Source organism: Urocampus carinirostris, chromosome 1 (assembly GCF_059441175.1).
Source record: "Urocampus carinirostris isolate Australia breed hairy pipefish chromosome 1, RoL_Ucar_1.0, whole genome shotgun sequence".
Lineage (NCBI taxonomy): Eukaryota > Metazoa > Chordata > Actinopteri > Syngnathiformes > Syngnathidae > Urocampus > Urocampus carinirostris.
In genome coordinates, this window is record NC_142349.1 from 31,575,892 (window position 1) to 31,683,148 (window position 107,257).

Consider the following 107,257-nt stretch of genomic DNA (forward strand, 5'->3'; position numbering starts at 1 on the left):
CCTGATTCTTCCTGTTTGCCCTCCGGACCCACCCTCTGCCGCCCCTTCGGATGCTGAGGAGGGGGCTTCCCTCCATTCGGAAGGATTCTGAGAGGTATTGTGCTGTTACATAGTTCCCCGATTACCTGTGTTTCCCTGTGACGTGTCTTGGGTTAAATTTATTATTTTTTTTTTTCTGGGGGACTTCTGGAGCCGTCCCTTGAGGGGGGGGTTCTGTCATGATTACCTAAGTGGAGCCACCTGGGGTAATCATCTGGCGCACTGGAGTGCGCCTTCTGATTGGGTTATGTTCGCTATTTAAGCATTCTACACCGAGACATGGGTGTCTGAGGATTACTCCTGTATTCGTAAGACACTCCCGATTACCTGCCTTGTTGTTTACTTGATTCTGCCCGTCTGCCTTCGATCCGACCTGCTTCCGTCCACGCTACGATCTTCTCTTCAGTCCTGGTAAACTCGACCTGCCTTCGTCCCACGCTACGATTGATCACGTCTCCCGCTAACCTATACGCTTCCCCAAATAAAGAATTGTACGAACGCTCTGGGGTCTCCTGCTCTGTTCTGGTAATCCTCGTGACACGTACTGGTAGGCCAAGGAGGACATGTAGGCGTCAAGACAAACAACTAAATGTCATATATTTTGAAAACAGAAAATGCAAAACAAGACAAATGAAGAGGAAATACTATGTAACAGAACTGTGCAAAATATCCTAAAGGAGATGGGATTTTCATATAGGAAAGCTAATAGGAAACCATCGTGGACGCTTAAACAGAAAAGAACAAGACTGGGCTAAGGAGAGGAAGCCATGGACTGATCCCTGCAGTTTCAAGCAAACTACAAGTAAAAACCTATTTATTATTCACCAGTCTTTCAGAAGGTTATCGAATACTCAACAACAACAACTGAGCAGCTTTCTTTATTTCCCAATCCTGCAAATCTCGTAGAAGGAAAAACAAACATATCATGGTGAAAATCCTACTCGAAGCCTCCTTTCCTTGGAATGTAAACAGATGTGTTAACTAGGAAGCCAGCTACTCTTGTGTAAAAAAACCAGACATTCACCGCAAGCTACTGGTCGGAAACTTTCTGGATTTGTGAGCAATATGTTCCCGTCGTTATGGGGGGAGTGTGTTGACAAAAGAGTTGAAAGGAAGTCGGGACGTGCATGCAGACGGGCATTTAGTGGATTTGGACTCCAGCAGGGATGTATTGGTCGCTTCCTCTCGCCGTTGCGGAAGATTGGGGCCAATTCCAGATGTCTCACAAGAACTAATGAGGAACAGGCCCACAAAGCAAGGATTTTCAAGAATTTCAGCTACTACTGTATCGATCATGAGATTGTAAATATTTTTGTGGGGGGTTGCTTCCAAATAAATAACCACTGTACTAGTAATAATGATTCAATACATTGTTTCAAGCAATTTAAATTTGGAGTAGTCGAAGACATTTTAAAGGGTACTGTTAAGTTTAGACTTTAGTGCAGTGGTTAGCACATTCGCCTAACACATGATAGGTTCCCGGCTGAAGAGTGTTTGGAAACATATTTTGGCCTGGAGGGGCGCCACCAGGCTGTACCAGCCCAAGACACACCACAAGAAAGGGTGCCCCTACGACCATGGTGGTTGATGGATCCAACCAACCAACCAGATAGATAGATAGATAGATAGATACTTTATTCATCCCCGTAGGGATATTCACACTTCCAGCAGTAACCTTGTGTTGAAAAATAAAGTAATAAAATAAAGATATAGAATACAAAAATACCCAATAAAACGTTTTGCTACAGAGTATTTAAATAGTGCTACGGAAAATACACACTGTAATAAAACTAGGGTAATATGCAAATGTGGGGGTGGGGTTTAATGTGGGCTTTTGCTCCCCCAGGTGGAGATAAAGGGCCTCATGGCATGAGGAAGAAATGATCTCGTCAGTCTGTCCGTGGAACCAGACAGTGACAGCAATCTTTCGCTGAAGCTGCTTTCCTGTTTGGAGATGATGCTGTGTAGTGGATGTAATGAATTGTCCATGATTGACCGCAGCTTGTGCAGTGCTCGTCCCTCAGCTACAGTTGTCAGGCTGTCCAGCTCTGTGACCACAACAGAGCCCGCCTTCCTCACCAGTTTATTAAGACAAAGGCATCCTTCTTCTTAGCGCTGCCTCCCCAACACAATGCCACATAGAAGAGGGCGCTTGCCACAACAGTCTCATAGAATATTTTCAGGAGCTTTTTGCAGATGTTGAAGGAGGCCAGCCTTCTGAGGAAGTAAAGTTGCCTTCGACCTTTCCTACATAGAGCTTCTGTGTTGGCAGTCCAGTCCAGTTTATTGTCATAATTGACAACAGTGAGTCCAATAAAGAACTGGCATCCCATGAAGTGTCCTTTGTACTCGTCCAATAATGAAAACAGAGTAAACTGATCAGGTACTTAAGTTATTCAAAAGTATCTTTAAAATGTGCATAATTTCAAAATCACACTACTGCACTTGCTTCCCTTCTACTTACACTACAAAACAAAACTTCAATTGGCAGATAAACCTTTTTGATTTAATATTATTTTAATACCATTTTCTTTTACTCATTTCACAGAACAGAGTCAACTGAAAACGAGTTGTAAAAATCAGAAAGAAGAATACAAACTTCAGAGACACAAAATGATCAAAATACACCATTTTTGCCCAGCCTTTCAGGGAGTTTTTGTTTATCTTGGGTACTTGTAGCAACAAGATGGCGGAAATTTATTTCAGCACCCTCCAGGTGAGGTTCATGTTATAAAAAAGAAAAGGAAAAATATGAATTTCCGGACCTAAGAGTATTTCAGAAAATGAACATTTGTCGGACAGTTTGTGAATCTTAAATTATTATTCAAATCTATGTTGTTTTTTTAATGAATTCAATTCTGTTTTCTACCATAAGGCACTAAATATTACACAATGTCCATTTAAGTATTTTTATTGATAAATTAAAAGCTAAACATATTCCATTATCTCAAATGTAATGTAGTTAATTATTTTTTTTAACATACTTTTAAAACAAGTTAAAAAATTACGCATTTTTCTCATTTGGCCAAAAATAAAAACAAGAATGTAAAACAAAAACATCAATTACCTACCGATGTGACGTAGTTGCTTTTTTTTCTCAGTGCAATGGGAAATACCAATGATTCTCTACACTGGTTTAGGGGGACTTGGCTGAAAACACATTTTATCGGGGTACATCTACGTCAAAGAAAAATGGTTGAAAAACACGGAGTATTGGAAAAAGAAGTGCATTTAGTATTCCTTCATGATGCTGTTAGAACATTTTATGTTCCGTGTGTAGCTCTTGTCATGTTGGTGCTATGGTGAAAATGGTGCTGCTATCCTATTACTAAGCAATGATTAGTTTAATTGGTCGCTCTTACTAGATTACCTAGACCAGTGTTTTTCAACCCTTTTTGAACCAAGGTACACTTTTATTTATAAAAAAAGTTCCAAGGCACACCGTCCGTCGAAAATGTTTGAAAATGAAGTTATGTCAAATATTTCACTGTAGTACCTCATGAGCAGATAATTTGTATATAAAAAGAAGAAAATGATGCTTAAAATAAAATAGAATGATGTGCTTAATTTTTGTTTTTTTTAAAGTGCAATCTTAAACCGCTTTGTCAAACAAGTTAAGTTTTTAAATGTACTGTGCTACCTCATGAGGAGATAATTAGTATATAAAAAGTATATAAAAATCTACTGCCACCTACTGATATGGATGACTATTACAATTCCTCGTCTGAAGAAAGCAAAATGACTGAACAATGGCCTGATTTTTTGGGATGGATAAAATTGGGCAAATTCCAGCGGCACACTAGACAAGGTCTCACGGCACACTAGTGTGCCCCGGCACACTGGTTGAAAAACACTGACCTAGACACTCGTGTTTTCTTTCCCAGTAATCTTTCATTTTTTTCTTGCACCGTAATCTCTTGTTTTTTTACTCAGTTACGCTCCAAAAACATCCTGCGATAGTCATTAACTGCGAGGCATAAACATGTATTTTTTATTTATGAAATTATTTACTTATTCATTTACTACTTAAGAACAAACCCAATTTACAGGCTCATGGATTTGTTTAAAATATTTAATTACTGTACTTCATAAACTTTTTTTTAACCAATAACTTAAGTAGTATCAAGTTATAATTTTAAAAATAATCTTGATCAAGGACCTGATCCACATTGGAGTTCCAAAGACCCGCATGTTGCTCCAGAGCAAGTTTAGCAGATGGAAATGTCCACATTTGTTGGCGATGGAAAGAATCTTTGTCTGTTTACCAATCAGAATGCAGAACAGAATGTATGATAAATACCTGTAAAGTAGCAAAACTACCATAAATAAACGGTGATACAGCAGGGGATCAATGTATATCCTTTTGTTTGCCATGAATAATCAGGCATTACTAAGCTTATAAAGGACTCTATCCTGCTCTCCAATGCACAACCCATTCATATTTCCACTCCAAGATTTCTAAAACATGTGTTTATAAATTGATTTTAAATAGTCCTGCTTTTTGTTGTTGATTTTTTTTGTACACTGTACAAAATTCTGTTTTCTAACTGTGTCTTGTCACCTCTATATTTTATCTTCACTCCTGTTATATATTGGAAACAGAGCATGACTAACAAAAGCATTGAGGTTACTTACACTATAATCACAGAGAAAAAAGGGCATGTTATAGGTAGGTAAAATAATCTAAAGATCCATCCATGAGGCTCCGGTGAATACATAAACAACCATAAACATCTAAAGCATGAAAGAAGACCTATTCAGGCTTTCAAAGAACCTGCAGAAGAATCAGACTCTGGTTACATAAAACACAACGTTGATGCACACATGGAGACTGAATGCTCACAGATTCCTGAACATTTACCCTCCGGCCAGCCGTCTCCAACCATACCGGTCATTAGCAGCTTTTACCGTAAATCGCACTGTGGTTTGATGGTAAAACTATCACTTACGGGGGAAGTAAACAACATTGTGGCTGATGCCTGGTAAACACAGAAAGAATGCTGTGCATTTAAAATATCTTGCATGACAAACACACATTGCAGAAAATGGGCTCATTTTAGAAAAGGTTTTTTATATATTTTAGGATAATTTCATTTTGTTTCTTAAAAATATGTATGTGTATATTTTAAGCAAAACGGTGTTATCTCAGAAGTGAAAGGTATTTATTTTCTTATTTTACAGAAAAATAAGCAAGAGCATCTCAAAACTAGAAAAATAAACTTAAAATAAGATTTTGTTTTTCTACCAACAGGGTAAGATTATATTCCGGGGAATGTAATCTCATTTTTGAATAGTTTAACCTTGAAATAAGCTAAATGGTTTTATCTAACAAATTATGGAGAATTTGGCTCGTTTTAAGAAGTATTTTATTATTATTATTATTTGTTCATGAAAATCATTGTTAAAAAAAAAAATATTTCCCCATCTGCTGAATCGTATGCTTATTTTAAGAGTAATTTGGCTTATTTGAAGCAGTATTTCTACGCATATTTGCAAAAAAATTGCTTTAAATTAACAACAAAATATCTGCTTGACAATACAAACATTCTTAGTAATAATAATACATTTATACATTTTGCCCATTTAAGGATATGTTAAATTCTTTTTCTAGGGAAGTCAGAATGTCGATACTTAAAATAAGCATAATTATGATTTTTGATTGTATTGTTTTCTAACCAAAAATAACAAAAAATAAAAAATTACATAAAAATAATATTTGACCACTAGATGTCACTGCATTAAGTGGTAGAGCCAAAAACAAGTGCTACAAAGCACAAGGAAGATTACAAACTATGGGTACCCAACTTTTCTTTTAGTGGTTTTGCCCAGCTTTTCATAAGTTTTTTTGTTTTTTGGGGAGTACAAAAATGTCTGTTCCCTAGAGGTGAGTCTTATGGTATGTAAAATAAAGTCAGATTTTCCAAACCAACAAGTATTTAAAAATAAATAAATAAATAAAAGGGACGTTATGTAACAGATCTTTGCTTCGCCATGAGAAGTCACTAAAAAATACACACGGTCCCTTTAACTCATATTCTGAAAACACTATTTCAAACAAAATGCCACATTTAGATAAGTGGGACCACATTCTACAATCCATTATTTGTCATTAGTATACAGGAGAATCCATTACTATTTTTTACCACTTAGGGCTGCTAAATGATACAGAATGTCCCTTTATTGATATATATTTATTGATTTAAATGACAGTAAAAAAACAAGAATGTTCTCCCATTGGGGTATTGTTTGCAGTGTGGAAGTTAAAGGGGAAGAAAATGACATAAAACACCTTTGCGGTGTAGTTTTCACACTGTTTGTCACCATCGAGACCAAGCACATGGCCAAACATTCCACACCTTCAGGCTGTTTTCCTGCCTGGCACGCTCCTTCCCTCCTCCCACACGGTGACGTATAAATATCCGTCTCACAGCATCGCTGCTCTTCAGTATGTTCTCCGCTAAAGAGTCTTCAAAGAGAATTAAATCCAAGTAAACTACTAACTAGCAAAGAAGCTGAGTGGCTAGACTTTCGTTTCCTGCTGCAAAATGTGGCATCAGATGGTTTTGCTGTCCTTGTCCTTTCTCCTTTTGGCCAGCAAACTCCAGGCTGAAGACCAAGCGTCTCTGCGTCGCTCCAGTGACGCAGATGGACGTTGTCAGTACATTTTCACAGTGGCCAGCCCTCAGGAAAGCACCTGCGACGGGGCCAGGGGGAGACAAGAGATGGAAGGAGTCCTTAACAGGCTCACTCTGCTTGAGGCTTTGGTTAGTCGGCTGATGGTAGGCCAAGCTCAGGTGGGCCCTCCCGAAACATTCTCTCAGATAACAGGAGAAAGAAACCAGCTCCGGCGGGAAAGGGATCGACTGAGCAAAGAGGTCCAGGAGCTCCACACCAGGGTGATGCAACTCGGTCTGGAGGCTGAGACTCTCAGGCACAAACCCTGCCTGCAGGCAAACACTTCAGCAGATGTGGATCCAGAAGTCAGCCTAGGACTAAGAAGTGGTAAGTGCTCTTCTACATGAATTGATGATCGAATTCACTTTTATGCAGTTGAAAATGTCCCTTTGTTTTACCCGTCTTTGAGAATTCAGGCTTCAAACAAGGGCTCTAAACCAGTGGTCTGCAACTACCGAACCGCGGGCCTGGGGTGGTTTGGTACTGGGCATCACAGATGGGAAAAAATGATGCCTTTTTAAAAAAAATTGCCTATGCAGTTTTAGTCATATATACACTGATTTTCTTTCACCCTAAAAGATCTAAAAGCTTGTGTGTGTATTAGCAATAGTTCTTATCACTGCAATTGAGCATTGATTGATCAGTTGGCAAAAATCTCTGACCTCATTTGCTCAGTTTTGATGCAATGGGAATTGAACCCTGATCTCAACAGTGAGGGTACCGAATCCTAATGACTAGGCTATTAGGACTTTGCCTTTCCAATGAAAGGGCATTACATTTTACCTTATCATCACACAATGTTTACTTTCGTACAACATTGTGTTATAGAGCGTTATGGGAAAGACTTCGGTCAAAACAGCATTGCACAACGTGGTAAAATGAGTAAAAATAGTGTGATGATAAGATAAAATCCAATGCCTTTCTTTGAATATATTAAAGTTTCAATAACATGTCTGGTCTATGAACACAACACAAGTCCAGCGAAGAAAGTAACTTGTCCAGGTGATAATTGAACAAAACGAAAATTAACTCTTACCCCAATAGCAGACATTTTTTACTTGTTTTAAGATAATTATGGAATATTGAAAAGAACTTTATTTTTATTTATTGAATTTGTTTTTTAAAGTAAGCATTTTTTTTAAAAGACAAAAATTTTCCTCATGACGCAAGTGGTAGATAATTGTGTTCATTTTAGGAAATATTTCAAACCAACATCAGAAAAAAAATAAGCAAAACCGAACTACCATTTGCTAGATGAGACAATTTTGATTATTTTAGGTATAAATTATGGTATGTAAAAAAAAAGAATAGAGTATCTTAAAACTGGGAAAAAGGCACTTAAAATAGGCGAAATTTTCTGCCAGTGGAGTTCAAATCTAGTTTTTGCAGTGCGCTGAGTCAAAAACAAAGGTTTAATACAGTATAGTCATTGCCTTAAGTTTTTTGTAATACGATAACCGAGGTCTTACTGTAAAGCCTAAAATCACATGTAATTTCTCCTATAAATGTCATGTCGCTTGACTGACACATATGACGTCTAAAAAAGGGGCAACAAATAAAATTGCAGTTGGCCAATTGGAATGTTACAACTTTGTTTTCAGGAACACCACACTGACTAACAGGGAAACCCTCTGGTACATAAATAAGTGCTTGCTGCCTTATACGAGGATTATTTTTTACGCAGTTTAGCATGTATTTTCTTCCGGGTGTCTAAAACCTGGTCCAGAACTCAACATACAAGCCAGAGTTTGGCATTTGACACGGATGCTTCCACTCAATTGGCGAGTATATGGACCTCTGAGCCTTTGGTTGTGTAAAAGCAACCGTGGCATAACTGTGGTCTGTCCCTTAAGGACCAATCAGTACCAAGTGTTAGGTACAGACTGCAGCACACTTCCTTTAAAAAGTGTGTCCAAAAATTTGACCACACGGTACAAAAACACAAACCATTAGAGGATTAGTTGGACTCTGGGGAATTTGTTTAAGTGCTAACTATGTATGCAAACGTTTCACCAGCCCAGTATGAAGTTGATTATTCTTCAAGGTCCAATGGACATAAAAGTGCACCACAGAACGCTTTACGAGTATAAGCGTTTCCAAAGCTGACAAACAGACAAATTGATTTTCAGAGGGCGGAGACAAGCTTTTGTTCAGCTAACTTAATGAAGACCATTTTTCCACAGATCATGCACTTGATTTTCGCAATGATGCCTACCAGGAGATGAAGGCAGAAATATCAGAAGTCCCAGCATCCCAGCTCCTCCCTGACCGAAATACTTCAAGTGAGTTGTTTTGAATTTAAGCAGCCATTTTTCTGAAATTTTGTTTGAATGTCTAATTTTAGATGATTTGTTACCTTTTTATAACATTCATCAACATCAAGGTGTTGTTCGGAATTTGAAACTTTGTTACTATCTGCCGCCATCTCCTGGCTTACAGTCATGACCACAGCTTCAGTCAGCTCATTCCTCAAGACGTGCTCAAATAAACTCATTTTTTTCACCTTTTTGGGGGTTTGCGTTGGCGTTTGGACTATAATTAAAACAAGACTTTTTTTCATGCTACACTGCCCCAAAACGGAGATTACGAGCATAAAGTCACCCTCAACCCCCTCATTCCCCTCTTTCCTTCCAAATATTTTGAGCATCCCGGAAGAAGTACAGTAGGGGCATTTTATGGATGTATTCATTACTGATTGATTTATTTTTATAGGAATAGAAATTTTCATTGAACACGTATAATGGACAATGACATAAAAAGGAAGCTTAAGATAAAATAAAATGCCAAATTAATTCGTAATAATTTTCATTTTAAAATGTTATTTTGTGTGGAATTTGCTAAAAATATATTTGAGAACAGCAGAACATTTTTCTCCAAACTTTTGTTATGGAAAACCCGATTTGGCCCTCTCCCACCATGGCCCTTTGCGTATCAGACCTCTGCTCTATAATTAAAGGAGCGGTACAATATTTTAAACTTTATAACTCTCTGCCGCCATCTACTGGCTCATGTCATTATTGTACCCTCAGTCAACTCGTTCAAGATGCATGTGCGAGTTCGTACATTTCTTAGACCAGGGGTCGGGAACCTATGGCTCGCGAGCCATATATGGCTCTTTCTATGAGTGCCTATGGCTCAGAGACCAATTTGATTGCATGCAAAATTTCTCCATCTTGTTCAAAATCGAGAATGTCTATCCTATTCAGGTACACGTAAAGCCAAAACAAAGCTAAATGCAAAGGAAACACTTCGCAGTATATATAGGGCACGTTTTTCACTACAATTTACAGTCAAGGTGTCACACAAAAAAAGGGGGGAAAAAAACTCGTTTTGGCTGTACAACGCTAAAGAATCCTTTATTTAAAAGTTCACTATATAATCTGTGTTCAGTGTTCAGATACTTTATGATGAATCCACAGAACTGTAAATACGCCAAAACACCGGAAGAGAACTTAGTCATTTGATTGGGTGAGTGGGAGGGATGGGTGGAGCTATGCAAAAAGTACAAGCATTCCCTCCCATCTCTCGCCAAAGGTAAGCACATAAGGCTCCCTATTCTCAGAATGTTGTGACGTTTTTACAAAATAAATGCTTGCATCTGGTTTTGAAACCAATATGTATGAAAAAAAGGGTCAAAAGGAGTTTAACCGATCTTGAGTAATTGCAAGAAAGAGACAAGTTTAAAGTGGTCTGTTTGTTGAATTTGGGACAGGGGCTCTGGCATTATTCTCTTTTCATAATTTTTATCAAATCATCAAAAATAAATGTGCTGAAGACTAAGCTTTTGTCTGGGGCGCGGGTTTAGCAATTTAGTAAATTTGTCTCATAATATATGGTGTGGCTCTTTCCCAAAATAAAATTAATATTTTTTGCTTTTATGGCTCTTTGAGTCAAAAAGGTTCCCGACCCCTGTCTTAGACACTTCCGATAAACTAAGCCTTTTTTCACCCTTCTTGGGGTGGGTGAAGGCAATTGGACTCTCGTTGAAGCTGGCCTTTCCATACTTTCAACTCTCATTTTTGTACTACACTAACAAATAGAGGCAAAAGGTGGCAATAGAGGCAGTTGGGCATTGTTAAAACATAATTGATAGAGAAAATACTTTCAACTTTTTAAAGAAACCTCAAATTATGCATCCTATCTTTAACCTAATTGGTGACTTTATCAATTGGTTGTCACTAAAATACACAAAATATGACAATTCCCTGCACCACTTCGTGTCAGGTTTTTGTATGTTTCTAACAAACAGTAAACGTCATCTTGTTTTTTAGGTTGCGGCGAGTTGCTGTCTGTGGACGATCCAGTGTTACATAGGAAGGCCGATGGTTTTACAGGGAAATACGGAGTATGGCTCCAAGATCCCGAACCCCAAGGGACTCAATACACCAACAAGACTGTGTGGCGGATCAACACAGTGGGAAAAGATGTCCGTCAGTTGTTTGCATATGAAGACATGGAGCAGTTCTCCCATGGCTTCCCTATGAAAGTTCTGCTTCTGCCTGAAGCTGTAGAGAGCACCGGGGCAACCGTGTATCGCGGTTCCCTCTACTTTCAGCGTAAACGCAGCCGCACCCTCGTCCGCTACGACCTGACATCAGAAACGTTGGCGGCGCGTCGGGAACTCTCACACGCCGGCTTCCACGGCCAATACCCTTACTCCTGGGGAGGCTACACCGACATCGACCTGGCCGTGGATGAGCGAGGTCTGTGGGCCATCTACAGTACCAGCAAAGCCAAAGGTGCTGTCGTGCTCTCCCAGCTCGACCCTGTGAGCTTAGAAGTGTTAAGAAGCTGGGAGACCAAAATCCGGAAGAGCGCGGTGGCCAACGCCTTCATGGTGTGTGGTCGTTTGTACACAGTGGCCAGTTACACGGCAGCGAACACCACCATTAACTACGTGTTTGACACGGCCACCAAGGTGGGCCATGACCTCACCGTGCCCTTTAAGAACAAGTATCGTTACAACAGCATGGTAGACTACAACCACGCACAGAGGAAGCTGTTTGCGTGGGACAACTTCCACATGGTCACATACGATGTAAGAGTGGGCAGAGTTAGCAAGTAAAAAAGTAGACGGGAAGAAAGGGGGAGGCGGTGCGGGCTTTAAAATTGTTTTGAGTTGAATCGGTCTGATTTGAAAAAGAAAACTCATCACCCGATCATTGCTTTGCTGTCATTTCTCCCCCTGTCACTCACCTCAAAGCCTCACTCCTCAGGCCTTTGTGCGAATATTTTTTTCCTAAATACTATTGTAAATAGAATGTACCTAGCTTTAAAACGTTAATATTAAATCCCACACTTGTCAAAAAAATGTGTATATGACTGATTATCATAAAGACAATGTTCCCTTTGGTAAATTGTGAAAAAACACCTATTGACGCGAGAAGGGCTACCTGATTGACATGCATTTCTGACCTCTTATCATGTTGTTAATATATTATGACTAAGTTATAATTGAATAAACTACCGGATTGAATAAACTCTGCTTTTATCATCTTTTTGGTTTGGCTTGGCATTTGGACTATACTTGAAACAGATATTTTCCTACTTTTACCATTCTCATGCTACACTAACAAAATAATAAGGCAGGGGTAGGGAACCTATGGCTCGGTAGCCATATATGGCTCTTTTCATGAGTACTTATGGCTCTGAAATAAAATGTAACTATTGCACGTTCCAAAGTCAAATGATTTCATCCCGATTTTGGTCCATATAAAGCCGAAGCAACTTGATGCAGAAGTTTGATAAGAAACCATTTAAACTGATAAATAAAAACGCTGGCAAACGACTTTGATCGGGTGAGCAGTACGGGTGGGCGGATCCCTGCACACAGCGCAAGGCACTTCCTTCTCTCTCTCTCTCTCGCTCGGTGCAGTCTACACCGAAAGTGAATATGACGATATGCTTATCGTTTGCAGTCATTTGTGACATTTTTACAAAAGAACTTTGCATGCACATTCTTTTGAAACCTTTATTAAGGACAAACTTCATGGAAAAAAATTGCCTCAACGCTACTCACTTAAGGTGGAAGACAAATTGAAAATGGCATATTTACATTGATTTGGGACACAGGATTTGGCGTTATTATCATTTCATACATTTGCTGAAATCATCAAATGACACACAGTGAAATAAAATGTGCTGAAGAATTAGCTTTTGTCTAGAAAGCGTGTTTGGCAGTTTTTTTTCAATTTTTGTCTGAAAATATATGATGTGGCGCTCTCAATTTCTTTTTAAAACAATTTTTTGCTTTTATGGCTCTCTGGGTCAAAAAGGTTCCTGACCCCTGTAATAAGGTGAGGAGCATTAGGTGACTCTCTATTTTTAGTGCTTTCTGTAGATAGGTTTGTGCTTCTGCAACGGGTAAGCTGCTCTATGGAAGAGGTTTGGGCCTTTGTTGGCTGTTGAATTCATTCTTCAGACATCAATTCCACAAAACGGCAATTTTTTTTTATTTCAGGAAAATGAACAAACACTGGCAAGACATACAGTGATAATGTTGCTAAAAGTGAAGTTTGGTTTTGATGTGATACAAAAACTGTACAATTCCACAACATACAAAAAGATGACAGATGTCAGTAAACCATGATTTACTAGCTTAATGACAAAACACAGTTGAGCCTCAAAGAGTAATACGCATTTTACTAAAAAAATATATTGGTATGAAAAGCAGAAGAGGCATGCCATTGTTACCACTGTCTTTTTCCAGAGTCTTACGACAAAGGAAACTTCTCACACTTGCTCTGTATTTGCCCTCTTCACTACCCTGAGCAATCACTATGGATTCATGTTTGTTTTAGAGAATAATGAAAAGAATGGGGGGGGGGGACATTTGATCATTTCTAAATGAATATATTATCTTCATATAGATGTAAGATATGATAATTTGTTTAAATTGATACAAAGAAACATCTAAAGTTATTTTGGGGACAAGTCTTTTGCTTCTACCTGTAACCTTTTTGTTTCATTAGTTCTTTTCGTGATGTGTTGCTTGTTGCAGCATGATTAAAATAAAAATAAAAACAAAGAAGAAATACAATTAGCACATCCCCGTGTGCTTAAATTGGGTGAGGATGGTGATGAAGTCCTCTGATGATGTCATATACCTCACAACAAACAGTTTTTTCAATATGTGTAATTTTGCAAAACAATCCCAGGGAATCCGTTTGTGTTCCAAGGGGGCAAAAAAAAAAAAAACACGACCAGTAGCTCGTTGCAGTTATCCACACTCTGACCCAGAAACGTTCATGAGGGCCTGGTACTCTCTCTGGTGGTCAACAAGCCGTCTGAACACTTGATACTTTCTTTTGTAAAATCTGAAAAAAAAAAATATGGTTCTGGTTATTTTAATCCAGCTATATAACTCTTTCTTTTTTTGTGAAGAACTATCTCAGAGTGTCCCTAATAAATATGACAGTTGGATAATGTTTTTAAGATAAAAAAGCAGAAAACTAAAGTTAAGTTTACCTCTGAAGATTGTGGTCCGGCTCAACAACTTTCCCAACTTTAGCCATTTTTGCCATTGCCTCCTAAAGTTGTAAGGAAAAAAAATGTCAAATAATTATATTGGTTCGACCTCAACCCAGATGGAGAAACAAAATAGGGTCATGACTCATGCAGAGCAAAGCCTCTGCACTCTAAAACTGGATCAAAATTGAAATCTGACAGGTGCAGGCAAGTCCAAACAATAGTCTTATATTTAGGTTGTCTGGCTTGAGGGCTATTGACTACACATAAGATAAACTGCAAAAGGAAATTTTCCAAATCTTACAATAAAATAACTATGGAATCAAAGACAATTTCCATGAAATAAAACTTAAATACCAATTTATGTTCTTTATCCTCAAAGAAATTCCAGTGTAAATTCTTAGGGAGTGCGCCGATCAGCTGGCTTGTGTACTAACAGACATTTTCAACACCTCGCTAGACCAAGCCATAGTACCATCATGCTTCAAAATTGCCAACATCATCCCTGTGCCAAAGAAACCACAGATCTTATCATTCAACGATTACCGGCCCGTTGCACTGACTCCTATCGTAATGAAGTGCTTTGAGAGACTGGTTAAAGAGCACATCACCTCCAGTCTCCCCTCCTCATTTGACCCCTTTCAGTTTGCCTACCGGACAAACCGCTCCACCAGGGATGCCATCTCCTCTGCGCTTCACCTGAGCCTGACACACCTAGAGGAGAAGAACACCCATGTGCGGATGCTGTTCCTGGACTTCAGTTCAGCATTCAACACCATCATCCCACAACATCTGGTAGACAAAATGAGACTCCTGGGTTTCAACACCCCCCTGCGGAACTGGCTGCTGGACTTCCTCAGTGACGGACCCCAATCAGTGCGGATAGGTCAGAACATCTCAGATGTCATCTACCTCAGCACGGGCTCCCCCCAAGGCTGTGTCCTGAGCCCCTTGCTGTTCACCTTGATGACACACGACTGCGCCCCTAGGTCCGCCACAAACCACATCGTGAAGTATGCTGACGACACAACAGTGGTGGGCCTCATCAGGGATGACAACGACCTGGCCTACAGAGAGGAGGTGGAGCAGTTGGTGGCCTGGTGCAGGGACAACAGCCTGGTCCTGAATGTTGACAAAACTAAAGAGATCATTGTCGACTTTAGGAAAAACCAGCCCAACCATGCCCCACTTTGCATCAACAACAAGGCTGTGGAGGTTGTCAGCAGTATCAAGTTCCTAGGGGTGCACATTACAAACAAACTCACCTGGTCCGTGAACACTGCATCACTGGTTAAGAGGGCACAGCAGCGCCTGTACTTCCTGCGGAGGATGAGGAGAGCCCACCTGCCCCCACCCTCCCTCATCACATTCTACAGGGGCACCATAGAGAGTATCCTGACCAGCTGTATCTCTGTGTGGTGTGGAGGCTGCAGCGCTATCGACTGGGGTAGTGTGAGGAGGGTAACGAGGACAGCAGAGAAAATAATCGGGACTACACTTCCCTCCATTCAGGACATTGGCCAGAAGCGCTGCCTATCCCATGCTAAGAACATTATCGGGGACCCCTCTCACCCCCATCATGGACTGTTCACTCTGCTAGCCTCTGGGAAGAGGTACTGCAGTGTGCGGTGCAGGACCACCAGGTTCCGCAGTAGTCTAGTCCCCCTGGCCATTAGACTGTTAAATGGTCAATCTAACATATAGTTAACCTAAATCTAAACGGCTGCTAATCTGACTTTTTGCACTACTAGCAGTTCTTTATAGCTTGCCACTCCTTGCACATTTGCTCTCTGCACTATTGTACTTACAGCGTTATTGTTACAGTGTTAATGTTACTGTTTACCTGACTTGTTAACCTGAATGCCCATTTTGCACATCTGTTTAGCTACTCCTCTTGCACTATCGGCACTATGGTAAAATACTATACGTAGCCATAATACAATACAACTTTTACTTATATCTGTACATTCGAGGAAACTGTGCGGGTCAGATGTATCGACATTTCGTTCTGTATACACGTGTACTAGAATGACAATAAAGTAGATCTGAATCTGAAATGATTTCTCTTTGAAAGGGTAACAATATATAAAGAGTGCTAGATTTGGAGCACTTAAATTTTAAAAGTTTTGAAAATATCAATGATTTGAGTTGTGTGATTTATAGAGAAGTGTGTGTGTGACCAGTATGGTGCTATGGTCCTGGGATGCACACGCTCCAACAACTGCAGCTCCAACCAACACAGCTTCAGTCTGCTCCGGCAACACTACAGGCAACCCTGAAAGAGACCGACTTATTACAGGTATATAAATATATAATAATTAATTTTCACAAAATGTATTCATCACAAACACAATCCTCCTGAAAAAAAAGGAAAACTGAGGCTAGGTTCCACAAATACAATTGAATTATCTTGTTTCTTTATGTACAGTGACCCCTCTACATACTAGCTACTCTGGTTACGACACATTTGATAAGAGATGTCTTTCAAGCAATATTCTTGCATGACATATGAAAGAAAATCCAAGTTATGAGAATTCTGTGACACTACCATTAAAGGGGCCAAGTGCTTGAGACTGCTCACTGCCAGCATCAGCTGGTCCCAGTTAGCACGAGCGTTTCACACCATACAGAACGGATCCAATGCTCTTGTTTTTGCATCGCATTGCATCTTTTTTGTGACCCTACTCATGAGTTCTGGAAAAGGAAATGGAAATGTGTTTTCTGAGAAAAACAAGACAATGATGTAAATTGAAATATCGCAGGAAATAATACATATGCATGAGCGTGGATTTGGTGTGAGTGATGTAATGAAGCAGTATGATCGGTCATCAACTATGATCTGAACAATATTGAAACAGAAAGATGCTATTAAAGCTATAAAACTAACCAAGGGCCTCGCATTTACCTCCGTTTACAACCGCCGACTTCCTGTATGGTAAGTGGTCATAATAAATTTGTATTTAATTTATTTAGTATCATCTTATCATATTACTGTATTTTTTGTCCAATTACTATTTAAATATGTTTTATGGCTATTAAGGGCTACCTTGAATGATTTTGGGCGACCGACAATGTATTCATTGGTTTTCAGTTGTTTCTTATAGGAAAAATTTGATCCAAGATATGAGAAGTTTTAGGTACGTGCTTGATCTAGGAACAAATTCATCTTGTATGTAGAGGCACCACTGTAGAACTATTTTGTCAAAAAAAGTTTAAATTATTAGAAAGGGAAGAATAACTATTAGTGTGAGCTTTGTAATTATTTTTTGTAGTTTCTAGGCAGTAACATTTAAGCAAGTTTTTTTTATCCTAGTGATTATTCAAACAATAATTTTGAATTTGTAGCCAAAGAATACTAGAATAGACTCTTGTGGAAAAAAATTGTTTGTGTTACCAAACACAAAAGCATGTCACGGTCGCTTCGTTTGCCCTTTGTACCTGTTGCATTAGCATGAGTCTGCACAAACAGACTGTTCTTGCTCAACCCTCCGCATAAGAAGATGGTTTTGATGTCATGGCCGGCATCTTTCATGGCTTCCAGTATATGCAGCGTACCCAGCTGAAATAGGAAAAGGATCCGGTGAGAAAGCAGAGAAGCTAATATTATCTTTGATAGCAGAAGAGGACGTTAAAAATAAAAAGAGTTGACTGACCGCTAGCCCTTGTATGGTGGCCAAGTAGAGCAAAGCCAAGTCATCCAGGCTTTGGGAAAGAGACAGTCCAACCACCTGCAAAATTGCCATCCCTCAAATTCACATTAAAGTGAAAAGGCTAAGACAGAGGTCTCCAATATAATGGCCTTGGGGCCATTTGCGGCCTGTCAACGAATTTTCAGCAGCCTTTAGTTTGTAATATTTCGGGGGGGACTCATTTTACCTTCAGGGGCCTCATGGGAATGGCCAAAGTCTGAAGAACATTTATACTGAAGAGCACAAATACATGCACAGACGCATACACGCGCTTGCACAAAATAGGAGCAATTATTCTATGATAAATGGTCTCGGATCAGATACAGTAACCTTCTTCTAGAAAGAAGAAAAACTTTCTCCAAGACTGACACAGAGAAGCAATAAAGCACAGCATCACGCAAAGTCTGCCTACGACATGGCAACTAGTATGGGTGAAGATCACCCATTTTTCAAGCTGCGCATACTATGTTGCACAACACCTGGGCATAGTTATAAATTGTGGATTCACAACATCTGCAGTAAGTTGTGGTCTCAGTATGACAAACGTGCAGCTTTCACGTCAAGTCTTAGCTCACCATTCCTTTTAGAGTGGGGTCAGCCAGGGGTGACCTGTTTCCGTGAAAGTCAGGCCACACGTGAAGACTTGAACCCAGCGTGTCGATAGCTGAATGTGATGAAGCCATGTGCTTTAGGTGGCTGTTCAGGTAGCTGTAAATACTATCGCTGGTGGAAGGACAACTGAGGAAAGAAAACCACAGAAAAAGAACGTTTGAATGCAGCCTTGCCAGTAACATTGACTCATCTCAGCAAATACTGTAACCTTGTCAGCTACAGGTAATGGAAAATGACAGCTGTTTTAAAATACTCCTGAAAAGTCAAATGGTGAGTGCTTAACAAACCTCTGATGTACCTTTCCTTCTAGCTGCGGGTAAGCGGCGTGGCCCTTCACCAGGTGCTCAATCTGGACAAGGAGACAGGTCATGCATGGTGAAAATCAGATCACCAAAAGAAAGTAACAAAACAGTCATACAAAATGTTTTTTTGTTTGTTTGATCACAACAGCATAATCAGGAAACATTGGTTGAACACGAACAAATTAGGGGGAAAGTTAACGTTTAGCTTTTCTACATTGAGCGGACTGTAATCTTTTATCTTGGTTCTCTTGTAAAGTGACATCACCCCAAAATAAGTTTTCTGAGCATTTTTTTGATCTGCAGCATTTTAAAATAATACAATAAAAAGTACACAAAATGATTTAACGCATAGATAAACCTTCCCCATGCACACTTTTAAAAAATAAATGACATCATAATATAAAGAAAAATTGAGGAAAAAACACCGCGTAGTGACTTCGTTTGCTACTAAGCTTAGTCTCATCTGTGTTCTGTTTGTGTGTAGCACAAATGGATGCTTTTATTTGATTTGATTTTGTATTTTTATGCATTCGTACATTATATCTTGGCGGTTTCAATAATTTTTGATGTCTGTCCCCTTTCATTAGTTGTTAACAGTGAAATAAACACATAACAACAGAACAAAATGATTTCTAATGATTAACTACAATAAGTTTTGATCGAAAGTTTGGAGATCAATACAAGTCAGAACACCACCTTCATTCAATTAAAATGTATATTTTATATATATATATATATATATATATATATATATAAATTATATATACCCCACAAGTAATCTTAACCTATTGAGAGACATCTTTGCTTAATTTATGTAATTTTTCACATACCATGATTATTTTTACTTATTTTTAGTAAAATATCTGAAACAAAATAAGCAAGAGCCTTTTTACTCAGCAGATGGCAGATCATTTTCAGATATCAAGATAAAATACCTATTCTTGGATTAAGAACGATTGTTCTTATTTTATCGGGGAAAAATATCTTAAAATGGTGGTTATCCAGGCCAAAAAATGTCCATACTTAATATATATCTGCAATATCTACATACACAAAAATATTTACTTTAAAATGTTTCTGATAAAACAAAAGGTAATGATCTGCCTTTGCAGGAAATATATTGCACTGGGTAAGATAGTTTCTGTAGTTTAGTGGAAATATATGTTGGCCTAGAGAGGGATGGGCGCCACCAGGCTGTACTTGCCCAAGACACACCACAGGAAATGGTGTACTAAAGACCCTATGGGTTAAGGCAGTGTTTTTCAACCCTTTTTGAACCAAGGTACACTTTTATTCATAAAAAGGTTCCGAGGCACACGTCCGTCAAAAATGTTTGAAAATGAAATTATGTCAAATATTTTACTGTACTATTTCACTGTAATTTCACTGTACTACCCCATAACAGATAAATAAGCAGATAAGAAAATAATACTTAAAATAAAAAGAATGATGTGCTATCTTTTTTTTACAGTGCAATCTTAAACCGCTTTGTTAAAAAATTAAGTTATTAAATGTACTGTGCTACCTCATGAGCAGATAATTAGTATATAAAAAGTATTTAAAAATCTACTGCCACCTACTGATATGGATGACTATCATGGTTCCTCGTCTGAAGATAGCAAAAACACTGAATAATGGCCTGATTTTTTGTAAATATAAAATTGGGCTAATTCCAGCGGCACACTAGACAAGGTGCCACGGCACACTGGTTGAAAAACACTGGGTTAAGGGATCCAACCAATCGAGATTGAAAGCTAAAAGTTCACTAAAGACATAATGACCAAGGCATCAAACGGTGATGTAAAGAATTTTTTAGCTAATTTTATGAACATTATCTGATTTTTAGGTGTTAAACAAAAACTAAAAAATTAGACAAATAATCTTGAAAGAAAAGAACCATACAAACTGCTTTATGTATGCCGTTCTCTTTCCACCACAGCATTTTAAAGCATGAAGCATAAAGGTGTTTGTTATTTTGAATTTGAGTTAAAAGAATATTTAAGACACTAAAAATAGTCACACTTAAATGGACTGAAATTGTAAAGCCAGGGTTTAAGTGATTTAGATAACTTGACACAAATAAGGACCACCAGAGCAGACTAAACTGACCAGGCGTCCTGTGACACTCTGCCCTCCCTCATTAAGCCAAAGACCAGGCACCATGGCAGACAGGTATGGACCCCACACTCCCGGGACGAAGAGCGGCTGTGCACTGATCTGGTCAAAATGTCAAACTCAATTATTACTGCAAAACTTGAACACAAGGCTTGAAAACATGCACAAACACATTTGCATCTGTAGAAAAACAAGCTATAGTGTAAAATATTATCGTATTTTCCGAACTATAAGGCGCACCGTGTTATAAGGCGCACCTTCAATGAGTGATATATTTTTAAACTTTTTCCATACATAAGGCGCACCGCATTATAAGGCGCTATAAGTGCATGCTGATTTAAGATCTGGTAATTGTGCAATTTTGTAATTGTAATCCTGTGCAGTCCTTCGAGACATTTTTGTGATTAAGGGCGTCATAAATAAATGTGACTTAACTTGACTTGGCTACAGTAGAGGATGTAGTTACGTTATGCAACCATTAGATGGTGCCACGCTAAACGGAATGTGCACAAAACAGTCAGATAGGTCAGTCAAACTTTATTTATAGATAACAAACAAGCTTTCCACATTCTTCATTCACTCCCAAAACAAATAAACAGCTGTTTTATTATTTTCTCTGAGGTAAAGCATTTTTGTGACACATCTTTAACATCTTTGAACAACAGCGAGGCATAACATTTTACTTTTCCTCCATTTAGTCAACACACAAAAAACCGTCTGATACTGTTATGGTAAATTAAACGTTGCAATCGCAATATAGTGACACTCGTAATGTGCAAAAACATCAAGTGCAAAACAATAACGATAAAGCAATAACATAATAACTGTAAAATGTAAAACGTAAACACACACCAAGTAGGACCACCTCTGAATTCTTTAATGTTAAGTTCCCGTGCCAGCGCTGTTGCCTTCATTTGAATAGTTATTGTACTGACACTTCTACTTGCTGCTCTTTGTTCAACAACCCACTGTTCAAGTGTGTCCTCTAACTGTGGCCATCTTGCTTTTATTGCCACAGAAACTTTGTTTAGTCTTCCTTACTTGGCGCGACGTATCCTCATGATTCCTCCACTTGTTGCTGTTGTTGTTGTTAGATCGCTTCAAGTCGTCTAAAGATGATCTTTAGGAACGACATGGAACGCTTCGGTTGTGTTACGAGTTCCGCGAATTGGCCGCTCCGAAAGCGGATGAGGTCAGCTTTGGGTAACTTGTACCGAAGCGTTCGTGTAGCGGGTGGGAGACGCATTCGTCGGCCATGAGGCCGTCCACAGGACACCACGTGGAGGTTGCGTTCCTTGTCCTGCACTTGTTGCTGTTCTACTGCGTGACTGATCGCCTTGAGTTTAAACTCTGCGTTGTAAGCATGTCTCTTAATAGGAGCCATTTCAGGGTCTTTATACAAACGCACTAATGAAAGAGAATCGTTGTTTAATATTTCCCAGTAGGCACAGCGCACTTCTTCTTCTTCTACGCGAAAAATGGAGTCGGTGGCTGCTTCTCTTAGTTGCGAGACCTTGCAATTCAATATTGATCCATATATAAGGCGCACTGGATTATAAAGCGCATAGTCAGCTTTTTAAAAAAACAAAACAGATTTAGTGTGCGCCTTATAGTGCGGAAAATACGGTAGTTCCTTCATATGCATTTTATGTCCTTCCCAAAAAGTTATATAGCAGGGTAAACACGTGTGTGACTCACTGCCATGTGACAAGACGAGGTCCCACAGATCATTGCCAGGCGTGTCGTGATTGGCTGGTCCTCACATGGGAGCTGAAAGCCCTTAACATCTGCGCCAACCACACCTAGAACAAATCAAGTCAATTTTATTTAAAGAAGAACACATGTGCTCTAATGAATTAGCATACCGTAAATTCCGGACTATAGAGCGCACCTGATTATAAGCCGCACCCACCACTTTTTAAATGATTTTTCACTTTTGTTCTTACACAAGCCGCACCTGTGTATAAGCCGCGTGCGCACGCATTATATCTTATGACACGATCACAAGTTTAATCCAGACCAGGCTGTAATATCCACGACTGTGATTTTGTTGAAATTAATTGTTCTATATTCTTTAACAATTACCCATTTTCCGTCAGATCATAATTCAGTCAATGGGGCAGGACACCTGCTCCCAGCCAAGGGGCTGAGCCAAGGTCCTAGCCTCCTACCAACACAAACTAAAAGTCAATAGTGCACAATCCAAGGATCACAGTTGGCATCATGAATGGAAAATGATACCTGTAATTAAGGTATGATGCAGACTAGTAAAGTCCGGGTCCCGTTGAAAGTAATCCAAGGAAACAAAATGTTTATTTCCAAAGTAAAGGGTGGGAAAAATAGATATCCACTATTGTCCGCTGCGACAACAGACTGATCTACCGTTAACTCAGCTTTACCCCAATTCCCATCAGCCCGCGTTTGCTCCGTCCCTTCTTTTTGATTGGCCCGTAGAACACATAACAGAATAAATCTCTAAAATAAATCCATTACAAAAATATACAGTTGCAAATACATATTATACATGGTTACACATATTTACTAAAAAAGACGGTAGACCGAGAGTTTTCAAAGCTTTAATAATAATAATATAACTTTCATCCCAAACCGTGCCTTTGAAAGGTACCAACACGCTAGTAGGATCACGCTCACAATGCATCAAATGTGCCTGTCAAAGAAAAAGCATCCCGCAATTGTGAAGTTCACAACTTCATCCCCATAACTATCGCCATCAAAGGCGTCTTCCTAATTATCCGAACATACCTTTACTTAACAGACAATGTATGCCTAAACTCAGAGGTTGCAGTCTTTCTTGACGCACATATTCTTTTTCATTTTCATTTGTATAGCCCTTAATCACAAAGAGTCTCAAAGGGCTGCAAAATAGTCTGAATTTATATAGCGCTTTTCAAGTCAATGAAGACCTCCCTAAAGCGCTTTACAATGTGCTTCACATTTACCCATTCACACACACCATGGAAGGCGCCAACCTCCTTATTGGGGGCATTAGGGGTTCAGTGTCTTACCCAAGGACACTTCTACATGTAACACGGAGGAGCTGGGATTCGAACTGCGATCTCTTGATCCCAAGACGAGCACTCTACCTCCTGAGCTAATGCCGCCCCCCCCAAAGCCCATAAGCACAGTTGATATAATGACACACAGAGACATGTGCAACATACCAAGCCCCCCAGCGTGAGCATCAATAAGCGAAGACCCCACTGCGGTTCCTAGATTCAAACCCAAATCTGCTGCTGCCTCCCGAGTTAGGCCATTTCCAAGAGGACTGCCAGGAGAACTTGTTACGTTGCCTTCAAGACAAAGCAAAAATTTAACAAGAAATTTAACATACGAGTTTTTTTTTTTTTTAATTCACCTATTTTGGAAAAGTTGTTTTCAGTGAGGTCTTCCAGTCCTATTGAGGTCCAAAAGCTGACATCCCATCCGTCTGAGGGGCAATATGTCCATTTACAAACCAGAGTGCAAAGGGATCTAAACAGTAACAGTAAAGAACCCAGCATTAGCATATTTTATCAACAAATAATATGAAATGGCATCTGCTAAATGACAAAGTACTCATGCTGCAAAGAACATGACACACCAATGAAATATATAAATACATATATGTAGGTATCAAATAATTTCTCAAAAACTAAATTTAAGGACTAAAATACTAGTTACAGTATTTAATTCTGTCATAAATATATAATTTGTTAAAGATGTTATATTTTTTTGTCAAACAAACCTGGTTAATGAGCCAGTGGCTTTCCATGAAAGGAAGTCTGGAAGGTCAAAAAAGTGAGCTGCTTTGTCCCAGCAGCTTTCCCATAAGTTCTACACAAGTGCACATAAAATAATGTTAAAATCCTTCAAGGTTTTTAGGTTTACATCAAAGAGAGAAACCACGACACAAAAAATCAACCAAACGCTTTCACCTTAGCTCACCTCTCACCTCTTTGAGCCACAGTAGCTTAGGGGGTTGCATTTCAGGCGACATGACCCCTCCTACCCGACTCAGGACGCTGTGGCCCGTGTTAGTGATTCGGCCTGCTTGCTCAGCAGCGCGATGGTCCATCCACATCACCACGTTTTGATGATTATTTTCTGGAAAAGGACAAGAGGCTATTACAGTGGCTTTCCTCGTTGCCTTGCCTTGTTGATGATCCACTCTTCTATCAGCAATAGCACCACCCCGTCGCAAAATCTCAGCTTTTTTGGGAGCACGAAGAAAAAAAAAAATGAGAAAGGCTTCAATGACGAAGATAGGGCTGGAGAAATTAGAGGCAAGATCGGGCACCAAAATAATGCAGCCCGGCCCAGGCACGCTGGTATAAAAGCCTGATCCAGCCTGAGCCCGACTAATTCACTTGATTTGCAGGACTGAGGCCGAAGTAAACTTGAAATGTCATATTTTATTTGTAAGGAGAGGTGATTTAAGATAACAAATTAACAAAATCTAAGTTAAACGAGACTGAACAGACATTTACATCTTTTGTATTTTTGTGTCTGCAGAAGTTACATTAACCAACAATTTTCCATCATTGACAATTTTGACCAGGATATTTTAAGGCTGTGTATTATCTTGACAGGTTGAGCCATGGGTCCATAAACCACAGCAGCGGTATGTCCTTAAGAATCTAATGCAGAACTTTAAGAGGCAGAGAAAATGAGAATAATGACGGGTGGATAATAGACAAAGACAGGAAGGAGTACTTTGATCTGACATTGCAAAAGAGTGTGTGGTGATGAGGTGACTTTTTTGATGAGATGGAGCCCGTCCCAACTATCTTCGGGCAGTGGGCAGAAGACACTCTGAACTGGTTGCCAGCCACTCGGAGGGAACACAGAGACAGACCACTCATTCGCTCATTCACACCTGTGGACAATTTGGACCAGCCAATTAACTTGAAATGCATGTTTTTGGAATGTGGGAGAAAACCACAGTGCACAAAGGAAACCCACACAGGCATGGGGAGAACATACAGACTCCGCACAGGAAGTTACTGACTCATTCACACCTAGGGATCATTTGGGCTAGACAATTGACCTGACATGCATCTTTTGGCGATGCGTGAGGAAACCAGAGACTCTGGAGAAACCCCACACAGGCACAAGTAAACCATGCAAACTCCACACAGGAAGGCCATGGTAGCCCGCATGTTGGTTTAGGATCAGGTAATGGTGTAATTGTAATCCTGTGCAGTCCTTTGAGACATTTTTGTGATTAAGGGCTATATAAATAAATGTGACTTGACTTGACTAGCTGGAATTGAACCCTGGACCATCGTAGGACGCCCTAACTACCCATCCGCCGTGCCAACCTGTAGAATAGTTTTTTTTCTATCGTTTTTTTTCTTTTTCAATAATTCAGTTTTTTGATCATTATTCAAACATTGTTTAAGTATTCATTTTTATAAACATAGACGTCAGAGAGAGAAGCCCAGCCTAGGGAAAAAATCTGGTCAGGTTGGACTCTGATTAAAGATCTTACCTCTAGACCGAATGAGCAAATATGTTCGTCTGAGTGTGAAAAAAGAAGAGGTCACCAACCTTTTTCAAACCGAGAGCTACTTTTTGTTACTAATTAGCTAAAAGGGCACAGACCTCAATAGGCATTTCTTAAAGTAAAAATTAAAAAACTATCAAGTTATTACTATGTAACTAATAGGTCACTACCATGTTAATAATTGTAAGTAGGCTGAAATACTCACTTAAAAAAAAAAAAGTCATTTTACGAGAAAATATTATTGACCCAGCTCTGGTGAGCTATTTTCATGACAGCACCACGTTGCAGACCACTGGTGTAAATTCACGGAGTAAATTTACCATTCTTGTTGACTGCCAGTGGCCGGAAGCGTTGGTCCAACACCACAAGTGAACAGGTAGCGTCAAAGCCAATTCCCCTCACTTGCTTTTTGTCCACTCCACGCGTCACTTCCTGACCACACACAGTGTACAAAAAGAATGCCATTATTGTAGGAGTGTTATTGTTAGTAGCAGAAGTAATTATGATTAAGGCGCCAATCCTAGCTGGTCTCACCTTAACAACGGCACAGCATTTCTGCCAGATTTCGGAGGAAGACTGTACATAATGGTCAGTGAAAGGTTCCCAGATACTGATGGGCTCCTGGGCAGTCGTTTTCAAACGACCCTCTTTGGTCACCAGAGCAGCCCTCACGCTGGCAGTGCCAACGTCCACTCCGACATAGAAGACTTCAGCCATGAGCAAGGACCACCACACTGGATTCTAAATTTACTGGTTACAATTCCAGGGGAACTAATGAAACAGAATGTTTACAGTACGATATACAATGATGTACAAGTGTAATGAGTGAAACGTGTGAAAAAGACGATAAACTTCACGCAAGTTTAGACCTCAATTAAACCCAACTGACTAAAAATGTTCACCTTTTCGAGAAGACAGCTTTAGATGTAAAGGCAGTCGGCACGCTCCCGGAGAACGGAAGGCGAAGGTGGACAAAAAGTATCCAATCGCGTATGTCGAATGGACGAAAATGGTCGAGCGTCCAATACTGTAGTATTGACGTTGTCCCGGATATGAATGGAAAAAATAATGGATTCAACAATTGATCAAAACAAAACAAAATCCTTCTTCTGCAAATTACTTTAAAAGTTTATGGTTGTGAAGATACGGTAATAGTATCTTTCATTTGCATGCATGTACAAAAGTCAATTAACTGATTAAAAAAACATTTTTTCCAAATATATCAAGGAACTTTTTTTACTTTGAAAAATATTGGGTTGTAGTAATTGGCAACAAGTGGCACATGTTACTCATCCAATTAAAACCTTAAAAGCCAAGAATTAGTTCATTTAAGGCCCATACCTTTCACAATCAATCATTGGCATCTGACTTAAAAATAATGCCTTATAAAACTACGGTAATTGGGGGAGAGGATTAAAAAAAACAACATGCCTTTTCCAGGCAGAGCAAGCAATTACATTACACACTGGAGTTATTTATCGGGCACCAAACTTTTAAATAGTGTAGTGAAATTTGGGTTGTAAATAATTGGTTAATTTATTGACCAATTAAATGGCCGAATGTTTTCTTTTCAAAACTCATCCTGCCATTTTAGAGCACCACATTCCTTTTTAGATAATTATATCAGAAAAAAACGGATGAAAAAACACTGGTATGGCCACACACAACTTTAAGTTTATTATTTTTTACTGTTTTTAATAGTTCAATATACTATAATCAAGACACACACACACACACTCGCATTCGTGGGGTTTCCTTTTATTAATCATCTATCTAGATGAAGCTTGAATAGAACAAAAAAACAAAATAAGAATAAGAAAATAAAACAAAAAGATAGAAGTTGAGATCTTTAACTGGCACAATTTAGATGGAAAAACATTGTTGGCTTAATAAATACGTCATTGTAATTTGATATAATTCCCCCTAAACGTTATACCAATACCTAGTGACATGAAGTGGACTGTGGTTCTGGTTCGATGAAGGTGACGACCTAGTCTTGATGTCCTTGGTGGTCGAGCGGTGAGGAATCCTGAAGGCTGTAGACCCGGTCGGTAAGAGGACCATGGGATGTAGTGTGTTGAAGCCATGGTTGGCTGCTGGTGGCTTGAGGATTCTTTGAGGTCGCTGGCTGTGTCCCTCTTGTTTGGCCGCTGGCTCAATCATACTTGGGCGCTGGCCAAGCAAGCTTCTCTGGTTGCTTCTTAATCTGAAACTTGGTACTGTGTGGCTTGTCAAGTCATTTTTTAATTTTTTATTTGTATAGCCCTAAATCACGAAGAGTCTCAAAGGGCTTCACAGATTATTACAATATATTACACAGACTATTTTTCAGCCGACGAGAAGAGTAGGTTAGTTTTAAGTTTAGATTTAAACATTTCCACTGAGGTTGCAGATCGGATCTCAGGGGGAAGAGCATTCCACAGCACCGGTGCCCGGATGGAGAACGCTCTCGAACCAGCAGAACACTTCTTTGCTCTTGGGATCACCAGAAGACCGGCACTCTCAGATCATAGGCTTCGGACCAGGACATAGGGGCAAATCAGATCTGAAAGATAAGAGGGAGCAAGTCCATGTATGATTTTGTAGAATACTAAGAGAACCTTGAAATCACATCTATGGCTAACTGGGAGCCAATGCAGGTTATCCAAAATCGGTGATCGTACTTTTTTGTCCTAGTTAAAAGCCTCGCTGCGGCATTTTGTACCAGCTGAAGAGACTTGATTCTAGACTTCGGGAGACCAGAGAGTAGTGCATTACAGTAATCGAGACGGGAGGTAACAAATGCATGAATTATAATTTCCGCATCAGACTGAGACAGTATTGAACGGATTTTAGCAATGTTACGAAGATGGAAGAAAGCGGTTCTAGTAATTTTCCTTACATGCATTTCAAAGGATAGATCAGGGTCAAATATGACACCTAAATTTTTAACTGAGTCACTCTGTGTGATGTGACATTTGTCAATGTTCACAGCAGTTTTTGAGAATAAGTCACGGCATTTAGATGGACCAATGACTAACATTTCGGTCTTTTCAGAGTTAAGACGCAAGAAATTGAGTGACATCCACTCTTTTATCTCAATGAGGCAGGCCTCCAAGTTTCCACAGTTTAGTGTGGGAGATTCCTCCAACGGAAGATATAGTTGAGTGTCGTCTGCGTAGCAGTGGAAGCTGATATTGTACTTGCGAATAATATCACCTAATGGAAGCATGTAAATGCTGAAAAGAAGGGGGCCAAGCACTGAACCCTGCGGAACACCGCAGGTAACATTAAAGGGCTCAGATGTCATTTCACCATATTTAACATAGTGCGTCCTATCTGAGAGGTAGGATCTGAACCACGAGAGGACGGTTCCTGAGAGACCAATCCATTTTTCCAACCGTTCTAGTAGGAAATTGTGGTGCACTGTGTCAAAAGCAGCACTAAGATCCAGCAGCAGCAAAAGTGATGAAGCGCCAGAATCCATTGCTAGTAGAAGATCATTTGTTACCTTGATCAGAGCTGTCTCAGTAGAGTGGTTAGCCCTGAATCCTGATTGCATGGATTCAAAAAGGTTATTCTCGGATATGAAATCATTCAGCTGCTGTGCCACTACTTTTTCAAGTACTTTAGAGAGGAAAGGTAGGTCTACAGGGAGTGCAGAATTATTAGGCAAATGAGTATTTTGACCACATCATTCTCTTTATGCATGTTGTCTTACTCCAAGCTGTATAGGCTCGAAAGCCTACTACCAATTAAGCATATCAGGTGATGTGCATCTCTGTAATGAGAAGGGGTGTGGTCTAATGACATCAACACCCTATATCAGGTGTGCATAATTATTAGGCAACTTCCTTTCCTTTGGCAAAATGGGTCAGAAGAGGGACTTGACAGGCTCTGAAAAGTCAAAAATAGTGAGATATCTTGCAGAGGGATGCAGCACTTTTAAAATTGCCAAGCTTCTGAAGCGTGATCATCAAACAATCAAGCGTTACATTCAAAATAGTCAACAGGGTCGCAAGAAGCGTGTAGAAAAAACCAAGGCGCAAAATAACTGCCCGTGAACTGAGAAAAGTCAAGCGTACAGCTGCCAAGATGCCACTTGCCACCAGTTTTGCCATATTTCAGAGCTGCAACATCACTGGAGTGCCCAAAAGCACAAGGTGTGCAATACTCAGAGACATGGCCAAGGTAAGAAAGGCTGAAAAACGACCACCACTGAACAAGACACACAAGCTGAAACGTCAAGACTGGGCCAAGAAAAATCTCAAGACGGATTTTTCTAAGGTTTTATGGACTGATGAAATGAGAGTGAGTCTTGATGGGCCAGATGGACGGGCCCGTGGCTGGATCGGTAAAGGGCAGAGAGCTCCAGTCCGCCTCAGACGCCAGCAAGGTGGAGGTGGGGTACTGGTATGGGCTGGTATCATCAAAGATGAGCTTGTGGGGCCTTTACGGGTTGAGGATGGACTCAAGCTCAACTCCCAGTCCTACTGCCAGTTTCTGGAAGACACCTTCTTCAAGCAGTGGTACAGGAAGAAGTCCGCATCCTTCAAGAAAAACATGATTTTCATGCAGGACAACGCTCCATCACACGCATCCAAGTACTCCACAGCGTGGCTGGCAAGAAAGGGTCTAAAAGAAGAAAAACTAATGACATGGCCTCCTTGTTCACCTGATCTGAACCCCATAGAGAACCTGTGGTCCCTCATCAAATGTGAGATTTACAAGGAGGGAAAACAGTACACCTCTCTGAACAGTGTCTGGGAGGCTGTGGTTGCTGCTGCACGCAATGTTGATCGTGAACAGATCAAAGCACTGACAGAATCCATGGATGGCAGGCTTTTGAGTGTCCTTGCAAAGAAAGGTGGCTATATTGGTCACTGATTTGTTTTTGTTTTGTTTTTGAATGTCAGAAATGTATATTTGTGAATGTTGAGCTGTTATACTGGTTTCCCTGATGAAAATAAATAATTGAAATGGGTATACATTTGCTTTTTGTTAAGTTGCCTAATAATTATGCACAGTAATAGTCACCTGCACACACAGATATCCTCCTAAAATAGCTAAAACTAAAAAAGCCCCACTCCAACTTCCAAAATATTCAGCTTTGATATTAATGAGACTTTTGGGTTCATTAAGAACATGGTTGTTGTTCAATAATAAAATTAATCCTCAAAAATACAACTTGCCTAATAATTCTGCACTCCCTGTATAATTACTTAAGATTTCTGGATCAAGGTTGGGTCGTTTCAGTGTGGGTTTAATAACGGCGGACTTAAAAGCTGCTGGAACTACACCTGAGGAGAGTGATATGTTTATAATATTTGGAACTGAAGGTCCAAGGACGCCAAAAAGACTTTTAACAAGTGAACCTAGGAGCGGGTCGAATTGGCAAGTTGTCGGTTTGGCCGCATTCACCACCTGTTTGAGATCATCAAGTGACAGTTCACTAAAACCGGACAATTTCCCAGGACAGCCACCCTGTCGTGCATCTGTAGATTTCATCCCTCTAATATGTGTGGTATTAATAATTTCTTTAGCAATTTCTTCTTGTATGCATTGAATCTTCTTAGTAAAGACCATTAAGTCATGAGCAGAGTGCGTCGATCTGCGATAGTCTGTTGCCTTGTAAGCGATGCTACAGTGTCAAAAAGGGCTTTGGGATTGTTCTTTTGAGACGCAATCACCTTCGAAAGGTAGGCCGATTTTGCAGAGGCAAGGGCTGCTTTATACTTTAACAAGCTGTCACACCAGGTTTGATGGAAAACCTCAAGCTTGGTAGCGCGCCATTTTCTTTCCAATTTCCTGCATTCTTGTTTAAGGGTTCTAGTTTCATCAGTAAACCAAGGCGTGCGTCTTTTAGGACGTGATTTTAGCTTTATGGGCGCTATTGAATCCAGGACACTAGTCAGGGTGGTATTGAACTCATTCATGAGTGAGTCAATCGAGCCATTGTATGAAGGAAAGGACGCAACTGCTCCAGGAAGGAGTTCAAAGAGCTCAGAAACTGTGCCAGTGCTTATATTGCGTCCGCTAAATCCTTCAGCTTTTTTAACACTACATTTAGCCAGCACCTCAAATGTAACTAAATAATGATCAGAGATAACGGTAGTACACGGTAACACCATAATGTTTGAGGTTAAAACTCCTCGAGTCAGAATCAAGTCTAGCATGTTCCCATTTTTATGGGTTGGCAAATCAACCAGTTGATTAAAGCCAAATGCATCAATTAGAGACCTAAACGCAATAGTAAGTGAACTGAATGGGGAGTTCATATGAATGTTAAAGTCCCCCATAATTATAATTTTGTCTGCATAGGTTACTAGTTCAGACAAAAGTTCAGCAAATACGTCTAAGAAAGTTGTGTATGGCCCAGGTGCACGGTAGATAGTTATTACATAAATTGATAATAGAGAGGACAGCATAACAAGAGCCTCAAACGCCTTGTAATTATTAGAGGTACAAGGATTAAATTTGAGCGATTTTTCAGAAATGAGCGCGACACCGCCACCCTTTTTCAACGTGCGTGCTACATGGCTACTCGCGTAGTGAGGGGGTGAAGCATAATTTAGCGCTAAATACTCATCCGGCGTAACCAAGTTTCACAAAGACCCATACAGTTAATTTTATAATCACGAATGTTATCAACAAGTAAAGCTTTAGGAGCAAGCGATCTAATATTTAAAAGACCAAATTTTAGCTTTGCTGAATCATTTGACTTAGCTGAAGTCTTTGTAGAGATCTTCAAAAGATGCCGCCGTTGTGGCTGTTCGTGTGCGCTGAGTGTAAAGCTTCGGTTGTCCGGCGAGGAATGAATGGTGGAATGTTACATCCTCGCGTCCATCTTGCTCCTTAGACTTTGTACGCTTCACACATCTACCTGCACGGCAACCACGCTTCTGTTTTCTGTCCTTACGGCGCCGTTGTCGTCGTTTATTAGGAGGAATAGCTGTCCACAAGGATGCCGGATCTCTTTGAAGTTCGCTCGGTATATCATAGGCGGTATAAAAAGTGCCCAAAAATTCGAAATTTAGACGCCCACCCAACCGAATAAGTTCGTCCCTACTGTAAGTATTTTTGGCCACACATGTGTCCAAAAGTGAAAGCAAAAAAGACAAGAGAACGGCAATAAATAGAAGATTAGCTGGAGAGCAACTAGCCGCATGCATGCATCCATGCGCCGCCATGTTGAATCTCATCTCATCTCGCTTGTGTGACTGGAAACCGGCTCGCTGGCTACAGGGACTCTTTTGGCCTCTTGTAAGCCAAACCCTTGTCCGCTTGCTGGCTTCTTTCAAACTGAATTGCGAGCTGGCAGGCGTTTTGGCTCACGGCCCCAGCATCCAGGGGGATGGGGGCCTACTACCCCTCTTACTGGCCTGCTCCTTTGTTTCACACATGCATGCAAGATAACAAACCTTCCGCCCAGGTCTCATCAGATAACTTAGTCACTGTGAATAATTAAATTAAAACATAGTATACAGTTCACATATTCTGACATCGTTTCATTACTTTCTTTGACATTGCAAAACGAAATTCTGACCAAACATTGAATGTGCTACAATTGTCAAAGAACACGCTTTGGTGTCCTAATGTGACATTACAGGTGTTTGATGTCCAAGTATTTGTTTATTTTGTCAAATAAAATTGACTTGATACAACAAATATTTTGCTTTGACTCGTCTTAAACTAAACTGAACTTTCAAAAATAAAATGGCAGTGTTAAGTGTGATGGAGTCAAAAGCGTATTGACATTTTTCTTTCGTCCTTGCACGTTTTATTTATACTTGTAAGAATCATATCGAATATTTTTAATATGCTGTCGAGGAAAGAATAAACACGACTGATAGATTGTATCAACGATGACTTTCGTCAGAGTTAGGCATGTTGGCAGAATCTAAACTGAGCAGTGTTGCCAGATAAGGCTGCTCCCGGGTGTCAAGCATCTGATCATGCGTAACGGGGGAGGTGACGTTGGATGAATGCTGTGCCAGGCTGTACTTCTCTAAAAATGCCATTTCTGAGTTCTGGTAGCTGGAACTTGGCTGCGATTCCCCAGATCGAGTGTTCATTTGGCCCAGCAAGGGTCTATCAACTATCTGCATGGAGTTTAAGGCGACTGTACCGCAAACGTCTGGCGGCGTTGACTTAGGTTCCATACTGAAAGGTTCTGAGCAGACTTTGTTCTGATCTTGGGATCTGCCCTGAGGCTGGTCAAGAAAGCGGACACTGTGGACATGGTCGACGTGATACTTGAGCTTGTCTTTTCTCTTGAATGCAGCATTGCACTGTTGGCAGCTGAAAGGACGCACGTCCGAGTGAATCACCATGTGCTTAGTCAAGGTCTTCTTGATGCGAAATGTCTGGTGGCACTCTGGACATTTGAAGGGTTTCTCTCCTGTCGCAGGAACATCAGCAAGATGACAAAAAGAATTACAACACTGTACAGGGTGGTGTTGCTTGAAGCTACAGTACAAAAAACAAATCTGTGGTACCCTCGTTTTTTAATGGTACCTTTATATAAAAAAAATTACTAGCATCTCAACTCAGTGGTAGTAAGACCACTGTGATGCAATGAGTCAAGCTATTAAATACTGACTTGATGGATATGAGAATTTCAAACAAACTGTGGTGGAGAACTTTCACTGGGCCATTACTAATATTGGTGGGGATGCTAAGACCTGCTATTTGTTTATGCAAGACTGACTATTCAAGCATGCGTGAAAAAAAAAAAAAAAATCAGACCTCACGAATATTGACGGTCAAACCTGTCAAATTGTATGTTGAAAGTGTAACAAATACAAAACAAAAGGAAAAGATGCAAAACGGACTGATAAATGAAAGTAAAAAAAAAAAAAATCACAAAAAAATGAGAACACAAAAAATAAAGTTATCGATAAATATAGTTACCATTCCATATGCACTGCACTCACATCTGTTTTTTATAAGCTGCATATGCTCTGAGCGTGATGAATATGTAACATGGAAAGTTATTCAAATATGATTTTTTTTGGGGTACCAGTTTTTTTTTTTACTTTAAATTTCAGTTCCAATATTCTCATACAAAATTAAAAAGCTATGATCCCACCTGTAATGTAATTAATTTATGGAGTGATTTCGGTGGTAACCTTAAAAGTGTCCCTAATTTATTTCAATTTTAAAATGTATATAGTACTTTTTATAAATATGCTAAAATAGATTATAATCAAGAGTATATTAGGGTATTGTGTTAAAAGAGTCTCTAGCGTCATAATTGCAAGTCTAATTTTTCTCATATTTTCCCTAATTTCCCTTTTGCGCTGTTTTCTTGTTTTCTTTGATTATGTAAGATTATGTAGAATTAGTAAATAAAAATCTTCTGGTTCAGCCTACTCCCTTTGGGAACATTTTTATGTATTATATTATTGTATTGTACAGCCGTTTTTGTACAAATATCGTTGTCTTCTTTTGTTTTTTTTGTTCTGTTCCTAAATGAAAAGAAACCCACAGAACATTTAATCATGCAATAGCTGTTATTTAAATTATTTTAACTGTTTCATTTTTCAAAACGTTTTTATATTCAATCTTCATTTTTAAACAGGTGATAGTTGGTTGTCCAAATAGACAACACTTCTAAAGGTGGCATCAAGTATTAACTTTGTATAAATCCACTTGAGAACATAACATCAAATCGGTCTGTGAATAAAGGCCAACTAAAATATGCAAATATCTAAATAACCCCCCCAACCCCAATTATTTTGTTTGTTTCTACCTAGGTATTTTAATTCAGTATTTGAGAATATATTGGTTATGGATATGCTTAAAACAATTACCTGAATGGGTCCTGAAGTGCATTTTTAGACTAGACTTCCCCTTAAACTCTTTCTTGCAAACCTCACATTGATACGTTTTATACCTACAAGAAAATAAATGAAGAGCGTTTGAATATAAAAAATGAAAACTGAGCATAGGTGTCAACATACCTATTCCCCACTTTCAATCCTAAATGGACGTTCCTGTAGTGGACTGATAGCTGATCTCGACGGCCGAAACACTTGCCGCATTCTTCACACTGATGTGCTTTTACACCTGAAATATATCAAGTATTGTAAAAAGGGTTATATAAATTCAATGATACCTTGAGATTTTTTTTTTTAGTATATGCGAATGTGGTGCTTTTGTCTTATCATCTGTTAGCATAATGGTAGCATAAAACGTAAAAAGATGAAAACAGGGTAAGGAAATTACCCGTACTATCTTATTACGATGGTTTAGAGCGGAGGTCAGTAACCTTTTCGACCCAAAGAGCCATAATAGCAAGATATTTTGATTTTTTTTTTTGAGAGAGAGCTAGCCTTACAATATATTTTAAGAAGAATTTCAGAAAAAAAAAAATCACCAGACTCGCTCTCCGGACTTATTTTTCAGCGCATTTTATTTCACAGTGTGACACTAAATGATTCAGTAACATTTATGAAATAAGAATAATGTCAGAGGTGTGTCCCATATCAACAAATATACCACTTTAAACTAGTCTCCCCGGGCTGTCCCTTTGGCTGTCACCTGGGCCGGATGTTTAACATGACTTGTTTACCCAAGGTTACCCAAAGCTCTTTTGCACCACAGAGTGGTAATAAACGTTCATGCTTTTCACTGACAGGAAATGGGTCTTAGTGATGGCCATATTGGAGAGGTCAACATTCCCATGCAATTTAATTCATGGATTTTGAAATGAAGTCATGACTTAAGTGCGTATTATTTTCATTCATTATTTGTGCTGACGTCTTTACTTAGCCTAAGTTAGCAACACCGTAGGCATCCAACTCAAAAGTTGCAGTGTCCCGGTACCTAGGCTTTGTAGCGTATTATGAACTGACCGATAACGGATAATGGATAATGAATAATGAAGATAGAACAATAACCCTTAAAAACCCCAAAACTCCATCATGTGACTGCCAAAACAATTAGACAGTTTAGAGTGCTTCCCCTTATCAACAATTGTGTCAGAACACAAAAAATAAAAATTAACTGTTGCACTAGCGATTAACGGATTCAAAACATTTTTGTTCAGATGCTTCACTAAAGCCTGTCCCTCATCGGGTTAGCTTTCGCTAGCGTTAGCGAATTGCATTACTGAAGCAGCTCATTTTAATGCAAAATGAAATGCTGAATATGAAACTAAGTTTGTAGATAGACTTATTGTTTTGTTTTATTCTACTATTATATATATATATATATATATATATATATATTATATATATACACCACAGCCATATCCCCCTAGTGGGAGGTGGCTAGAGTAATTTCTGACTCTTTTTGGGAGATTGATTCAGAGGAGGGGATTCCCAGGCCCCTCGCTCAACCCAACTGAGGTGTTGGGAGTCATTAGGTGACCAAACCCCCCAATTCCAACCCCTAATGCTGAACGCCAAGCAGGGAGGCAACGGGTACCAATGTTTAAGTCTTAGGTATGACTCGGCCGAGGTTTGAAACACAACCTCTCAGTCTCGGGGCGGACGCCATACCCCCAAGGCCACCGAGCTTTCAAAAACTGCATTCTACTATACTAATAATATAATGAAATCTTTGATCATATCTAATTTATGGATTGAAGAGAGACGTACCTGTGTGCGTTTTCTTATGTTTGGTCAAGTGATCTTGCCGGACAAAAGTTTTACCACATTCGTCACATTCATAACGCCTGTCGTCGCGGTGCATTCTCAAATGCAGCCTGTCAAAGTATATAGAGTTACAACAAATTTACATTCAAAATACGATATAGACGATTTACAATTTATAAAACACAAATGCGTTTCAACCAACCCATATGAGCTCTTTTGGCGGAATCCTTTACCACAGAGACCACAGATGTGGGGCTTCTCGCCGCTGTGGATCCGCATATGCTCCCGCAATGTTGTTCTATCAGAAAAGCCAATCTAAAAACTGCATCCGAAAGAAAAAAAAAAATCACACTGACAGTGCGAGGAAGAACGTTTCCCACCTTTCCCTTAGGGACTTTCCACACACAGAGCACATCCATTTTCTTTTTCCTCCATGTGTACATTCTATGTGCCTCTTCCTGTTCCCGGAATCGTTAAAAGTTTGTCCGCAAATCTCACAAGGAAAAGGTCCTGAAATGAGAAACTTTTTTTTAATGAACAGTTAATGAATTACTTGTAGCATGTTTTTTTTTTAATTTGTTCAGAATTTCATCAACTCAACAAAAAAGCTTTAACAATTTATGTTGTTCTCCATGATAAAATACTGTGGATCTTTGTTTGGAATTTATAAAAAGAAAAAACTATTTCAATTGGTTTGAAGAAAATATATACGCCCTAATTTGATTTACATTCCATAAAATTGAGAGTATAAGTGTACCAATAAAATGAAATGGTTGAACAAATATCCCGACTTTGAGGTATCAGGAGAAGGGACCGTTTTGGGGGTGGGTTGTTGATGAGTTTTCACCGACACCAGCTATTTGCTTTTACTTCGAAAATTAATATCGAACATTTTGAGATTTTCTAACACATTACGGACAAAACTATTTTAGAATTTAAAATTATAACAAATTTACAGTATGTCACAAAGTGAGTACACCCCTCACATTTCTGCAAACATATCAATATGATCATTAATAGAACATCACCAAAGTAAAATATCTTAAACACAATGAAGTCTGCCAACAACAGCCATGGCTAACTGGAAAAATGTACTCTGGTCTGATGAGACAAAGATTAATTTTATTTGGCTTAGATGGTGTGAAGCATGTGTGGCGGCAACCGGGTGAGGAGAATTAATATGTTTGTGTTGTGCCCAAAGTCAAGCATGGTGTTGGGAATGTCATTGTTTGGGGCTGCATGAGTGCAACTGGAGTTGGGGAGTTTCATTTCATTAAAGAAATCCTTAACTTAAGAAAATAGTGGAGCAGACAATTATCATCTCCCTCCAGAAACTGGTTTGCAGGGCAATGTTCCAGCCTGACAATGGTCCCAAATACACCTCTAAGATGACAAAAGCTTTTCTAACGGGGCTAAGGGTAAAGGGGATGGACTGGCCAAGCATATCTCTAGATCTAAACAGAATAGAACATCTTCGGGACATTCTCAAGAGGAAAGTGAAGAAGCACCAGATCTCGAAACATTCCCCAGCTCTGTTGTTATGTTGTAATGGAAGAGTGGAAGAGCATTCCAGTGGCAATTTGTGAGTCTCTGGTGAAATACATGGCCAGGAGGATTAAGGCGGTTCTGCAAAATAATGGTGGCCACATAAAATATTGCACTTCAGGAACTTTTACTTTAGGGTGTACTTACTTTTTTACCAAGGGTTTAGCTACTAATGGCTATATTTTGAGTTTTTTTTGTGGGGAAAAATAAATTCACACCGCTATATAATTTTTACACAGACTACCTTTCATTGTGTCAAAGCGATGGTTCTTCAGTGTTGTTCGATTAAACATTATGATGAAATTTTTGCAGAAATGTAATGAGGTGTACTTACTTTTGTGACATAATGTATATTTTTAAACATTTTAAAGGAAACAATGCCTTAAGAGTACAGGGCATGAAATAAAAGCATGTTTACATTTCGTCTGCATCATCGATTGAAAAAATAACTTAATTGAATAACATAGTTGTTTGTTTGATTACTCACTCATTTTTGAATTATTTAACAACTATTTTTATAAACCATAGCAAATGTTTCATTAGGATCAGTACAATTATTATTGGTGTTTCAAATTCTTTGTGCAGTTATTGGAGGTGTATCATGTAAAAGTTTTGACTCATAAATTATTTTTCCAACAATTGTGCCAATGTAACATTATAAAGTCTAAAATTGTACTTACAAAATATTTACAACTAAATCATACTCAAATAATAAAGCCATTTTCATCATAGTCCTCACCCAGGTGGAACTTCTCTTGGTGCTTGAGCCTGGCATACCTGGATCTGAAGCATTCGTCACAAAAAGCACATTTGAACGGTCGTTCTTGGGTGTGAAGGATCATATGCTCCTTTAAGTGAGTTCGGCGGGAAAAAGATTTGAGACACACCTTATTCAGCAAGAGAAGAAAAGATGAGTAAAATCATTTATTTCATCTAGAATATGATCTTAGGGCTGGAAAGTAATGTGTATTTAAGAGTAGTTGTGATTTTAAAATGAATATAGCTTTCTCACAGGACATTTCCAGCCTTCACTCTTTATATTCTTCCCCCCGTTAGTGAGAAACTCTTGGAGATGTTCTGGATGGAACCTAGGGAGCAGAGGAGAGCAAATTGCACATGTGGTAATTGAGAAGTGTTTTGTTTTTTTTGTTTTAATCCATGATTTATGAAACCAATCGAGTACTTTAAAGAGTTTGTGGATTCAGACTAATACCTTTGAAATTACTTTTAAAAATGTTCTGGTCATACCTGCGTACATGCGTGGCCAGGGTTTTGGTGGTGGCGTGGAGTTTATTACAGGAGGGACACTTGTGCTCTTTCATTCTAAAGGAAGCATTGCCAGCATGCTTCTTCTTGTGAACAGTCAAGTTAGATTTAGTGGAATAACGCTGGAGACAGACATCACACTGGAATGGTTTTTCTTTAGTGTGCACTCGAGTGTGACTCTCATACTTGGCTGGTAGACACAAAAATCCACAATTAATTGAGCCCAAAATCATAGGTCAGAAAAAAAACTTTATTTGTTTCTGGTATAGAGGATGATATAGAGCCCTGTCTGCTGACCTAGATTTATAATTTGAACTGTAGTATTTGTTCCATCAAATTATATTAATACATTTTTAAGAGACATTATAATCGCTGTTATTGTCTATGCTGCAACTTGCAAGCCACTGAATAGTCTGGGAGCTACAAATGACCTTCTGGCAGTAGTTTGGAAACTACTGCTGAAAAATCTACTTTGGGGACTTTCTCTCAGTTGTAGTCACTCAGAATATGTTAAATGTTGTCATTCAATTACAAATTAGCTTCTAATTGTTGTGATAGAACTATATGATGCAGAAAGGGTAACCAGTGCATGCTGTCAGGCCTCTCTGCTGATGAAGGTTGCATGGCACAGCAACTCACCCCTTGTTCTGCTTTGGGCTTAATGTTCGATGTCAGGTTGAGCGAGGTGGGATGAGTGTTTGGTGAATGTGAGTGTGTTCTTGACTCTAGCCACCTCCTACTAGGGGGTATGGCTTTGTTATACAGATAGATACCAGAAACATCACCCTCAACCACAGAGAGCTAGAACCTGTCACCAGATCTAAATAGCTTGGATCTGTCAAAAGAGGAGCCAGAACAGGAATTCATGGCCAGGGTAGCTCAAACCACAGCTGCACTTGCCAGACTTAGACCCATCCAAAGGAACAAGAACATAGCAGTGAAATCAGACTCACACAAGTGGTTTTTACTTCGGTCTTCTACGCTTACCAGACATGGACTCTCACAGTAAAACTGGGGGGGAATCCAGGCCATGGAGATGCGATGCTACAGGAAACTTCTAGGCATTAGCAACTTGGCCCACGTGACTAACGAAACAGTGCGCAATAACACCAGATGGCACATTGGACCCTACTAAGAACTGTTGTCAATTGTTCGCAGACGGAAATTTCAAGTTGTACGGCCACTTCACAATATCATTAGGACTGACCAAGATAATTCTCCAGTTCACAGACAAAGGGGGTAGGGGAGGAAGACTTAGAAACAGAAAAAAAAAGAAAAAATACCTGAGCCAACAACATTAAGGAATAGACTGGTGCCAACTTTGCCACGACCCAAGAACAGGCCAAGGGCTGTCAACAGTGGAGAAGGCTGTCCAGAGTTGCATCCTCATTGGTGCCCAGACGACCCATGGGGTCAAGCAATCCATGCACCGTGATATAACTAGCGTTCTTGAAGCTTGGTCAGAGCAGATTTTTTTCATACAGCAAAGCTCCAACTAACAAATAATTGCCAATAATTTTACATTTATAACTAGCATCTCTAGGTACAATGAATATTTAGACTTGAACAGTATAGGATTTTGTTACACCATCAAATACAGGTTAGCCACAGAATTTTAAATTCTTAGCCTATGCACGTTATCATTAACCATCTTCAACAATGTGACATGGGTTTACAAATAAGTATCTGAAATAACTTTAAAGTTTTCAAATTGGTACTTACAATACAGTATTTTTGAAACAAGTATTTGCACTTGAGTATTACAGTTGGATTACTAGTAACTATATACTATAATGAGCCCTACTAGACATGACCACTCCCACCTGCTCGATCAAACCTTTTGTCACATTTGGGGCACTTGAGTATTTTCTTGGTGGCAATGCGGAGGATGACAGGAGCCAGACCCTCGGGATACACAGGACCAGCAGCTGATGCTTTGCCGAGGTCCACAGTTGGGCCCTCTTGATCTTCCTCAGCTAAAAAATCTTCAATGTGTGATGATCTGGTTTTGTCCACTACCAGTTTGTACTCTGCGGCTTCTTCCCCATCCCATCTTTCTTCAAATTCTCCTCTTGGCGACAGACTGGTCTGTGTATCCTCATTGTTGGTAATGGACTCCAAATCATTTTTCGAGTACTTGGTCGAAGGTCTCCTCCTCCGAGCGGATCTCCGTATGCTAGTGTCATCATTGAGGCACAAGTTTTGGCTTTCACTTAAAGTTTGTTCCTGATATTCATTCACACTGTTGCACTGTGGTAGGTTTCCTGGACAGAACTGTTGATCAAATGTATCTGGAGTGGTTACCTTTAGTGATTCAGTCTCATCCAAACATACAGGGATGTTGTTAGGAATTTCTTCACTCAGCAGCTTCAATGCATCCATCATGTCCAGGAAGTGAGCAGCTTCAATCACAGCCTGAATCTCAGTCTCGGCAATATCACACTCTGATGTGTACAACAAAGCAAGCAGGTGCTGGAAAACAGAGTCTTCCACATGATCCAGGGTCACATGGGTCAGGGCGGGGTTCTTGGACAGCTCGGCATGGAAGTAACTGCTCCCATGGGCCAGCACCACTTTATGGGCACCGTAAATTTTTCCACCCACCGACACAGATACATCGCAGAAGCTCTGATGAGTCCGATCTTCGTTTAAGAAGTTGAGCAGGTTGCCACTCTGATGTGTCATGGTCAAGTGCCAAATTATAGGGGCATCTTGTCTGGCAACTGGAGAGCAGGTTGAAGTGACGAATGCTGATGGGTGTTTTTTGATGGCGCCACTTTGCCTGCCGTTTTGGGCAGGAGAATAATTGCTTGCTCTTTTCGTCATTGGAGTCCTTAAAAGTTCCATGAATTTAACCTAAAATACAAAGTCAGTGAGCAAACACCTTTAATAAACAAATAATAGCAATAAAATATTAAGACCCTGTCACCAAGTTTCTTTGATTATGTAAAAGCTAGCTTTTAAGGGCCAAAATGCAAAAGGCGGGAGATGTGTACTGACTACTGCCGTTTTAAGCAGCTAAAAGGAAAGTTTTTAAAGGATTGGTCTGGCTTTTGTGTTTAATACCACAAAAAGCAGGCATTTGAAACCGGTGTGTTAACTCTTTGTGTATATTATGGCTAACAGCAAAGTTTTGGTATTGGGTTAAGTTCATACACGATGTTCTTAACTGTTAATAATTCCAAATACTGTATCGCAATACAAAGCAAATGAGTAGACATGCATCGTTTTGCTAATGCCTCTGGTGTATTTCAATAGAGCAAACACAACCCGTATTGAAAAAAAGCAGTTATAAAGCATAACCAGTGTTTAAATGAATCAACTGCAATTGTACATTCAATACCCACCTCAAGGGCCACTAGCATGCTAATATTGCACTGTACACAAGAAACACTAGGCGCCGCTCAGAGGAGATTTTGACTAACGACCTCAACGCGCTTATATAAAATCAATGTACTGTATATGATTTATGTCAAATGCCTCACATTTGAGAGTCGTATTGACAAACATACGTCAAGTCCAAGCAAATAAAACTCACCTAAATCGGAAATAAGAAACGTACGGTGATAATATTTTTCATTTGGTATTTACGTACAACTGCCTCCTTCCTTTCAATTTAAAGGACGTCGCAACAAACAGCTCGCTCATTGGTGGTTCAATAATAAGTTACTAATTCGATCTTATTAGTGTTGATTTCAAAAGATTCATAGATTAAAAACACAAAATGAAAACAGAACACACAAAAAAAAGATTCGTACACCTTTGATGCAAAAAAAAAGAAAATCTAAACAAGCCCCATGAACCGGAAGTGTTGCCATTAAACATTTCTGGGACTACAGAATCACGGGTAATGTAGTTTAAATCTTAAAATTTAATGACTTAATTTTAAGTAAATGGACAGTGTGTAATATTTGGTGTCTCCTAGTGGTACAAAAAACTTTCAGTTAAACAAAAAAAAAGATTTGAATATTAGGTAAAATATACAAATGGTGGCACGGCGGTTGGGTAACTAGCTCACAGCCTCACAGTGCAAAGGTTCAAGGTTCAAGTCTAGCTACCGCAGCCTCCCTGTGTGGAGTTTGCATGTTCTCCCTGTGTCTGCGTGGGTTTTTTCTGTGAACTCCTGTTTCTTTCCAAATTACAAAAACATGCATGCCAGGTTAATTGGGCGGTCCAATTGGTCCCTCCGTGAATGAGCAAGTAAATGTAAATGGTGTTGATTTATATAGAGCTTTTCAAGTCACTGAAGAACTCCCAAAGTGCTTTACAATGCGCTTCACACTTACGCATTAACACACACTCATACACCTGCAGCCAAAGCAACTACTACTATTCAGTGAGTTGTCTGTCTCTGTGTGCCCTGCGACTGGCTGGAAAAGATTTCAGGATGTCCCCTGCCCACAACCCGAGGACATCTGGGATGGGCTCCACTACACCCGCGACCCTACTGAGGATAAGCGGTGCAGATAACGGATGGATGGATCTGTCCTTACTGCTGAAGGACAGACTGAAAATGTTATTTCCTAGGTCCATGTTTAAAGCAATAAAACTGTTCATAAATGGATGGCAAACCTATATACCGTACATTTATTGTTGCCTGTAAGGTTGCATTCTGATAATGTTATTTCTTCAATACTGTAACTACAAGCCTCATCTATGATTTAGTTTACATAGATGGGAGCCTGTTGAGTATGTTGATGAGATCAGACTCACATAATGTTAAGCTTCCGTTTGAATTATTAATAGCCTAAAAACAAAACAAAAAAATGTGTTTTTGTCTATGTTGTTATTTTTGGCACATTTTTCATTTTACATTGTCTGTTAGACCTCTCTTTTTTTTAAAAAAAAGAATGCAGTTTAAAGTCAGGTCTGTTGTCACAGGATCACTCAAATTAGCGTCCAGGTTGGAGTCTTCCCTCTGCTTACACATTTAAAATGTAAGACGCTTTAAATGCATTAGCCTAATCTCTCCAATCTTGGCTTGGGAAGATACAAACGTGCCACTGAGCGCACATGAGTGCGTGGAGGAGCAGCCGTGAGGATGGAGCTGCAAACTAGCTGAGCTAGATTTAGTGTAAAATGCAGATATTCTCAAAAGCCTATTAATTTGGAGGATTTGTGGCGGACAATGTTAAAATTAATCGCGCATGTTTGGATTTTATGGTGGCTTTTGGAAGGTAGGTAGACAAAGAGAAGCTCATAAAACTATTCTCAAGAATAGGGTTGCATAGAAAAATCTTTACTGAGATTTTTCTTTACTGAGATTTTTCTATGTAAGAGGTTTGAAGGTGGAGGTTTGAAGTGTGTCCTGCAGAAGGTTTCACATGTTTATCAAGGAAAAATCTTTACTGAAAAAAAAACAAGACAAAAGAAAAGTCTTTATTTCATATACTATTTTTCTTACCATGTAATGTTTTTCAGATTGATCTAAAACTACATTTAACGGGAACAACTATTAGTTTCAACCATATTTATGTTGCAATGATGTCTTTATAGGTATCTCTTCTGACGGGAACATAACCGGATGTGAACAGCAGCCGTGTCGAAATGGTGGCTCGTGTGAGAGTCACTTTGGCATTTTCAGATGCATTTGCTCTCAGCAACCTGTAAATGGCCGTCTTTACGGAGGGCATACCTGCTCTGTTGCACTTTCAGGTTGTGACGACAACAAGTGTGAAAACGGTGGACTGTGCTCGCCCTTACTGGTACACGGGAAACACATTTTTTCGTGCATCTGCCTAGCAGGCTTTTCTGGCTCGAAATGCCAGACGTCCACTGTTTTTTCTTTTGAGAGCCAAGGCTACATGTACATAGACACTCATCTTGTAGATCCAGAAGCTCCTCTAAATGTGACGCTCAGCTTTCGGACAGAAATACTTGTTGGGACTCTCTTGCAACGTAGAGTGGCTGACCTACTCCTTACCATTGAACTAATAGATGGACGTCTGAGCCTCCAAAGTATCAAAAATCAAGGATCCAGCATATTGGTCCAGCAACTACCAGATTTCCTTTCAAACAACAAATGGCACACACTTGAGGCTTCATTGGGCGGAGTAGTCAGCCTGATCCGGCTCCTCTGTACTGAGGGAAACTGCACCAGAGAAAGCAAACCAGAGGTACAGGTTCTCAAAGCAGCCTCAGCTCAACCTGGGAGTGTAAATCAAAGTCTCTTCATAGGAGCAGGAGCAGACTACAAAACAAAACCTCCACGTGCTTTTCTGGGTTGCTTCAGAGATGTTCTAGTGGACTCCCATCTAGTGGTGCCAAATACGTCGGTGAAGAACTCTGATGCTCACGTTAACGTAACAATGGGATGCAATAATAGCGACAAATGCGACGATGGACCGTGTCAGAACCGAGGTCACTGCGTGAGCCAGGGATGGCGGAGTTACAAGTGTGAGTGCCAAAGACCTTATGATGGGGGCAACTGTGCAGATGGTAAGAGGTTACAAAACTACTGTGATATTCTTGGAGAAATGGTTAATATATTTAAAAGGTATTTTGTATTGTTTCCTGCCCACAAACCTCACCAGTAGACTATTTTTGGAGGAGTAGTAACACACAGGAGATTTAATTTAGCCAAAGCTTCAATAATTTACTAAAAGTTGTTGGAAAAGCAGAATTTGTTTCAAAATCCCATTTTCACCAGATGACCTTCTCCACAGAGGTCTTTTGAGAGGCTCAAAATACTAAGAATAAGCGTTATGATACATTTCACCCATCAGAACAAATTAACAATGCCTATATTTCGTGTGTAAATATTGTGTAAATTATAACTATAACCTTATCCTTCTTGTTTTATAACCTTATCATCTCTGTTCCTTTATCTTATTGGCTTTTTTACCTCACTGTGAATGTGTGAGACTGGAGTGTCATGCCCAATTTCGTTGTCACAATATGTTAACCCATTTTGTAACAATGACAATAAAGGTATATTCTATTCTATTCTATTCTATAATCCTTTACAGTGCCAATAATCATGTTAACCAAATACAGGTAAATGTCACCACAGTTGGTTGTGAGATATGAAAGTCCAAAATAACCATTAGTTAGGGGGAAAATAGTTTATTTTATTTAGTACTGTAGTCACATTCCTCTCTTTGATTTTGCTTTGGTCCATTAAAATTGTTTTTAAATCGTTAACCTTATTACAGTCCCAAATTATTGATTGGTTATGATTAAGAGAGCACTTAAAGGTTACTGTCCTCACAATCCTATGATGTGGCTATCTGCCATTGTGGCTTTCTGCCATTCCCAAGGATAGCAAGGTTAGTCAGCAGACTTTAAATGAGCTTACAGGTAGAAATAGAATAGTCGTCAGACACATGCAATCAGGACACACTAGGAGTACACATGGGCAAAGGATATGCAAAAACGTGTGTTTGAGTAGCTTATGTGGATAGTCATACCAAATAACACTGAAGACAAATTATGATGTTTGGTCATAATTACAGAATAACTTTATTTCCTTCCTAGAGTACGTGACTGCAAGGTTTGGGAGAAATGCTTCTGAAAGTTACGCCGTCTTCTCAATAGATGACGACCCTGGTGAAACCTTGACTGTGTCCATGTTTATTCGAACAAGGCAGACCAAAGGCCTGCTTCTGATCTTGGCCAATAGCACCAGTCAGTACCTTCGCCTTTGGTTGGATCAAGGGAAAGTTAAAATTCAAGTCAACAACTTTGAAACCATGGTCGGCCAAAGTGCGATCAGCGACGGCCATTTTCATCTGGTGACGGTGAATCTAGACGGGCTGGAGGTAACCTTGTTCCAGTCCGCCCAGCTTCAAGCATCTCGACCAATAAGACACATATGGGCCCATCACGGGGATCAGGTTTTTGTGGGTGGATTCGCAGACCCCAGGGCCTCAGCCAAATTTGGAGGCTACTTTAAAGGGTGTGTCCAGGATCTGAGGATGAACAATAGGCGACTGCAGTTCTATCCCATTACAACTGCTGTGGAATCTTATAAACTGGAACAGCTGATAGGTGTTGCACCGGGATGCAGCAGTGACAACACCTGTGCAGTAAGTCGCTTAGCATAATATAAAAGCGGGTCTCAAGCCACCCCATTTCTTGGTATCTAGGTTGAAGTCTTGCATAATATTTTGATAACTCATAATTGCACCAAGTCTTTAGATCTGCACTACATATTTTGTGGGCTACAAGAACATGTAAATAATATGGCAAGTTGTCAACTCAAATAAGGTTAAATATGACTAGTTACTAGCATTAGTTCACTTGTGAAGGCAATGAGAATAATCACAATAGAACACTCAAAGAGAAACTGCACCGTGTGTAAGCTCCCTATCACGACAAAAGTTCCTCTGTTGCTTAAGTAAATTCATTTGGGCTCTTTTCTTTTTTTGTAGGTTAACCCTTGTCTCAATGGCGGCGTGTGTTACTCCATGTGGGACGACTTCACGTGTAACTGCCCCCCCAACACGGCAGGGCAGCGGTGCGAGGAGGTAAAATGGTGTGAGCTGTCTCCCTGTCCCGCATCCACCGTATGCAAGCAGAGCCCGCAAGGTTTTGACTGTAAGTGACATATAACTGTTTCATAATTGTCCTACCTTAAAATACTGTAAATATACATATATATATATATACTGACATCCTTTAAAGAAGTGCTACAAGGGTATATATTTATCCTATCTTGGGTTTGAAACCCTAGAAGGACGTATGTGTGGTCTCCAAAGACTGTTGCGCAAAAGGTACAGATTAATTAAAGACTGGCTCATTAAAGGAGGGAGCTGAGTTGAAACAGAGATCGAACAAATGACTCCTCAAACATATTAATGCCTGGTCGGATTATGTCCACTGTCACATACCGGTGGAGGTTTGAAGTGTGTCCTGCAGAAGGTTTCACATGTTTATCAAGGAAAAGAGGAATGGCGCTTAATACCCTGACTAGTAGCAACACATACTCGGTGAAAGGAGATTGCTACAGATCACTTGCTGGTACTGGGTGAACATTTTGGATGACAATTGTATATTCCAATAATGTCTGTATTTGAAATTACTTTAACTTGATGCAATCTTTTCAATATCCAGCTCTTGAAGGTTTCAGGACATTTTGATAACCAGGGGCTCCCAGTGATGTAGCCGAAACCTTTTCAATGGCTTAGCCAGGGAGACACATCTGACACGCGAGCTACGATCGCTGTTGGTGAAATCTCCAAACTCATCTAGCAGGTGTTTGATGTAGTCAGGGAATGTCTGTTGGGAACATCTTGATTAAACAGATGGATGCTTCACAGATTACTGATATGAGAACTTTTAAGGTTTCGAGTGAAGGACTTGGATGCTAGACAACCTCAAATAATATTATGAAATTATAACTAACCACAAAAACATAATGCCAGCTAGAATTAAAATTTCATGGGAAATCGCAAAGACCCATCACTAGTGAGCTATTTTCAAAACCTGTCCCCGGGCTAATCAGGTGTTCAGAGGGGGCTACCTGGTGCCCATGGGCTTTTGAGACATATGGTATAGACTATAATAAATTTATTTATCAAGACTCCCTTGAGAATGATGAATGTCCAAAAGAGTGACGTTATACAAATATTTTTTTGCCCTTTACAGGTCTTTCTAACATAACAATTCGTTCAGAAAGTGGAATTTTCCGTTACCGGAATAAAAGGAAGAACAACCGCACTGGTGGCCTCAGCAGTGTCTCACTCAGCCTCCGCACACGACAAAATGCTGCCACTATATTCCATGCACAAAAGGACTCCAAATACATTTCTGTCTTACTTGGGGATTCCAGAGTGGTTGTAGAGTACCAGGCTGGAGTGAATGAAGACAATTTCCAAACACATAGTAAAATTCAAATCACAGATGGAGAGTGGCACTCTGTGAACCTCAGCATGGACAACAAAGCCTCAAAGTGGATATTAAAGGTGGATGGAAATAATGAGGAAATATTGCAGTTAGTTGCTGGGGACTTGGATTTTCTTTTGGAAGAAACAGACATTTTCTTAGGTGGGTTGAGTTTAGACTTCCCAGGGAATTTTTCAGGATGTTTGGGTCCTGTAAAAATTGGAGGCCTTCTTCTTCCTTTCCACTTGGACACTGACTTGAAACTTCTCAGGCCTCAGGAAGAGCAGTTTTTGCTGTTGAATGCCAATGTCCATCCACACTACGGCTGCTGGGGCACGAGTGTATGTGCGCCCAACCCCTGTCAGAACAGGGGTGCGTGCGAAGATGTGTTCGACCTGTATCATTGCAATTGCCCCTCGACGTGGAGCGGCTCACTGTGCCAAGAACCGAGCGACCCCTGCCAGGCCAACCCGTGTGTTTATGGAAACTGTAGCAACAATCCTTGGGGTTACCACTGTACGTGTAAGCAAGGGTACACAGGGGCGCAGTGTGAGATGAACGTGGATTATTGTGAGAACAGCAATTGCAGCAACGGTGCGACTTGCCTCAAAGGATTCCAGAGTTACTCATGCCTCTGCCCGCAAAACCTCACTGGCCAATATTGCAAGTTAGTTCTTTCTCAAAACAAAAAAATGGCAAAGTATGGAAAGCCATTTGAGCATTTTTCATTAAATTTCTATCGAAACCTTAGACTGCTCAACACTTGACCCATTTTGAAATTTCAAAATTAGGGAATGGAGTGTTTTTAAGTTAAAAATGTTTTTTAAGTTAAAAATGGCAGTGTTCTGGAATACACTATGTGTTTACTGCATTTACTGAGTGTAACCCCCTAAAAAAAATTGCTCAAACGGCATTCCATGCAAGCATTTCGAAAATTCTAGCACTGATATAAGCATGTCTTTTACAGTGAGAAACTTCCTGAGATCCCATGGTACATCGAGACAAATCCGTGAGTTGTTTGACATTATTGACCGAAAGTTTTAGTTTTAGAATTTAAGCACTTTAACACCATGATCGACTACTGGTTACCTAGATGGCAAGCTCATTGGGTTGATTTGTTTATTTTCCCAGTTACTCTGAGTTACGTCTAATGCACACTGCCACTGGAAAAAACGTCTCAAAGACCAAATTTCCACATGTATACTAATTACTGGGTCAAACATTTTAAAACTATTGGTAACCCTACACATATAGAACACAGGCAAAACTATTTGTGTGGGCTTTAAAGTTTTTCCCAAGTTAAATTCAGTTCCCACTGCTTGAATACTTTGGCCCGCTTGAAAAAAAACAAAACGACAGTATTAGCTAAGGATTTAAAATCTTGTAATTTTTTCTTTGTGCGTGTTAAATGTACAACTGATGTCTAGTGTGAAATTCATGTTTGAGAACTTTCTCCAAACAACTGTCTGAAGAACAATTTAAAACTTAATTTAAAAGATAAAAACATTTTAACTACATTATGAATATATGCCTGAGTTCATGTTTAAAATGTGCAATATTTTAATTGGAAAAGTATTTTTTTAACATTTGAAATCCTTGTTTGCACGTTCTTGATTTACTACATCATTTTTTCAGTGTTAAATGTTTAGGGTTAAGAATAAAACTATACTTTCTCATTAAATTTGGACATTTTTTCACTAGTTGCCAGGACACTATTTTAATTTTGCTAGAACAAAACATTTAAGATGTGGATGTTTTAGTTCGTCAGATTTTTTGCAAATCAAAACTGAGTATGAATTGCACTTGAGTTCCAATTTTATACTAAAAAAACTCTTTAGGTTATTCTTATCATCTTTGCACATGATATTGTGAAATAAGTTTGTAAAAACAAGATCACTGATAGTTTACTTCAAACACATATATGACACTCAATACTTGTTTTTATAATTAGCCACTGCTGTTGCTTTGAAAAAAATGTTCTAACATTTCTATTTTATTTTTGTTTTTTTAGTCTTCCTTTGCTGCCAGAGTCCAAATGTAGCGGTCCAAGGTGGAACTTCAGTTGCTTCAATGGAGGGAATTGTACAGAAGTGGAGAACAGTTGCAACTGCCTGCCAGGTTTCTCAGGAGAATGGTACTGCATGCATTAATAATAACAATTTCCTTTCAAAGAAAACTAACCATAGATTTTAAGCCCATACAAAACAATTTATTAGGCATAATATATCATGTGTTTGGTACAATGGCGATGCCTTTGCTTATGTAATACCTACAGCAAGCATGAGCAGGAAGTCAAACATAGGTGAATGAAGCAAGATACCATGTTGGCTGTTTTCAGTGAGGCATTGGAAAATAAAATGATGAAAAACATCCAACTATAATTCAGATGATTACTACTTTGTTAATCGGACAAAATATGACTAAATGACAAAAAGGACACTCTAGGTAAAGAGAAAACATCGGTGAATAAAACCCAGCAATACAGTGCCTAGCAAAAGTATTGGGGGCCCCAATAACTTTTTGTCATATAACCACATTTCAGGCTTAACTTTAAGCTAAAAAACTGAAATTATTTTCTATAAATCAACAATCCTGAAGTGGAACCAAATTATTTCAACATTTTATAACATCTGGAACCTCAGTGGAAATGTTTAAATCTAAGCTTAAAACTCACTTCTACTCCATAGCGCATGAATAACCTACTCTTCTCGTCGGCTGAAAAAATAGTCTAATATAGTGTAATAATCTGTGAAGCCCATTGAGACTCTTTGTGATTTAGGGCTATACAAATAAAAATGACTTGAACAAGGTGCTCTGCTCTAGTCAGAAGAGACCAAAATTAAACTTTTTGGGCTGAATGCAAAGAATTACGTTTGGTGTAGGTAAAACACTACACATAACCCTTAAAACACCATTCCCACTGTCAAACATGGTGGTGGCAGAATCATGCTCTGGCTTAGCTTTTCTTCAGCAGGGACTGTGTAGAACTGTAGATCATTTGAGTTGACGGGATAAAGCAGAATACAGGGCAATTCTGGCGAAAAAGCTGTTGAATTCTGCAAGAGACAGGAGAATAGGGCGCAGGTTCACCTACCAACAGGACAACGACCCTAAACATAAAGCAAAATCTACAACAAAAAGGTTACAAACCAACAATATAAAATGTGTTAGAATGCCCAAACCTAAGTCGAGACCTCAATCCTTAAGAGTATTTGTAGAAAGATCTGTAAAATGCTGCACACCAACAATCCCCATCAAACCTTGAGGAACTTGAGTTGTTTTTAAGGAAGATAATTATGTTTTAGGATGTGCAAAAGGTATAGACACACCCTAATGACTTGTAGCTGTGGTCACAGCAAAAAGAGCTTGAACAAAGTATTGACTCATAGGGGGGGCAATACTTTTGCAAAGCCTACTCTTCAAATCTTTATTTGTTAGCACAGTATAAAATGTTGAATAAATGTGGTTTCTTTTCACGATCGTGTCTCACATGTTGATTCTTAGAAAACATTTTGAGCTTTTTATCTATAAGGTGGAAGCCTGTCATATGACAATGTGTTCAAAAGGTCTGGAGCGGGGACAATACTTTTGCAAGGCACTGTACAACAAGTGGCAAATCAACGCAAGACTTTATGCTGAAAATATGGAGAAAAAACTCCACATGTAAGAAAATAATGCCATAGATCAGCACGTCCTATATCTATAGTTGGGCTGGATTCTATCACCTTGATCATTTGAAGTTAGTAAACTTGGTTTTACATCATACATTCGCCTTTTTTATTTTGGCTGCAGGTGTGAGAAGGACGTGGACGAGTGTGCCTCCAGCCCATGCATGAATGGAGGCTTTTGTGTCAACTACATCAACCGATTTGAATGCGTGTGTGATTTAAATTACTCGGGTATGTACTGCCAAATAGATGTCAGTGACTTTTACATCTACGTCTTCCTGGGCCTGTGGCAGAACCTGTTCCAGCTGGTGTCCTACCTCATCATACGCCTGGACGATGAGCCCGAAATCGAGTGGGGTTTCCAAGTTAATGACTAGCACTCATTTGTACAAATCAAATGTCACAAATCATTAAATGTAAATATGGTGGGGGATATCAAGAACCTTGGGCTAAGCAGTCAAATATTAATGACTTAGTTTTAGCATTGTCAGTAGAAACAAAGGCTATGGAAGTGGGATTTTTTTAAAGTAAAAAATATATCAATTAATCAATACAATTAATCACTCAGTGCTACGGAAACCGCGAACAAACAATCCATTTATCATTGCTTATTGGTCCCGTTTATCTCGTTCATCCTTTAGCAAAATTTTCACATTTGTTATTGATGCAAGACTTGTCCAGTTCCATCCTTTGGAAATTGAAATAACAGGATCACAATTAGAACGGTCTGATGAAAACAGATTGAGCTGAAAAATGACTTATCCGTGTAACACTTGTGAATGTAGGCGTGATACTGAAAACAAGAGAGCATGTTTGTGCCTTAGCACATCATTTTGAATGTGAACATTTCTTTTTTGAACATGGAGACTTGATTGTATTAAACATTTGACACTAAGGGGTTGTGGTCATCAACGGTTTGATTTATTCCGGTAGCATGATGTATGAACAAAATAAATTACTTCAGTCAACTTTACAAATATGTCAACATTTCCAGCTTTCTAACCACATTCTCACCTTTTAAAGGTAAAAGACAGTATTACATGACTAAAAAGGACAGTTTAGGTTTTATCCTAGCGAAATTCTTCATGTGTGATACAAAATTGAAACATGAACTAACTCCAAAATCTAGGGATCAAGCCTTCCACCGAAAAGCACCTGTGAGGATACATTAAGGCTCAATCAGTCAAGGCCAACAGGAGGAAAGTCAATTGTGAAATGTATTTCTATTGAAATCACTGGTAAGTCTTCTTATGTATACAAGACATCGGCAGAAACTGGATTCCGAAGGCATAGTATACCATGGTATTCAATTACAGCATTTTTCACCCACCAAATACAATCTATCAAAAGCAAAGATATAAATGTACAAAACTGCAAAATATGACTCACATTATGTTTTAATAAATAAATAAATAAGGAGTACATTTTATATTGTAACCAGAGTAAAAAGACATCTGTGTAGATATTCTCCAAAAGGGAAACTGTCAAAGTAGTAATCAGTCCACACAATGTGCTTCACAATTACTCATTCACAAACACACATACACCGATAGCAGCAACAGCAAACTGCTTATCGGGGTCATTAGGGGTTCAGTGTCTTGCCCAAGGACACTTGGACATTTAACTGTGTGATTTCCAAATGTATTCTTTTTTTTAAAAACACGTTTGTTATTCCAAGAGTGAGATGGAAATGGAAAACAACTGTATCACGAGCTGCTACATGAAAATTAAAAGTTCACCCTAAAAAAAAAAAGCATAAAAATGTTGGCCTTTTCAGTGACACTTTAAGATGAACCTACAATCCACTCAGAGCTTCACGGGTTAACATAATTTAAAGTATTTCTCTTTTTACAAAAATACGTTTAGAGAAGGTGGATTCAACTTTTTCTACAGTAGTTTTTGTAAATCCCCAAAATGTAAAATTGTATCCAAAAAGTCACTACCTTTTTGTGAACAGTTTATTATCATTGTGCCTGTTCTTGCAGCTTACATTCACAGAGCTCTCTGTAGATCCTCTTGCGTATCTCTGGTATGTTTCTCTGTGAAAAGCAGAGGGGCTCATCCAATGCCAGGCATCTCGAATACTGAAAAATAAAGATATGTATTATTTCTAATGATCTAGGCAGACATCGGTCATGCATACGGAGCTGTACAAAGTACCTCCAAGACGAAAACACCGCAGTCATTCTCATTGGTTTGCTGCGGGGAATTCTGGGAAAAGAAGACGCAAACAAAAGAGTAAATACATATTTTATGGTCCATTTTGTTTTGGGTGATTGTGAAGCCGTACCTTATTGATTAACACAGTCCAACCTTTCATAAAAGAAGTGTGATGCTTCTCTCTTGCTTCCCTTTTCAAGTATGTACCGATATTCTGCAGCGGGTGAAAATGTGTACAGTGACAATCACCCATGATACCGGTGCCAGCACTTTAGACCAAAAACATTGCAACTCACCAGTGCAACTTCAAGCGGTGCATTGCTTTGAGAGTCATACAGACAGATGGTCTTTCTTCCGATGTTAATAGATACCAAACACCAATGAACTTCTAAATGTATAGGCACCAACACAAGGCTCCTGGAGAATAAATCGACCTGTTAATTTGCAGAAAGATATCTGATTAACACTTAGTGTCTAAAAGCCCAAAGTTCGTTTTTGGTAATTAACCATATATCTGTTTTTGTTCTTTTCAACTGTTTGAAAATAGCAAACCAATCCATGTTATGGAAGTCTGGTTGTAAAAAGTAAAAAAGTACATCAGTAAGAAAGTTACATTTTATAAAAGTCTCTAGTTACTGTTTAGCTTGTAAACTTCAAATACAACATTTTAATAAATATATGTAGAACTCGGTAACTGTGATCAATTTACTCTCAGACAGGGCCCCATATTAGTGGGTACCTGTTAGAAAAAAAAATCTGGTTCAGCCATTGCTTTTTGCCAATAAATTGAATGTGACAATAAAGGATGTCTAAAATACGTCTTAAGTCACGAATGGACAATCTTTATATCATAAACAGATATGTGCCTTTTAAAATGATTATGTGGTACCTCCACAAATGTGACGACCAAGTCCTGTTCTGTACAATAGACTGAAAGAGTTTCCACAACCACTACTAGTGAAAATGTAATTGTAGAGCTCTGATATAGTATATGGCTCTCAATTGCATTTAAAAAAATATATGCAATGGATAGATGCGCCAAAGAGTTGCCATAACTTATTTTTAAACCCCAGGCCAAACTAATGGCCTCACATACTAACAACGTAGTTTTATTTGATTCAATTAAATATAGTTTGAACATGGATCGCATATCATTGCATTTTATCTTTTATGTTTCACACAATGGCCCAACTTCACTGGAACTTGAATTTGTCACTGTGTCAAAAGCAGAGGTAAGATCTAAAGCCCGAGCCTGAATCAAAATTCGGTCGGGCAAGTGAATGTTTGGGTTCCGGCTGGCCTTCTCTCTCGCTGATTTTTTTTTGTTTTTAGTTACCCACTCGTCATTGTTCTTAGTACGTTTTTCTTTGTGGAGGATCCACGCATTGACTCTGTTACCTTTTTGCGCAACATAGCTCCTCGCGCATTGGAATACGGCAGGGGTTCACAAATATTGGGGCATATAAAAGTCCGTCAATGGGGTTGCGGGGTACTTTTTTTTTTTTTTTTTACAGAATCAAGTGCAAATGCACCTCTACTACACTAAGGGAGCAGTGGTGCTCTCTTGATTCATTGTTTTGTTTATATTCCGCTTCCATACACCACAAAGCACAGAGTATGAGCATTAAGTAGAGTAGACACGAAGTGAAGCAGACCCTCAGGTGACCTCATGAGAAAATATATAACCCAGATGAGGCGGTGGGTGAAAAGAGACGGGGTATAAAAGGGTAAAAAAGGTCTCCCTTGAGCCGAGAAAGTTCGACGTCGTGTACCGTAGCCGTTCATTGGGACCACGGAGGTGGGGACGAGAAAAGAACGTTTTAAAACAGTTGGCATCAGACAGCATGAAGACAAATAAATTAAGCTGTCACTTCAAAACATTACACCCCCATCGCACTGATAAGACGCTCAGGTTTTTTTTCCAGCAAAACATCCCGAACGAAGAGATTTGGCACACATGGAGTTGACGTGCTCCCACCTATATTGAGCAATCGTTGTTTTGTCCCAACCAATATTGTATGATAACTTTTTTAAAAGATCGCTCAATCAAAGCAGCACAGAAAACTTTAAAACACAGTCTCTCCGAAAGCGCTAACGAGTAGGACAAATGTATTGCCAGCGCCTTTCCATATTTCACGGGACAGTTATGTTTTGTTATGATTTGGTTATCGCTAATATCGACCCCAGACCTATGTTCTTGGTGCCAAATATTCATCATCATCCGGGTTCGTGCCTCCTAGATCAGTTAATTAGCGAACATGGAAAGTTCAGTTCGGGAGGTCACGAGAGGATTTCTTCCTCCAGAGAGGGAGGGAGGGGGGACAGTGGTGTGGTTTGGTTGGTTGACAGAGGATAATTGAGAAGACATGGATGGAATGATGGTATATGCTAACACAATCACATTTAAGGCTGCCACTACTTGAGTCAAAACCAAGTCCAGGGTGTTTCCATCTTCATGAGTGGGCACATCAATTAATTAATTAAAAACAAATGTATCAAATAGGGACTGAAATGCAATAGTAAGCGAACTACACGGGGAATTGAATGTTAAAGTCCCCCATAAACCTGCGGACAAACACGAATGGAGGACTGAATCCTTTGCACGCATCCTCCCCTCACGGGTGGATGATTTAAAATAAAAGTTAGCAAGAGAGAAACCCTCCTCCTCGTCAAATAACAAGAGTCCTCACAAATAACATTTTCGGTCCCAGGTCAATTCAGTGTGGATTTTCACCTATGGTCAAAAGTAACAAGATGGCAAATGGGTACGTTTATTTTGGACGGATTGTGAAACAGTGGCCTCGCCTTTGTGCAAATTTTATAAACTATAAACCTTAGTAAGCCTCCTTAAGACTAAAGCATTGTTGTATTGAAATAATACTATTTGGGTCCGTTGTCTGCTACTCAATCAAGAAATGTATTAAGAATGAGAAACCTGTTTTGTCCATCTCCGAACCCCATCATAACCTTTGGTCACGAGCTTCCGATGGAAAAAACTGTTGAAAAAATGAACCTGGAAAAAAAAAAAAGAATTTTTTTTTTTTTTTTTACATTATAAATGTTATTTAACCCAGAAAAATTCCAGATTACCTTGTGTTGGGTGGTTTCCATAATCAACTCTCCATACATGTTTATAACCTGCAACATGAAAATGATGGACTGATTATTCCAAGCAATTCGTGATCTAAACAAGAGATTCTGCAAACACAAAACCTGGTCATTGAGCCAATTCTGATGGGCAAGTGTGGACAAATCATCCAGCGTCAGGGTGTGTTTTTTGAAAACCACTTGGAACGAATTATTAGATTCCAAAAGCTCTGTAGAAGTTCTCTGTTTCACAACTTCAAAGATGCTGTCTCTATTGCACAAGAAAATTCAATATATTTGGAATTAGTTAAATGCAAGACTATGAAACAAGATATTATTTGAAGAATTTTGAAAGCGCAAAATGACAACTTTTTTTTCATTATTATTTGCATAACACTGGTGTGTTTATCCTGATGCAACTAGCTGTCCGAAGTCCTCTTTTTTCCCTTTCGGGCATTCACCTGTCATTTAAACTGGTGTTGAACGTTTTCTCTAGGTGTCTGACCACATCCCCGTGTTCCAGTGGAATGAACGTTCCGTACCTTATAATGAAGTCATCAAGGTATTCTAGAGGGATTATGAAAACAGATTGTGCACAAAATTTGGAAAAGCTATGATGAAAGATAAAAAACTGAAATAAATAAAGGGAAAATCATACCATAGATATGTTGGGTCAATCCTGCGAGGCAAACTTCAGTTTTTCTAGATTTTCGGCGTTTTTTCTTCTTCTTATGAATTGTGGAATCTCCATTTAGAGGTTTTTCTTGATAGGTAGCAGCGCACTTTCCTAATTGATCTTCAGAAACAAGCTTTTGGTGTGCATTTTCCAGAACTCGTGAAGGGGACGTGTAGCAGTTCTTTGTATTTCTGGATAATCGGGCCATGATGTTGAAGCACGACCTGGGTCGTGTGATTGTTAAGAATTTTCTAACCCCGATAAAACCCAAAAAACAGTTCTCTCTTTGTATCCACATCCACATTCGCAATTTGGAATATGAAAGTCTCTTTGCCCTTTTGGTGGGAAGGGAAATGTTGTTGATTGAAAACATGGATTCCTTTTTTTCCTTAAGGCACTTCAATTTGTGTCGGCGCCTCTTTATCCGATACATCTGCAAAAGATGGAGAGTTTTAGATGAAACAGACATCAGTTTTTATCCAATTCATAAACTGTCATATACTGAGAACCACACTTTACAGGGGATTGTGTTTCAGCGATAAGTTAAAAATATTAAAAAACAAGGGTTAAAACCAGTGCTTCTCAATTATTTAATTAAGGGTTTTTTGCTACCATGCATAGTCATTTCATACATACATGATGGAACGTTTTATGAATGGAACAGAATGTAGCAAGGTGACTTTTGACACAAGTCAAACAGAGTGTGCCTTTGTGGCTCTCCTTTCTCACACGTCAAAGCATTATTACTGTAGTACAGTGGTTTCCAATGTAGTGGACACAGGCCCCAGGGTGCCCCCTAAGGACAGTTGAGGAGCCCACAGACCTGTTCTGAAAATAGCTCACAAGTGCTGGGTTATTGTGATTTTTATTGATTATTTTTTAGTGGTTGACCAAGACTGTTAAGCCCCCTTTCCCCTCTTTATTTACAAAAAAATAACCTGGTAACAAGATAAAAATTACATGACAAGTCGTTATTCCAGGACTATATATCAAACAGGGTGCCCTTTGCATTAATTACTGACAAAAAGTAGCTCTAAGTTTGAAAAGGTTGGAGACAGCGTTATCATCCTATTTTCAATTCACAGGGACATCAAATGAACCAGAATACAGTATGGCACTAAAGTAATACTGGCTGCGTGTAATGCATCTTATATTGTGGGAAAAAAGTGTTCTCCATTCGATCCCTGGTGCTGAGGAATGCTCTGCCCTCTGAGATTCGATCTGCCACCTCAGTGAAATTGTCTAAATCTAGATATAAAATCTATTGCATCAATTGTAGCGTAAACCTGGAAGGGGAATTACCTCACGTGGAGTCCCTTCTCAAGGTTTCTTCGTTTTCCCCGTTATGAGGTTTTTGAGTTTTTCCTTGCCCTTATGTAGGTGTTAGATCAGGGGATGGTGTGTTAATAGTCTATGGTTTACGATAGTCTATGCAGCCTTTTGAGATTGTGATGAAGAGCTATATATTAATTTATGTCTGTGGTTCTGTGTTATCATTTGAGGCACAGATGTATCCGTTTTTTTGCTCAACTCACAGTTCCAAGTGTATTGATGTACACGGTAAAGAGAACAGCACATGGCCACGAATGTTCAGGTCCCCTTGATTAGAAACGTTTATTCAGTAGACAAAATATTCAACCCTAATATTTAAAATGCAATAATAAAAACGAACCTAGCAATAAATAATGCCCTCCAAAGCACAAGCTGAGTTATGTTATGTTTAAAATATGGTGTTGGCAACACATGGTTGGAATGGGACTGGTGCTTAGGGATGTGCAGTTTGTGCATATTCAACCAATTTAAAACGGTTGATAAAATGCAAATGCAGATAAGTGACATTTGACAATGCACATAAAGCTGTTATAAATCCTTACCGTTAGGATAGTAGTTCCAATACCTGTTGTTGCATATTAGATCAACAGAATCGAAAAGCATGGAAAGACTACAGCGTTTACAAAACGTGACACGACGGTCGCACGTTGATGACGTAGACATGTGTGAGAACTATCACGCACCCATCGGTAATAGATTACGAATCTTAAAATGGATATGAACGAAATGCGTATGAATATTAATGACAAATAATGATTATTATGTACAAAACTCATATATACGTTCTTTAAAGTGACACCAGGTGACGTCAGCAAACTTAGTAAAAAGGCAAACAACTTGCCCATTTCGCGTTTTGGGTTGGCCAACGTCGCCGTCGTATTTGCGTATAATAATATATAGTGTCGAACTATGCTTAATTGCTGTTAGAATTGTCGAGAAAAATTGTTCAAACTTCACATTGTTTATTTGATGTTGATAGTGTCAATAAGATTGTTCAAAAAAATGTTTCATTCATAGTCATTACTCGCTTGGCTGAGTGCGGTTGCCTGGCTGATTTTTAATCGTGTAAAAAACAATTAAAGTACCATTATAGTTCTAAAATTATAGAAGAATATAATTTTCTTTTTATGGTATGAGGGACATCAACTTTAGTTGATTTGTTGCTAGTGTTCCTTATTGCACATAAAGATTCGTCATTTTTTAAATTCACCTCTATCTGTACCCAGTGGGAACATTTGTTGGCCTGGAGAGGATGGGCGCCATCAGGCTGTACTTGCCCAAGACACACCACGGGAAACGGTGGCCCTACGACCCTTGTGGTTAGTAATTTAAACAAAAAAAAACCTGGTGGCTAATTCAAATTGTCTAGGTCATTGTCTCCCAACCCTTATAAAATTAAAATCTCGAGGCACAACGAAAGATACTTTACACAGGTTACATTTATTTGTTCTTTTTGGTTTCATTTTTTCAAGCTTAAATTAATATGTTTCTGTACTATGGACCAGTTACAATACTGAGTAATTAGAATAAAAACAATAATAATAAAATAAAACAAAATAAAAACAATTATAAAAATAGCCAAGTGACATTCACTGTCAGTAGACTACTAGGGATCCAGAAGGGTTGAGTAAAGGCACTAGAATTTATCTCATAGGACCAAGCTGTCTCGCCTTTTTTGATATTGAAGGCGTACTTGCAGGGTAATGGACTCATGTTTTTAGAAAAAAAAAACACTTTCAAGCCTTGCATTGAAAATGACATAATACATCCATCTATCCATTATCTTCACCGCTTACCCTCAGTAGGGTCGCGGGGTGCTGGAGCCCATATCAGCAATCAACGGGCAGTGGGCAGGGGACACCCTGAACTGGTTGCCAGCCAGTCGCAGGGCACACAGGGACAGACAATTAGCTCATTCATTCACACCTAGGGACATTTTCGACCGGCCAATTAACCTAACATGCATGTTTTTGGAATGTGGGAGGAAACCGGAGTGCCTGGAGGAAACCCACGTAAGCACAGGGAGAAAATGCAAACTCCTCACAGGAGGTTCGATCACATGACCTCAGAACTGTGCCGCACATGCGCTAACCACTGCGCTGCCATGCTGCCCCCTTGTGATAAGTCAAACGTTATAAAATGATTTGTCTGAATTTGTTTCCACAACGTTTCATTGTGTTTGAATGGAGAATTTTGGGAAAGTGAAAACTAAGGCATGTTCTTTTCATTTTGTGAGGCCCGGTACCGATCCACAGCCCGGTGGTTGGAGTCCACTGACTTTAAAGTTCATGTCTGGTCACCATGGCTCAGGTTGTAATACAAGTCATTCATTTTGGTTAACAATTCTGCTGCAATATACTGTAAGATTTAACTTTATTTTTAATTAGTTTTTCATGTTAACCCATTTTTTAAATCTTGTTTACCAGAAAAATAACACAAATAATTCTTCAGGGAACACTTAGCAATATTCGAATACTAGATACCGTTGTATTGTGTAGCTCTACCGAAAATACGTGTTGCAAAGCACAAGAAAGAATACTAACTACAGAGACTTAGGCCCAATCCCATTCCTCTCACTTGGCCCTGAGAACCCTCCAGTGAGGTCCCTCCATAGGCAAGTGCCCTTGGTGAGTGGAGTGCAAAGTGGAGATTGTCCCCTAGGAAATTGGACAACACTTGCAAGGTTCCACCCCAGTACTTAAACTTCCCTATTTCTTCTCATTTTTTTGCCTATCCTTTCAAAGGATTTTGGATTTTTTTTCGGGGGGAGAGCACCCGAAGCAGCAAGATGGCAAACAATCATCTCAGCCCGCTTGAGGTAAGGCTCATGTTATATAAAATAAATGCAAATTTCTCGACCTACGAGAGGCACCTTTATATGATAGTTCATGTATTTTTTTCTCATTATTCACATCAATATTGTTCTTTCCAATGAATGACGTTTTTGCAGCTAGGAGATGCTAGATAAAACACAATTTCCCTTTAGAGTGAGCAAAGAAATTCTGCCAGTTGAACAAAACACATTTAAGAAATTATTTACGTATTCCCTGGTACAATAAGAAAAAAACATCTCAGGAGCCTAAGAAAACCTTCCCGGGGGCCGGATGTGGCCAGCGGGCCTTGACTTTGACAGATGTGCCTTAGGTGATGAGTGTCTGTTCAATAAAAATAAACTGTTAAATATTTGTTGGGTGTTGTACAATACACGAAGTACCCCAAACACACACACCCCCCCACACACACACAGAATAATTGATCCGGATGTAAGAAAAAACAGCAGTCAATATTCTGGGAACATATTTGGTACCCCACCAAGGTCAGTTCCAATGACGTAGTATAAACAAACAAATCCTCAATTTTGTTTGTTCTGCAAACTGACCTCCTGTTTAAGGTTTAAGGGCAGCACGGCGGTGCAGTGGTTAGCGCATGTGCGGCACAGTTCATGTCATGGGAACATCCTGCGTGGGTTCAAGTCCAGCTCCAGACTGTATGAATGTAATTTAACTGTGGAACAGTAAAAAATGGTTTTATTTCAAAATGATTCAATTATTAGGAGGCAAGCCGGCACGCTGGTTAGCGTGTGTGCGGCACAGTTCTGAGGTCATGGGTTCATATCCAGCTACCAACCTTCCTGTGCAGAGTTTGTATGTTCTCCCTGTGCTTGCGTGGGTTTCCTCCCGGCACTCCGGTTTCCTCCCACATTCCAAAAACATGCATTTCAGGTGAATTGGCCGGTCCAAATTGTCCCTAGGTGTGACTGAGCGAGTGAGTTGTCTGTCCCTGTGTGCCCTACGATTGGCTGGCAACCAGTTCAGGGTGTCCCCTGCCCACTGCCCGATGATTGCTGGGATGGGATCCAGCACCCCCGCGACCCTACTGAGGATAAGCGGTGTAGTTGATGAGATGAGAAAGTCCAAGTCTTAACTTAAACAACATATAGACATTTCTTTTCCTCTGTTACTTGAAAACCAGCAAAATAAGATTTTTTTTTAACTGTCAAGTCATTTTTATTTATATAGCCCTTTATCACAAGGACTTTTAAAGGGCTGCACAGATTATTGCAAACCACAGACTATTATTACACCTTCCCCTGATCTAAAACCTACATGGGGGCAAGGAAAAACTCAAAAACCTAAACATATGGAAAAGGAAGAAACCTTAAGAAGGTAATGAGGTATATGAGGTACATATTAAGGAACATGAGGTAATCCCTTTTCCAGGATGACCAGGCTGCAATGGGTGTTGTAATAACAATTAATACACATATATCATCAACAGGAAAAATAGGTCATTCATAAACTAAAGAATAGAAGTTTGTTTTAAGCCTAGATTTAAATAGGTTCACTGAGGTTGCAGATCAAATCTCAGGGGTAAGAGCATTCCACAACATCGGGGCCCAAATGGAGAATGCTCTGGAACCTGCGGTTCTCTTCTTGGCCCTTGAGATCACTAGTAGACCAGCATTTTCACAGCTAAGGCTTTGGACCTTAATACCTCTAAATCTATTTTGTTTCATAACCTATATTTCTCAACAATAAAATATTAGTCAAGTCCCTTCAAAAAGAACATTGCACAATAACAGCATATCAAAATTATAGCGTCTTGCAAAACGTGCTGATTCGTTCTTTTATCATCTTTGATTTAAAAAATCAGCACAAACTAATTTGTATATTTTTGTTTTGCAGTTTTTTAAATATTGTGCTTTTGAGTTCATGTTGGTCATCAGTTTGAGTGCATTACTCTTTATTGAGTTTATGCAATTTCATTTTGCAGTACATGGTTTAACATGGTCGGTCAAAAATGTTTATAGTTTGGGGATTTTTATTTGGTTTTCGACTTTCAGGTGCACTTTTTTCTATTGCAGTTAACAAAGGTATTCCTTGTTTAAGTTGGTACATACTTCTTTGGTTGTTATTCTCTTGTATGTCAATAAGGATACAGTGTTATGCAGTACTTAATACAGTTTATTGACAAATTACACTGGAGAGGGTGGGGGTTGGAAGCCATTGGGGGTGTGCGAGAGGATTTCCTCTTCCAAGAGGGGCGCGACAGATGATAATTGAGAAGCACTGGTTTTAACCCTTGCTACATGGCAAACACCAAATCGAGCTGCTCTGGAAATCGATGAGACGCCGCTGTCCTCAAATAAGCGCCCCACGGCAAACATCCTTTTTGTTGCGCAAGCCACTGATAACGGAGGGACCCTCTGTGCTTTTTAATAGTCATCCATTCATGAATTTTACATTCCAAAGACAATGAAGTTGCATTTTACCGTGTGCGCCGTGCGTACGCTATAGAAAAGCATCTATTATAAAAAGGGATGTTCCACACATACCTCAACAGTGATTGGAAATTACTGTGTAATTTATTTTAAAATACAAGCACTTGCAGGGTAATGGACTCATGTATTTAGAAAAAAAAACACTTTCAAGCCTTGCATTGAAAATGACATAATACATCCATCCATCCATTATCTGCACCGCTTATCCTCAGTAGGGTCGCGGGAGCGCTGGAGCCCATCCCAGCTATCTTCGGGCAGTCGGCAGGGGACACCCAAACAATATTGCCAGCCAATCGCAGGGCACATAATACAACCTGTAATAATTTCTATATTCAGGGGTGAAAACTTCACACTTGCGAGCATGAATACTCATCTTGTTGAGAGTATATGTCAAAGCACGGTCCGCAAAAAAGTTTTTTTAACAGCCTCTGAGATTATCTTGTTTTGTTATTGTATCATACACCTATTCTATCTATCTACCCTGGTCATATCCCTCAAGAGGGTTGACCGACAGCAAGACAAACACATACAATAACAAAGAAAATAAAAGGGAAAAAATAGCAAAAAAATACACACAAATTTTTTTGGACCATAGCCAACCCAATTGCCCAAACACCCAAACAAGTTAGGTACCTCGGCACCTAAGTTGGTCATGCTTTCGTCCCTCCAGATGAAACGGGACACCAGAAAGCGGCCGTGTCACTCGGGTCAGGGTGACACAACACACACTTTTGTTCAACAGTAGGGCCCGACAGCTTTCACTGGTTTACCCCTGCCGCATCATACGGGTGCCCAGCCCATCCTTAAGAACGCGTCCACAATCCCACTATCCTTTCACAACACCTCTCCACTCCTTTCTATCACCAACAAGAGCTCTAGCTTCCATTATATTTAGATCTCTTTCGAACACCTACCAGAAATAATTTGTAATAATTTGTATTTCATTTGTTTTACTGTGGATTACTTATCCTTCAAGAAAGTGTTGTGTTTGGTTAATAGACATTTTCCCTTTATTTTATTATCCATCCATTATCTGCACCGCTTATCCTCAGTAGGGTCCCGGGGGTGCTGGAGCCCATCCGAGCTATCTTCGGGCAGTGGTCAGGGGACACCATGAACTGGTTGCCAGCCAGTCGCAGGTCACACAGGGACAGACAATTCACGCGCTCATTCACAACTAGGGGCAATTTGGACCGTCTAATTAAACTGACAAGCATGTTTTGGGTAATGTGGGAGGAAACCGGAGTGCCCGGAGGAAACCCACGCAAGTTTGGGGAGAACATGCAAACTCCACACGGGGAGGTTGAGGTAGCTGGACTTGAACCCTGATAACCACCCAGCCGCCGTGACGCTTATTTTATTATAGTCTATCCAATTTTATTTGAGAAAAAAAGGTTTTGTTGAGTTAATAATGGAGGATTGCTGTTTTTTTTCTTTCTTTGAAGTCAATATAGCCTACTTTTGTGCAAAAATAGAAACTTTCGGTTATAGATATTGCCTGAGTAATAGTACTTTATTTCATTTCAAATGTATCTTACAGGGATTTTTACATCAAGGATATTTCTCTTTTGCTCCTGTTGAGAATTAAAAACAACTGGCAAGGGCATGAGAAAATATTTCTCCATGTATTTGTTTATATTTGAATATGTAAATAAAAATATGCCCTTCTACTGTTATAGAACGCAATTTTTTTAACCTAAAAATGAACTCAAAGTTTGGATGAGGTCTTATTAATATTACCGTATTTGTGGAGTTATTGAACTGTCGAAAAATCACTGACCGTGCCATTGAATGTAACGTGAATTAAACCGAAGTCGCAGCGGTGAGCACTGAATCCCAACCAGGGATAAAGAGTTCATATGAAAAGGCATTCCCTTTATTTTTCTTCTCATTAACACACTTTTTTGGTTAAGGTAACAGAGATGATATTTATTTTAGCAAGAATGAGAAAGCAGATCTTGTAAGTAAACAAAGCAAGAGGCCTGCTAATTTGATTCCATATTGAATTGAATTGTTGTCCATATTAAATTGTTGTCATTGATAACAACGTAGTGAACATTGTCTGCAACGAGATTAGACATGGCACTCCAGGATAAACACATAATAAAGACTTAAAATACCAAAATAAGATCATGTGTCAGGATAAATAGGCATACGTATTAACTTACTGTACTTGCTCCACTACCAGTGAGAAGTACAGTACCGGTAATTGCATTGACGAAACTTCTGTTTGATGAACAAAAACTGAATGAATGAAATCAAAATAAACCGAGGTAAAGTCCAAAGTTATTGATTCCATCATTCAGCACGCAGTTCCACCCACCAACACGTGATGAGAAAGGAAGCAAAGCACTTACCTAACTTGACTCTATCTCGTTGAAAGCACTATATATACTGCTAAGTCTGCATGAACTCTCCCTCTTTTCCTCATCATCCGTTGTGGTTATCCTTGTGAACAGGAATGAATCGACTAAGTATCACAGTGGTCTTGGGACTGCTGTCTCTCGGCTGCGCTCAGCTCAGTATTCGCAAGCCCGATTGTGATTCTCCTGAGGCAGAAGAAGCTGCCTTTGCAGCTCAGGACTACCTCAATGGCCAGCATAGCCATGGCTACAAATATGCACTCAACAGAATTGAGGACATCAAAATCCTTACTCAGGTCAGTCAGCAACACACGCAAACAAATGCATGGTACCCTCACATTTGAAAGGTCAGTGTGTAATATTCGACCACTCGATGTCGCTTTATTATGTAGTACTACCGAAAATGAGTGTTACAAAGCATAATGAAGAATACGAACGACAGGGACTCCGAGTTACCCTAGTGCAGTTTTTCTTCAAATTTTTTGCCCAGCCTTTTCACAAGGTTTTTGTTTTCTTCGGGTACCCTCAGCAGACACTCATGTCAGCTACCTGTATGTAAAATACAAATTCATTGTTCTACGAGTATTTAAAAAAATGCATGTTTAGGTTATAGTTCATGTTTTTTTTTCTTAAAAAAAAAAGCAAGGTTTATTTTCTCCAACATTTTATTTTTTTTACCATTAGGGGGCACAAAATAATACATACTGTCCCTTTCAAGAAAAGTAAAAACATTATTTTAAGTTAATGTTATGTTCATTCCCAGTGTCTTTTATTTTTCTTCAAATAAGTCCATTGAAAAAAAAAAAGAAAAATCTCGTGAGATTTTTTTTTAAATCAATAGAAATCCATTTGGATGTCACAAATGTTATATATTTCAAATACGCTATAAAACACAATTTTGTTGTACAGTACTGGACAATATCTGCTTGATTTGAATAACAATTTATTTTATCTTACTATAGTTGTATCTTTTTTTTTTTAAACCTTTTGTTTTTAATCTTACGAGTGTTTCTTATTTTTTAAACTATCATGAGAAAAAACAAGTAAAACAATGTAAAATGGCAGCTAGGCTTCCTCCTTGAGAATGCAATGTTTTCTTATTTTAAGATTGTATTAAAACATTTGTAGTAAATTGAGAAAACCATACTGTGAATGAGAAACATAACCTACCAGTGGAACGCGATGATTTTACTTGTTTTACGAAATATTAGCAGTATCACTGCAAAAAAGAAACTATTTTCACCCTAACCAATGATTTACCTTATTTTTGGTATTAACTTCGCTTTACTACATTTTAAACATGCTTTACTAATTAATTGAGATTTTTTTTCCTCTTTTTTAACCAACGTAATCACATTTGACACTTTTTTTCTCGTAAAATGAGAATATGTGCTCAATTGATTTGGCAGAAGATAATTTTGCTTAAATACTGGTAAATGTTTTCTGCTTTTACTGAGAATAATTCGTAACATTAAACAAACTATCTAAGATGGGTAAAAAAATCTGTCAATGAATGGTAAATGGTCTGCATTTATATAGCGCTTTTCAAGTTAATTAAGACCTACCAAAGGGCTTTCCAATGTTCTTCACGCTTACTCATTCACACACACTCACACACCAATAGTCAGCCATGCAAGGCGCCTACCTGCTTATTGGGGGCATTAGGGATTCAGTGTCTTTCCCAAGGACACTTGCTTAAGGATTTGTTTTAATTCGAAACATTGCAACGTTTATTGTAAATCATGGTATTTATCACACATTTCTGTAATTAATTCAATCCTTTAAGTTAAACGTGAATACAATTTTAAATTCTTAGTGTCGTGAAAATACGAACTTTTAGTTTTGTAATACGTAATTCAAAAGCCATAAATACCTAAAAAAAAATCTATATAAATTTTATAATGGTTTATAATTGGGACAACATATATTAATGATGATTTTTTGTTGTTATGGGTGTTCTTCATTTTTATTAAAAAATATAAGAAGGCTACAAAACACAAAGACCACCGATAAGGACATAAGATTTTCTCTCTGTAATAATGAGCTCAATTTTGTTTTGTAGAAGCCTGATGCAGATGAAACTTACATTGTTGAAGTGGACCTTCTGGAGACAGACTGCCACGTGTTGGACCCCACTCCCGTTGCAAACTGCACAGTCCGACCCAAAGCACTCACCGTAAATATAAAGCAAATGCAACCTTGAACAATAATAGTAATCATCTGCAAGACTATAAAGTTGTTTCTAATTATTCTTTTTGGCAAAATATCAGGCAGTGGAGGGAGACTGTGACGTGGTTCTAAAACGAGTTGGAGGAGTGATGACCGTCACCGCCTTCAAGTGTAAAACAGAAGGTAGAATTTGTGTCTCGTCATTCAACTTCTGATAAAGAAATGTATTACCTGTATCAGGGATGAAAATCTATTATATATTTCAATTTTTTTGGACTTAATTGTTGACCCGAGGGCAGTGGAATGCCAGATATAAAGATGAATATATCAACATATTGCTTTAAATCAGTGGTTTTCAACTGGTCTGACTTCAGGATCTACCATCCTACCCAAATAAAGAAAAAAAATCTATTTCTCAAATTGATTGAACTAAGATTGTGCATTTAAAACCAGAGATATTATGATATATTTCCTGTTTAAAAAAAAAAAAAAGACAAGCAAAACCAAAACGACTTCAAGTAATAATATTTCTTTTAAAAGGACAGTGTATATTTACTGACTGCTAGTGGTAAAAAAAAAACTTGTTGGAAAAACATTACTCATTTAAACCATGAGCAAAAAAATCATGTAACCTTCCTTATTTCAAAAGTGTTGAGAAATTAGCATTTACTCTATTAAAATGAGCCTCAACATTTTTCGGACATCTTTCTAGCTCAGGAGGTAGAGCGCTCATCTTGGGATCAAGAGATCGCAGGTTCAATTCCCGGCTCGAAGTGTCCTTGGGCAAGACACTGAATCCCTAATGCCCCCAATAAGCAGGTCCGCGCCTTGCATGGCCGCTATTGGTGTATGAGTGTGTGTGAATGGGTAAGTGTGAAGCACATTGTAAAGTGCTTTGGGAGGTTTTCATTGACTTAAAAAGCGCTATATAAATGCAGACCATTTACCATTTAATTGTACCCCAAAAAACAAAATCGCTTGACAAAGAATTATAAGAAAAATGATGCAGTTTGGCCTCCTAGGTTCATATTCTTGTGTTTTGTAGAACTAATTTTCGGTTGAACAGCATAATTCAGCAAAATCTAGTGGTCAAATAGTAAACAGTGTGCCTTTATTGCTCAATTAGCTTCATTTTGAATGAAATCCAACATTATATTCTCAGTTGGGTATGTATCAACATGTGTAAACCAACTTTGGCAGTCCGTTCTCTATGGTGTGAAACTGCGGATGTCAACTTACATTTGCGGGACATTATCACCATCTTTTAGTATATAAATACTGTCAACATTATACATCAGACTGACTTTTTTTTTTTAACGATTTTTATTGAAATCCAGAGGATCTGTGTTTAAACTATTCTATGCTTCTTCGACTCAACAACACCACAGTGCGTAAGAGTATAATTGACCCTCAGTTATTATTTCATTAGCATTGCTATGCCAATGCAAAGACCTGCAACCCACCAAAAACGAGTACGCGATCCGAAAGTGGGTAGCGACACATCAGTTGAGAAACATTGCTTTAAATAATGTGCTTTCGGAACAGTGACACTTTTTTTTAACCATTTCTGGGTGTTTCTAAAGAGTGAGCATTAAGAAAATGGGAATTACAACTAAAAGTAGATTTTGTAAGTAATAACTATAGCTGGACGTTTATACAACCATGCAGATTTATATTTCAACTTTTTAAAGGACCCCTCAAACGACGCACTCCACCTTTTAGTATATACTGTCAAAACTGCACATCAGATTGACTGTATTTTATTTAATGATTTGAATTAGAATCAACAGAAGACCTGTGTTTGGGCTGTCCTGTGCTTCTTCCACTCAACGACACCACAGCACTGAACTTTGTGCACGCATCTTTAGCAACCTTTAACAACAACACGATCAACACAACATACACTCTGCTCGAGGTTGGAAGGATGTCCAAACAGGTAATCACAGTCACGCCCCATTTGATTTACCATACTTGCTCACCTGCATCTTACCTTGTGTTACGTCAATTTCTTGAATAACTGTTTCAGATCGTCTCAGGGGGGCCACACTACTTGGCAGAATACGTGATAGCTGAGGCCAATTGCACAAATGGTCTCTGTGTGCCACTGAATGACATCATGGCTGTAAGTATTGTCATTTCCCCTTTAATTTACCTGTGGGGGTTATTTGAATATTTGGATTGACACCACATTTACATATTTACCAATTTCGGAACAGTTTTGAGAGTGTGGTAGATTCACAAGTTCTTTTTCAGCCCTAAGTCGCAAAAGGGTACCACAATTATGGTAGTTAAAGACTTCCCCGAATTTCAAAGGCACATGAGGGCAAAGAAGTTAAATCACATTTACCGGTCTGTTTATCCCTCAGTCACAAAAGTCTCAAAAGGCTGAACGAACCTTCTACATTTCAATATCTAAAACCTAAGAAAAACCTTAAAATAAAAAACAGCAGGTGGAAAATGAAAAATTTTTGAGACAAGACCAATAAAGAAGTTAGAACATAAATCTAACCAACTAATAACCAACATTTTTCAAATAAGATGTTTAACGGTCACTCTGGGTGATATTACATTTGTCAATGTAGCGCAGTGGTTAGCACATTCGCCTGACACGCGAAAGGTCCCCAGTTTGAGACCGAGTGGAGATATTTGTTGGCCTGCAGATGGATGGGGACCACCAGGCTGTACTTCGCCCAAGACAAATCACAGGAAATGGTGCCCCTAGAACCCTAGTGGTTAGGAGATCCAACCCCAAAGTTCAAGGCAGTCTGAGAACAATGTTAGGACGATTAACTGGAACAACGATCAACATTTTTGTTTTTTCAATGTTAAGATGAAAAAGTTAAATGACATCCATATTTTATCTTATGAAGGCAAGGCTCCAAATTTCCACAACCAGAGCGGTTGTCTTCAATGGCAGGTACAGTTGAGTGCCATTCGCTTAGCAATAAAGACTTACCTAAAGAACTTTCCACCAAATTGAAGCATATACAGTAAATATCACCTTGACACCAAAAGGCTGAAAGGTCACAATGCCATAATTAACACAATACGTCCTATTTGAGGAGTAGGACTTAATGAGTATTGTTCCTGAGATACCAATGCATTTTTCCAAAAGAGCAGTAGTATGCCGTGGTCAGCAGTCACGCTATCCAGCAGTAGTGATATTGGTGAGACACTAGAATCCATTGCCAGAAGATAATTGGTTACTTTAACCAAAGCTGTCTCAGTACAATGATTAGCCTTGAATCCGGACTGCACAAATTCAAAATGATTTTTTTTTTTTCTGAAGATAAAGTCATAAAGTTGCTGTGTGACAACATTTTCCCCATAATCACAACAGTTGACTAACCCAGTGTTTTTCAACCTTTTTTAGCCTAAGGCAAACTTAATTTCATTTCAAAATTTCAAGGCACACCGTCCACTAAAAATAAAATTCCTGGCACAATTTTGTTTTTAAGCTTAAATTGTAATGTTGCCTAAATTAACAATATTAAGTTGACTGATTAACGTGGTTCGGGAGGAAATACATTTTGGATATTAATATATTTGTAATCCGTTTACAATATCTGTATCTGCCAGCCATTTTGTCAGTTGAACAGTTTTTTGCTACTTTCCTGTTTTATGTCTCAAATATATTTCCTTTTTTTGAATGATTTTAAAATTATTTTCAATACAACCTTACACAGGAAATAAGTATATATACAGTGGGACCTCGCTACTTCGCACTTTGACGTTCGCAGGTTCAGAGCTTCGCGGGCCTAAAAAAATAATTAAAATAATTTAAAAAATATATATTTTTTAAAGCATTTTTGAAGGGGCGTCGGTACTTCGTGGTTCCATGTTTGCAGGTTCAGAGCTTCGCAGGTCTAAAAAAATAATAAAATTAAAAATATATACTTTTTTTTTTTTACGCAATTTTGAAGAGGCGTCGCTACTTCCTGGTTCCACGTTTGCGGGTTCAGAGCTTGGCAGGTCTAAAAAATAATAGAATAAAATGATTAAAAAAATAATTTTTTAAAAATATATATTTTTTAAGCGTTTTTGAAGGGGCGTCGCTACTTCGCTGATTTTCACTTTTCGCGGGTGGTTTTGGTCCCCATTAACCAGGTCTACTTTTTTTTTTTTTAAACAAACTTTTTTTTAAGGTGCGCCACTACTTCGCGGATTTTTACTTATCGCAGGTGGTTTTGGTCCCACTGTATTCCTTTTTACTACCTCACAATAATTGGGAAATACATTTAAAAAAAAATTAAAAAAAATCAGCTTCCACCTACCAGATGGATGTATGTTACCAGGCTCTTCACTGGAAGAACACAAGTATACTAAATAATATATTTTTTTGTAAAAATAAAAATGAGCAATTTCCTGTGGCACACTTGTGTACCCCGGCTTGAAAACCACTGCACTAATGGTTGTTTAGAGTATTCTGAAGTCATCATCGCAGATTCAGCTTCTCAAAAATATTGCTAATGAGAAATTCAGTCTCTTTTGGCAGATCAGTTTGACAAGCTTAACATCAGAGCTTTTCAGTGTAGGGACAGACTGTACGAAGCAAAAAAAAAAAAAATGCAACAAACTTATGGATGCATGTACACCAGGGGGGAATTTAGCTCCAGGGCTTTCGAGATGCTGAGTGCCCAGTGTCTGGTTTTCTTTTTCATTTGACTTTAAGTGGTATAAGATCATTTAATATTGTTCAGGTGTCACTTCCCATTAGTGAACACCACATTCAGGGATCAGAATGGAGATTTTCATTTTCAGCTGAAATAGCCAGGGTCCAGGAATAAAGCAGGGCGGAGCCAATTTTTCTAACGGCCGCCAGGGTGCGCCAGAGCAATAAAGGAAAGAGTGAGACAGTCGGATTTTGAATTTGTTTGCTACGCAAGAGAAAAAGTGAAAAAGTCGGAATGCCTTTGGGGTTCAAAAACAGCGGAAATCCGCGGAAAATTCTGATCCCTGCACATTATACTCTGTAGCTAGCCAAAACACTACACCATGCCCAGTTTTTACTCATTTTGATAGAGCACACATCAGATTCAGATTCAGATCTACTTTATTGTCATTCGTGTATACAGAACGAAATGTCGATGCATACAGGAGCATTAAACTTGTTAGACAATGGTGCCATTTATCACTTTATAATTCAACCATTATTACGGTGAGATTGTGTTCACAGTTACTAATTTTACAGTGAACATTTAATACACCAAAGCCTTCGCCGCTATGCTCCGCAAGTGACACTAGTTGGGAGAAAGTAGCAGGGAAGAGGGTCGAGAGCAGTGGTAGGGAAAGTAGCTGATGCCATTTTTAACTGAATTCTAGTGGCCATTTCAAACTAGATCAAAAAATTAGACGTACTGCAATTAATTTAATGCTTTTTTTCAATCAAAAATATATACTAGACTCAATATTACATGTTTTAGTCCGTTTGAAGTGGGGAAGTAGTTTTATCAATTGTGGTATCAGTTAATAAAATATGGATTCACCATCTGAAATATCACAGTTCATATTCCCAGATTCCCTAGTTAGGCTCTTTGGAGCACCACTTCCTGTGGTATCTTGGAGAAACAAAACCTTCCCCCAGTATGTGTTTTGGGGTGGTGGTTTGTATTTATCGTTTATTTTTTTCTTTTCGGGTCATATTGAAACGAATAACTAATCATAAAAAAAAAGGCATGACAGGTTGATGCTAAGGGTTTGCTCCACTACATAAAAAAGTACTGGTTTACATGGTTACCAGTAGGAGGGGTTTTTAAGGGTTATTGTTCTATCTTCATTATTCGTTATTCATTATCCGTTATCGGTCAGTTCATAATACGCTACAAAGCCTAGGAGCCGGGACACTTACTCTCAGCCAAAAGGCCAAGCTAAGGTCCTAGCCCTAAAGCCTTGCTGCGATCATTGCGAATGCACCGTTCCCGGAGGTACTGCAATACCGGGCCGATGCGTGGAGTGGACAGAGCAAGCTCTTATTCCATCTCCGGATTGCAAAAATCAAAGATCATGGCAAAGGCCAAGCTAAGGACTGACATAGCATCAAAGCCACAGTCACTGCACTAGAGCCTCCTGATCTGACTCAGGAGCAGCAACTTCATTTGGTCACCGTTTTTCAGGATAATGCATCCTGGGCTGCAGCGTGTGTCAATACAGATAAAAGATGTTTTGTCACTGGAGATAAACAATTTCAATATCACATCATATAAGCATGCGTTACACCACTTGTGGCTTTGATATTTGTTTAAAAACAAACTGTGGCAATGGCATTACTTCCTTTGCACCAAAGGCTCAAAGTTCAAACCAAATGAAGCATTCGCCATTCAGGCCCCGGTTCTGTGGAATGTTCTATCCCCAGATTGAATTGCCAACCTTGGTGGCAAGGTTTTAATTACACTTTTATTCTATAGCTTATGAATGACCTATATTTCATGTTGATGAGGACTGTCCCAATGCAGCCTGGTCAGCTTCGAAGGGAGAATCACCTTATGTGCAGACTCAAGGTTTATTTTTCTCATGCTGAGCTTTTGGCAAGTTTTAGATGAGGGGATGGTGTAATAATAGTCAGTACAGCCTTTTGAGACTTCTTGTGATTAGTTATACAAAAACAGGACTCAAAGGCTTTGTCCAGTAAAGGTCTGTTTTGTGAAACTCACTTAAATTAAGCATTTCACTTAGTTTGAGTGGGCAGCACAGCGGTTAGCGCATGTGCGGCACAGTTCATGTCTTGGGAATCTCCTGCGTGGGTTCAAATCCAGCTCCAGACTTCCTGTGCAGAGTTTGTATGTTCTCCCCGTGCTTGCGTGGGTTTCCTCCGGGCACTCCGGTTTCCTCCCACAATCCAAAAATATGCATTTCAGGTGAATTGGCCAGTCCAAATTGTCGCTAGGTGTGAATGAGCGAGTGAGTTGTCTGTCTCTATGTGCCCTGCTATTGGCTGGCAACCAGTTCAGAGTGTCCCCTGCCCACTGGCTGATGATTGCTGGGATGGGCTCCAGCACCCCCACAACCCTACTGAGAATAAGCAGTGTAGCTAATGAGATGAGACTTAGTTTGAGTGGTTAAGGAAAAGATTCACTGCAAATAAAGGAATAATTTACTCCAGAATTTAAAAATATTTTTTGGGGAAATTCCACACTTGTTTGCTCAAGTGCCAATACACACCGTTTAAAGCTTTATTTAAGCTCAACACTTTAGTCCCTACTTTTCTTCAATATACCAAATCATAATAGATTTTTTTTTTAACTCTGCTCATAGTCTACCTCACAAAATGTTTACACATCACGAGTAAGAAAGTTTAAAAAGACATTTCCTCCGAGTAAACATCAGTCAACAACCCAGTGGCAAAAATGTTATAACATTTGATTTTTTGGAACAAATCCAACACTAAATGTATACCAAATATATTTTTCCAATGTTCTCTTATCAGAATCGCGCCATTTGCTCTGCCAAAGGTTTAGCAGATTCACACACAATTGACTGCAAGCTGTTTTTCAGTATGGTGAGTTTTCTCGTCTGAATTTGTGACTAAACCTGGACTTTAGTGTCAGGTACTTGGATTGAACCTGAATAAAAAAAAACTTTACTCGTGGGATTTATGTTCAAAGGTACCTCCTCAAGATGCAAACTCCACTGGGATTTCCCACATATTTCCAAGAATCCACGCTCACACACCGAATATGACCAGGAAGCATGGCTTGAAACACCACAAACTAACGTCTCTCTACGACCCTCATGTTACTGGACTTCTGTCTGCAGAGTCATCAGAATCTGCTGAAGTAGTGTCTGTAGCCACCCCCACCATCTTAAATGCTACAACATCCAACACATCAGCCTCCGACACATCATCTGCGTCAGTCAGCATTGAAGTTCCTGTCACAAAAGTGAAGAGGGACGCACCTGCTACACCCACCACCAATACAGATCCAGTTCTCCTAGTACCACCATGCCCAGGGAGGGTGCGATACTTTTAAGCATTGAAATTTTAACTTTAAATTCTTCATGACGAAATGCAAGTGTTATATTTGTTAATGTGTCATTCAACCACATGGCTTGGCTCAATGTGTGAAACTGAAAAATTCTATTTTATTGTAATAAACACAGTCACTGTCTAAATGTCTACTTTTTGTTAGAAAAATAAATCTAACAATCACACACCTGTACTTCATCTTTCAAAGCTGATGGATGGCAAAAATGACAGGTAAATCAACGTTTATTTGTAATTAATGGTAGTCATCTTTGCTCGTGGCCACCTTGGACTGCAAAAGGCCAATCCTGTAAAAATAGGAGTATGATTAAAAGAGGAAATTACAAAAACTGATAACACGTCACCAGTTAAACTACTTACTTTGAGCCATGAAGAACTGTTGGGATCTCTGGTGGTTTTGGGTATTTAGTGTGAATCGTAAAAGACTGACTTTCACCAGACTTTGTTTTCCAACTTCTTGGGTCAACAGACTGAACATTAAGAGGCTTTACATGTTTGACTGGGACATTGTGGCCTTGAACGCCGACCCAAATATCTCTCTGGGACTTGGGAGACAGTCTGGGCTCTTTACCTGGTGGACTACGCTGCAGAAGAACATACCCAGTTCGTTCAGAATGATGGCCATGCTGATCACGTTTAGAAGTTTTTTTGTGTCTATGCCCATGGAAAAATGAGAGGTTTTCAGATGCCTTTGCATCGTTAAGAATGGTGTAAGGGAGTGACTGTCCAAGCTCCCTATGAACTACACTATGTGACGGCCCCTCAGATCCTGAGGAGGCTGGAAGAGGTGCAGACTTAAGATTTGGGTTCTGCCGTTGATAACTGGTCATAAATGACCTAGCAGTCATCCCAGGAGGAGAATTCACAAATTCACGTTGTCTTGTTTGCTTTTCAGTGTGCACACTTGGGTCTTGATTTGCATGGTTGTAGACAACATCGTAGGGCATAACTTGAGGCGATAACTGATTTAGTGGTACATTTTTATTATCATATGGCCAACTGGAGTGTGAATCATGTTTAAGAGCCAAAAGAGGGTATATTGGCCTTTCATGACCAGACATTTTGTCTGGAATACTGAATGATGCAGAATTGCCACCTTGTGGTTGGCTATATGGTTCTTTATTGGAGACGGGGTTACTTTTCATTGGATTGTATTTTTCTTCATTTATTTTTTGACCAGGCAAAGCATAACTTAAACGACTTCCAGGTCGAAAATAGGCCATTGAAGCAACAAATGGCAATTCTATGTGCTTGACTTTATGAGCTTGATCAGGAGAGGAGATATAAAGATGCTGATGGAAAGTAATTTGTGGGCAGCAATTTGAAAACCCAGGGGCACAAAACTGAGTGCAGCCACTTGCTGAACCTTGTACAACAGCTCCATTAGCAGACTCTGGGGATAGAACTGCCTTCTGTGGTTCTTTGGCTGGGGGTAAAGTTTCCAACTGCCATTTTGAATGAGGTATCTTATCTTCACCCTCTGGAGATTTGTTCGATTGAGTATTTTTACCTTCTTCAAGCGTCACAATAGGAATTATAAAAGCAGGGACAGAATTACCAGGGTCCTCAGCTTTGAGTGGAGCATGTGGGTTCTTGATAACTACTCCAACATTTAATGGAAGGAAGGGGTTAGCTGGTGGTTTCAAATTTGCAGGAATCTGAGGTTGCTTTGAGTCTTGCAGCTTTGGTAAATGTAAGGGCTTCTCAGGCAATTTATCATGGTCATGTATAGGGTAACTTTGATAGGGACTGTGTGGCTTCTGGACCACACTTTCAGGGAGATTTGGTGATTGAGGGCCATTAGCAGGTTTGGCACCTATTTTTTCATGCCAGACGGGGATTGGCTGCTTTACATGACCAAGCGGCACTTCAGGTTTCTGTACCTTCAATGGAAAATGAGCAAGCTTTGGGTTTTTTACCAATTCTTTGGGATACGGTGGAAAGGGATATAGTTTAGACGACTGCTTTACTTCCCCATTAAGGACCTCAGGCTTCTGAGGCTGCACTAGCCAGGGATTTAGCTTCTTAGCCATCTCTTTAGGACCTGGTTTAGAATTTAGTGGAAAGAGGTTTGGATCAGATAGCCGTTCCACTTCTTTATTAAGGACCGCAGGCTTATGAGGCTGCACAAGCAAATGATTTGCCATTGGCTTATTAGTCTCAGGCTTTAAATTTAGTGGAATGAGGTTTGGATCAGATGGCTGGTTCACGTCTCCAAAGACTTCAGGCTGCTGTGGCTGCACTACCCAAGGATTTGACATTGGCTTTTTGGCAATCTCTTTAAGACTGGGCCTAGAATTAAGTGGAAAGGGGTTAAGGTAAGTTGGCAGTTTCTCTTTTCCCTTAGGAGCCTCAGGCTGCACTTGCCAGGGATTTGGCCTTTGTTCTGACAATTTTCCTACTCCAGGAGACAGCAAAGATGTTTGTTGATAGACTGGCTTCGGGTAAAGAGAATGGGAGTAAGGATAGGTGGGCGGATCCACTTGACTCGATGGGCCTTTAGGTTTCTGTGTGTAATGAATTTGAATTTTGGTGTGCTCCTCAGGAGTAGTCATGGGATATAGCGGATAAAGAAAGGCTGAACGCTCCATTTGATCGGGGGGGACCTCAGGCTCTTTGGTGGGTTTATGATGACCAGGAATATTATGTGGGTAGGTGTATAGTTCGGTTGGCTGCTCCACCTCATCTGATGGGAGTTCCGGCATTTGTTGTTTTGGTTTACTAGTGTTTTTTTTAGCATCAGGCATGTGGTCAAAAGAAAAGAGATAAGGACCGATTGGCCGATCCACTTGTGCTGGCGTCATCGCCGTCTTTTGCAGATTATGCAGCTCCCTTCGAGTAGGTTTGTTGGGACTGGTTGTAGAGTAAACTTTTTGGGGCTGTATATTGGGTGACAGTTGAACTCGATCTGGAGTAACCTCAGGACCAAGTCCAGTTTTCATGGGTTCTTCAGTACTCATCAAGTTATAATATGGTAATTGCAATTTGCCAGGAGTGATTACAGGTGTTTGTGAGGCATACATTTGTGGTCTGGTCACTGGGTAAACCAAGTAGGGGTTTAGTTTAGGTGGCTTATTCAACGGGCGAGATGGGTCGTCACGGTTTTTGGGATTCAAAATAGGCTGTCTGAGTGATTCTTTGGGATTGGGTAATTGATCAAATGGAAAGAGATATGGGTATGAATACATGTAATGATTTGTAGGATTTTGCTCTGTATCTAGAGGGACCTTTTGTTTAGGTTCTCTATGACTGGAAATGGGATAAGGTGGATCGTCATATGTATGTCTTAAAACTGGTATAGCCTTGTCATTATGCTCCAGTCCATCTTCTGGCATGGCGTTTGAAGGATTAGGTTTGACTGGGCTGTGCACTTCACCAGGTGATTCCTCAGATTCTTGGACCTGGGACTGTTCATTTTTAGAGTCATGAAAAAAAGGATGGAAGTAGGGGTAAAGTGGTTCACCAACATCTATTAGAACTTCTGGTTTTTGAGAAAGTGAAAATTGTGGAAAAGATGTCGGTTTGGCTTCAGGTGTTTGCAGAATGTAAAAAGGATTGTAGGGGGACACTTGCGTTCCACCTTTACCAGTTTGCACTTTAAGTTCAAAAAAAGGAATAGCCTTTGTTCCCTTGTTAGACTTCTTTCCAGACAGTTGGTTATGCAAGAACGGATAGTACGGCTTACGGATACCATCAGGAGGAAGTTGTGGATTGGCAGGGCTAAGTGAAGGAAAAATCATTGGACTTTTCCTTGGTTTATTCTTCGGCAGGAGATTGGGCAAGAAAGGATAGAATGGCTTCACTGCATGACCAGGGACTTTAGGTTGAAGTTGTGGAGGCAGTGAAGCACCATCTGCATTTGTTTTTTTGCTTGGTTTATATGCAGGCCTTAGATTAGGCAAAAATGGGTAATATGGCTTCTCCACATTACCTGGGAGTTTAATTTTGTGTGGACCAGCTGGGGGCTTTTGGACTGCGTTTGGCACAGAGCCAGGTGTAATTTTGACAGGAATGAGATATGACCCAGATTGAGTTTCATACTTTTCTGGTTGGGAGGGATGTTGACTACGTGTGAGCGTATCATCTGGTTTGGGTAAGGGATGGGGAAAGCGAGAAGATGGTTCTTTAGGTGTTTCTGGTTGGGAAGACTGCAAAGCAGGTTTGGGCTTACCGTTTGGTGTATATTTAGAAAAATAATTTACTGGCTGACCAGGAAGCTTCTCAATTTGAAATGGATTATGAAAAGGCAGAGTCTGGTGAGGTACCACAGGTTGGTAGGAACTTGAAGGTGGATAATGGAATGGAAGTGAAGGATACAAGTCAATGTTTATAGGGTCTGATGGTTGCTGTGTTGGACTTTTTAAATATTCTGGTAGACTTGGGGCCATTAATGGACATGAAATCTCAGACTCTCCTTGTCCAGCCAATCCAACAGTATACCCATCATTCTGAAATGAGAAGCTGTTGAAAAACAACTGTACCACTACTTAGATCTTTCTTTTTTTACCTCCTTCCTCACACAGGAATCATAGCGGACAGACAGGACCACGCCTTCAGCCTGGTCCACTACTCCAATCCCACATTTATGTTGTGCAGCATTTAGCAGCTCCCATTTGCCATTTACTGTTTTAAAAATAAAGGTCAATTCGTGATTGTGCTATACATTTTTTCACATCGTAAAGGAATTCAGAGGATCCCATATATGCAGTTAAAAGGTTTCCAGAAAATATGATTTAGTGGAGAAAGAACCCTATCTAATGTCATTTATATAAGCCACAATAAAGTGTGTGTGTGTGTGTGTGTTCAACCTTGAATTGAAGTATCTACACTGAGAAACATTATTGGAAGTCTGCGAGTATAAAAACAAAACTGAATTATGTTTATACAAGCCATAAGGGTTTGAGTATTACCATTTTAAATTACAACAGCTAATTGAGACATTTTACTGTTTAATAAGCAGCTGCTACTCACCGTTTATTTTGATTCTAGAGAGTGGGACAATCCAATCAGTTTTCACTATCATGCCTTCTGTGTGGCATGTGACCATAGGATGGATTAATGAGGATGGTGGTGGTTTCACCAAGGGGCATGTCATCCTCATTGGTAACCCCCACCAAAGTAATGGTAGAACATAAGACTCCTCCTGAAACCAAAAAGTTTCCTGCTGGTGATTGTGCATTGTAAAAATTCACATTCAATGCTAACAATTTGAGCTATCACTAATCACAGTATGGTTTTCTGATTAATTACAGTACATCTTATTCGTATATCGTGATTATAGTAGCCTTACGCAAAAATTATTGAAAAAAATAAATAAAATTCTGCGTCTTCATTTCGGCTACATTCATTACACCCCAATTAGTTTCTCTTCCATTAGATTCTCATTTCAAATAACTTCAGGTTTGCCATATCTGGCTCAGAGTACGAGGTGGTTGTCAAAATAAACTTTTTACAAACAAAGACTTACCTCAAGAGTTACATAACAACCATCGTAAGGGGCAACCAAGACCATCCCTTTCTGTGTTGGGGTGATTGTGAAACCACAGCCGTGTGGAAGCTTTGACAAAGGTAATGGAGACAGCTTTCCTAGATCACATTTTAAAAGTAACGGGTAATTAAAACTCATTCAGTAATTTTCTTTAGTGTTGATTTTCTTAATTAGAAAGCCTACCCCTGTCGACCAAAATTGGAGATATGGCAATAGACGCAGCGTCTTGAACTTGAAGTTTCATTGAATCCGTTGAACATTCCACTTTGGGATCCATTTTAATGAGCTGATCAGTCATCGATTTGCCCGATTTAAGAAAATCTGGTGGTTGCCTGGAAAGATCCCAACCTATGCAACACATTTCCTTCAAAATACAGATCACTTAATAACTTAAGTTCCCAGTTATAATAAATTAGATAATCCTACCGGATCAGTCTCAATTAGATTGTAAGCATTTTTTTAATGGGCCTAAGACAACTGTGATACACCTGCCCGCCTTGAGGTTTGTGTCGTTTGAGATTTTTCTGACCTTCATACTTTCTCCAGCTTAAAAAAAAAAAAAAAAAAAATTTCAGATGTAATTCTCATTTCGTTTAGTCTTCTTTTTATAGCTTTTACCTTTGATGAGAAAACATTTTGAGGCAATCTCTATGGCACATAATGTAAATTCACTCTTTAAAAGGTGTCGTGCGTAGTTTGAGTGGTCCATACATTTTTAAATCAAATTTTCTTTTAAGTATGTGTTACCAATGCCTCGAGTTCAAATAGCCTTTTTTCCACTTTGTCTGCTTTTTGTCTTACTTGTATCATTGGTGTTCCAGCAGTGAAACGCATTATGGTGGTCGAAAGGAGTCTGGGGTTTAGGGTGCGGGGTGGAGAGTGATTTCACACACATGCTGGTTTTAACTTATTGGACGATGAAAATAGTGACGGAAATAGGAATGCTCGAAACACAGCCCAAATGCCAACCCTAACCCCCATAAATATGAAAATAAAAAAAGTTATTCCGAGCAGGTCTGAGAGACATGTACGTGCTCGCGGCACACAGGCAGCAATGATTCCAGCCAGAAGATAGCACCAGAAAATTAAATATTAAGTGGTGGACGCCACCTTTAATTTCTACTCTTTAGTAGAGCTAAACATTTCCTTGCATAAAAATAAAGATTCGAAAATTAGCAACCTTATCCTATACATGCCATATCTGAACTCCTCATTAAAAGGATAATTTATTGTTTGAAAATATTTCATAGTAAAAGAAAATAGCCATTTACCACAGCAATTCTTTTATTGGATTAAAAGTGTTTAATGATCCTCTTTAACTAAATTGATATAGTACAAATTATATATATACCTCAATGTAACTTTTGCAGCGGAGCAATTGCTGTGATTTTGCATTAATGTCAGTTGTTTCATACCCGTCAACCTCCACGGCTCCATGCCCTTACAAAATGTTGTATTTACCCTTACACCATAATTTTTTTTTCAAACGTGTTTATTCATGTAGTTTAACATGATGCTAGGTCCTTAGCTTGGCCTTCTTGGCCTTGCTTGGCCTTTTGATGATAGGTCCTTAGCTTGGCCTCTTTGATTTTTGCATTTCGGAGATGGAATATGAGCTTGCTCTGTCCACTCCACGCATCGGCCCGGTATTGCAGTACCTCCGGGAACGGTGCATTCGCAATGATCGCAGCAAGGCTTTAGGGCTAGGACCTTAGCTTGGCCTTTTGGCTGAGAGTAAGTGTCCCGGCTCCTAGGCTTTGTAGCGTATTATGAACTGACCGATAACGGATAATGGATAATGAATAACGAAGATAGATCAATAACCCTTAAAAACCCCAAAATGATATATTGTACATGTGTTTCGTTATATCATATATATTGTTAACTAACATTTTGTTGTCGACATGAATGAGGTTTATTATAAAAAGTTCAAAAATTAAGTGGCTTGGAGGTTCACTGTAGAAGGAAAAAAAATACATGCAAATATAATTTAAATTTAAATATAATAAGCTATATTTTCTTATTCAAATTAATTTATTTTCGGCATTAAATTATTGTTGGTAATATACTGATTAAAGGGTAAACCACAAACCTGTCTTTTCATTTTATACTTCTTTTCTTAACTTCTTTATACAACAATAATGATTCGTAATATAATGCATCAAAACAAGTGAGCCGTTTGAGAGCCGGCCCTCTTTAATGACGGACTTCCTTTCACTACATAACTACCACATGAAATCAGAAGCGGCAGATGCATGCGCACAGTAGCATCAAACCGCTCGCTTCACTTGCAACAGAAAAAACGATACAAAGATAGAGGCTACCGCGGCGAACTCGTTGGACTTGCCGTTTAGTGAGTCTGTATACTGGATGGTACCCATAATTGACAAATTTGTGCTTTTCCGCACAGATTTTCTTGTACGTCGTACACGTCTTAAATTGCATAATAAACGTACTTTGTACAGCAAAAAAGGTTGACAGGTATGGTTGTTTAGATAATAAAAACCCTTCACATTCTGAAAGTGGTTCAATTTGCAAACTTTTGACATTTAACAGACTGACACTTATCCAGCACTATTAAAAAATGTAAAGGGACATTTTGCATTAGAGCACAGATGTGGCTGTAGGCCTATTATATAGTGCAAACAAAAATGAGTGCTAAAAAGCAAATGAATATAAACCATGGCGACTCTGAGCACAAACTGCACCATTTTTTTTTATGACAGTCTTTTGGGTACAAGAGATTGCAAGTTGGGGACAATTATTTTAGCTCCCTTTTGGTGAGGCTTATGTTATGTCATGTAGAATGCACATTTCTCCACCTATGAGCATTTTAGAAAATGCACTTATGTGGTCGTTCATGAATTGCTTATTATTTAAACCAGAATTTATTCAATGAATTACTTTTTTAACCACTTAGAAGGGGTTAAATACACCTAATCGGCAAACATTGTTTTTATCGTTTTATAACACATACATGTAGTCATTAAATGGCCTTTTTAATTTAAGAACGCTACACAGAACGAATGTAATTTGCAAGGCATACCTGTATCGTCTTGGTAATCTAAATCAGCATCCAGCATCTGTCCAGAAGCTTTGCTCAGAGGTGCAACTTGCTGAAACACCAAAAGCTTTCCATAATAAAAAACTTCTCTTTTGCTTGAAGCTAGTGGAGGTTGGTGTTCCAATTGAAATAAGGTCTTTTCCCGTGTCATTTGAGAGCAATGGCAAAGTTGACCGACAGCGAGCAGAAAAAATCCTGAACACAATAAAATTGTAGAGCCTTCTTGCCTTTTACGCGCCATTATAACTAAAAAAGAAGGCACTGCATACAGAGAAATTCGAGTTCTTCTGCGCCAACCATCGAAAGGACAGTTGCTTGCACAGGAACGACTAATGAGGAAACGATGCGTTGTGGCACACAAGGTGTTATCAATAGCCTAATTGTGGGCGCGGCCTAGAAACAAATCATCCTATTGGGTTTCAGACTGATTACCGTATAGGACAAAACTTGAGAATTTTCTATTTTTAAAAAGGTCTGCAATTCGTGTCCCGCTGGTAGATAATATTCTTTACTTTAGGGCATTTTAAAGTCTTCTAGTAAATTGAGAGGGAGGAAAATACAATGAGCAAACATTGTAAACAAATGCCCCATGATTAAATTCTATTTTCTGAATCTCATCTCATCTCATTAGCCGTACCGCTTATCCTCATTAGGGTCGCGGGGGGGCTGGAGCCCATCCCAGCCATCTCCGGGCAGTGGGCAGGGGACACCCTGAACTGGTTGCCAGCCAGTCGCAAGGCACACAGGGACAGACAATTCGCTCGCTCATTCACACCTAGGGACAATTTGGACCGGCCAATCAACCTGACATGCATGTTTTTGGAATGTGGGAGGAAACCGGAGTGCCCGGAGGAAACCCACGCAAGCACGGGGAGAACATGCCTACACCCCAAAGGAAGGTTGGTAGCTGAATATGAACCCATGACCTCAGAACTGTGCCGCACACGCGCTAACCACCGTGCCGCCTAATAATTGAATCATTTTGAAATAAAACAATTTTCACTGTTCCACAGTTAAATTACATTCATACATGTTAAGTTTCAGAAATGGGAAATCGGGAGATTTTTTTTTCGACACGATTATTATTTGAAAAGACAACAATAAAATTCGTTTTTCAATCTACTTTATTGTTATTTTATGTTTACATGTGATTAATACAATGTTTAATTATTCAAAATTTTCTGGTGTTCTTTAACATAGTCATATGTAGCACTCTTATTCGTCTGCTGCTTTCCAAGCAATGAGATCACGTGGAGTTCGTGATTATGATTGCTGAGTCTCGATCAAAGCTTTTTCCGGTGCAGAACGGCGAAAAAGACGATGATAAAGACTATGGATAATTCAGCTACATTTTAATCGGCAAAACTGTTCACATAAAAATTTCGGCGACCAAAAAAAGAAAAAATAATGAAATTTTTTGAAATCGGTAGAGACTTAACAAGTGCGATTACATTTGTGTGTGTCTATGTAAAATGACTAAAAGGCATTTCACCCCCAAAAATATTTTTCAGAAAAATATTGATTAAAAATAGAGAACAATGACTTTGGCATTGAAAAGGAATTCTGAAGAATACAACAGTCAACAATTACCTTAAAATTTCGACTATAAGGCGCATCTTGTTTCCCAAGCCTTTAACCCTTGCAGCTTATGCAACGATGCGTCCAATTTAGGCATTTTATAATGTCCACCAGGGGGGCCTGAGCGGTAGGAGTGGAACAGGTGGAATGTGTGTGTTGAGGAAACTGCAAGTTTAATGTAACTTCCCGCTTTGTGCATTAATAAAATTAGCATGAACAGACCATCATCATCTTGGAAAAGCTGTCAATCAAAAAAGGGAGGGCTCACTACCATATTGGGAATCATTTCACGAGTCTGTTTATTTGTAAAATGAAATAATGTGCCGAAACGAACAGCTTACAAAAGACAACGTCCAACAAAGTGGAAATGTTAAAGCTGATTCCTATTCATCTGTCAGCATTATCGTGTGTTTTGGAAAAAATATATTGCATGGATGGATTCTATTGATTGTTCTTGATCTAACGAAGCCATTCAAAGAAGTTGAAGACGGCCTACAGGTGGATTAAGTCGATTAAGTTTATAGTTTTCGGGTATCTTGTTTCAGACTGATCGTGGTGATCCCCTGATTAGTATATTTTGAAATGGTCATCATAACTTGAATCCCAAGAGTTTAGGATTTCCAAGGTATTTCAGTGACTGGTGATATCGTGCATGCACGTATTTGTTTATCATAAGTCCAGTAGCCCACTGGGTGGGGGCCAGCGGAATGGGTTAAGGTACCCTATACTATTAAAACTCTTTCTGTGTTGTCTTTCTTTTTAAATACCTCGTGTTTCAATTTGGGCACACGCATCTTAGTCATCTGCGGCTTATGTATGAACAAAACATTTTTTATCAAAAAAATTACTAGGTGCTGTTTATAATCAGGTGTGCCTTATAACTGAATTTCACAGTAGTAGGAAGTAGACAGTCTTCTGCAGTGAGTAACTTCAGCACAATGCTCTTGGGATTTTGGTCAATTCTTCTTTTAGCCTACTCAAAGTTTGGTAATTGTAGGGGGTTTCTTGACCATAACTTTATCACTAAGGATTTTCTATCTATAGGGTTTAAATCCGGACTTCAGGCAGGCCATGCCATTAATTCAATGTGTTTTCCTATAAGGAAATTCTTTACCTGTTTTGCTGCGTGACATGGAGCATTGTCCTGCATGAAGACTGCAGGCTAAATGGGCAAAGACCACAGGTAAGGGACCATGTGCGGTTGGAGAAGGTCCTTATACATATTTGCATTCACTCAGCAATGTATGCAGAAAACATGCCCCAAACCTTTCACTGACATTTATTTTTTTTCTACACACTTTGGGTTTAGTCTTTCTCCAATGAGTCACAAAACATAATGCTTCCCATCAGACCCACATAAATTAAATTTAGTTTCATTACTGAAGTTAATTCTGGACCACTTCTACCCTGTCCACACAACATGCTCCACAGCAAAGCTCAGTCTAGCTATTTGATTATTTTTTTTTTGGTAATGAGGTTTAGTCAATGCAGTGTGTGCCTTCCATCCAAATGCTCTTTGACGGCAAGACATATCCTTACCATGTTCAGTACTGAACTTGTGAGGAATTCCAGCTGCAAAGTGGAACCGATTACCCGTTGACATGCTGTCCTCTTGCATTTTTCTTCCGTAGACAACCAGCCTTCCTTGGCAACTTGAATGTTTGTAGTTTTTATTCTTAATAACACAGATTTGCAATGAACAACTTGTCTTGCTATTGATGATATGGCCATCCCATTTGTTTTCATGACAACCTGCTGCCAGAGCCTTTCACTCACTTTAGAACAGCTCACCATCTTGCCAAGTCAGTGAAGCTGGCTGTTAGAATGCCAGTTTAATAGCGGATGGCAGATAATTAAAGAAATTAGCACCATGTGCTAGATTAGCATCATTAAGCAGGAGGCACGTGAAAGTGTTCTCTAGACAGTGCATTTTTAGCAAAATACAGTTGTTGTTTTTTTAAATGTCTTAACCATTTCGTGGAAAAAAGTCGTGGTAACATTGTATGGACCTAACAAGATATACTTAAACTGTTAAGCAGTGAAGATGGCATTTTTTTCAGAATCATTCAATTGATCGTAAGTTGTTCGCTAATTTTGATCTCCAGTTTAAATTGCCTGAAGGGCAAACCGGCACAGAGACAGCTTCTTCCCAAGGACCATCACCACCCTAAACAGGCGCACAAATCTGTGAAAAGAGGTCTTGCGACTTATTTGGGGTTTATTTTGTTGGTGCTGTAACTTATTACACATAACTGTAAAAAATATTTAAACCTTGAGACCTGTTCGAGGATTTGTGTTGCTGCCAAATGTTATTGCACTTTTCATGGAACTATTGTTACGATACACAATTATTTTTCATTGCACTATTTTTATATTATTTTATATTATTATTTTATATTTAGGCCGGGCTCTAAGCACCACGTTGAGTATTTTTGCCTCCTTATCCCAACAGTCTTTCATCTCTTATCTCTTTATAGTCTTTATACATGTTTACCCTGGATTGCCATGTCTATTCTCGTTGCATACAATGTTTTACAACGTTGAGATCAATGACATTAAAGACTATTCTTGTTTTTTCAATTCAAACCGTTCGGAAAAACATTTCGAGTTGAACGAAAATGATTATATTTGTTAAATATATTAAATTAATTTTATAAATGAAAATTGACTTATGCAGTTCCGTGGACATTTTTTTTCCCATTGAAACACTTTTGACTACCTTATCATTCTGAATTTAAATTTTCTACACGTTTCATTCATTTCTTTATTGTGAAGGCTTTTACCCACCATGTGTATGCCCTTGACTGCAATTACTGTAGACAAAAAAGTCATTGTTTAAAGAACCTCGATAATTAGAATTTATCTAAGGACTTACTTGTTAAAATTGATAAGGTTTGTAGCTAATGTACGAGATCTGTTTTGTCACAGAAGTCTTAGCAGAGCATTTGTGTTTTTAAAACCTGTTATTGTAAATAGCCGTTTATAATGAAATTATGTGCAGTTTCCAACATCACAAAAGACAAATGCAGACATTTTCTCTCTCTTGTTTAATTCTGTACATATTCCACAAAGTATGGAGATTACTGATGCCAAAATGTCCCTTCAGAAAGTGCCATTAAGTTATTCTCTTGCCAGGGCAGCAGGTAAAAATCCAACTAGTCGCAACACATGAGGTTGTTTTTTATGGCACTGGATACACAATTCTTGGAGGTTTATCACAAGACAACTTACAAATGTTCCTTATCCAACCAACACCACTTTCATTTAGTTTAGTGTACACAGCATATTTATTTTTTTCCAAGCTATAATACTTCTAAGTACCATACGATGACAATTTGTGAATACATCTTGGATGACTAAAAGCACAATGCAAAAAAATGACAAGGTGTCAGAACCAAACACCCTTGGTTTACAGTCAATATGCATTAAAGTAGTTTCAGTAGTTAATTAAGTTAGTCAAAAATAAAAATGAAAAACAAAGTCTATTAGTGTTGACAAATTTTCAGTAGTGCCCAGGTAGGTTTGAAAAAAAAAATTATAAGAAAAAGAGCGGTTACAATTTCTCAACTTTCTAAAACCTTCCAAAGATTTTTTAAAATTAAATTACAGTAAACGAGTGAGACCAACAATCGTCAAATTGAGGGGATCATCCTTTTACATAATGATCTGGTCCAAGGTGGGAACAAATGGGGAAGGAGGGCGAAGAAAGGGTGGCACAGCCAATTTCAAGAGCTGATATATTATCCGTCACAAAAGTGGAATGCCCTAACTCCGGAATGTAGGGAAAGGGATGTCAGCTTTTTATTCAGTATCCAAGACATGCAACTTGAGGTCCGCATACTAGTATGCTTTGTCCCCACAATTCATTGCCCATGTAGAGCGACTATAGGTCACACCACGGTAGAAACACTTTTACCAGTGCTTTTTGAAATCATTTGTGTGAATTCGGACCTACTTGAATTACCTCATGCTGGACGCAAACATTGAATAGGTGCTTAATTTGTATCCTTCTTAAGCATTCCTGTTGTAGTACTTTGTCATTCCTAGCTGTACACCCTTGACAGTCTTGTGGGACAACTACATCTATAGCTTGGACCAACTGCAGTAACCAAAGTTTGATGAAATTCTACGAGGTAACATCAAGTGCTTCACCAAATTATCAGTCAACTGTCACCTAGTGTATTTTTGCCTCAGCAGTCATATGTAGTCATCCTACAAAATACGACAATTCACTACTTAATGACTAGTAATCACCAGTGTGAGTTTGAGAACATTGTACCACATTTTCATTTTGCATTACTGTATAATATTTACGTATGTTAATAGGACCACACTGTCAGACACAGTGATATGCAGTTTAATTGAGAATCACTTCACTGCTCTTTAGGGTGCTACAAGTATGGTTCAGGAGAATACTAGTGTACAACACGTGTTCACACTTTCAAACGGGTAAATGTTTAGTAAAAGCTGAGGGGCTGGCTTTCAACAGATAACCTTGACATTCATATTGGACATCCATATATCCTCTCCACTTCTTTTTTTAGGGCACGTCAACACAATTGAGCAATGATAAGAAGAAAAGTGCATTCTTGGACATGCCGAGAATATTTTTCAAGTTAAGTTTTAAGTGCAGAGGTACACGGGCCCTAAACAAGGATGTTGATTCCATCCTCAACCTGACTGCCAATAGTATTGGTATGCAGTCAACTAATGCACATTTTCCGCCACTAGTAGCATATACCTGTCTAACCAAGTATCTGGGGTGAAGCGCCGACTAAGTTATTTTTCCTTGGGGTGTATATCAAAGGACAACAAGGAAAAGCAGCAACTGCTTGCCATAAAGGCAATCTCAGCATTTACTCACACTCCCAATAGTTTTATTTCACAAGCTAGCACACCGGTACAGTACTGACCAAGCCGTACGATGGAGTTGTTCGCTATCCTAAAATTGCCTTGCTGATGGAGGACAAAGGGTCTATACTAGTGCATGGACCATCAGCTAGAAATCAAGGATACAATGGAGTAAAATCTCAGCTTCCATTATAATGCATTGAAGTAGCACAACAATGTGCTCTTCTTGACCAAGACACTGTAACTGCACCTTAAAGATCACATCCAGGGACAAGACATGAGCATGTGATGGTGGGTAAAAAAATAAATAAAAACAAAAATAAACCGAAATAAAAATAAGAGTGGCAAATGTTTACACAGATACAAGCTCAAGTCAGCGTTTTTTTTTTAAATTGGAGGCAGGTTTGGCTGGGAAACGTTTGAAGGGCCAGAGAACCATAATAAAAGCAGATATGCATGCAACAATGCAAACATGCTGATGAATATTGTAGGGGAACGCCATCTTCACTTTTTAAATTGGCTTGTAGTGAAGCAGATGTCAAAGAAAGTTCTATTTCCACTTTGCTGTTTTTTTTTAAACACTCCTTTGGTTTGTGAACAATTTCAGTGAGAATGCCATTACTGCAGTGTAAAAAATGCTGATCTCATGATTGGCATGGAGAAGGAAAAAAATCGAGCATGAAAAAAGGGGATGCAAGAAACATTGTTTGCCCTTAAATCCTGGAAGAATGTGGTGCGTTGTTAGTTGATGGATGGTGAGGTTGCCTAATATCCAGCCTTCCTCAGGTATTCTGCCATTTCATGTGCTTTCTTGTTAAGATTTCCACCATGGATCGCCTCCTTTCCCATAACTATAACCAATACTGGGGCACATAGGGATGGGGAAGGGGAGGGGAGTGGTTATACATACAGAGAGAAAATAAACCCAATTGAACTTTCTCCACCCCCAAATAATGGAGGAGGAGGTCCAGGTGTCAGGATCTTACCACTCTTCAATGCCATAACATTTTCCATGACATTTGACAGCTTGCAGGAGAAATCTTAACAGCAATATTTATTTTCTCTTCCTTATGTCCCTCAAATTTTTACCTAAATGAGCCTGGGAAACATTAAAAGCCCGAATCCCGCAAGTATTTTGCCATTGAGTAAGCCTTCTTATTCAAGCCGCCTCCATGGACCCCTTCTTTTCCCATTACAAGAACCAAAACTGAAAGAGAAGAGATAGAAAAGGAGGGTGAGATATCAAGAGAAGCATCCTAAAGTTAAGAAGTACTGTCATGAGAAGTGTGAAGATATGATTTAAATGCAATGTTGTGTTTGCAGTCAGTTTTGTCATTTTACTCTAAATTAAACCGACACAAAAAAGTACTACCATCAGAAGATGTTCTGCTAGGATTTGGTAGGAGCAAAATGTAGTGGGATTAACCTTTCCAGTATTACAAGATATCTATGGAAAATAGTTATAGTTTTCATCTTTGGTCATAAATAAATAGAATTATTCATAATTACGTTGAAGATACAGTCAACTTTCACTTTAATATTCCTGCTTTTGACATATGAAATTGAATATGCTGAACCCCCAACTCGTACAAACTAAGGATATCAAATGCACAGCACATTTGACATATTTGGGTAGAGGGATGAGAAGAACAATTGAGTTTTGTGGGTTTTTTTTTTTTTTCGGGGGAAAGAGGTTTTTTTTGCTAAAACTTACAGCCAAAAAAATGTTATCACAGAATAAAAAGTCCACTAAAAACTAAAGTCCAGAATTCAAATGAAGGTGTAATTAAAACCAAGATTGTTGTGACCGTTTCTAATATTGGTACTGTATTTAAATTTAAGAGGTAGTGGAAAAGGGCGAAAAGGGGGAAACGGGTCGGTTTTGTTGGCTTTTCCCAAATTCAGATTCAGAATGTTAACACGGATGAAAGGCCAAAATTCTTCAGACAAAGAAGAGGGAAAGAAGAAAGAAAACACACCCTACTAAAGGGCAAATGAGGGGAAACTGGAATTATTTATTTCAGAAAAAGGAGGGGCAGCCCTTACATTTGTCTCAACAGGAACAATTTAGAGGCCTTTTTTCCCACAAAAGCTACTTTACATCGTTGCTTTCCTGAACAAGACATCAAAACTAGGTATTTATAGAAGTACCATACCAATATTTGTGATATCTAAAGAAAATATGATCTCAAATGACATATTCACCTATGCAGGAGTTGATCAAATATGTAAAACTAGGAAGCCCTAAACTTTTTCTTTACCTTGTCCAGCTCGTCCCACAGAGATGTTATATGTGGGTTCTCCTCCTTGGCTCTTTGTCCTCATGTCCATTGTCCAATCCCCCTCGTCTTGCAGGCTGTCTCTAAGCACCGAACACTTTTTTGAGCCCAGGGTGAGACCACAAGTGTAGAAGGTCTCTCTGTCTTTGCCTACCAGAACGTCAATTTCTTGGGACTGAAAAACAAAATCATTAAGGAGTAAAGATAAAAATCTGCTGGCCATATTTAGACAGTGAATTGCATAAACGAGGAATGTCACACAAAAATGTCAAACTTCATGTAGTGAAATTATTTTAAATTATTTCGCAGACCTCTTGCTTATATTTGTTCCAATCAGACTAAAATATTTTGAAAAAAATGAAGGCAACTTTAGATTAAAGAGATTGATTAAAATTGACTTTATAAATCTCCCTGGAAAGAGTTATAATTTGCTTTCATTTACGTTTTAACATTTTGAAATATTTGAAAGGAATTAATACATTACTACTTTACATGGTTGTGACTGTGGTCGGATTTATTATAAATGTAAAAAATGCTGCAAATAAGGATTTACCATTAAAGCATACATAAAAAATGCTACATTTTGGGCTAACCTTGATAACATCAACGTCTTTTTTAGTTTCAATACAAAACACCCTAACATATCCAAAAAGAGTAAAACATCTATAAGTTTGGTAGAGTATTTTCTGCTTTTGATTAATTACCATTTAGTGAATCGATCTTTAAAAAAATGACTACCACAATTTCACCAGAGATTGAACGTAATAACTGAAAAGCTATTATTTTAAAGAGAAATCAGGACAAAATTGTAAAATCTTTGCATGTCGGTAATGTAATGGGCGGTGATCGGAAACGTTAGAAAAACGACTTCAACAACTGTAAGGAACTAATTTGCAAATGTATAAATCTATAATCGTGGTTAATAACATTGAGTCTAGGGCAAAAAGAATCATCAAGTGGTCGCAAGTTATTTTTGATTTTAACTCCATTAATAGCACTGTTGCTGTGTCCCAGTGGTCTCCAACGGGATAACTCCGGGCACCTGGTCGCCCTAACACCTCCGAGTAGCCTGCAGAATGATTCTGAAAATATATCATGGGTCATTGTGATTTTGTAAGAAATTCGAATTTTATATGGCATGACGTTTAGTGGTTGTCCAGGATGAGTCTGATTTAAACCTGGTAATAACATAGTAGCAACATAGTAATAACATATCTTAGAAATGAACATCTAACTGGTAGTTCAGTAACAAAAAAGTAGCTCTCAGCTTCAAAAACGTTTGTCCTGAACACAGCAAATGTTCTTGACAAGGCATTTGGTGCCATCTGGCGGACACTTATTTTAACTGATTTTTTTGCAAAACAAAAAATGAGGGGCGTCAGACTAAAACAAAAAACGGCAGTATGCTTTCTTCACGCTTTACAAAAAGTTTGTTCGATGGTGAGGTTGAAGGTTGCAGCATCAGTACGTAGTTTTTGTTCTGTATGACAACCACTGTATTCTAAATTTGAAATTTAGACGCCAGCAAACTAATAGCAGTAGCGTTTTAAACGGACACAGTAGAATATTTGACCACTAGATGTCGCTGTATAGTGTAGTGCAACCAAAAGCAAGTGCTACAAAACACAAGGAGGAATACAAACTACAGAAACCTAATGTGACCAAACCGCACAATATTTCTTCTATTTTTAACCCCAGCCTTTCACAAGGTTGTAGTTTTTTTGGGAGCACCTTCAACAGCAAGCTAGCGGAAAATCATGTCAGCTATCTTCAGGTTAGCTTCATGTAATGCAGAATTAATGACAAATTCTCAACCAAAAGTATATTTTTTTAAAAGTTGCACGTTTACATGATAGTCTCGTGTTTTTCCTTGCCCTAATGTAGGTTTTAGATCAGGGGATGTGTAATAATAGTGTGTGGTTTGCAATAATCTGTGGTCTGTGCAGCCCTTTGAGACTCTTTGTGATTAAGGGCTATAGAAATAAATATGACTTGACTTAACTTTAATGAATTAAGTTTTGTAGTTCGAATCCTGGCTCCGCCGTGTTATATGTCGAAATGTGCTTTGGTAAGACACTGAACCCCTAATGCCCCCAATAAGCAGGTTAGCGCCTAACATGGCTGCACGCTATTGGGAAATGTGAAGCACACTGTAAAGCGCTTTGGGAAGTCTTGACTTGAAAAGTACTATATAAATGCAGATCATTTCATTTCATTTTGTTTTCACCGTTAGGGGCGCCAAGTAATCCTCAATGTCCCATAAATAATAATAATAATAATAATAATTTCCTTGTATTGTCATTCTGTGTAACAATGTACACAGAACGAAATGTCGATTGCACCTGACCCGTTGTAGCGAGCCGATGCAGCCGCAGCCAACAGAGGGCGCCGCCGACCACTTTTTAAGTCTTAGGAATGACTCGGCCGGGGCGCAAACCACCGACCTCCCAGTCTCAAAGCGGGCGCCTTACCATCTAGGCTACTGAGTCAATTCCCACAAAAAGCAGATGAGCTGACACCTATTACCATTATCAGCAATTGCTACTAATACAAATAGCTGAAAAAGGGATGGTATCCAGACTAATGCCGATTTCCGAGATCAGTACTCGTCTCTGAAAATAACGATTTAAGATAAAACCCTGGACCATTTTTTCGACAGCAAAAAATAAAATAAAAAGAACTCCTTATGTATAATGATTTTTTTAATCGATTTAAATTTTTACCAATCTTCTTGGGGAAAATAAGAGGTACATAAACTCTTAAATTTGATGAATACTGTTGTTTGTTTCTCAGTTTAAAAAATGTATGTATATTTTTCAAACCACACAATCTATAGGTTTTTTTGAATGCAGATTAGAGTTAAAATCGAGCCTAAAAAACCCCGACCCATCCCAAAGGTATAGAAGCCTGAACCAGCCCGAACCCGACCAAATTAACTTGATTAGAGGGACCAGGCCTGAAGTAAACCCATAGCTGCACTTCGGCACAAACTGCAGCGCCGAGCTGCAGCTTCGTCGTCGGTCTCAGAAAGCAAGTATGCACTTCGGTACCAAAGTAAACCCTACCTACGATAATTAACCTGTCTATAACATACAGTACTAACAACATAGTAATAGCATTGTATGTTATGCATATCAAACTGGGTGCGCTTTGTGCTTATTAGTATACAGGGATCAGAATGGAGATTTTCATTTTCAGCTATAGCCAGGGTCCAGGAATAAAGCAGGGCGGAGCCTAACCCAGCCCCCCCCCCAGCACGGCGGTGCAGTGGTTAGCGCGTGTGCGGCACAGTTCTGAGGTCATGAGATCTAACCTCCTGTGCGGAGTTTGCATGTTCTCCCCGTGCTTGCGTGGCTTTCCTCCGGACATCTAGTTTCCTCCCACATTCCAAAAACATGCATGTTAGGTTAATTGGCTGGTCCAAATTGTCCTTAGGTGTGAATGACTGACCAAATTGTTTGTCCCTGTGTGCCCTGCGACTGCCTGGCAATCAGTTCAGAGTGTCCCCTGCCCACTACCTAAAGATAACTGGGATGGGCTCCAGCAGCCCCACGACCCTACTGAGGATAACCGGTCCAGATAATGGATGGATGGATGGATGCTTTGGCTGGCATGCGTTTTTACTAAATGTTATTGTACTTCTTTTCATTGGACTACTGTTGGGATGCACTTATTTTGCGTTGCAATTATGATCTTAAAACAGTCTCTAATACGAACTTTTTTGTAAATATTTTTGCCTCTTTATATAGACACTCTTTTAGCTTATTTTCTCCTGCAAAGTCTTTATTACATGTTTACCCTGGAGTGCCGTGTCTAATAGCGTTCCACAACGTTGATTCCGATGACAATAAGGGCAATTCAATTCAACTAACAATGGAGTCAAGAACTGTGACCGATGTATTTATCCATCAACCTGCATTATCAATGGTGCAGACCGTACGCAAAATAGAGCAAGAACGCATGACGGATCGCTAATTTCCAACGATTACTGCAACAATATCACAAAAACAGTAAGAAAGAAGGCAGTTTAAAACCTCGTTCATAATCACAGGTTATTCAAAAGTCAGCCGGTGCGCTCTTTTGTGTGTGCGTGTGAGTGGTCACAGGTAACCGGCGGATCGGCGGCTTAACGTTTGCTAATCATCACAGCCACAGTACACAAAGAATGCTCCTTTTACATCAAAGCCGGAGCCAATCTCTTCAAATGTATGAGAACAAAAAAAATGAGAGGTTATTCATCGTCGTCTAAAATGGTCTCATGGTGGGCGCTGGGCTTTTGGTGTTGGTGTCCACGCCCGTTTCTAATGATGCCTGGCCGTACACGAGGCGGCTAAATAATCCTGCGGCGTTTCCTTAGCCAGGAAAGGCCAGAGATGCATTAGCTTAGCGTAGCCGCCAGTCGGTTATTCATTTGCATAGATAACGGGATTTTCAACCTTCCTCCGCGGTGCTTTTCCTAGCCAGCATCCGCTGAGAATCACAACACCTTACACATACCGTTCCCCATTTCAATTCTATTCTCACCGTGATATTGTTGAAAGTCCCACCATCATGTGCTGCCCAAACATATTTGGCGTCCAAATAGCCAACAATGGCGCTGTCTTGACAGCTGCCATCGGCCATCAGGTTTTCCACGTAGTTTTGCCAAGACATGTTGAGGAAAGACAAAGCAGGTGCACACAAGGGTTGCGGATGCGAGAGCGAGCGAACAAGGCCGAAAATGGAGAAAGATTCGTTGGGGAGCCAAGGATGGAAGCCACCACTACACAGACGCGTTAGGGTGGCGAAGAAAGCCGGGGCACTAGTGCGGCTGCGGCTGCGTCTGCGGCTGGCAGGGTGTAGTCCGGATTTCAGATCACTCCGCACAATGAACCTCTATCGCCACCGGCGTTTTTTACGGCAGCAGACGGCGGAAGAAAAAATAGGAATAGAGAATTAGCCAACTGTGTGAGGGAATACTGGCCTGGGGACTGCAGTATACAAAAAAAAAAAACTGAACATTTTATATGCAAAAACGAAAAAAGCACCTGCTCCCCACTAGCTTGTTAAAGAGGACGATTCTCTCTATTTTATTGCACCCATGTTTCTTTGATGCCACACTTTCACCTCATTCAAGACGTCTTGGGAACTATAGCTTTCCCAAATACCTCTTTTTACCCAGCAAATGCACGCAACAAAGGACATTTTCTTTCAAAGTTTATATCCGAAAAATATTTAATGAACTATTTTTTATTTCGCTTGAGGTTATTGTTTTTTTATCATTTCACATTTCCAATGATCTACATACCTGTCAACCTGTACGTTTTTGCCCTACAAAGTACGTTTATTATGCATTTTAAGACGTGTACAACGTACAAGAAAATCTGTACGAAAAAAACGCAAATTTGTCAATTATGGCTACCATCCGGTATACACCGACTATGACGAAACAGCAAATCAATCAAGTCAAACGAGTTCGCCGCGGTAGCCTCCATCTCGGTATCGTTTCTTTTCGTTGCAAACAAAGCGAGCAGTTTGATTTCATGTGGTAGTTATGTATTGAAAGGAAGTCCGTCTCTTTTTAGAGAACCGTCTTTTTCGGCTCAACTCATTTGTCATGTCCAGCATGGTCACCGTGGCAACCGGCTGGCCCCGCCCCCTTGGCACAGGCTGTAGCAGATTTTCTAATTTGCATGTGTGCTTCTTAAAGGCGGGTTTTGGGGATTGCCGGTTGCGGGTTCATTGCATTACTATGCATTATTCTGTTCTGTTTGACTTGAGGAAACCTGTACTTGCCCGTTCTGAGTAAAAGCCTGTTTTGTGAGTATTCCTAGTCTGAGTTCCTGTTTGCCTGTAAGCCTGTTTTTGTTTTTGTCCCTGAGTGTTGGACGACTTTTATTTCCTTAATAAAAGTGAAACGATCAGTTATTCCTAAGTTATTAAGGAATAACTGATCGTTTCACTTTTATTAACACGAATGAGTTCACCCTTCCTGCCTCCTGCCTCCGATCTGGTCCGGTCCCGTGACATCATTAAAGAGAGCTGGCCCTCAAACGGCTCACTTGCTTTGATGCATTATATTACGATCTATTATTGTTGTATAAAGAAGTTAAGAAAAAAAGGAAATATAAAAGGAGAAAACGAAAAAAGTTTCGTAGTTATCCCTTTAATCAGTATATTACCAACAGCAATTTAATGCACAAAATGAATTAATAATTTGGATAAGAAAATGTATGATTCTACTTAACTATATTTGCATGTATTTTTTCCTTCTACTGTGAACGTCCAAGCTACTTAACTTTTTTATAATAACCCTCATTCATGTCGAGCAACTCAGTATCTCACAACAAAATGTTAATTAACAATATATATGATATAACAAAACAGATGTACAATATAAAATGTTAAACTACATAAATAAACATGTTTGAAAAAAAATATGGTGTAAGATTATTTTGTATTTTGTAAGGGAAAATACAACATTTTGTAAGGGCATGGAGCCATGGAGGTTGACAGGTATGGATCTACAAATTAAGGATGTTGATAATGTCATGAACTGGAACAGGATCAGGACCCAAATGCGTGACGTTTCTCACACAAGCCTTTTATTTTACGGGAAATGGGGAGTCATGCACGTTAGGCAGCAGTCTGGCGTGGAAAGACAGGAAGCCAGACAGATTACCTCATTTTTCAAAACAATACCGATAAACAAATCTTGACTACTCCCCAATACCATACAGGCTCCAATACAATTACATACTGTACCTGTCAACTTATACGTTTTCCCTGTATTTTGTATGTTTATGATCATTTCAAATTGTGTAGGCCGTATTACGATTTTGGTATGAGGAAAAAATACTGCTATGTATAATAAGCAACACTACATATACTTCAAGTGGTAAAGAACTGATATAGTTTCCGGAAAAATTGTTTGTGCTGCCTACGTGGTAAATGAAATAAGTTCTGGGGCCGGCCGGATCCAGATTGTCTGTTCTCAGAAGGGACAGAGCAGTAAAATAATGTCAACTTGAAATGTGTTGTGTTATGCTTTGTCGTTTAGCCTACTTTAGTAGCCCACCCTATACATTTTATTCATGTATGGCACTTGATATTTTTTAAGCCCAACACATTTATTAACAAAAAATGGGAAAAACAGATATTCATGTTTGGCATTGAATGAGTTACCTGGATTATCATAACAGTTGAGTGATTGCAGTTTTACACATGCACCGACTCACTGACTATGCTATACAAACTCAAGTGGAAGCAATGAAAAATTTAATTTTTATCTTAATCGTTGTGGTGGTTTGAAATGATTAACAAAAAAATTAAAAAACAAAAGTTCTACCAGTGCATGGGCAATGACATTAAACTACATAAGATGAAACTTTTTGGCTGGGCCTATTAAAGCTGAGAGTACACCCCTTACTGCCCTCTAGCGGCCATAGGGTCCACTTGGTTTGGATTTATTATAAAATCATAACTTTTGATAGAAATGACCAACGGACTCGCTTTTTTTGACATACGTACTCAGAAATGTATGATGCATTGATACATCACATTATATCGAACTGTAAAGAGATTTTTTGCAGTTGGTAAAAATCGGAAGTATAGCACCATGCCACACGATGCGCTAACTAGCTACTTTTATTGCAGTTTTGAATCTGAGGGACTGACAAGTTTTAAGTCATGAGTAGTCAAGTCAAGTCATGTTTATTTGCATAGCCCTTTTTTTGCATAGTTATTTGCAGGGCTGCACATACCACAGATTATTTCAAACTACAGACTATTATTACATCGTCCCCTGATCTAAAACCTACACGAGGGCAGGGGAAAAACTCAAAACCTCGACATGAGGTAAATGTAGAAACTTTGAGAAGGGGCCGCTCATAAGGTAATCCCCCCTCCAGGATGACCAGGTTGCAGCGGATGTTGCAATAACAAATAATACAGAGATATTGTCAACGTGAAATATAGGTCATTCATAAGTTCAACAGTTACACTGGGGTTGCAAGTAGAATCTCAGTGGCAGAGCATTTCAATGCATCGGGCCCCGAACCTGCGGATCTCTTTTTGGTTCTTGGATCACTAGTAGACCAGCATTTTCAGAGCGAAGGCTCCAGACTGGAACATAGGGGGAAATTAATCTGAAAGATATGAGGGACCTAGTCCATTCATGATTTTGTATATTACCAACAGAACCTTAAATTCACATCTTAAGCTATCAGGAAGCCAATGCAGGTTAGTTAAATTCAGGGTAATGTGATCAAACTTTATTTTCTTATTGGGTGCGGAGTTCTGTTATTTGGTCTTAAAGGGACTGTGTGTATTATTTGACCATTACGTGTCCCAATATGGAATAGTGCAACAGAAAACGAGTGTTAAAAACCACAAGGTAGAATACAAACTATGGAGACGAACAGAAAGAACTTCACAATTTTCCTCGTGTTTTTTTTTTTTTTTGCCAAGTCCTTCGCAAGGTTTTTGTGGTGCCAGTAGCAGCAACAAGGCCGGCAACAATGTCAGCTCCCTCTAGGTGAGGCTCATCTTATGTAAAATAAATGCAAATTTCTTGACCTAGGAATGTTCTAGAAATTTCACGTGTATACAATAGTGTGTGTATTTTTCTTATTATTTAAATCAATACCGGCTCGACAAATAAATATAAATATAAATCCAGTGGGACCTCGGTTATCGTGGTTAATGGGGACCAAAACCACCCGCGAAAAGGGAAAATCCGCAAAGAAGCGGCGCCCCTTTAAAAAAAATAAATAAATATATATATATATATATATATATATATATATATATAAAATATATAAAATATATAAAATATATAAAATATATAAAATATATATATATATATATATATATATATATATATATATATATATTTTTTTTTTTTAATTATTATTATTTTTTTTTTTATTTATTTTTTTTAAATTTATTTTTATTATTTTTTTGACCCGGTTGATGGGGACCAAAACCACCCGCGAAGTAGCGACGCCCCTTCAAAAATGCTTTAAAAAAAATATATATATATATATATATAAATAATTATGTTATTTTATCATTATTATTTTTTAGGCGCGCGAAGCTCTGAACCCGCGAACGTCGAACCGCGAAGTAGCGAGGTCCCACTGTATAACTTTTATTTTAATAAATAATATCTTTTACCACTAGAGGCACTAAATAGCACACTCTGTCCCTTTAAAAAAATAAGTACAGTACAGTACAAGTGAACCTCCAGCCCAGCAAAGCTCTCTGCTTTGGCTAACAAACAAGAATTTGAATAATCCATGTTGAGTAGAAACGCTCATAATCATCCAGGGAGAATTGGTATTTTTGTATTTAAAATGTTTCTTAAATTACGTCAAATGCAATCGGTGTAGAAAACGATGAAAGTAAATACAAATTATCTTAATTCAGGATGTAAGCTATATTTGAATAGCCATGCACATACCTGTCAACCTGTACGTTTTTGCCGTAAAAAGTACGTTTATTATGCATTTTAAGACGTGTACGACGTAAAAGAAAAACTGTACGGAAAAATGCAAACTTGTCAATTATGGCTCCCATCCGGTATACACCGACTATCACGAAACGGCCAATCAATCGAGTTAAACCAGTTCGCAGTGGTAGCCTCTATCTTGGTATGTTTTTTTTTTCGTTGCAAATGAAGCGAGCAGTTTGATGCTACTGTGCACATGCGTTTGACACCACATGGTAGGTTGTGTAGTGAAAGGAAGTCCGTCTCTTTTTAGAGAACCGGCTTTTTCGGCTCAACTCATCGTACGGCTCACTTGCTTTGATCCATTATATTATGAATTATGATATTGTATAAAGAAGTTAAGAAGAAAAAGTAAGTATAAAAGGAGAAAATGAAAAAAGACAGGTTTGTGGTTATCCCTTTAATCGGTATATTACCAACAATAATTCAATGCAGAAAATGAATTAATAATTTGAATGAGAAAATGTATTATTCTACCTAATTATATTTGCATGCATTTTTTTCTTCTACAATGAACAAACAAGCTACTTAATTTTTGAACTTTTTTAAATAATAAACCTCATTCATGTCGAGCAACTCAGTATCTCACAACAAAATGTTAATTGACAATATATATGATATAACGAAACACATGTACAATATAACATTTCAAACTACATAAATAAACACGTTTGAAAAAAAAACGGTTGGAACAATTTTATTGACACTTTTAACAGCAATTAAACACATTCACAATTTCACCGTATCATATTCTAACAAGGTTTCTGGAGGTAAAGTGAAAGTGTGACATTCTGCCTTTGCTCTTTGTTTCCGCCAAAGCTTTTAGTTCTTGTTGGTGTAAGATTTTTTTTGTATTCTGTAAGGGAAAATACGACAGTTTGTAAGGGCATGGAGCCGTGGAGGTCATTATCGCTTACTCAAATGTATAGCAGGCAATGCAAACACAAATGACACGAATGATTTTCATTTTTCAAATGAATTAAGAGCAACCACATAATGTAATAGGTGCGGAAAAACTCAAAGGATATGATTTTATGTTCATACGTTTGACGTATTCAACAGTCATGGCTACAGTAAGTACAGTTGTGGGTGGTTGGATCCCTTCACCACTAGGGTCGTCGGGGCGTCACATATTTTTAGCCACTTGAGGCAGTCTAAGGCTAACGT

At 39.0% G+C, this 107,257-nt stretch overlaps 8 protein-coding genes, 1 long non-coding RNA gene, 1 other non-coding gene and 1 pseudogene across 16 annotated transcripts; 5 read left to right on the forward strand and 6 right to left on the reverse strand.

Moving 5' to 3' along the window:
- The first annotated feature begins 6,511 nt into the window (after positions 1 to 6,511).
- Positions 6,512 to 11,779, forward strand: LOC148374309 (myocilin-like). Its single transcript, XM_088354877.1, has 3 exons — positions 6,512 to 7,041; positions 8,898 to 8,996; positions 10,986 to 11,779. Exons 1-3 carry the CDS (start codon positions 6,585 to 6,587, stop codon positions 11,777 to 11,779), a joined length of 1,350 nt encoding a protein of 449 aa, XP_088211003.1. The 5' UTR covers positions 6,512 to 6,584.
- Positions 11,780 to 13,142: 1,363 nt separating this feature from the next.
- Positions 13,143 to 27,595, reverse strand: fggy (FGGY carbohydrate kinase domain containing). 4 transcript variants are annotated; one of them, XM_088334942.1, is made up of 16 exons: positions 27,308 to 27,589; positions 26,940 to 27,155; positions 26,726 to 26,837; positions 24,852 to 25,003; positions 24,645 to 24,733; positions 24,276 to 24,391; positions 24,082 to 24,210; positions 22,598 to 22,701; positions 20,894 to 21,001; positions 18,770 to 18,831; positions 18,446 to 18,608; positions 17,835 to 17,909; positions 17,620 to 17,740; positions 16,362 to 16,456; positions 14,182 to 14,243; positions 13,143 to 14,030 (listed from the first exon to the last, which is right to left on the reverse strand). In XM_088334942.1, the coding sequence occupies exons 2-16, from the start codon at positions 27,120 to 27,122 to the stop codon at positions 13,934 to 13,936; spliced, it is 1,668 nt and encodes a 555-aa protein (XP_088191068.1). In that variant the 5' UTR covers positions 27,123 to 27,155; positions 27,308 to 27,589; the 3' UTR covers positions 13,143 to 13,933. The 4 variants fall into 4 exon arrangements, 3 of the variants coding, with proteins under 3 accessions (XP_088191068.1, XP_088191067.1, XP_088191069.1); XM_088334941.1 differs by having other exon boundaries at positions 26,940 to 27,176; XR_015850398.1 differs by having other exon boundaries at positions 13,981 to 14,030; positions 15,447 to 16,456; positions 26,940 to 27,592.
- Positions 27,596 to 33,996: 6,401 nt separating this feature from the next.
- Positions 33,997 to 44,592, reverse strand: zbtb41 (zinc finger and BTB domain containing 41). Its single transcript, XM_088334945.1, has 11 exons — positions 44,337 to 44,592; positions 42,622 to 43,654; positions 40,781 to 40,988; positions 40,545 to 40,620; positions 40,272 to 40,419; positions 38,368 to 38,497; positions 38,190 to 38,285; positions 37,991 to 38,097; positions 36,350 to 36,455; positions 36,200 to 36,282; positions 33,997 to 34,785 (listed from the first exon to the last, which is right to left on the reverse strand). Exons 2-11 carry the CDS (start codon positions 43,643 to 43,645, stop codon positions 34,244 to 34,246), a joined length of 2,520 nt encoding a protein of 839 aa, XP_088191071.1. The 5' UTR covers positions 43,646 to 43,654; positions 44,337 to 44,592; the 3' UTR covers positions 33,997 to 34,243.
- A 1,235-nt stretch (positions 44,593 to 45,827) lies between these two features.
- LOC148374312 (protein crumbs homolog 1-like) lies at positions 45,828 to 55,186 on the forward strand. Its single transcript, XM_088334946.1, has 8 exons — positions 45,828 to 45,975; positions 46,295 to 47,236; positions 48,275 to 48,825; positions 49,171 to 49,336; positions 50,387 to 51,290; positions 51,591 to 51,632; positions 52,635 to 52,757; positions 54,416 to 55,186. The coding sequence occupies exons 1-8, from the start codon at positions 45,927 to 45,929 to the stop codon at positions 54,666 to 54,668; spliced, it is 3,030 nt and encodes a 1,009-aa protein (XP_088191072.1). The 5' UTR covers positions 45,828 to 45,926; the 3' UTR covers positions 54,669 to 55,186.
- Positions 52,954 to 62,235, reverse strand: LOC148374313 (sentrin-specific protease 5-like). Of its 3 annotated transcripts, XM_088334948.1 has the most exons (11): positions 62,089 to 62,235; positions 60,197 to 60,647; positions 60,000 to 60,105; positions 59,665 to 59,809; positions 59,542 to 59,589; positions 59,387 to 59,464; positions 56,748 to 56,885; positions 56,582 to 56,665; positions 56,452 to 56,502; positions 56,282 to 56,375; positions 52,954 to 53,679 (listed from the first exon to the last, which is right to left on the reverse strand). In XM_088334948.1, coding segments are annotated over exons 2-11 (1,197 nt in total). In that variant the 5' UTR covers positions 62,089 to 62,235; the 3' UTR covers positions 52,954 to 53,677. The 3 variants fall into 3 exon arrangements, with proteins under 3 accessions (XP_088191074.1, XP_088191075.1, XP_088191073.1); XM_088334949.1 differs by lacking the exon at positions 52,954 to 53,679 and having other exon boundaries at positions 55,191 to 56,375; positions 60,081 to 60,105; XM_088334947.1 differs by lacking the exon at positions 52,954 to 53,679 and having other exon boundaries at positions 55,191 to 56,375.
- A 110-nt stretch (positions 62,236 to 62,345) lies between these two features.
- On the forward strand, positions 62,346 to 64,365 carry LOC148374314 (uncharacterized). Its single transcript, XR_015850399.1, has 4 exons — positions 62,346 to 62,865; positions 63,783 to 63,856; positions 64,045 to 64,173; positions 64,291 to 64,365. It is a non-coding gene; the product is annotated as an uncharacterized LOC148374314 (long non-coding RNA).
- Positions 64,366 to 69,236: 4,871 nt separating this feature from the next.
- Positions 69,237 to 79,468, forward strand: ahsga (alpha 2-HS glycoprotein a). The gene is made up of 7 exons (XM_088334950.1): positions 69,237 to 69,486; positions 71,253 to 71,366; positions 71,461 to 71,542; positions 73,141 to 73,295; positions 73,386 to 73,481; positions 78,783 to 78,854; positions 78,961 to 79,468. The coding sequence occupies exons 1-7, from the start codon at positions 69,289 to 69,291 to the stop codon at positions 79,324 to 79,326; spliced, it is 1,083 nt and encodes a 360-aa protein (XP_088191076.1). The 5' UTR covers positions 69,237 to 69,288; the 3' UTR covers positions 79,327 to 79,468.
- LOC148374316 (U2 spliceosomal RNA) lies at positions 77,262 to 77,449 on the reverse strand. Its single transcript, XR_015848580.1, has one exon. It is a non-coding gene; the product is annotated as a U2 spliceosomal RNA (small nuclear RNA).
- A 107-nt stretch (positions 79,469 to 79,575) lies between the features above and the next one.
- Positions 79,576 to 88,232, reverse strand: LOC148374317 (uncharacterized). The gene is made up of 7 exons (XM_088349256.1): positions 87,875 to 88,232; positions 85,012 to 85,176; positions 84,808 to 84,926; positions 84,312 to 84,483; positions 83,848 to 83,963; positions 79,701 to 83,788; positions 79,576 to 79,627 (listed from the first exon to the last, which is right to left on the reverse strand). Exons 1-7 carry the CDS (start codon positions 88,131 to 88,133, stop codon positions 79,576 to 79,578), a joined length of 4,971 nt encoding a protein of 1,656 aa, XP_088205382.1. The 5' UTR covers positions 88,134 to 88,232.
- Positions 86,349 to 86,508, forward strand: LOC148374318 (U2 spliceosomal RNA; annotated as a pseudogene).
- A 4,266-nt stretch (positions 88,233 to 92,498) lies between the features above and the next one.
- Positions 92,499 to 101,461, reverse strand: pfn2a (profilin 2a). Of its 2 annotated transcripts, none has more exons than XM_088334952.1 (3): positions 101,125 to 101,461; positions 96,583 to 96,775; positions 92,499 to 95,184 (listed from the first exon to the last, which is right to left on the reverse strand). In XM_088334952.1, the coding sequence occupies exons 1-3, from the start codon at positions 101,251 to 101,253 to the stop codon at positions 95,087 to 95,089; spliced, it is 420 nt and encodes a 139-aa protein (XP_088191078.1). In that variant the 5' UTR covers positions 101,254 to 101,461; the 3' UTR covers positions 92,499 to 95,086. The 2 variants fall into 2 exon arrangements, with proteins under 2 accessions (XP_088191078.1, XP_088191077.1); XM_088334951.1 differs by having other exon boundaries at positions 92,499 to 95,528; positions 101,125 to 101,452.
- Between the last annotated feature and the right edge of the window lie 5,796 nt (positions 101,462 to 107,257).

Bases quoted from the DNA above. Each gene is read 5' to 3' on its own strand.
- zbtb41 (XM_088334945.1), bottom strand. From the start codon at position 43,645: ATGGAACTTTTAAGGACTCCAATGACGAAAAGAGCAAGCAATTATTCT. The intron at 38,498-40,271 runs GTGAGGACTATG...TTCTCATTTCAG, and splicing joins CCAAGAGAAGTTCCACCTGG to GACCTTTTCCTTGTGAGATT. The intron at 34,786-36,199 runs GTAATTGTTTTA...TTCCTGCGACAG, and splicing joins GCACTTCAGGACCCATTCAG to GAGAGAAACCCTTCAAATGT.
- pfn2a (XM_088334952.1), bottom strand. From the start codon at position 101,253: ATGTCTTGGCAAAACTACGTGGAAAACCTGATGGCCGATGGCAGCTGT. The intron at 96,776-101,124 runs GTGAGAATAGAA...TTTGTTTTTCAG, and splicing joins GGACTTTCAACAATATCACG to TCCCAAGAAATTGACGTTCT. The intron at 95,185-96,582 runs GTAAAGAAAAAG...TATGTGCCCCAG, and splicing joins TGTGGGACGAGCTGGACAAG to TATTGGTTATAGTTATGGGA.
- LOC148374313 (XM_088334947.1), bottom strand. From the start codon at position 60,647: ATGTATCGGATAAAGAGGCGCCGACACAAATTGAAGTGCCTTAAGGAA. The intron at 59,810-59,999 runs GTGAATGCCCGA...CTTGTGCAATAG, and splicing joins AACACCAGTTTAAATGACAG to AGACAGCATCTTTGAAGTTG. The intron at 56,503-56,581 runs GTACGGCTTCAC...TTCTTTTCCCAG, and splicing joins GGACTGTGTTAATCAATAAG to AATTCCCCGCAGCAAACCAA.
- LOC148374317 (XM_088349256.1), bottom strand. From the start codon at position 88,133: ATGGCGCGTAAAAGGCAAGAAGGCTCTACAATTTTATTGTGTTCAGGA. The intron at 84,484-84,807 runs GTAAGTCTTTGT...TTTTGGTTTCAG, and splicing joins GTTGTTATGTAACTCTTGAG to GAGGAGTCTTATGTTCTACC. The intron at 83,789-83,847 runs GTAAAAAAAGAA...TTCTCATTTCAG, and splicing joins ATTCCTGTGTGAGGAAGGAG to AATGATGGGTATACTGTTGG.
- ahsga (XM_088334950.1), top strand. From the start codon at position 69,289: ATGAATCGACTAAGTATCACAGTGGTCTTGGGACTGCTGTCTCTCGGC. The intron at 73,296-73,385 runs GTAATCACAGTC...TAACTGTTTCAG, and splicing joins TTGGAAGGATGTCCAAACAG to ATCGTCTCAGGGGGGCCACA. The intron at 78,855-78,960 runs GTGAGTTTTCTC...TTATGTTCAAAG, and splicing joins GCAAGCTGTTTTTCAGTATG to GTACCTCCTCAAGATGCAAA.
- LOC148374312 (XM_088334946.1), top strand. From the start codon at position 45,927: ATGTTAAAATTAATCGCGCATGTTTGGATTTTATGGTGGCTTTTGGAA. The intron at 45,976-46,294 runs GTAGGTAGACAA...ATGTCTTTATAG, and splicing joins TTTATGGTGGCTTTTGGAAG to GTATCTCTTCTGACGGGAAC. The intron at 48,826-49,170 runs GTAAGTCGCTTA...CTTTTTTTGTAG, and splicing joins GCAGTGACAACACCTGTGCA to GTTAACCCTTGTCTCAATGG.
- LOC148374309 (XM_088354877.1), top strand. From the start codon at position 6,585: ATGTGGCATCAGATGGTTTTGCTGTCCTTGTCCTTTCTCCTTTTGGCC. The intron at 7,042-8,897 runs GTAAGTGCTCTT...ATTTTTCCACAG, and splicing joins CAGCCTAGGACTAAGAAGTG to ATCATGCACTTGATTTTCGC. The intron at 8,997-10,985 runs GTGAGTTGTTTT...CTTGTTTTTTAG, and splicing joins CCCTGACCGAAATACTTCAA to GTTGCGGCGAGTTGCTGTCT.
- fggy (XM_088334942.1), bottom strand. From the start codon at position 27,122: ATGGCTGAAGTCTTCTATGTCGGAGTGGACGTTGGCACTGCCAGCGTG. The intron at 24,734-24,851 runs GTGAGAGGTGAG...GCACTTGTGTAG, and splicing joins AGCTACTGTGGCTCAAAGAG to AACTTATGGGAAAGCTGCTG. The intron at 18,609-18,769 runs GTTTGTTAAGCA...TTCTTTCCTCAG, and splicing joins GAAGGAAAGGTACATCAGAG to TTGTCCTTCCACCAGCGATA.